At 41.2% G+C, this 144,179-nt stretch overlaps 3 protein-coding genes across 3 annotated transcripts; 1 reads left to right on the top strand and 2 right to left on the bottom strand.

The window, feature by feature from the left end:
• Positions 1 to 61,786: 61,786 nt before the first annotated feature.
• Positions 61,787 to 64,555, bottom strand: tfpi2 (tissue factor pathway inhibitor 2). Its single transcript, XM_083772217.1, has 5 exons — positions 64,413 to 64,555; positions 64,109 to 64,279; positions 63,545 to 63,724; positions 62,868 to 63,038; positions 61,787 to 62,332 (listed from the first exon to the last, which is right to left on the bottom strand). The coding sequence occupies exons 1-5, from the start codon at positions 64,519 to 64,521 to the stop codon at positions 62,241 to 62,243; spliced, it is 723 nt and encodes a 240-aa protein (XP_083628343.1). The 5' UTR covers positions 64,522 to 64,555; the 3' UTR covers positions 61,787 to 62,240.
• Positions 64,556 to 69,615: 5,060 nt separating this feature from the next.
• LOC310866711 (putative acyl-CoA dehydrogenase 6) lies at positions 69,616 to 105,510 on the top strand. Its single transcript, XM_083776422.1, has 9 exons — positions 69,616 to 69,855; positions 81,674 to 81,794; positions 95,175 to 95,304; positions 99,007 to 99,113; positions 99,399 to 99,566; positions 100,171 to 100,344; positions 101,645 to 101,806; positions 103,308 to 103,458; positions 104,335 to 105,510. The coding sequence occupies exons 1-9, from the start codon at positions 69,628 to 69,630 to the stop codon at positions 104,423 to 104,425; spliced, it is 1,332 nt and encodes a 443-aa protein (XP_083632548.1). The 5' UTR covers positions 69,616 to 69,627; the 3' UTR covers positions 104,426 to 105,510.
• Positions 105,511 to 105,590: 80 nt separating this feature from the next.
• Positions 105,591 to 107,615, bottom strand: bet1 (Bet1 golgi vesicular membrane trafficking protein). Its single transcript, XM_083776434.1, has 4 exons — positions 107,473 to 107,615; positions 106,650 to 106,756; positions 106,487 to 106,543; positions 105,591 to 106,364 (listed from the first exon to the last, which is right to left on the bottom strand). The coding sequence occupies exons 1-4, from the start codon at positions 107,489 to 107,491 to the stop codon at positions 106,209 to 106,211; spliced, it is 339 nt and encodes a 112-aa protein (XP_083632560.1). The 5' UTR covers positions 107,492 to 107,615; the 3' UTR covers positions 105,591 to 106,208.
• Positions 107,616 to 144,179: the final 36,564 nt, after the last annotated feature.

Below are 144,179 nucleotides of genomic sequence, written 5' to 3'. Positions count from 1 at the left end.
ACAAAGTTTCATTTAGTAGAGGTTTTGTCCACTCAGCCATTGCAGCATTACAGCCTCACTGCTACAGTATGTTGTTTGTGTTCGGATCTATACGTGTAGATGTATTCGTTTCCACATAATTGTAGTGTCTTTATGTGGTGCCGTGTTGTTCCTATGTGTTTGATTGTTTAACATGCTGTATATGTGATGAATATCCCTCTGGGACAATAAAGGCTAATCTAATCTAATCTAATCTGTCTATGAATCCCTCACTGAGATCCACCGTAGTGGATAGAATTAGCATATTATATGCCTTCGGACATGATAATAGGAAGACAGTATGCTTGCGTCACAAACAATCGCTATTATCAACAAAAAAAGGATATCGCACGCACCAATGTTCCGTCATGCCCTCTGTGCCATGCGGTGCCAGACTGTCAGATCAGTCAGATGTCAGATGATTTGTAGAGAAAGCTAAAAAGGATTGGTCTTGCACTTGTTGTGCAAGACCAATTGGGGAAGAGTGTTCAATTGACGTAGCTGAACATACCGTAACACAACATCCCAAAAGAGACTCTTTCCACGCCTCACACTCTTTTCACATGCACACAACCCACACATCTATCGATGCTTTTTGGAGTACAGGCAGGGTGACGAACGTCTCAACTCACGGCTTCACACGGCCACGGCATCTTTAGTTCAAACAACAAAAACCTGCATCGACATTGTCTGCAGGCAGGATACAAGTGTGGGCAAACATTGTTTATTTTGAATCCAGGTAGATAAAAGATATATATGTATTTTCTTCCCCCCGTGTCCCCCAAAAACATGCAGTAATCCTGGTGTCTAAATTGCCTCCCCCTGGCCAGATGATGGGGAAAGGAACTGGTCGGAATAACGTGTTCCTTCGATGTGATAAAGACAGACTGCTTTCTCACTTTTCCTCTTGAGCCACACATGTTTAATTGTTTTATTTTCTGTTTACCATAACCTAATTTCATATGCAAAGTTCCCTCCGTATTCAGTCATTATCCAACAGTTTGCTGTTTAACTATGCCGGCTAAGTTAGCAATCAGTTGATCTTGTTCTACAGTTTTGTCTGCATATATTCATTAATTTCATTTCGTCATTGGACAGAGACAATTGGTTGGTCAAACATACTTTTATTCCTTTCAAAGTCCAACAGTTTGACAACATAGTAATGATAACTCAAACACCCACTACTCACACCATCCTCATTTCCTGGTCAAAGTTTCACAAAAGAGTCACTACTTCTTCTTTCAGGTTTTATGGCGGTTGGCAAACCTTTCAAGGTGCATTACCGCCACCAGCAGGACTGTGTAGTTCTAGGGATTACGCAGCAAACCAATAAAATAAATCTAAACTCCTATATCCTATTCACCAAGTGGTTATTTCTTATGAACTTAATAATGCAGTGATAGACTCTGCCTGCTTCTTTTCCTAGGAGACCTGATACTGTAAAATTCTGATGTTTAACCTTTTTCAACCGGCTATGCAACTGATTTCTCTCACTACTGTACTTCCTACAGTGTAGAAGTACATGCTCTACCGTTTCCTGTTCCTCTCTTCCGCACTCTGTACATCTTCCTGTCGGGTGCTTCCCTATTAAATGTAGCGTACTGTTAAGACCTGAGTGTCCAATTCTCATGCGAGTAATAATACTCTCCTCCCTCCTGCTACAGCCTACCACCCTCTCAGTACCAACCTGCCTCTGAATGTTATAGAGGTGTCTTCCAACCTCCCCTTCATCCCAATACTCCTGCCACACTGCCTGTGAATATTTCCTGATCATTGGTTTGACTTCACTCTTGCTTATAGTCACGCGCATGTCTACCTGCTCCACTCTTAATAACTGCTTGGCCAAAATGTCTGCTCGCTCATTCCCGTTTGTTGATTACTTTGGTATTGACAAATATTCTGTAAATGTTGGGAAATGTTTTCTGTGTTGCATGTTCACTAGATTTATAAGTGAATGCTTTGGGGAAACCTGTCTCTAGACAGATGGTATGGGCCAATAGTCAGAGGCCTGGGTTTGACTTCATGTAGTCAGTCCATGGGGAGACATGGGGAGGAAAGGGGCACAATGCTGGAAGCTCTGCCCTAGGAATGGGGATGTTGGGACTAGGAATGTCCACACTGGATGCTTGAATTTAAGCATGTCATTTAATTTAGTTCTTTTCATTTTATTTGGAAGTTATATTTAATTTTTGTGCAAGAAATATTTTTTCTGAGGCATTTTTTGGAACATTATTTTTGGAATTGATTGACGAAATAAACCTTTGGCAACGATGGAGATGTTTGGTATGTCCTTTTTTCTGTGCACCTAGCCCTCATCAAACGGACTATCGATTCACGCGCTACGTCCAACCTGGGAAACTCCCCCCTGTCAGGGGTAAAGGAGCCACTTGGACACTCAGGCATGAAGGAAGCATGAGTTCAAGTCTGTTGCTCTCCCCTTGTCCCCCATATATGGGGACTAGGTTGGTGGAGGGTGTGTAGAGCCCAGGATCACATTAGACAATTGACATGGGTGAAAAATGGGTTACAAAATCGTGGGATAAAAAATATATATATATAAAAAATAAATAATAATAACCCACGGATGAACGAGTGGAGGCTAGACTCACACTAATGAAGTGAAAACAATACTGACTGAGGTGAAGTGAAACTTCTAAATACTACAAAAGTGCGCTCCTCTAAGCACAGATCTCTGCCAGACCTGATGGCCTACCCAGGGCTGTGTCATTGGAGTGTAGCGGTCAGGACATGTGGACGCTGCAGAGGAAACTTAGGGCTCCATTTTCGTCACCGCTAAACCCCTTATCCCTAAACTTCTTTGCCTATTATTTTACTATTTTGAAAAACACTTTTGAATAGTTCAGCTAGCCTCTACATTGACACGTTGTCAGCTTGTAGACTGGCCATTTTAACTATTCAAAAATGGTTTGCAAAATAGTAAAAAAAAAAAAGGCAAATAAGTTTAGGGATATGGGGTTTAGCGGTGACGAAAATGGAGCCCCTAGTGTTGATTTTGACAGCATATTTTGATTTTAGTTTTAGTCTTAGTTTTTGTTTTAGTCTTTAGTTTAATATTTTGAATAGTTTTCATTTAGTTTTAGTCACTTTTTAGTCTCCTGCAATGTTACAGTGTTACTCTAAACTAAATAAAAGAAAACCTACAGATGATTTAGTCGACTAAAATGTATTTTGGCGGGCCTTGATCCCGTCGTAATGGCTGATTTTACACTTGCTGAAACTAGCAGAAGAAATCCCCTTCCCCACAAATTACTGGAATCTGAATAATCTGATTCCAGAGAGAACATGTAGGGATTCTTGAATTGACGACCTGTATGATTCAAATTAGGCCTCTGCACAGTAGCACCATCGAGGCTGATTTTGAAAAACAACGCTTCACGCCAATCAATCCAGCAAAGCCCGAGATTAGCTGCTCCCAAACAGATACTGTAGACCAGGGGTGGGAAACTTTGACGATGGAGAAGGCCACTATATTTTCACATTCACTCCCAGAGGGCCACTATATTTTCACATTCACTCCCAGAGGGCCACTATATTTTCACATTCACTCCCAGAGGGCCACTATATTTTCACATTCACTCCCAGAGGGCCACTATATTTTCACATTCACTCCCAGAGGGACACTATATTTTCACATTCACTCCCAGAGGGCCACTGTATTTTCACATTCACTCCCAGAGGGACACTATATTTTCACATGCACTCCCAGAGGGCCACTATATTTTCACATTCACTCCCAGAGGGCCACTATATTTTCACATTCACTCCCAGAGGGCCACTATATTTTCACATGCACTCCCAGAGGGCCACTATATTTTCACATTCACTCCCAGAGGGCCACTATATTTTCACATTCACTCCCAGAGGGCCACTATATTTTCACATTCACTCCCAGAGGGCCACATTGCATATTACTGTCGTAGCAAAAATAGCCAATCTACAAGCTCAAAACAAGTAACATTTTTATTTAATTTCAAATGCAATTAGTTAACTTTATGAACTAAATACATTGGACATAAAAAAGGCAAATGAAGGATAGGTAGACTGGACAAGAACTGCTACTAAACGCGCTTGGCTCGAAGTGAAGCACAGCGCAAAGCTCACACAACACATTTCCCGCCTTAGAGAAACTTTCTGCTGCAGTTCTTTTGCAGGCTTTTCTCCTTGGCCCCGGGAAACATCATACTTTTTGCAAAAAAATATATATGTTATGACATTTAGAAGATTTAGAACACTTTCCTGGGGGGTCTTCATGTGTGTAATGTGTGGTTTTAGATATTTTAGATTTTAGCAGTGAGCCCAGTTACTCTGATGTCATGGACGCTGGGCTCACTTCCTTCCTGGACAATAAGACAGCCCTCCCCCTATCCACAAGGAGGAGCAGTGCACCGATGCATTATGGGAATTATATTCCAGGAAGGAAGTGAGCCCAGTGTCGATGACATCAGAGACACTGTGCTCACTGCTAAAATCAAAAATATCTAAAACCACATATTACACACATAAAGACCTTAGAGTATATATGAATAGAGAAGGCACCCAGAGGAAACCATGAGGCGAAATGGACATAGTGGCCGAATTTGTCATTGCAGCTCGAGCCAGCGCTGCTCCGTTGACTATCATTGCGCACGTTCATGTTTGAGGCCATGACACGTGAACGAATGTTTCATACGTGAACGCGCACAAACGGCACAATGATAGTCAACGGCAGCGTGTTCATGTGTTTGAGGCAAATCCATCCCAGAATGCACTCTGTTCCTACCAGGAAGGAGGAGTGAAATCGCCTCATGCGCTTTTGAGCAACTTAATGCAAGTGGATGGGAGGAGAATTCGGGTGTCTTTTCTATTCATATATACTCTATGATAAAGACCCCCAGGAAAGTGTTCTAAATCTTCTAAACGTCATTAACATAATCTTTTTGCAAAAAAAAAGTGTCCCTTTAATTGGGGGCCAAACAAAACCATACTTATATATTTAATTGTTTATAGGATCAAAATAAGTAAATTAATATATGATAACCTTCCACAGTAGTAGCTTTTTCATATTTTCTATTTTTTGCGTATTTTCCTAAATAATGCCTAATTTATTTTATTAATATATTTGTTTTTAAATGTGTAATACAATAAATCATTGTCTTTGTGTAAGTAATCAACTGGGGAAGTTTCATGGTGATAACCATATAATATAGGTATGGTTTTGCACACTCAATTCATAAGGTGAAAATTTTGGAGCTCTGGCTCATGGACTAAGAACCAAAAAGAACTGAACCGGTTCCCAACCGGTGGAAAAGGGGCCCATGTGAGATGAGATAATACACATGGTTAATCTCTTTGTCTACCACTAGGTGACAGCAGAGTGTAGGTAAGCCTCGCCAGGGTATATTCCCCATATTTGGGCATTTTCATTTACGCTTTCCCGGCTTGGAGCCCGCCATTGTAACGATCGGCTAATGTTAGCACAGTAGCTCACGCTGTTTACCTTTCACCAGAAACGTTGATATGTCGGGAGCGATGCGATACAAAATCACAAATCACATCCGAACCTCGGATGGAGGATCAAAACCACGGACAGCGCTCGTGGTTTCACCGATAATAGCCACAGAAGATCCTACTTTACTTTACTTCTGTGGCACTGGAGCTCTATGCGGGCCGTGCACAAAAGTCCTGGTGCTGGGGGTGGCGAAGGCGTTTCCTAGCAACCGGGCCAATGTTTAAAGTAGACTTTCGCCGAAACCCTCTGATATTTGGTGTAAAGCTTTAGGCACGAACATGTTCGTACTTAGCAGACAACAGGTCTAGAGGGGAGGTATATACGAATATGTTCGCACTTAGCAGAGAACAGGGATGATTTGAATGGAATATTTAGGAAAGGTCATGGAAGCTTATGAGAGCTATCATGGGCAAAGATAATCAACTTAAAAATCTCAAAATGCGTCAGAAAGACCTCACAGACACTCCAGTGTTAAGGGACAGAGAGGAATGTGGAGTGGCCGGGTCATTCGGCTGAAGGGAAACCAAGTGAGGCGACTCGACGGTGAGAAGAAATGTACGACTGACAACTGAGTACAGGTGTGAGCACTAAATGAGCATTAACCCATTTTGGGGCGGGAACCCCTTTTGGTGTTTTAAACATTATGTTATAATTTGGCTAATGGAAAATAACAGATCTACAAGCTCATAGCGCGCCACCGAGTGGCGTGCTACAAGCTTGTAGGTCTGCTATTTTTGAAAAATCGTGAAAATGTGGCGCAAATTTGGAATATATATTTTTTCAGAACGAAAAAACAGAATTTACAAAAACATATTTTCAGACGGGGGCCGGAGGCATATTACATATCATTTTTGGGGTCCTTGACATGAATTATTGAGCACCACGGATATAGAAACATGAGGTTTTTCAGGAAAAAAAATACATTTAAAAAAGACATTTTCTCGACGTCTGGCCTAAATGGGTTAAATAGTCTGGAGGTGTGGATCTCTGGAATGAGGACGTTGGGCATGACAAAGCCACCGAGGAGTCCTCATTCTCCAGGCACTCTATATACTTTCATTGTCACTTCGCTCTGAATGAGGGTACACGAGTGTGGCTGGCAGATGGAGCAAGGTAGCTGGTTTTCAATTTCACAGCCTCATTAATTAAAGTCCCATCAAGGTCCCTGATGCGGCGTTAGCTTAAAAAATCCATCATGCAGCAAGCGAAGGATCTCTCCCCCCACCTGGTCTTGTTGTTTCAATCGGAAAACAACACAGGTTTGAATTATAACAAAAGACGAGGCCGGTCAGAGAGATCTGCATGGCACAATCTGTGGGCCTTGGTTGTTGCTTATGGCAGTTGTGGTACGATTTCATCATGGACGCAAATGGGTCTGATGGTTGCCTGGGCATGTGGTGAACATGTCTCTGTGCGAGCATTAGTCGTGGCGTTTGTGTATGTGTGTGTGTACGTGCGTGCCTACACACACACACACACACACACACACACACACACAGATTAGGTGCAGAGACAGATTAGGTGTAAATCGAATGAGTCACTCACTATATAAGAAGGGGCCAGCTAGTGTCTGCTGTACCCACCAGTGACCACATATTATATAGAAAGCCTTGAAGATATAACTTGAAGGAGATGGAAAGAGGGAGTATAGCCTATGGGGGAAGATATGGTAGGAGGACATGCAGGCACGGTAGACTGGGGACACAAACAGGCCAGCTTTGTTAGCGAGTGTTTAGTTCCATGCATTGATTTGGGTACAGGATTTGGGTACCATTTATTAGGCTTTTTTTTTTTTTTTCAGCCTTTGACTGTTATGCATTTTCATCATCATCATCATCATCATAATTTATTTTAACTCACGACCATGATCACATGGTTTGGAGCACAGATTCATAAAATTATACAATCGAAAGTATACAATACATTACAGATTATACGATATACATCGGAAGGCTTTCCCTATTTGTACAGTGGAAGAACATTTTTCAGAAAAGCACCCAATTTATAGATTACTTTTTGTTTTTCAGATTTTAGTAATGCAATTAATTTAAACATAGAAGGGTGGGTAAAAAAAATAAGTGGCAGGTATTTTTGCCTGAAATTCATAATGCCAGTATTCTTACAAACAAACAACAAAACATGATACTCATCTCTAATTCTGGCTTCATTACATAGGTTACAAATCCTCTGACTTCTTTCCAATCCTTTATATCTACCGATCTACTCTTGTGTTGTTTAGCCTAAGGTTGCAAATAGCCTGTCTATACTTACGGTTTTCACATAGAAGGTATTTTTCTAGTTTGAACTCTTGTTTGTATTCAACATAGATGTCACATGATGTCACATGAACTCATACTATTGAGTTCACTTTGCCACTTTTGCAGAAACTGGTCTTTCAACCTTTGTTCGACAGTTCGGTTCAACCAGTCAATGTTATTACATTTCTGGGCCAACCAAATGTAAGAAATACCACAGTCATCCAGTATTTTCTTCACCTGTGCAACCCAAGGTGACACATGGACACCTGTGTTGAACAGGTTAAGCAGACAGTCGTACATTATTCGACTCTGTTTACTCTCTTTTCCTTCGATCAACCGGGCCCAGTACCCGATAAGTCTCTTTTTAACAGCGATACAAATTGGGTACCTCCCCAGCTCACCATACACCATATTACTACAGGTAGTTGTTTTAACTGTTAGGATATACTTGAGAAATTTAAGATGTAATTTTTTTTGTGTACAGCATGACTGGTGAGACCAATTTGTCGAAAAGATCCAATGCAACATTTACTGGTAAATCAAATGATCTACATTTACTAAGGAGGGAGTACATGGCACGTGAGGCCTGCTTGTGTAGTTCTTCGATAGCAATCTTAAATGATCCATTATAGTAACTCCAAGGTATTTGAAACTATGGACAAGCTCTAGGTTGACTCCATTACAGACTAACTTTAATTTGCTGATATCAGCTTTTCTACATTCAAAGACTGTGACCTTTGTTTTTTCACTATTGATTTTCAATTTCCATTTTTCACAAAAACCACACATCAGGTCTATTGCCTTCTGCAATCCCTCCTTTGTATTTCAGTGGATAAGAAAAGTACTTACTGTAAGCTACAGAGAAATGTTGGCTAATTGTTGCCATTGTTGGAGATGCTAATGATACAATATATTTTTTAGGATAAGGCTAAGGCCATAAAAGTACGGGCACATCCGTCTCCAGGTTTTCCAATAAATATCTCAGCACCACAGTCATTTACCTTTCTCACCTCAACTCGAACCTGACTCCAACATAGAAATATGTTAGCTTCAGTCCTGCATTGGAATGAGACTTTGAGCTTCGTTCGTGCTAAATTACACTCCTGGGAGCGGTGCTGTTATCAGATGCTATCACAATCCCACATTCAGTCCACCATATACGCACAACAATTCTATAGAAATTCTCCCCCTATGGCACACATTCTTGCACAGCAGTATCCGAAGCTTGTCTTCACTAATCACAACAATTCACGTAGCCATCGTATTGTTGTTGACTGGTGGTCCTATTATAACTTGTTGCACAACCTTAAACAAAGCACATGGAAAATATTGCTCAAAGTGTGATTTGTGATTCAAAGGCAAAGCCCCGTCTCCCGCACAGCAGTGTTGATTTTGTCGACTAAAACTATAACTTTTTCATCAACTACCTTTTTACACTGACGAAAACTAAACGGAAACTAAATGAAAACTAAGGTATGATGAGTCATGAGTAAAACTAAGACAAAATATACAAAAACTAGACTAAAATGTTAGGAAGGGCCTGGGCCATGGCTCAGTGGTCCAGGCACCTTGGCTGGTAATCCAGTCTGGCAGTGTGCCGCGGGCTCCTTCACTTATGTCTTCCCCCCCATCTCTCTCCCCATTTCCTGTCAGCCTACTGTCTGTCCCTCCATAAAACATATAAAATAAACGTGAAAGCCACAAAAAAAAGTAATGTTAGGAAGGGACTATAGTGGAGAAGAGATCCAGTATAAGTGAAAGACACTTGGTTGCATGCTGAAAATAGCAGATCTACAAGCTCACGCGTTGTGAGGTTGTTCTGGAATGTTCATGAGGTCCATTCAAATTGGGTAAATAGGACTGCTTGTACGGCAAGCATTACACACAAATATACAGAAAGCGCACGCACGCACACACACACACACACACACACACACACACACACACACACACACACAGGGGAGAAGGATGAAAGAGCGTCAATAATAGTTGAGTCGGTGTGAACTGACAGCTTGCTGCTGGGTGGGTTTTATAGATCAAGGCAAGAAACATTTTGTGAGGGTGAAATAAAAAATAAAATCCTCGGAATGTACAGTAGCTCTAAAGGTTTGTTTCCACTAGAAATGTGGAATTTATTGCTATTAGCTTTTTCCAAATAAAATAAACAATTCAAAATAATAATCCATCCATCCATCCATCCGTCGCGGGGCAACAGCTCCACCAGAGAGCTCCAGACTTCCCTCTCCAGAGCAACATTAGTAGTAAATTGTGAAATAAATGGTAAATATTATAATTTTGTATTAATCGTAAATATTATTAAAAAAATAATAACAATTAATAACAATAATATTCATAATCATGTTACGTTTCCTCCATTCTGATTCTGATATGGAGAGATGGAGGTTTTTGTGGCGCCTTTATCCAAAGTGCTTTACAATGTGCAGTACATTCACTCATTCACACTCACACACTAATGGTAGGGAGCTTTCCAAGTGGCCACTTGGAAAGTGAACCACAGGGATGTTTATACCGATGTTGAAAAACATCTAATATAAATGCTAAACCGGGCCTGGGCCAGGGCTCAGCGGTCCAGGCACCTTGGCTGGTAATCCAGTCTGGCAGTGTGCCGCGGGTTCGACTCCCGATCCCGACGGCCTTTACTACATGTCACTCCCCCATCTCTCTCCCCATTTCCTGTCAGCCTACTGTCTGTCCCTCCATAAAGAATATAAAGTACATTTAAATGCTAAACCGATATACCAGTCAGGCTCTACACATACAGTAACTAAAAGGTTCCATGTTCTAATCCCTAATGCAGTTCTTTGGTATGACATTGAAACCCTATCTGCACACTAATTATATGTCCTTCTAGATAAGAGTGAAATATGAAATGAATGAATGAATGAAAATTTGTGAAATGTAAATATTTTATGACTTGAGGCTGAGGACTGTATTTGACTTATGCCGAGCTTAGCTTATAGCTTGCCTCCAATGAGTTGGTCGGTGTGAGCTTGCCACCATTGGTGTGTGAATGTGGGAAGTGAGGACACTGGCGTCGACTGTTCGCCGCTTCTCCTCCCAATGTACTGTATGAATGAATGGATGAAAGCGCTTTGAGCATGCGCTATAAGCGCTATAAAAATGCAATTCAATTCATTAACCTTATTTCTGCAAGAACAGAACACAACACTCGTGATATCGTTATTGGCTATTAGAAATACATTATTTTGTTCAAAATATTCACAGGTTGACGAACTATAGACTCTTCTACTGTTCTGGACACTTTATTATATGTTGTGGAGATGCTCTACACATTTGTTTACAAACATTCTGGTGCACAATGTTGTGTCGGCAAGCTCTCAAGGCGTCAAAGCGCGATGTGTTGAGAGCTTGTAGATCTGCTAATTTCGCTATTTTTGTCCAAAAGTGCCCTCTTACGGGATTTCAGCCTCTGCTTCTCTAACACTCTCTGCATATCGCTACGGCAGCTGCACGGATAGAGAGGACTGAGTTTCTTTGCACTGCCGAAAACATCACCGGGTGTGAGCTGCCTATAGTCTGCGGCAGAGCCATATAACTGAGAGAGTTACGCCATTGAGGGGTCAGAAAACAGCACTCGAGGGCTGTTCATATAGCTGAGAGAGTTACGCCATTGAGGGGTCAGAAAACAGCACTCGAGGGCTGTTCATGCAGCCCTGGAGTGTGACACGCTGGAGTTTTAAATACGTATATTGCATATTATTGATAATTTTTGTAAAACATTTGAATAGTTTTTCCACCACTGCCACCCACCCACACACACAAAAGCCTGGTCCCCTCTGCAGTCCCAGAGAGTCAAGGGGTATATTATAAAGGTTTAATTATCCAAACTTATTTTCAAAGGGGGCCATAATTAGAAAATATTCAAACACAGAAGGGCCAACTACATTACCTAATATAACCAGACGTGCAATGTTAAAAACAAAAGAAGAAATAAAATGTCCTTAAATGTAAAAATGTCCCATACTGTTGGGCAAACTGTTCATAATACAATTCAGGTATGAAGTCGCGGGCCGCATGCAATTCTTCCCTGGGTTGCATTTGGCCCACGGGCCGCACTTTGGACACCCCTGGTTGAATAGCTTTCTTGTGTGTTTCTTAGATCAAAACATTGCATTTGAATGAACGTTAACTCTAGACTTCATTGTGAATACTATACTGGAGTGCATGGCTATTACCCCGACTCAGCAATCAAAGCATCCTTCTGAAAAGACTGCTTGCTATTCAAAGGGATTACAGAGGAGGGGGCAAGAGGCGAGTGAACACATTTGTGTGATTTGGCCTTCCAGTCGTTCAAAAGAAGCTTGCGGTAAACATTTGATTTACCGCCACTCCAGTATGCTCATCCAACCGTATATGATGGAATGCCATGACAACCCACGCACTTACAATACTTAGACCAAATAGTAACTTAGGAGATGGTAGGGAGATCCAATCACTCAGGGAAGCATGGATTGCGATGCAATATAAAACTGTTTTTTTTATATATTTTTTATCACATCAACTATACTAACTGAAAACATTTAGTGTTTGCCAGATGGCCTGTTGGGAGTTATCTTACCATTTCCCCCTCTCCACTTTAACCCATTCTGGACGGGAACCCCTTTTGGTGTTTTAAGCATTATGTTATGCTTTAGCTATTGAAAATATGTGGCGCAAATCTTTGAATATATATTCTTTCAGAGCGAACGTTTTTAACCCAAATCTTTGCTTCTGGGGGGGGTCCCTGGAACAACATCAGATGGGGGTCAAATACAAAGAATTCTGGGGATCCTTGACATGAAAAGGTTTGAGCACCACTGAACATAGAAACATAGGTTTATCCGGTCTAAACTCGTTATAATGTATGACTCTATGGAACAGGCCGGGGTGGCCCGAGAGACTATCCAACTCTCCCATGTAATAACTCAGCATGCGGTAAGCTGTCCTAGGTGTGCCCATGCACTTTCAGGATAAGTGGTTGCATTTTAAGGAAGGTGGGTAATTTCCGTAAAGGATCACGCTTTTTCCATTTCTATTCCATGTCTTACAAGTCAAGTAGGTTCCCAAACTGTGGTGCGTGCACCCCTTGTGGTGCGCGACGCGAGTGCCTTCTAGCGAGCGCACGACATGAAAAGGCTAATGGTGGTGTTATATGCTATTTTAAATATATTATGCCAATATATGGCAAGTACTGTATAATGCAGAATATAGCCTATGTTGTATATGCCATATTCAGGTTCATATATGTGGATAAATAGGAAATATCTCTATATAGCCGCGCGTATGCAATTTATATTTACATGTGGGGGGGGGGGGGGGGGGGGGGGGGGGTGCGTCAGCTAGGTCGGGAGGTAACAGGCAGACAGAGTGTGCTCTTAAAAGTAAAACGAATCAATCAATCAAAACACAGTATATTTAACTAAAAGCATCTTTTTCAGCTAAAGTAACTGCATTGGCATTCCAACGTTCATATCTCCAGCTAAGTTTTAGGCCAAGACGATGATGATTGATGCTTTAAAAAGGCAAAACTTGCCCTGAGAAGTTTCGAGAACGTGCACATTTAGACTAAGAAATAACGAACGTACACAAAATGAGGCCGTCGATCTATCGTCTGTTATTGTTGAAATGCCGCCCTTCCTAATAACTGTATACTAAACCATTTAAAACGAAAACTTGCAGAGATGCATAATAAAAACCCATGATGTTTAAATCAAATCAACCATAAAGCAGATGTTAGAGGAGCACGGCACCCGTGATCTGCCACGTGTGTGGAGCGAGGGTGCACACACTTGTGAGGAATGTGAGGCTGGGAAGCCCAGTCCATTATTATGACAGACACTAGACCACTGATCCAACGAGTAATGACATCAGTTAGTAGCGACGACGAAAATCTGTTATCACACAGTGATAACCCACAGTGATAACAGCCCGTTAAAAGTAAGTGTCAAAAGAAATGGCCACTTTGCGGGTCAGGTTAACGCTGCGGCTGCTCAAGGCACGACATCAAAGAGCGAGTGAACGATATAATGATATAATGGTCTCTGAAATGTGAAAAATGTGGACTGCGGCTCAAGAACCAGGGTGTTGGGAGATATAATCGTCAAAGTCGTCTTTTTTTTCTTTCTTTTTCCTGAGATAGTACTCCACACAAGGGGGGGGGGGGGGGTGACGAATGCCAGCGTTAACCGCTTTCGTATCAGGAGCCAAAAGCCCAAAATCCTAGAATCCCTTTTCAAAATGTCTTAAGAGGGAAATATAGTTCTTTCTTTTCTTTCCGGAGATACATTCCACACATATAGGGGAAGGAAATGCCATGGTTTAGCCGCTTTCCTATAAACACCAAAAACACAAATGAAATTCAAAATGTTTCTTTAGAGGAAGGTCCTGCCCAATTTGTCAAACTGCAAACCAGCAACATATAGGGGGAATGCAATGGCCGATTAGCAACATGCTGACAGCCATGAAATTGCCCCCTCTCTTTCCAGCTAACAAAGAAAGAACATTGGTGCGATTATACCCAAACACCTAAGCAGATTTGCATGTCCTATTATAGTCTATGCTAATGTCCACGATATCCCCCAGGTTGCTGAGCTGTTTTATTATAGGCAGAGATTGTGCGGGCTCCATGCCAGCTCATTCCCCACGTCTGTGAGAGGAACAATAATGCGCGTTGAGCATGTACATGTACACGGCCTCTCATTATCTTATATGCCCACACATCACGACTCAAACAAGTTTATAATCATTGGATTCTTGGTTTTGGGTTCCTTTTTTGCCACCAGACAATAATACGGCCCTGGGGAGAGAACTGGGCCATTCATTAACCACACGGCTGCATTTACAAGATTCCTCGCTGCCATCACTGAGGCAGTGAAAATGTGTGGCCAAAAAGACGCTACTTTCTGTGCAATGCAACAGTGAACATAATGAGATGAGTTGTGTATTAGAGATTATGTTAACATTCATATTTCCTGCTTGCAAAGCTTATTATGGTGCTCATTTCAGAGTACAAGTGCAGTTCAGCTTTTTGGAAGAAAATACTTCCATAATGCCACATTCTTGGTAGTCCTGCCGGGACCATACTTTCCATAATGGTATGCGTTGCAAATACCTCAAATAACCCATTTTGGGGCGGGAACCTTTTTGGTGTTGGCATTATGCTATGCTTTAGCTATTGAAAAATAGCAGATCTACAAGCTCATAGCGCGCCACCGCGCTACGAGCTTGTAGGTCTGCTATATTTTTGAAAACTCGAAGAACGACTGACATATAGAAACATAGCTTTTTCAGAAAACTGTCAGGATGTATAGAAGACATTTTTAGAATCTGATCTCAGGTCAGAATGGGATAATTAAACCCCCTTTCGGTTCTTTATATCAATAACACGAGACGTTACAGGTGTGTGCAGGCGTCTATGGTGTTGTGGATGATTTCATCTGGGTTTGAACCGGCGGTGCTCTGGCCATCTGGCACTACTGGGATGTCCTGGTGGGCCCGCTGAGTCGCTGCGCTGCATCAGTGAGCTGGTCGACCGTCAAAGAATCCATTAAGTTTTAACCAGCCGTGCCGAGCCGGGCCTATCTGTCTCTTTATGCCAGACCTCTCTCTCTGTTCAGTGTTGATTTTGTCGACTAATACTATATGACAAAATCGTTTTTTTTTTCACTGACAAAAACCAAATAGAAAGTAAATGAAAACTAAGCTATGATGACTAAATACAGTAGCCTATATATTGACAATTTCGTCAACAACTAAAAACTAGACTAAGTTAGGAAGGGACTATAGTGGACAAGAGATCCAGTAGCCTATATGCCAAAAGCAGTTAATTTGTTAACATGTGGAGGGACACATTAATTTCCGATGGGGGTCCGCAGCAAAAATTGCAGATAATTCTGGGGGTCCTTGACATGAAAAGGTTTGAGAACCACTGACATAGAAACCTAGGTTTTTCCAGAAAATGATCAGTATTTAGTAGATATTTTGCAGAATCGACCTCATGTCTAAATGGATTAAAACGGGCTAAACATTTGTAAATTATTTGTGTAGATTAGGGCAACAATATTATAATATGTATAACCCCTCCTCAACCATGACTAATACAAGTGTACGAGTAAGACAAAGTTACAACAGGGGGCAAAAAGCTGAGCGCTACAGAGGATAGGCTGGTCTGGTCTGCATTTCATGCAAGGGCAGGAATTAGCCTTAATGAAAAGGCAGCATGGGCATTAGGACTATATGGACCAGAGCTAGGAAGGGACTATAGTGGACAAGAGATCCAATATAAGTGAAAGACAAGTCAATTTACACTTGGTTGCAGGCTGTGAGCTTGTAGATTGGCTATTTTCAGCAAGTTCTAAAAGCAGCCATTACGACGGCATCACGGCCCGCCAAAATACATTTTAGTCGACTAAATCAACTGTAGACAAAACTAGACTAACACTAAAACATTCCAGGTGACAGAAAATGTGACTAAAAACTCAATTAAAACTATTCAAGAGACTATGACTAAAACTAAAATCAAAATGTGCTGTCAAAATCAACACCGATGAGCTGTAGGCTACCTGAGCAGTGACATGAGCAGTGAATAATAGGACAAATCATGCATAAAAGATAAGGCCTGCAGGCTCAAGTGGCACAGAGTCAGGACATATAAAAGATCCCTGAAAAGTAAATTAGATTAGAGGCCACAGGGGCAAAAAAGTTGAAATACAGCACCCCACTCCTCAAGCTTGGAAACCGATATAACGGTTCAAATTTAGAAAAGTAGTGGGCTTATTTGGATGGAAAAATGATAGGCACCTACGGGAGCAACTAATGGCTTTGGGAAGTGCAGTGCAGTGGATGGAACAAACATTCCCAATGATAAATCAGCCATATAGTGGGAGGCCATAAAAAAGACACGGTAGACAGAAATAGCTTGGTTAACCCATTTTGACCTGAGTTCAGATTAAAAAAATGTCAGTCGTTCTTTGATTTTTCAAAAATAGCAGACCTGCAAGCTCGTAGCGCGCCACTTGGTGGCGCGCTATGAGCTTGTAGATCTGCTATTTTTCAATAGCTAAAGCATAACATAACGCTAACACCAAAAGGGGTTCCCGCCCAAAATGGCTTAAAGCGGCCGCACTGAAAGTTCAAAATGAACAAATGGCATGGAGGACCTTTACTTATCATGGTGGCCCAACATTATTCATTAATATAGAAATAATATGATGCGGGCGCACACGCACGCACACCTTTGCAGATGTTGTTTTGTCTTTTCCATGATGTATTGCTACCTTTTTTCCATTGAAGAATATTTAGCTGATATACACATTTCTAAGAAACCTCGGCAGCTTTCCTTACTAAATCAAAATCCAATTGGCTTCACCACAATATCCCCAAATATCTCTTTGAAACTGTTACTGTACTATACCAGTCAACTGCCAGGCTGTGCAAAAAGACATTCTGTAAATATATCACCATGACAGAATTTGTGATAATCTGAAAACAAAAGATTACGTAAATGAGTTTGAAGTGGACTGAATCAAATACCAGAAAAACATTGGTCCTGGAACCTGGATACATGGCAAGCCAGAAAGAACATTTATTTTTCTATGTAAATAACCGTCTACCGGTAAATTAAATTAGCAAAAATATAACAGCAGTTCCTATGTGAAATAACTTAATTTCCAAATAGAACAAACCAAACTACAAGATCAAAACCAATGTGTCATATAAATGACTTGGTTTTCAAATGGACCAATCCAAACACACACACACACACACACACACACACACACACACACACACACACACACACACACACACACACACACACACACACACACACACACACACACACACACACACACAGAGAGACAACAGCAACCTTGTGTAAATCAGTGTTGATTTTGTTTTCGTCAGTGAAAAAAGGTAGTCGACAAATATTCTTTGTCATAGAACCCATTCTGGGCGGGAACCCCTTTTGGTGTTTTAAGCGTTACGTTAAACTTTAGCTATTGAAAAATAGCAGATCTACAAGCGCACCGAGTGGCACGCTATGAAATTGTAGGTCTGCTATTTTTGAAAAATCGTTAAAATGTGCCTCAAATCTTTCCGAAAATTGTCATGATTTAGACGTCAGGCCTGAATGGGTTAAGTCGACAAAATCAACGCTGGTTGACACTGGCTTTTGCTTCGAATGCATCAAAGTGTGTGCCAGCCAGGCTAACACGGTGATGATGTCACGGTCCGTGACATGTTATGTTTACTTGTGTACCTTTTATTTTGTAGTATTGTTTTGTGCCTTCCTGTCTGCCCCTGTAGTTCTGTACCTGCCTTGTCTAACCTGTATTGTGATTAGTCTTTGTTTTCCACCTGTGTCCTCTTAGTCCCCCAGCCAATCACCTGTGTCCTCTTAGTCCCCCAGCCAATCCCTGTCTTGATTTTGAGTTTTGTTCACCTGTGTCTAGTTATCCCATGTCTATAAGTATGCCCTTGTGTTTTCAGTTCTTTGTTATATATATGAACCTTTATTGAGAAAGAGAAAGGATATCCCCTTGAGATGTATCATCTCGTTTTCGAGGTGGTCCAGCAACATACAGCAAATACAAGACAATACAAGTAGATTCATACATAATCGAGGACAAAACAAACAACAAAGCTCTCCTAAAACTAGCCGCTCCCATCCCACCTATTCACCCGCAACATTGTATCAATAAGTCGATATAGTAATGATACAGGCCGAGCATCATGACAGACATGCAAATGCATTAACAACATTGTCAATACATCATGACCGAGTACAAACATGCACTTGAAAATAGTAAATAGTAAATAGTAAGTAGTAAATAGTAAATTTGCCGCATGATGTAAGGAAAGAGAGAACAATCAGAACAATCGGAGGCATTTAGAAACAGGTGCATGGTGTTTGGAGATGAGTAATGATAGACACTTTAAAAATATTGAAGGAGTTAATGGATCTGAGGGAACTGGGGAGATTGTTCCAGTCGACAGGAGCTTTAAATTTAAAAGCACGCCGACCAACTACTTTTCTGATGTTGGTGGGGACTATAAGGTAAAGATGGTCTGTGTGCCTCAGGTTGTATGGTGAGCTGAAGGGACGTAGATATTGTTTTAGATATTCTGGGTAATTAAAGTATATGCATTTAAAGATAAATAATAGCCATAGTGAGTGTCTTCGAGCTTGTTGGTTCGTAAATTGTTGTCAGTGTATTTGCGAACGCAGTGATTGCGAACGCAATGAGCACTAACTATGAGACCCTGCAGATCATGTCTGTCTGTGTGTGTGTCTGTCTGTGTGTCTGTCTGTCTGTCCCGCTGTGACACCACCCGCCCGCCACCAGAGGGCGCAGCTGTAGCACACACACACACACACACACACACCAGAGGGCGCAGCTGTAGCGCAGACACACACACACACACACACACACACACACACACAACCACACACACACACACACACACACACACACACACACTGCGTTCGCTTCCCGCGTTTGCGCGTCTTACTTGTCTAGCTCCTCGTGATTCCTTGTATATTCCTAGTCCTAGTGTTATTTTCTTGCTCCTATAGTTATTCCCTGTTTCCTGTGTTTGTTCCTGTACCTCTGGTTTTTGGATAATAAACCACCGAGCACTCGACCTGCCTTGTGTCTGCCTCATCCTCTGCCTTTGTCCTGCGCTTGGGTCCTACACACACCTCTGACTCTGATCGTGACAGATGAGCTGTCAGAGGCAGAAGCAATATAGAGGGAGTAGCAACCAAAAGATCATTATTGACTGTAGCAAATACAGTGTAGAGAGGAGAGCATAGGCAGACTGCTGGAGGGAATCCAGGAGAGGAGAGGAGAGGAGAGGAGGTGCATGCGAGTGTCTCTCTGTGCTGCGAGTATGGACTAACTCCATATGCGAGTGTGAGAGCGTATGCAACACACGAGTGAGTGAGTGAGTGAGTGAGTGAGTGAGTGAGTGAGTGAGTGAGTGAGTGAGTGAGTGAGTGAGTGAGTGAGTGAGTGAGTGAGTGAGTGAGTGAGTGAGTGAGTGAGTGAGTGAGTGAGTGAGTGAGTGAGTGCGTGTGTGCGTGCGTGCCTGTCTGCATTCCAGGGTGTCACTACCTACTCATAAACACATTAGCATTGGCTGCTTCAGGCCTCCACTGCGTGTGTGTGTGCGCGCGCGCGCGCGTGCCTGTGTGTGCGTGCGTGTATCTATGTATGCGTACGTACATGTACAGTGATGTATATTAGAGAGTATCAACAGTGCAAGGTCACAGGTTGTGTTTGTTTATGCTTTGATGTACTTTCAAGGGTGGCCAAAGGGTGGTCACTCACTCAACATAACCTAGAATGATATAAGCTCATCCAAGCCAAGAACGCGGGAGCTCGTTTTTCTCTCCACAACCCCGCCTCTGCCCGGATATGAGACAACCTGGCATCTTTAGGACCTTATGAAACCTGAAAACAAGCTAAGCTAAAGCTGACCATAGATATACAAAAATAATAGATGGAGTGAAAGGTGCACGCACATCCCAGGCTAATTCATACAAACAAAACAAAAAGAACAGACTGTAAAAGAAAGAATAAGTCTGCACACCGTTTTAAAAGCTCCCCAAAAACTTTATTTACCAAGGCGGGGAAAAAATCACAACGTTTCGGCCTCTGTGGCCCTCGTCAGGTGTCGAGCGTTAGTGCTCATCAAGGCATTTGCTGAAGGCACGCTGCGTCGCTGCCCAAGTGACGTCACCCATTGCGACTCCTCCATGTCTCTCGCTGCTACTCAAGTGGCCAATCATGGCGTGACTTTTCCGGGACTTCTGTGATGCACGCGGAAGCTTGACCAGCTTCCGCTCATGCTTCGGCAAGGAATGTCGGGAAAATTGTGCCTTCAATTTTGGCACGCGCTGCTGCCCCTCCATGCCCAACAACAACAACAGCTGTATGGGGGATACATGTCTTGGTTAGTTGAGGGTACGTCCCATCTCCTTCTTTGGTTTTTCCACACATATTTCTGGCACCGGTGCCCCTGTTTTCCCCTAGAGGGCTAGCATGGATTGTGTTAAAAGTCGTCCCCCCGCCATGCACTCCCCACAGGCCCACACAGAGATGATAACTCATACGGATTACCTTTGAACACAGCTAAAGAAGCCCTTGCCTCGGAGCAAAAATAAATCTTGACGGTTTTTAAAAGCTAAAATGATTGAGGGTTTTGGGTCTTTTAGCGCCCATTGCAGGCCTATAAGATAACACCAGGACACGGGTAAGAAGAAGGTCTCTCTTTCACTCTGCCTCCACCACAGAATGTGGTTATTATTAGCCATGTAAAGTTCTACAAGCAAATCCAGGAATGGAGGGGCCGGGCTTCCTCACTGTTCTTTGTCATGTGTATGCTATAGGGTTGGATTGATGTGGAAAACATAGGCTATACCTTAACACAGCTGTAAGGAGCACAGTACTTATACTTGCTGGTTGTTGTTATGGAAAGTCTGCATATATAGCGTACGTTTCCATTGCTATAAATCAGCAAAACAACTTATCCCCTTCGAATGACTGTAAAAACTAGAAATTGAAATATCTGTTTTTTTCTCGTGTGATGGCCTATCATAATTTACATAAAGATAGCTTGCGTGGAAGCATTAACAACGATCCGAGACACTTCTGCTGTCTGGGTAGCCGATGATTCAAGAAGCGGGGCCTGGCCAGGAGACAGCGACTGCATCCAGTCACTCCCGCTCTGGTTTTATCCCGGCAATTTAACACAAAATGCCACCCATGAGAAAATGGTTAACAATGCCACTGAGTGTGCTAAGTGTGTTTTTTAACAGCGTGTGTTTAACAGCATGTGTTTAACGGCTATGTCACAAACCGCCTGTAAAATGCAAATGAATTATATTATACATCATTCAAACAGCGAACAGGGAACGACCCCCCGACTGACAGTACTGTAAACAGCCAGCCAGAAATCTCCCAGAGAGGCAGAGCTGCGCATCCTTGGCATCCCTTCTTTGCTTCCACGACGTTCCCAAATCATTAACACATTTTCACCAGTTTGATATTATCTTTGAATAATGGATCTAATTATGTGTCACCGAGGGCCAGAAAAGATGCAGCAGCTCTCCCCATAAACAATGAAACGTACAGTATTTCTCTAGTAGTGTATATAGAGTGAACTACTGTCAATTTTATCCACCGCATAATAATGTATATTTGTATGTACTTCTTATTTATTTGTTAATGGTACGTATAGTGATACCAGTGTTCTTTTACGGAACGGCATCTCTGGGGGATGGGAGAGGTAAATTAATCATGTGCATGTTATTTTCTATTTGACCCATAATATGTGATTTGAAAATGTTAATAAAGAACGTTTGCTCAATATTATCCGCCGTAAACCATGCACTTCACACTGGCTCTAGAGATTACGAGTGTTAAAGCAGGCCTGTGTATTTTAACTCAATATGACAAGACCTTTTTATCACACGACTCCCTGGTGAGAGATACAGTTTAGACTATTGTGTGGTTTGACTTGGACGCATGCCGCTGATTGAAAACGCAGGATTCCTTGGCTTGGGCCTGGATTACAACCGTGTATGAAAACCGATATTCGCTCTTCTGCTGACATACACTTTTCCGATTGTGTCCAACTCTGAATTTTCAGATTACAATGCTGGCTTTCTTCACCAAAACGTAATGACATCACATAATCTCCTCTCGTGGAATTTTCACATTATGCCCAATATTATTATGCCCCACTGGATGCATTCATAATGCAACAAGACTTTCCAAATGTAAACAACCTCTGTGCAAAATAGCTTATAGCGGTTGAATAAATGACTACAAATAGCTACAGATATTTTTCGATATTAGAATTGTAAGTTAATTATGGGTGGCAATAGCTCTGGTCCATAGCCCTAATGGAACTTTCAATGTATTGCCCTCGCTTGCGAGGGCATGAAACAGGTCTGTAACAAATGGAACCAAATATTTGGTTCCATTTCCATTTGTACGTATAGCTTTTTTTTCCCTCTTTGGGCTTGACCCCGTCTTATAGATGCTTGCAGCATTTTCTTTGTATTGCTGTGTTAAACAAGCAGAACTATATGTTTTCACAAGTGAAAAGTGGAATGTTGCTTCTAAGCAATGTCTGGAGTCTTGTGGTGGTGGGTGGAGGGTTGGGAGTCTGGGACATCAAAAAGAGAAAATAGAATTTATATGATGGGAAAGTGGTAGAGTCGCTACTAGAGGCAGACTCTTTCATCTCACATCTCTGTGAACACCTTGTAGAGGTGCACAAGGTTCAAATGAGAAAGTTCTGATCATCCGATAGAATAGATGGTGTGGGAGACACGGAGCGAATGAGAGAGAGAGAGAGAGAGAGAGAGTCTACTGACTTTAGGGGGAGAAAGAGAAGCAGAAAGAGAGAGAGAGAGAGAGAGAGAGACATCACAGAAAGTGGGAAGTATGCAGTATGTATGTACATTGTCTGTGTGTGTGCGTGTGTGTGTGTGTGTGTGTGTGTGTGTGTGAGTGTCTGTCTGCGTACAATAACAATACAGTGACATTTCCTCAGCTATACTGCAACCACCAAGGGCCCTATGAATCATATGATCGTATCAAACACAACGCACGGAATGTTAAACAATCACACCCGCGTGAAGTGAGGGGCGCTAATATATTAAAGTCTAACTCATGTTGATTAAATAGGAGGGGCTAATAAAAGCATAGCAGCACATGGTCCATGGTCGTGTTCGCAATCCTGTCCAACTTTGAGTACATACAGACCCTCAATCCACCATGCCCTTATGGTCAACTTATAATGACCAGCACTTCTAATACTTTGTTATAAGTTGTTGTTGCATAATTGTAAATAAAATAAATCACACCCGTGTGAAGTAAGGTTGGGCGATATGCCAATTTTTTTCAACCGCCCATCGTCTGACAAATATTCGCCGATTAACGATGTATTCGTGTCATAAAAGTACAGAGAACAGCTCACTGCAGGTCGCAAAAAAGCCAGATCTACAAGCTCTCAAGGCGCCGCGTCCTGCCTGTTTTTGCAGCTCCGTTCGCTAGGCGTTGAGAGATCAGTCTGTTTCTGCAGACTGCAGCGCAGCTGCGCAGCCAGGGTAACTTGCTCCCTTGCTACCCCGCAACGGCGATCCGTCGGAGGCTCGGAGCGGAGCAGCGGAGCCCACAAGCTGCTGCGGCCTGGCTGCTGCTGATCTACAAGCTCTCAAGCCATCGCGTCCTGCCTGTTTTTGCAGTGCCGTTCGCTACGCGTTGAGAGCTTGTAGATCTGTCTATTTTTGCAGCGGTCAATAAAAATAACTTAGATTACAGGCGGATATGAAGTTCAATCAGTGGGTTGCAGCACCAGTAGGGGCTACACGCTAAGCTAACGCTAAGCTAACATATGATCCCCGAGCCTATACACTTACACTAGTAGACAGTTTTTTTATTCCCCCCCCCCCCCGACTTCACGGGTGAGGCATTGGGATTGTGATGAGACACGAGACAGCAGTGTGCATTCTGTTGTGACTGTATATTATTAAACTGCATGGGTCTGGACTCCGGAGCTTAAACAACATGTAGGCTACATCCTCCCAGCTCCCAGCCTTTACTCTGGCTGGCGGCTGCCGTAAGTGCCGTGCCCTGGTGCCCGATGCTGCTGAGTGCGGGGACTGTGGGAGCATACATTATAACGGGAGGAGGTGATTTCCACCCGGCCGCTGTTACTACTTTGCTGGGCCAAATTGATTCAAATATTGCTCACACTTTACATGTTAATTGGGCTAAATCGTCCCGAGAAATCGCCTAATAAAAATATTTGGCGATTGGATTCGTATATTCGCGATTGACGATGTATTCGTATCGTCACCCAACCCTTAGTGAGGGGCGCTCTTATCGTTGTACATCATCCAATTGACCTATACAAATCCAATTGACCTTGGACATTTGACCTTATACAAATCCAATTGACCTATACCGACCTTGAAACATACCTTAGTTACGTTAACCAATAATAGTGGTCCCTTATTGGCCAAGGGTTTGCACCGACCATAGACTGCACCGACGTATACCGACATCCGATTTGCTCAAGCACTTATTATGACGTAGATTCTCCATTCATTGTCAATGGCATATAATGTTTGTGTTCAGACAGAATCTACACTATATATAGGAGGGCCTACTGTATAGCGCCCCTCAGAAATGTATAACTAGTGTTATGATGCCTTATAATAAGTCCATTGCAATGCATTATAAACACGCTTATATAATGCATTATAGACCCAACCTCAATACATACAGTCTTACCAAGACGTTATGTTGCACACCTGACCAAACGAGGAGAAAAGTAAATTGTACCTACACTCGTTTCAGGACGATGGAGCTAAAGGAGGGAGCAGGAATGTGGCTCATAGCATTCTCTGAGACGGTGCGCGGTCTCAGGGTTCAAAGAGGTTCATCACAGCAGAGGCTGGCGAAGGTATTTCACTGCAGTTAGTCTGCTGGAGGGGTTATTTCACCACATTCACATGCACAGCTATATATATAAATATATATACTGTATATAATACTGTCTTCAAGTCGTGTCTGATCCGAAGACAATATAGGCACCTTGGAAATCTCCAAATATGGAGATGCCTGATGTCAAGAATACTGACTTCATTGTTTACTGAGGTCATAGATTGACCTCCAAGTACGTTGTGCCCAGCGCCGTTTAGATGAGAGAGGTGTGACACCTCCGTTCACTTCACGGGGCTGCAGTCCAATTAAGGCGGCTCGTCTACATAGACTTCTATTGGCGTATAGAGTGACAAAGTCCTGGACCGGAAGTTAACAGAATGCACTGGACTCAGGCAAACAGCCCAGCTTTAATGATGTTAAATCCCTTTATTTAAATTGTTTTTTAGTAATAGTACAACATAAACATTACAGAGACTTTAGTTGTTACTGTTCAACACGTTTAAACAGTTGTCATGTTGCACACATGCCTAAAATTGCTGATATTTGTGCCGCCCTTGTTGAAAACAATGCATTTCCAAACTGAGTTTGGAAATGCATTGTTTTCAACAAGGGCGGCACTTGGGCGGCACTTGGGCGGCACTTGTTTTCAACAAGTGCTTGTCACACTCCAGGGCTGCATGAACAGCGCTCAAGCGCTGTTTTCTGGCCCCTCAATGACGCCACTCTCCTAGTCGACACCACTCTGGTTGTGCCATTAGCTATACCTTATTACGTTAAAGGAGAATTCCATGCTAGAATGCTTTCTTATCTTTCTTACCTTTCTTTGTAGTTGTTACATCCCCACCAAAGAGGTCCAGGTGTTTTTTTGTGCAAAAACTCCTTATTGGCTATTTTCCCTACCATAAGCCCTCAATGAATTGCATTGCATTGAATGGGAATTGAATGGGGCTATGGGGTGTTATGCTAGTTCGCTTATTTTCATCGAAATAAGTAGTAAAGTGTGCCGCTTGGGATATTATTTACATTATGAAGAGAGGATATATACAAAGAAATTATAATTTTGAGCGATGGAAATAAGCGAATTAGCACAACACCCCATAGCCCCATTCAATTCCCATTCAATTCAATGCAATTCATTTAGGGCTTATGGTAGGGGAAATAGCCAATAAGGAGCTTTTGCACAAAATAACACCTGGACCTCTTTGGTGGGGACGTAACAACTACAAAGAAAGGTAAGAAAGCCTTTTAGTATGGAATTCTCCTTTAATGTTAAACCTCGATCATAATTATGCAAGAGCTGCAGCTGAGGGGAGGAAACTGTCAGCGAGGAAACTGGGAGTAGCTTGTAGATCAGCTATTTTCAGCAGGTGCATGTAAAGTCATTACGTCATTCAAAAGTCATCACGACGGCATTTTAGTCGACTAAATCAACTGTAGATTTAGTCGACTAAAATCATATGATATTTAGTCGACTAAAACTAGACTAACACTAAAACATTCCAGGTGACTAAAACAAACTGAAAACTATTCAAGAGACTACGGCTAAAAAAAAAAAAAGAAAAAAAAAATCAACACTGATTCCAGACCGAGCATTATGTAGCCATATATACACACAAATATATGTCATCCACAAAACTAGACGTATTGCACGCATGCACTCACATCCAGGTGCACAGGTAAAAAATAAGCCTCTCTCTCCCCCTAATCCCCTATAATGCCCTGGCTATTAACTACTGCTCACAGTGACCCCATTAGGGAACCAGGAAGTCTGGCTGGCTGAGTACACTCTAAATTACCCCATTATTAACTAGTCAGCAAATAGGTGTACACTAATGCACTTCATAGTCTGCACTGCTTATCTGCCATGCAATCTGGGGGGCAGGGACCACAGAGCACTGTCTGGGGTAAATCAATGAGCACTCTGCAAAACTTTGCGCATAAGTGGATGCAGAGATGGGCAGTATTTGAAATACATGTATTTGAAATACGTATTTGAAATACTTTTTTGTATTTTGTAATTTGTATTTCGCTGAGATGGAAGAAATGAGATGTATTTTGTATTTAGATACATTTTTTGACCCAGTATTTGTATTTTGTATCAAAATACATTTTCAATATATTTTGCCCATCAGAGATGGGCAGTATTTGAAATACATGTATTTGAAATACGTATTTGAAATACTTTTTTGTATTTTGTAATTTGTATTTCGATGGGGATGGAAGATGTATTTTGTATTTAGATACATTTTTGACCCAGTATTTGTATTTTGTATCAAAATACATTTTCAATGTATTTTGCCCATCTCTGAGTGGATGAGCCGTGTAGAACGTGTCGCATATAACTGCCGTTGAAAGCTTGGTCTTTATTTGTTATTCATCCCCTCACGCCGTCTTCCTTTGTCTGAATGTAAAGCATAGAATAGCATTGTAAGCATAATTGATATGTAAACACTTACCCTTTTACTGTTTTGTTTTGTGTTTTATATTCTTATCTTGGACAGAGGTATAGGCTACGACAAATGTTTTGTTGCAAAATGTTTCTTTATCTTGCTGCCTGCTGCCTTATATGTGCAATGTCTTTCTCAGCACTGAATTGCTATAGCCCGTGTAGCCCGGCCTGTCTAGAGCTTTAGAAAAGTGGTTTTCAAAGAGTGGTTTTCACCAGCGTGCCTTGAGGGGGTTCCAGGTGGTCCCCAGCTAAATGATGGAGAATTGCTAACCAAATGGACCCTTATATAGATCTTCAACTCTTGAGAGCGTTAAATGAAACCAATTGGACCCTCGCGGGTGATGGACCCTCGCGGGTCCACTTGGTTTCATTTGTTATTGTTAAACATCTGCACTACTTTTTTACAAGACGTCTACACAATTCAACATTTCATTTCTCCTATGGTACCAACATCAATACAGCATGGAATTGTGGTCAAAGGTCTTCCAATGGCAACACAATATTTGTTAGTTTTGGTGTAAGGCTAAATGTCATCAAAATGGTTGTCCGCGGCTCAAATGCAGAATAAATAAAGGGCCTTGAAAAGGCTTGAAAACCACTGCTTTAGAAAAACAATGTTTGTCATCATTGGTGTATTTTAGGATGGGCAACAGTTCAGTAGTTCAGGGGTTCTCAACCCGTGGGTCGCGGCCCCTCGGGGGGTCGCCAAATTATTTTGGGGGGGTCCCCAAATGATTAAAAATCTTTTGCAACTGAATGGCTGGAAAATGGAAATGAAGAGTGCACATAGTACATGCATACAGTACACCTTCCCTAATGCATATCTGGTTTCAGTATTTATTTATGTTGTATTGTCTCTATTATTAAGGTTATTGTAGCAGTCAATTTATATTGGGGTCGGGAGGGGGCGGGGCGGGGTTCCAGAGACATTGCCAAAGGTTTTCCGGGGGTCCCCGGGCAAAAACGTTGAGAGCCCACGGCTGCAGTAGTTGATAGCCCTGCACTACTTGTGTGTCCATCCATGACTTGGCCTTCATGCTACAACTTTAGTAGGCCTACATGTCAGGAAATATGTCCATAGATCATTCAGTGAATGAATGCTTTGAAAGAAATACTACACATTTGGAAAAAGTTTTATTTCAAGAAAAGTTATCCCATGCACCTGCACCATATAGATGGCTGGCAGCGAAGCGCCTTCTCCATTACCCCATTCTTACTCATCATATTTCACCCCCTTGACAACCTCACCTTTTCAATTCCAGAAAAACACGAGCACATTCTTCTACTGTGTGCTTTCAATTATCAAAATAAAAAGGAGCAATGCTTCCCGAGAACCCTGCCTCCTCTCTCCCTTTCTCCCGTTCCACCTTTTTTTCCTCTCCTCCTCGCAAACACACTCCTGTAAAGTGCTTCTATCAACCCCGCTGTGGCTATGGCTGCGAGACAAAAGATGGAGGCAACTCCAAACTGTCACGTCACTGTCACGTACAGAACACACTTCCCACACGGCGTAGGCAGTGTGTTCTGTGACTAAAACTTGAAAGCTACTGCTGGAACTTGTGCAGAAGTGGGCGACACTTATACTGTACCCAGTGAGTCTTCAGTCTGGCTGCCAGGTGGCATAGTCTAGTGCACTGACCATAATGACCCCTAGCTCCAATCTGCCACTCTGCAAAATTGAGAAAATCACACCCGTGTGAAGTGAGGGGCGATCTTATCATCACACATCATCTCATTCTGGGCCAATCACAAGTCGCATCCTCACTTTTTCTTCCGTCCTCACTTTCTGTCCTCAATACGTACTTTGCTCAGCCAATCAAATCGTCACTATATGGGGGTGATCGTACAGGATTTGAATCATCACTATGATTCACACAATCACACAAAGCTGGGAATAGGATCGGGGCTATATAGCGCAACAACACAACACAAATCGTGTATGGGGCATGGGCGTGGCTAAATACATGCGGACAAAAGGTTGAGAACCCGCGCTGCCCTGGAGCAAGCAGCATCTGATATAAACAGATCATTATTTGAAACAGAAATATGTTTTTGATGTCACTTGATAACACTTGATATCCACATGCAATCTATTCCTTCAGGGGGACACCGCTGATTTGTCCTGCATCACTAGCACATTGCAGCTGAGGGCGATGGGAAAGCAATTAAACAAAAAGCATTTCAGTGCTGGACTTCAGCCGAAAGGCATTATACTGTAATTCCCTTCTGGGCACAGTATACCCTGTTGCGCTTTGTTTGGTCGGCAAGTACTGTAGCGTGTGCCTGTAGGTGTGAAAGGCTGTAAATAGATGAAGAGAAATGGAGTGAAAGAAAGAGAGAGTGTGGAGGAGAGAGAGAAGGAGTGGGACACTGTTATCAAAAGCAAGCGCAAAGTAGCCCGCAGGACACAACAGCTCAAGCACTGCAGAAGAGGGACAGAACTTTAAATCTTTTTGCGCCGGGTCCGTATATATACGGACCCCAACGTATACTCTGTGTATATAATGGTTGAGCCCCACGGCAGCTTTTAACATTGGTCCGGTTGCTATATAGCAGTGGTGCCCACACTTTTTTGACTTGAGAGCTACTTTCAAAATTACCAGCTCAACAAGATCTACCCACCGAAAAAATCATTATACCATTGGTGAAAATAGTTTAAATATGAACCTGATGCTGATGGTGCTTTGGAATAGGGGAGCTGGCGTTACAGTACATATACAGTAAGACAAATGCACTTGGAATGGGAAATGGAGGGGGAGACGGGAGAGGTAGGGGTTTATTGTATTTACGTTTTTGTCCACACGTACTCTTGAAAACAATATTACATTGTGGGTTTTAGCTTGACAGGACCTTTTGATGTCAATCAATCAAGTCACCTTAATTCAAGTGGCAGATGCCAAGCACTATATATTTTTATATTTAAATTAAATATTATTTAGGGAAATGTCATGTGTTCTACCTGCACAGCCTTTGTGATCTACTGGTAGATCGCAATCTACCTTTTGGGCAGCCCTGCTATACAGTATGGCAACGCCACCAGCTATGGGACGTCAAATCCGATCACCGTTTAAATCGGTTACAAGCAGGATTTTCAAACGTCCATAAGTCGGAATAAGTCCAGGAGAGCTGTCCTTGGTGGATCTTCTGCCATCCAAAATTCGGATGTAAATTTGTGCCTTTTCTCCCGACATGTAAATGCTTCTGGTGAGAGGTAAACGGTGTGTGGTTGTGCCAATGATACTAAAGTGTGTGTGTGTGTGTGTGTGTGTGTGTGTGTGTGTGTGTGTGTGTGTGTGTGTGTGTGTGTGTGTGCCTGTGGGGGGTGGGCAAACTCCTTCTCTTAAAGTGAATGCGTATATAGTGGCACTGGCAATGCTAATAGCTAGCCGGCAGAGAAAGAATTAATAAACGGGGCAGAGAGTGAAAGAGGACAACTGATTGAACCACATTAATCAAATTTCTTTTTAAAATACAGAACTTTCACTAGATTGGCGCCTACCGTTTTCGAACTGCTAAATCTGAGACTTTTCAAAATGCTCATCTAATTCGGGGTGCATACTTAGTTTAGACTAGTCATTGGTTAGACATGGGTTAAGGTTAGGTTTAGGTGTGCTGCCCCGTGGGAGGTTAGGTTTAGGGTGAGGGTTTGAGATAGGTTGTAGTTGTAGGACTAATGACTGGTCTAACCAATGACTAGTCTAAACCAAAAACTGTCTAAACTAAGTACTGCACCCCTTAGTTTAGACAGTTTTTGGTTTAGACTAGTCATTGGTTAGACCAGTCATTAGTCCTACAACAAGTAAGACGCGCAAACGCGGGAAGCGAACGCAGCTCGTAAATTGCAATAACAACAATTAGAATATTTTTTCTTTTTAGTTAGTAATTTTTTTAAGTTTTCTACTGTGTGTGTGTGGTTGTTTGTGTGTGTGTGTGTGTGTGTGTGTGTGTGTGTGTGTGTGTGTGTGTGTGTGTGTGTGTGTGTGTGTGTGTGTGTGTTAGATAGCATTTCTGTTGTGTGTGTGTGTGTGTGTGTGTTAGATAGCATTTCTGTTGGCTTAGATAGCATTTGACACAGACTTATAGCATGTTATGTAGACAGCACTATAATTGTATTGTATATAGTCATAGCACGCCATAGTACATATGTATAGCATAGTAGTAAATATGTATAGTTTATATGTATAGAGTATGTATAGTTTCATTATATAGATATTCCACTGTTACTTTCTTAGCTTACGCATGTTTCATGATAAATGCTTTTATGTGATGTATTCCCATGCTTTTGTTCTTGCTTAAATGTAAATCGCTCTGGATTAAGAGCGTCTGCTAAATGCCTAAATTGTAAATTGTAAATTGTGTGTGTGTGTGCTACAGCTGCGCCCTCTGGTGGCGGGCGGGTGGTGTCACAGCGGGACAGACAGACACACAGACAGACACACAGACAGACAGACATGATCTGCAGGGTCTCATAGTTAGTGCTCATTGCGTTCGCAACTACAACCTATATCAAACCCTCACCCTAAACCTAACCTCCCACGGGGCAGCACACCTAAACCTAACCTTAACCCATGTCTAACCAATGACTAGTCTAAACTAAGTATGCACCCCCATGCAACAGACTTTTGAAAACGATCACCCAAAAACCCACATTCGCTTTCTGATTTCAACCTTTTCCATAATACAAAATCACACTCCTGTGAAGTGAGGGCCGGGCGCTCTTATAATCATACATCATCATACATCACATTCCGTGCTCACTGCTCAGCCAATCAAATCATCACAAAAAGTAAATCCGGCCAATCACTTTTGGCGTCACTTTTCTGCCCTCACTTTTATCTTCAATATGTACTTTGCTCGGCCAATCAAATCATCACTACGGGGTGATCAGCCAATCACAAGCCAATGTTTGTGTTCACACAAACATTGGCGCCCTAAAAAAAGAATCACACTTGATTGTGTGAAGCCCATTATATCAGCCACATGATGTTCAAACATTGTATATCCTCAAAGTCCATAGACTTGCCTGGCAAACGATTTAAAAACAAACATTAAAAACCCATAGACATGGCTACTATATGACGTAAATCTTCAAGAGCATGCAGTGCCCCTGGCCTCAACAAGCATGCATAACGTTTTCTTTTTTATGCCCAGCTTTGTGCATTTTAGCGATGATTTGACTGGCTGATCACCCCATAGCAAGGGTCTGCCTTTTATAATGCTACTGCCTACAGCCACAGGAGGCAAGCTGACAATTCCTGCGTACACTGTATGTATTGTATTTACAGAGCATGTGGTATCATTTGAGTGATACATCCATCAGTTCTCTGACAGGTCTGTACGCGGCCATTCCCATCTTCCTGAATGTAGAGAGCCTGAAGTGAAGGATCTTGTTGTCAATTAACTTCTAGCAACCTCACGGTATGCTTTGGAGTAAAAAACAACCCCTAGCTACATCCACAACATTATTAGACTACAAATACTGTACTGTTGAGGCGGACACAGCAGTTTGGGTGCTGCAGGTCTCAGTCTTTCCCCTTATTTTCGAGAAGTTATGAGAGGGGCCTCCTTGCACCGGGGCATATAGGACTGCTCCGCTTTGCTGTTAAGTGGAAGCCGGGGTCGAATAAATTTGTCAAACACACTGGGTTTATTGTAACAAACAACAGACTTTTTATCTTATTTCTGGCCTTTAGTAGCCGATTTCATGCACTTTGAGTGGGTTCATTCGTCAATCTGTCTACTTTGCATGATTTCAATCTCAGATGTTTATTTAAACAGAATTATAAAGAGTTTTTGAAGCTTAAAGTTGTAGGAAATACTTGCCATTAATATAGTGGTCACTGGCGTGACGCAGACACTGTTGGGGGCACGCACTGACCAGCCTGCGTGGGGGGCCTAGTGACGGCCAGTGGTGGAATGTCAAATGTTGTAACTAATCTGAACTATAACCCTTATGTTAGGTAGTAGTCGTAGGACCTGTTTTGAGGACCGTAATATGATGCTAGAACACAGTACTTGCTGATATCGAATACTGAGGTTAAAAAGTGGCAGGGTGAAAGTCCATAATATGTTTATGTAAATACCACTTGGGTAATAACAAATAGCATGTGTTTGTGATACTGTGATCAACACAGAGCCATATTTTCGGTACCATCGTGGTACTGATGGTACCGTATCAGATGTTTCATTCTAGAAGCCAAAACAATTATGAGACATTTACAGTTTAATCGCACAAGAATTGCCTGGAACTGCATGTGGTGCATGATCTTGCTAAGAAAAAAAGAAACGGAGAAAAGTGAAAACTATAGGGACTGTCAAGCTGTATTCAATATGAGGTGATTACACCTCGTATTGCCTAATGGCCTAGCCCTAGCCCCTAGGCCTTGCAGCAGCACAAAGGCAGAAAGAACGGTGAGAAAGTGTAGGCGAGCAGCAAAGGAAATCAATCAGCGGTGTAAAAGAGTCATTGCTCACTGGAAAAAAAATTCGGACGAGGGATAACATAATACATCAAAGTAAGCAGCTACCTCCATTATCAGCAACCGAAGAGCTTCATTTTAATTTGTCTCTAGGTGCCACTTTTGCTTTCATCTCATTGTTGTAATGATTGATTGGACATACAGTCTCACTTGTGGCGTCCAGTTTTTCCAGTTTCTCCACACTGCCAGTGTTAACATGTTATATATCCATCAGTGACTACATCCTGCTACATTATTATTCTTGCCATTTCCCCTATCTCCCCATGCAGCCTCTCTAAAAGATGGACTGCCACAATTTTTTTTATTTTTCCAGTTTCCAGAGGTGACAGTACAGTACTTCATTAGACACCCTGGAGTCGTTTTTATGTACAATGATGTATTCCCTTTGTATTTAAGGTTTCTTCCTGGAGGCTGAACCCTTGACAGCTATGCCATTTTAGAATGCTATAACGATCCAGGAAGAGGAAGTCTGTCATTTCCATTAAATTGACATCCCTGCGGATGATTTGTTCAGCAGGTACATTGTCAAGTGTTCCTTTAAAGGAGCATTCGGTGATTTGGGTGATTTGGAAACCCCCCCCCCCCCCCCCCCCGGTCTGCCCTGGTAACAAGATGTGCACATGCTCGCACTGCAGTGCTGCATGGAGCCCCCAGATTGTTAAATCTGCACTGACAAACAAGCATATCAGAAAGAATCTGAACACCTGTCATATACAGTACTAGAGAGCAGCTTGGAAGCCTCGTGATATAAAGAGAGCTGGACATGAAAAAGAAATAAGATGAATCCATGCAGAGTCAACTGAAGAATCTAATGATGGCTAATATTCTACAGCTTGAGGAGAAATCAGTCGAAAAGGAATGACAGGAACCAGACAGATTCCTCTTCAAAAACTGGACCAGCGGTAAACTGAAACTGAAAAATGTTCATATATATATATATATATATATAGGGGTCAAAGTTGAACGAAAGTTGCGCTAATATTTTAGAAATGTAGGTTAACAATATGATACTAGTTTTGTGGATTAATTCACAAAATGACCGGAACTGCTTAACTATCCCTTTAATAGTGAGATAAATAACCAGAAACAAGCCCATATTTCCCCCCCAAAAAAACTAAAACGTGGCAGGAGAGTAACCACTCTGTGACCCAGAAGTAATTACGCCTAATCAGGCGTAATTGCCTTGCCAGGCGAGAGAACGCTATATCAGGGAAGTATATAGCACCGCTAGGAGAAATAGCGGTGTGGAAAAAAACTCTCCCGCACCCAAATTAAACCAAGGGAGGCTAAAGATAGATCGACAGGAAAGAAAGTGTATTTTTTTAATAGCATGAAGAGCATCCAGGATGCAATTGATTTGGGGGGGGTGGGGGGGGGGGAAACCAACAAGATAAGAGAGTACGAGAGGCATTACCCTGGTGCCCACAGATAAATATAGTGAAGATCATTTTCCAAGAAGGGAAAGCGAATGTTGAACAACGGGATTCAAGCAGACTTTATTACGGTGTGCATACAGTACGAGTGTCTAGATTAAAAGCTGCTATACATACATACAGTACAAAGCAACTGGCAAGCATGTTAGTAGAAGAAAGGGGTTGATTGAAGCACAAACAGCCAAACAAGATGCTAGAATGGACTGCAAACACCAATGAGGGCCGGGTATATAGACAGAGGATAGAGAGAAAGCGTGTGTACGAGAGAGAGAGAGAGAGAGAGAGAGAGAGAGAGAGAGAGAGAGAGAGAGAGAGAGAGAGAGAGAGAGAGGAGGTGTCTGGGAGTGTTTCTGTCTGTGAATGTCTGAGCTCTCAACGGATATTAACACAGTATGGAAATCAGCATGGCGACACAATCAGTACAACAGCGTACCGGCTGTGTGTGGACATGCAGTTCCAGAGTGAAGGAAATCAATCATAATTATTATTATTATTAGTGTATTTTACTTACATTGTGCTTTGAGGTTTTTGTTTTTGTTTCGCTTTTGGGGTTATTTTCTACAGTTAAGGCCTCGCAGCTTGGTGATAATTAGTTTAGTGATATCTTTCAACTCATGCGGGTTCACTGTAAAACATCAAATACAGCTGGTGCACTTCTGTCCTCATTAATGAAAAATTATCTCTTAGACTTGGTGTTGTGATGAATCAAGAAATGATCACATAGTTATATTTGTCAGGTCAAAGAAGTGCTGGTTTCTTTATTTAGTAAAGATCGCTCAAGCAGCCGGTCTCAATCATAACATTACGTTACATAACACTGGGTGTCTCTAAAGATTTATGTTACCTGCTTCCTGTTACCTGTTTCCTGGTCATGTGACCTGAGTAATACATGCAGCGTGTGTGGCAGCCAATCAGGACAAACACGCACACACACACACACACACACACACACACACACACACACACACACACACACACACACACACACACACACACACATCTCCAGAAAATAAGAAATGACATGTAACGTCGCCCCGGTACAGTGTGTGCATTCCCGCAATGTCCAGTGTAATTGCTACAGATTAGATAACAGCTAGTTCCATTCCACACTTCCATTGTATACAATAAACTTCAATTGGAAACACATGCATATGCATGCGAATGGAATGTTCCACTGGAATGCATAAACGGCATCCTCCTGGATGTGCAGTACAGCTGTTATACTCCATATAGTCTCGCGTTGCCAAACTGTTGCCTCTCGCAATTTCCAAATGCTTCTGTCAATCCGTCATACAGTCTGGAGCAATGGAAAAGCTATCATGAGTAAAATATAAAGCGGAAGTGGGAGCCTCCTCCCCACTTCCGTTTCGTCTTTACAGTCGTGCAAATTTATCCTAATATAAATAGATATCATCTAAGCATATTTGTTGCTTAGCAGAAAAGGAAATCAAAAATAAAATGTAAAGATATTTTAAAATATATTTTCGTGAACGGAAATAGCAGCTTCCTTACTCGGATTTCTGGAGGCGTAGTTCCAGACTCTATATAGCATTCGGAGATTGTGGAATAGTTTACTCATACAATGCAGGGTATTACAGTTTGCATGCTGCATACAATCGACTGCATTATGGCACTTTGTACTGTGCACAATGCACAATATGGATTAAATCCAGGATTAAATGAAGTGTCAAATTAATATTTAAACAGCTTTTGAAATTTTGAAGTTGATTATCTTTGGCCCATGAAGCTTTCAGAAGGTTCCCCTTCCATGACCATCATCATCCATCATCATTCCATCATCTCAGAAGGTTTTGACATTGAAACATTTTCTAAATATGAATATAAGCACATGCCACTTCTATCACGTTTTACTTCAGTCATGCTAGTGTTAAAGGAGCTGCATGTAGTCCTCTGTAGTTATAGGTTACATACATGTGAGCTACCAGTTTTCAGGATTGGATCTCAAAAGTGAATCACAGGAAATAATAGCTGATCATAGAGTTGCCATCCATTAAATTACGCACGTGCACATGCACACGCGCGCTCTCACGCACGCACACACGCACCCGCACATCACTCTCACCGCATCTGTGAGAGTCTACCACTGCCAGAAAATGTCCTCGCCTCGCCAAACGTCCAAGAACTCTTAAAATGATTTTCTTTTCATGAGCCTTCTCATACGTTCGGAGTCACACACACTGTACCTTTTCAAAGAAAATAACGGCGAGGTGATCGACATGGAAGCGCACGTACGTCTCGTCATGGACACGCTAACAACCACCTTATTATTTCAGATTACAGTCAGTAGGACATGTTCTATCGATCAAGGAAGTAGGGGAGCACGTTTTGCCATTTTGCTGTGCAGCTGCATAGCCTCTTAAGTGGCAGGGTGGCAAATTGACTCTGTGTCCGCGGATGGAAGGGAGATGTGAGCTATAGGGCAGGATGAATCACAACACTATTGTTTAGCAGTGGTGGAAAGTACATTCACTTAAGTACTGTGCTTATACCCATTCTGACCTGAGATCAGATTCTAAAAATGTCTTCTACATCCTGACAGTTTTCCATTCTGACCTGAGATCAGATTCTAACTAGAAAAAGTGCCCTTCTGGGTACAGGTCTCCACCAGGTTATCCACAGATCCGTGCAGTTAGAGGTAAAACACTTTTGGGCCAGTTATAGCGCCACCTTGAGGCTGAGTTGAAATTGTTCATGTGGCATTTCGTCCTCGGCCTAGTGGGAATGTGGGTGCACAATTTCAGGGAAATCACGCGATGTGTTCATGATTTGCAGCATTTTGTTTGAAACTGAGCACTCCTGTGAATTTTGGAAGCCAATCTTAACCAATCAGTATGGAGTCTGAGAAATCTGAAAGACCGGTTTGGTTGAATGGCTCTAGAGAGACTGTGTACCAATTTGCGTGATGTTTGGACAAAATCTGTAGGTGTGCTGTGCAAAAACTTGTTTTGCACAAAGCGGCCTCCTGGTGGCGCTATAACAGGCCGTTCTGGAAAGTTTGGGGCAGAGGTTCATGGTTGGCATCCAGGGAGTGTGTGTGCAAAATTTGGCATCGACCAGGTTAACGGTGGCTGAGATTAGCTGGTCACGGACGGACGGACACACGGACGGACGGACGGACGGACGGAGTGCAAAACATACTCTCCCCATGCCTTCGGCTGGTGGAGACAAAAATGTCTTCTACGTCAGTCGTTCTTAGATTTTTCAAAAATAGCAGACCTACAAGCTCATAGTGCGCCACTCGGTGGCACGCTATGAGCTTGTAGATCTGCTATTTTTCAATAGCTAAAGCACGACATGATACACCTTTGAGGTATTTGTACTGAAAACTTTAGTTACTTTGGAGATTTCTAATTTAGATTCAAGAACATACATTAATCACTTCAACCCTATATATTCCTTGCATTTTGGCCATTTGAAATAGCCGCTCTACAAGATCGCAATGCGACTCATTGTGAGATTGTAGATCGGCTATTTTCCAAAGATTTTGTACACACTTTGAACTTTTTTGAGTACTTTTTAGTACTGCATGGATTTTGGCTAATTGGCTAATTTTAAGCAGAAAAAGGAGTGATAAGCTTGTGAGTCGGATCCGTATGTAGGCTGTCTAACCTGTGAGTAAAATTTAAAAAAGAAATTGCTGGATTAAATGAAATTAAAGAAAAACGAGTTCCCTTGTTTTGGCACAGGCGGGTCGTGGAGAGAAGAATGAGGTCCTGCGTTCTTGTCAAAAAGTACTCAAATGTTGTACAGAATATATTATATTCTGTACAATTTGAGTACTTTTTCCACCACTGCTAAACTCACGCTGCCTCGAAAGCCTTGACCACTTCATTCAACTGAATAGAGCAAATTCTGATAAAGCCACACAGAGAAGTTGGCTGCAAATGTTCCAATCTGTTGACTCATCCGCTGTAGTTAGGGTTACATAATAGAGCGCCGAAGTCCTGACGTCACTCGCTCATCCCCTGGTTCATGGGAGTTTTTCCTCCATGGAGAATAACATGGGGTCATCTTAAAATCGTCTCATATAAGAATTGTGGTCCAAAAGCAAACGACAAACGACATTGTCGGGGAGGTGTCTCTGTATCGTTTACGACTGTTTACGTCAGTCATATTTGATACAGTGTGTTTCTAGCGAAAGTTTAACTAATTCAGCAGCAGTAACATTAGCGTTTTCTCTTTCAGTTGATTCTTCATATCCATATGAGTGAAACGGCCTGGATGATTTGTTTATTTTTTCAAACACAGTTCTTATATGAGGCGATCTAAAATCTAAAATTAAAATACAATGCAAATAAAAAGTACAAAAGAACCTGTGGACTTATAGCTCCCTCTACCGATATTGACATCAGACTTGGGTGCTCTATTAAAACATGTCATCATGATTACCAATCTGCCCTATACCCAACAACAACTAATTTCTCTCTCTGTATCTACCTTTTTCTTTCAATTTATCTTTTTACTCCTTCTCCTTCTATCATATACTAACGCACATTTATTTCGCACACACTTGTGCACACACTTTCCATCCTTATAACATCCTACTGATACAACAAGCAATGTGTGTATGGATGCTATCACTGCAAACCCTACAGGGCTTGTTTGTTGTATAGGGATCCTGATGGCCGACGTAGCAAAATCCGACATCTTTGCGGCGCCAGCCCATGAATGTCATGTGTATCAAATTCCCTGTGTGTTTAACGAGCAGAAGCACAAATCTTTTTTTTTCTCTAGTAATCCAACTAAACTGCTCGCTCCAACCACCTGCGCATTTGTCAACAGCTATCAGGGGTTGAGAAAACTGGCAGAGATATCTCAACCAAATAAAATTTTATGACTACAGATTTTCTTGTCCTGGGAAAAAAAACTAAAACTCACAGACGAGCAAGCAAAGTTCACATCTGAGTCGTGTGGAGAATTGGGTGTGGAAATCTGAACAACGTCGAACAATAAATGAAAAATTTCTTTAACTTACTGAATGTCCCACAGCTGAGATGTTCCGCTCCAACGCTTAATAAGTATAACCTCCTACAGCCAGTTCAGCGTGGGCAATATGTTCTGCTAAGCCAAGTTCACTGTCCCCACTAGTCTATAAAATTACTCTTTACAGCAGTGGTTTTCAACCCTTTTCATATCAAGGACCATTATTTATTCGGCATTTGAGCCACGGACCACCATTTGACGATGTCCACAATTCCATGCTGTATTGGTGTGGTAACATAGGAGAGATAACAGGCCAATGTTGATAAAACAATAAAAATCTACATCTTTAATTTATAATCATAAGTAATACATTTTTTATCATAATTCTTCTTTAACTCTTTGAGAGCGTAAAATGAAACCAAATTGGTTTCATTTTACGTTCTCAAGAGTTAAAGATCTATATTCTATAAGGGTCCATTTGGTTACAAACATCTCCAGCATTTAGCTGCGGGCCACCTGCAACCCAGTACACAGTACAGTGCTGAGTACAGTAGTGCGACCATGGGACCCCCAGAAAGGTCCACGGATGGATCCATTATCAATAATCTGCGTTTTAGCAGCACTGAACATTACATTACTGAGATCCACAACTGCAGTAATGCTAAGTTACCGAGAGCTACTGTTTACCTGACGCAGCATGAATCGAGTAAGCCATGACCTCTGCCACCACATTTGTTATTTTGCAATTTTTTGTAATGAGAAAAGGATAAGCCACACCCTTGGACCTGTCCTATTCTGATATATGGCTTGCTAGCATCGGAACTCCAAACATCTGTGATTTTTCAATCCGTGTCCATGCAGTGTCCATAGTTCTCAGATTTTTTTTTAAAATCTGATTCTGGGTCTGTCTTCTCTAGCAAGCTTTACAAAGGAGCCAATAACGGTAATATTATGTGTTAATTGTGCTACGGCAAGTAAAATGGCAATAATCATCTGGCTGCCATGAAATAGCACGCGGTCAAAGATGACGGCCTTTTTCACATTGACAACTTGGATCATGACAAAAGCAAGAAGCCATGCTTATTACCTCGTCCTCTACTGATAGAGCTGTAGGCTTGATGCTTTGTCAAATTTGCCTTGACTTGTAATTAGAAACCTGCCTTGTCCATGAACTGAATTTACCATGTCACAGACAGACAGACTGATTGACTGACTGACTGACTGACTGTGACATGTTAGGGCTATGTGCTACGCATGAATAAAACATATAGTCCATTATTCTGATCAATACAAAGAATAATAGCCGGCTCTGAGATAATCCACTGACCTCACCTGCCTCATAACTCTGCTAGATGATGTATGTATGTATAGCCCGACTGTGTGTGTGTGTGTGTGTGTGTGTGTGTGTGTGTGTGTGTGTGTGTGTGTGTGTGTGTGTGTGTGTGTGTGTGTGTGTGTGTGTGTGTGTGTGTGTGTGTGTGCGTTCTGTGCACGACTGCACGTACAGTACGTCTGTGTCTAATTTGCATCTCCTTCTCTCATGGCAATTGCCTCAGCGTCGGCGGATTAAAGGGGTATTGCATTGAAAACCTGCCAAATATGCAATGCATGTAGGTAGGGGGCATGAGAATGCCACTAATTGCTCCCATGGTTCATTGTATTGACCCCATTCATTTGGGGTTACCAAGCAGGTCCCCGGGCAGCCAGAAAACACTTAGGTCTGAAAGATATTTTTGGATTTGAGGTACTATATCATGTGCCGTGCCTGTCTATTTGAACTATTCAAAAATGATTTTCAAAACAGTAAAAAAGCAAAGACATTCAGGGATAAGGGGTTTAGCGGTGACGAAAATGGAGCCCTATGTCCCTTGAAACAGGCCCAGCTTTTATCTCATCTTTTCATGCCTTCTTTCATCTCGTGCACGTCTACCTCGACCATTCCCTTCAGATGGGAAGCTGAATTGCCACATGCTTCTTGTCTGCTCTGACAGACAAGAGCAGTGGATGATGAATGGACAACTTGACTCCGAGAGCGGCCAAAAGTGTTGCCAAGCGTGCTCACTTCACTACAGGGGTCCTTCTGCTAAATCGGTCTGCCTTTCTCCCTTCATGCTTTCTGTCCGCCTGTTGTCTTTCGGTCAGTCAGTCTCACTCTCTGGTGCCATATGACACTCTCTCTCTCTCTCTCTCTCTCTCTCTCTCTCTCTCTCTCTCTCTCTCTCTGTCTCTCTCTCTCTCTCTCTCTCCCTTTCTGTACTCATACTATCTGTCACACACATGTCTGCCACCGTTTTCCTTGCTCTGTACGCCGCTGTCAGTTTGCGGCAGCCCCTTCCTTTCACTGCCTGATGTTTGCAATTAACTTACAAATCCTTTCGATGACACCACTAAGACCCATGGAAAAAACAAACGCTAAATAAACCCTCCAAAAATCCCCAAAGAAGACTTCCTAATTTCAAAAGCCAAAGGGTCTTGCCTTGTCTTATACTTTCCACCCAGTTTCTTCCCCTGTTCAAAATCTAAACCTCGGACAGGCCGCATTCAGCAGTGAATTGGGGTTATTTTACTTTCCGGCTCAGGGGGCTGACAGGCACATGAAGGAATGCTGATTCCGCCCCTCTGCCAATATGCACACATAATCAATAAGTGGTTAAATGTGGTGGTTGTCAAAAAATTATCACGGAAAGGGCGAACTGCTGGAAGGATCGGACACAAGAAAAATAAGCATGCTGTGCAAAAGTCAACAGTCCAGTCTGAGAGAGAAACAGTCAAAGAAACCAAGCAGAATCATTATGCTTATTTTCTGTGGGTTACTCACTCACTATGACAGGCCACTGTCTTTGGTGCAGCACAAGAACGTGAAATGGTACTGTGTGTGTGTGTGTGTGTGTGTGTGTGTGTGTGTGTGTGTGTGTGTGTGTGTGTGTGTGTGTGTGTGTGTGTGTGTGTGTGTTCTTATAGGATACCTGGCTGTATATACTTTTTTAGGAGCTGTGTGCCCTGTGTGTGTATACATGATGAGACTGCATGTACATTGTGTATACATGGATATCTTCATAGCACACACGTACGCATTCCACATCCCTACAGCTGCAAAAAACATAAATTACAGTGTCTACAAAAATGTATTACGGTCTAAATCTAACAATTTCTATCATGGGCTAATATATGAAATTCTGATGGAAATTAAGTCAAGTGCCCTCTGCATATCTTAGCCTATACTATAAACATGATTTTTGCTTTAGGAAATTCTAAAGAACGTTATAGTAATTAGCATATTTAGAATGCCTTAATCTAGGAAGGCAAGAAATTGAGGGCAATATTGATAATCATAATGAAATCATAATTGAAAAACATTCAAAATCCACTTAATAGTCTACTTTAAAAGCACAAAGAAAATAGGATAAATGTTAAATCATGTAGACTAGGCTACTTCAAGTTCTTATGCGTTCCTACTTCCTACCAGCTTCCTACCTTAATTCCCTCCATTGTTCAATCTTGAATCCTTGTTTAGATTTGGGAACCCAACAGAGGGAATAGATCTATTTATAACCTGCAGATAATTAACAATTTGAAAGGTCATGTCTATTTATTTCGTCAACAGGCGCACACACCCAAAGATCTGCATTTTCTTAGCAGAGTAAACAGACAAAATAAAAACGGCAAATAGGCTAAGGTGCTTATGAAGAAAATAAATAATCGAAGTAATGAAATAGCCTACAAAAGAAGTGTGGCCACTGGCCAGCCAGCCTACACACGATTTGTCTGATTAATCCTGCACACAGCTCAAGAAAGTTAAAAGCTTTTTTTTTTTAAAGAATCAATCAAAAATCTTACCTTGAGACTTGGAAACTGAAATTCCACTATTTACACGATGCTGCCTTAAAAACTACAGCTGCATGGAGCTTCCACTCCACTGAAACACATGTTCCTCGTCCGCTCGGGCTATTTTAACGCAGTGACCATACACGCGTGTGTTTGGCTGTAAAATATTATATATTTTTTTCGTCCAAGGATATAAAAAATCACATTAAAATCAATCAAGTGATTCTACTGTCGCCGCTGTCTTCATTTGCTGAGGCAATTAACGAACTGCTACTTTTTTTTTATGAGCGCAATTATAAGACCATGTGCGCGCTTTGGTATAACGAGTGGCCGTATCTGTGACAGTTGACTGACCCGCCCGGTAATCCAAATGCATCTAACAGTCAGCCTCCCGTTTCACAGAGCGGTGTATACACGGTGGCGGCAGACTGCATGGAGGGAGCTCCTCCTTGGCTTGCGACCACTCTTCTTTCTTATCAGTCTGTTAAAGACACAGCGGTGGTGGAGAGCCAAGTAAACGCCAAAGTCTCGCCTGCCTGCGCGTTAATTATTGTCCGCCTGTCCGGACCGGTGCCAATGACGCTCGTCCTCCACCAGACTTTTCTGGAGAAAAAAAAAACTGGACCAGATTGTTGGTGGAGGAGGAGGTGGTGGTACACGTTTTGTTTTGTGATAAAAGCAAGGTGTTTTCTTTGGACTTTGTTCAATTGTAGATGAATATTAACGGGCTATTTGATGAGCGTGTCTTTCTTGAGCTTGTAAAGATGGCCATGGCTAATGAAAAGAGATGAAAGAATCATCATGATCGTCGCGTCATCATCATCATCATCATCATCATCATCATCAACAACCTCATTATCATCAGTCATATACAGAATGGTAGCCTAGTTAACTAAAATGTAGGCTTATTCTTTTATATATTTTACACAAAATTGTCATTTATAGTTTTGTATGCTATATAGTAGACCGTGTATAATGCATTCACAATAATTTAGACTTAAACAAAAAACCTACTGTATAGGCTATAAGCTATTTTAGAACAGATGAAAGAGAAAATTGTGAAAATGAATAGCTGGATATCTTTCATCGTCATCATCAGCATCATCGGCATCATTTCATCATCTACGTTATTTATAATAATAGTTCTTTCAATAGTTCTACGGTTAAAAAGTTCATTTATTAAGTAAGAGCGTAAAAATTTGGTTCCATTTACAGTACATCCTTGCAGTTTCACTGTGCATCATTTAGTCCAACTGTGTACACCGTGGACTTGATTACAGTACAATTACACCTGGAACATCGGTGGTAATGTTTAATGATGTATTATGATGAAGATTAATGACCTAGTTGTCCTAGTAGAAGAGAAGTCCTGTGGACTGTAACGTTAATTGTCATAGACGTCACGTCACAGTCAGTGTAATAATCATGGCAGTCGCAGCCATCTCAGTTCACAAGGCTATAGATCAGGTTTAGTTCCTGAAGGTATATGTTTGTTAACTTGGCATTAGGTATATGGTATATGTATATACCGTATATGGTAGACTTTTAAACTTATAAAAAGATAAGTCTTAAAAAGACAAAAGAGTGGCCGCTGCACACACTGATAGCCAAAGTGCCGGTTATTTATTAGGAGTATAGGAACCAACATTTCGGCAGATGCAACTGCCTTCTTCAGGGTATATATACCCTATATACCCGCAGGCTATACCCTGAAGAAGGCAGTTGCATCTGTCGAAACGTTGGTTCCTACTCCACATCCTAATATATAATCTGCACTTTGGCCATCAGTGTGTGCGGCCACTCATTTGTCTTTTTGAGACTTATCTCTTTAGATGTTTCTGCCGTGAGCTGGCACCACTACTGAGACCGGTGTGAGTTTAGCATCCTCCTGCACAGTGTTATAGACTTTTAAACTTAACCATAATAACAAATCACAGTGTCCTACGAGTGGTTTTCAACCAGGGGTCCGGGGACCACCAGGGGTCCTTGAGGGGGATCCAGGTGGTCGACATGCTAAATGATGGAGTTGGTAACCAAATGGACCCTTCTAAATCTTTAACTCTTGAGAGCGTGAAATGAAACCAAATGGACCCATACGGGCCCATTTGGTTTCATTTTACACTCTCAAGAGTTAAATTATTGTTAAACATCGGCATTACTTAACTTACAAGAAGTCTACATATACACAATTAGAGACTGTAGGTGTAGAACAATTGTTATTTTGATCAACGTTTGCCTGTTCTCTCCTATCGTACCAACATCAATACAGCATGGCGTTGTGGACAAAATATTATCCAACGACAATAAAACATTCTACGTTTTGGGTCTGCAAGGCAAAATGTCATCAAATGGTGCATGGTCCGTGGCTCAAATGCATGCCCAATAAATAATGGACCTTGATACAAAAACGGTTGAAAACCACTGTTCTAGACAAAAAAATTAAATGTCAAACAAATCACAAAGTTAAAGGAGTTCCGAGTTGGTCACCAAAAAATTGCTTATTTTCTATCGATTGCACACCTCATGAAGCCTTGAATTCATGGAGATTTTGTAGTTGTTGTCGCCTTCCTAAGCCAAGCCGTATCCGGTATAGGAGACAAACAGTGTTGTTTTCGTCGACTTATACTATGGTAAATGGTAAATGGTGCATTTATATAGCGCCTTTATCCAAAGCGCTTTACATAGATTGTGCTTGTGCATTACATTCACCCATTCACACACACATTCATACACCGATTGCGGCGGAAGCCATGCAAGGTACCAACCAGCACATCAGGAGCAATTTGGGGTTCAGTGTCTTGCCCAAGGACACTTTGACATGTAGACAGGAGGAGCCGGGATTCGAACCACCGACCCATGGATCATTGGACGACCTGCACTACCTCTTGAGCCACAGTCGCCCTATGACGAAGAATGTTCGTATACCTTTTTTCACTGACGAAAACTAAATGGAAACTACATAAAAACTAAGCTATGATGACTAAAACTACTGTATAAAACTAAATATATAGGGAGGGTAGGTACCCTCACAAAAACATGCAGTAGTCCTGGTCTCTAAACTACCTCCCCCTGGCCAGCCGGGGCGCCTGATGGAGGGGAAAGGAACTGGTCCGAATAACATGTTCCTTCCATACGCTACGTCCGGCCGGGGAAGCAGCTTGGACTCCTCATGCATAGAAGGGAGCATGAAGTCAGTCCGCTGCCCCCCCCCCCCCCCCCCCCCCATGTTGGCAGAGGAAGTGTAGCACCCAGGATTACAGGATTACATTAAGTTAATTGACACCAGGGGGGCAGTGAAGCCAATAGTGTCTGAAGATAGTAGGAAATCCTGACTTCCTGAAAGTTCATATAATGGCCTGTTGTGGCGCTGTCATTGGGCCCAAAAAACCCCATGGCTCCATAGAGGTCCATGTATTTGGGCCCAACTTCACCTAGACTGTATTACCTTAATAAACATGGTCATGAATACTTTCTGCTTCCAGTCACTAGTTTAAAGTCTCATGTCATAATATTCTTTTTGGAAAATTATGGTCCCATTTATAAAAATTTATATAAAGTCGAGTATGTTCTGAGGGGCGTGGCTACCTTTACGGTCTATGATCGGGATCCACCCCCCGCTCGAGCCAATGGCCAGCTGGGCCCAAACGGATCTAGAAAGATGGTGATTTACAATTCAAGGACTGACAGGCTTCATCAGACCCGGAGAACGCTTTGACCATCTTTTTTTACAGTCTATGATTGACACCCAAGACTAACGCAAATGAGGCACTAGGGGCGCTACATGACAACATCTGCACACTATACAGAACAAACTCCCCGAGGCGCTCTACGCCTGAAGGCCAAGGTTTCATCACCAGATTACAGTTGCAACCCGGGGAAATAATATACTTGACTGTGTGTACAACACAAACATAGGCATAAAAACAGAGGCATAAAAAGCTGTCTCTCGCCCCAACCTGGGCCTTTCTGACAACCTCTCAATGATGTTGGTCCCCATTTATACCGCCCGGTGTTGGCCGGTGTCCAGGCAACCCACACAGAAGACCATCACTGTGTGGCCAGATGGAGCTGACTCTATGTGCTCCAAGACTGCTTTGAGCGCACCGAATGGCACATTCTCAGAGAGGCATGCAGCGGGGGCACGGTGGCACAGTTGGTAGTGCTGTCACCTCACAGCTAGAAGGTCCTGGGTTCGATTCCCGCTCGGGGCGCTGTGGGTGCTGGCGGTGTGTTTCCTCCTCTGCGTCATCAGTGCCCATACCCGAAGGCGGGGTTGGCATGTTCTCTCCGTGTGGAGTTTGCATGTTCTCCCCGTGTCCCCTAGGGTAGGTACCCTCACAAAAACATGCAGTAATCCTGGTCTCTAAACTGCCTCCCCATGGCCAGCTGGGACGCCTGATGGAGGGGAAAGGAACTGGTTGGAATAACGTGTTCCTTCCACGCGCTACGTCCAACCAGGGAAACTCCCCCCTGTCAGGTGTAAAGGAGCAACTTGGACACTCAAGCATGAAGGAAGCATGAGTTAAGTCTGTTGCTCTCCCTAGGTTGGCGGAGGGTGTGTAGAGCCCAGGATCACATCACAGGATGATTGACACAGGGGTGAAAAATGGGTTACAAAATCGTGGGTCAAAAAATATATAAAAAATAAAAAGAGAGGCATGCAGCGACGACGCCACAGGCTGGTGGTGTGGATGTGGAGGAATATATGTCATCTGTCCTCTAGGCTATATCAGCAAGTGTGTTGATGATGTCACCATCACCAAGGTTATACTAATCCATCCTAACCAGAAACCCTGGCTGAACGCTGAGGTCTGCTCACTCTTGAAAGACTCCAGACTCTGCTTTTAGGTCGGGGGATGCACTTGCTCTCAGAGAAGCTATAGGAGGAACCTGTACCACTGTAATAAAGAAGGCCCACCAGTACTTCCTGAGGAGGCCGAAGAGGGCGGGGCTGGCTACCCCTGTCCTTAACCTCCTTCTACAGGTGTGCAGTGGAGAGCATCCTAACGTCCTGCACCACCGTCTGGCACGGAAGCTGCTCTGAGGCAGATAGGAAGGCTCTACAGCGCAGGTGGTGAAGTCTGCCCAGAAGATCACCGGATGCAGCCTTCCTGCCCTCAGTGACATTTACACCAGCAGGAATAAGGCTGCCAGCATCATGAAGGATGCCATCCACCCACCCACCCGGCACACGGTCTGTTCGTCCCCCTCCCTTCGGGCAGGAGGCTGCGCAGTATTAAGGCCAGCACCACCAGGAAGAAAAATAGCTTCTTCCCTGTAGCTGTGAGAATCATGAACTCTAGACCCTGAACTGTGACCTTTTGCACTATAGTGATCTGCTGCTTACACATGAACTCTGCATTATGAACTTGAGCCGTGACAGATGAACTGTTTCTTTTTAATGCTGTTTTTATAGTGCTGCTGCTTCTTATGGGCACGTGCAATATCAGTGGGTTGTGCAAATGCTTTTTTTGCACCATAGGTTATATGTAGTGTTTTTAGATGTATACTGTTTTTCTTTACTTATTTTATGCCTGACCCTGCAGGACATGGGTAATCAAATTTCGCTCTGTACAATACAACTCCTTGAACCTTGAAAAATGGGTTACAAAATCGTGGGATAAAAAAAAAGGTTTCCCAAAGACATTATGTTGTATTGTTATATTAATCAAACAACCTTTGTTTTAGTCAAAGAAATGATGATAATAAAATTAATTCATATCACTGAGAATATGAACACATTTTTCTGTCCACAGGGAATGGCAATTTGGCATTTTCCTTTGATGTGGCAGTTACATTGTTTGATGCTTGGTAAATAGACAACATCTGTGACAATCACCATGGGAGGTATAGGCTACTTAGTATAATTATATAAAACGTGTCTTAATTCGTATTTTATGCTTTCTTTTTGCACTTAATTACACTAAAAAAACACGTCCACGGTGTTTGTCTGGATATGTCTTCCGGATTGGACGGCTTATCTGTCTTCATTGCACGTGCATACACACACACACACGCACACACACACACACACACACACACACACACACACACGCACACACACAGTAAGCAGATAAGGGAGTTTGTTGGGCATGAAGCTGCATTTTTATAACATATTATTACAGTGAGATGCATGGTGGAGACCAAGGGAAGGGTAAAAGAGATCCTTCCCCCCAAAGTGATGACACATTCACATCCGAGTGAAGACAATATCAGGGTCTTTATATTTCCTACCTCAAAGGGCTTTGTCCCTCTATACCTTCCACCCTTCCTTCCTCCCAAATTGGCGAAAGAAAGAAAGAAAGAAAGAAAGAAAGAAAGAAAGAAAGAAAGAAAGAAAGAAAGAAAGAAAGAAAGAAAGAAAGAAAGAAAGAAAGAAAGAAAGAGAGAAAGAGAAAGAGAGAAAAAATTATACTCGTAATGGCAATGATGAAAGGAGAAATCAGGACAGATGCATATTTGGTGGAGGATGAGATGAGTGAAGAATGTAATGATGCAGTGCCATTGAGTTTAATGACTTTTGTTGTCCTTCCATGGTATTGTTGTTGGACTGCAATTAAGGAATGAGTCACATCAAAGACGGATAAAGATATATTCAATGTTGTTCCAAATTACAAATCCTCCTTAGCCCTGCAAGACCCAGATATATTTCTACTTTTTTAACCTTTCAGATGGTGTTGTAGGAGTACTTTGGAGAGGAAAATATAATGCCGTTGTTTGTTTTAATGTTTCTGTAAGGTTTTATGAATAAATAATAATTACAAAATAATAATAATAAAAACATTTGGGGGACATCTTTCACCTTTAGGCATCTTATTGTTTTAGTATAGATTGCGTATGATGCTGGAATTGGACATTGATTGTAAATTTATCTCCTCATGCAGGATCATCTGTACCAGCTGACCTTTGTCTCTGAAAGATGCATATTTATACATTTTACTCTGAACAGGAAATCATGCACCTTCAAACTAAACTCAACAGCATATACATTGTATCCTGATGCATGTTTATCATTAAACTGTATCAAATATGACAAAACCGAGATTTACAAGTGGTTCTGCAAGGTTTTTTAACTATAGTTTTTTCCAGTATCATCAAAAAAGCTGTTATGTACAATATGTCCTCAAAAGGATCTTGTTCTGAATTATAGAACTTGGATTAAAATAGGATACAAATGGTAGCAATTGTATTTCTTTAACGTTTGGCGCATCACATAAAGTACAGGCTTCCATTTATTTTAGTTGGCAGTTTTAGATTATGTATGCTGAAGCATTTTTACCGGAATCAAAGTGAGGAAGGCATACTATATAGTGATTTTTGGGCTACCATCTATAATGCCTCTAGAAGTCTCCATCTAAACGTCTTGGGGTGGTTGGTGAGGATCCGTCGAGTCGCAGGCACGGAGAACAACGCAGCCTTGTATTACACATATCTTCTGAAGTTTATCACACACACAATATATACAGTAGGACAGTGGATCTATGACGACCCTAGCAGGATTATGGAAACAAAGATAAGCACACAATGAGCAGGAACAAGCATACATCTCATATCATATAGTTCCTCTGATACAGTAGAGGACAATCATCGTGTCATGGTTATCAATATGCTTATGCAGATAAATGTTTTGTCACTGAGTCAAGCAGCTGAGGCCATATTTCATTACACAGCTTGGCCCAAAACAGCCTAATGCAGCGGCGGAACTACCGGGGGTGTAGGGGGGGTGGTCACACCCCGGCCCGGACCTCCTGAGGGGACCGTACCTATGTTCCCTCAGCTCTATGTTCCCTCAGCCTACGACAACCTACCTCCTCCCTCACCCTAACCCTAACCTCCCCCGGGGCAGACACCTAAACCTAACCGCAACCCTCTCCCGACCCGCAGCGCACCCCCGGGGCAGACACCTAAACCTAACCGCAACCCTCTCCCGACCCGCAGAGCACCTCGGGGCTGAGGGAACATAGGGCTGAGGGAACATAGGTATGACCCCCTCCTGAGGGCCCGGGCTGTCAGCTGACCGATTGACGATTTTTTACACAGTCACTCGTCACGACTGATAAAACCAGCGGGCCCCGCGAATCCCGCAATTAACCAGATACAGAGCTTATATAGCCTATATAATAGCCTACACTTTAGCAAAATATCATGTCTGATGAGAATGTACTGCGCTGGACTGTACAAGCACCGTGGAGTCTGTCTCAAGCCCACCACACACCGGCTGCGTCCGCCGCGCGGACACAGCCGCCTCCATTATTTTCAATGAACTTAACGCACACCGGCTCCGTCCACCGCGTCGCGCCGCGGCGCCTGGCGCGCCGATAGAACCCAGTTCTATTTTCCAGGCGGCGCCGCGCCAAAAGTGCAGCACCTGTCACTCATTAGTAGGCTAATCACTCTGTGAGGATTTAGGAGTGCATATGTGTGGATAACTTCCTTTTCTCCACAACGGACTGTTTAGATTCTAAACCCCTTCTTGATTCTTTTCCCTGTGTGCGATCACTCAGAAGGTGAAACAGAACACAAAGATGAGTAGTAAGTAGACTATTTATTTTTAACACACTGACGCACGCACCTCTCTCTCTCTACGTCTCTCTCTCTCTCTCTCTCTCTCTCTACGTCTCTCTCTCTGTCTCTACGTGTCTCTCTCTCTACGTGTCTCTCTCTCTCTCTCTCTCTCTCTACGTCTCTCTCTCTCTCTCGTGTGTGCACTGCTGCGCAATGTCACAGACACAGGCGCGATCAATAATATATAGCATAAATAATCGGCAAAATATAGCACTTTCCCTCTATCTGTGACTGTGATAAGCTCCTCACACACAACTCCTCTCTCGACAATCGTTCATGCACGCCTGCTCAAATTAGCAGCAACTGTTTGCGTAAATGTTTTTTTTTTCCGTCGGGGGGGGGGGGGGGGGGGGGGTGCTGTTGAGAGTCAGGTTCGGTGAGGCCCGGTCGTGCCGTCTCACACCCCGGCCCGGGCCAATGTTGTTCCGCCACTGGCCTAATGTATATATATATATATATATATATTGTCGTACGGAATATAACTTTTGACCGTCTGACGGGTACAATAATAAATAATAATAATAATAATATAATAATAATAAAACTCTATTTGTATAGCACCTTTCATGACATCAAATGCAGCTCAAAGTGCTTTACAGAACAATGGAGAATAAAATCAAAGCAAAGCATAAAAGAAAAGCAAGGCAACGACATTAAAAAACAAGCAGTAATGCAATACAGTGAGGACATGAATAACAAAAAATATAAGATCACTTAAAGGCAATGTTGTAGAAGTGGGTCTTGAGCTGAGCTTTAAAAATGTCTACAGAGGCTGCCTGACGAAGGTACAGAGGGAGCTTGTTCCATGCCGATGGCCCGTAGAAGCAAAAAGCTGCTTCCCCGTATTTTTTAGTTGCCATTTTTTTAGGCAAAGCGAGCAGGCCAGCAGTGGAAGACCTTAGCGGGCGGTTTGGGACATATTTAGGCAAGCAGTCATGTAGGTAGGAAGGTGCGAGACCATTGAGGGCTTTATAGACAAGTAAAAGAATTTAAAAATCAATCCTAAAAACAACCGGAAGCCAGTGCAGTGATGCCAAAACTGGAGTAATATGTTCTCTCATCTTAGTTCTATAGTTAAAACTCTGGCTGCTGCATTTTGGACAAGTTGTAATCTGTCAGTTGTTTTCTTAGGCAGTCCTGAAAAAAGTGCATTGCAGTAATCAAGCCGAGAGAAAACAAAGGCATGGATTAGGGTTTTTGCATCGTCCAAGGACACATAGGCTCTGATTCGTGCAATATTTCTAAGGTGAAAAAAGGCAATCTTGGTAACATGATTAATGTGTGAATTAAAATTCAATTCGGAATCAATAATAACCCCCAGGTTCTTTACTGTACTGTTACTGTCTACAGTCAGGTTGCCAAGTCTGCTTAATATTGATTCTTTCTGCTCACTAGAGCCGATTATGAGAACTTCTGTCTTGTCCTCATTTAGCTTGAGAAAGTTCTCACTCATCCAACATTTGATGCTAGACAGACAGGTAAGCAGCGGGTCTAAAGCACAGGGATCATCTGGAGCCACAGATAGATATAATTGGGTATCATCAGCATAGAAATGAAAATTGACTCCGTGATTGGCAATGAGTTCGCCCAGTGGCAGTATGTACAAGGAGAAAAGCAGAGGGCCAAGAATCGAGCCCTGTGGAATACCAGAACTGATGTGGTATGGCATAGCCGAGTGGGGCATGTAATGTATCTCCAACTTCCATCGTTACCGATAGGATACCGGTGCTCTACAGCCGGTCACCGGTCTAGTAGCTATTTGAAATAGGGCTTACCTGTCACGGTTCGTGACGTGTTATGTTTAACCTGTGTACCTTTTATTTTGTAGTATTGTTTTGTGCCCTCCTGTCTGCCCCTGTAGTTCTGTACCTGCCTTGTCTAACCTGTATTGTGATTAGTCTTTGTTTTCCACCTGTGTCCTCTTAGTCCCCCAGCCAATCACCTGTGTCCTCTTAGTCCCCCAGCCAATCCCTGTCTTGATTTTGAGTTTTGTGTCACCTGTGCCTAGTTAGTCTGTGTCTATTTATACTCCCCTGTTTGTTCTTTTCCCTTGCTAGTTCGTCACTTGATGTCAGTAGTGTTCAGCTCCTCATGTATCCATGATTTAACTCCTAGTGTATTCCTGATATATGTAGGCCTACTCCAAGTTCCTTGTATTCCTTGTGTTGTTTTTTTGGAATAAAACCCTTGCATTGAAGCTCATCTGCTTGCGCCTATCTGTCTGCAATTGGGTCCTAAACGCTCCTGCCTTTGCACTGTGACATTACCGGTAAGTGGTTAATGTTTTTGATTGAATATTTTATTGACATTTTGTAAGTACAGCAGTGCAACAGCGTCAAATGGACGAGACAGTATTGAAAAGCCAAGGGCTTGTTTCCATTTGTGGACAAATAAATACAGTACTCGAGTAAATGTACTTCATTATCCTGCAATTGTGTTGGCAACACAATTGCATGTTCTCTCCTGGTACAAGACCCAATATATACCTGCGTGCACTGCTGACTGCATGTGACTCAGTGACTGTCACCACAACTGAGTGTACATGGGTCCATATGGACCAGACGTCAGCATGTCTGCCTTGATTTACTGTGGTAATCAGTGAAGAAAGATTGCTGTGCACCTCTCATTTGCATCCAGAACACGCCCTGCTTATTCGGAGACTTTTACGGTGCTGCGCTTCACCTCCCTTGGATGGGTGTTGGAGGTGGTGCCCACCACAGTTGGTTTGGCCTGCCCAAATCCATATATTTCTTTGCTGCTTTATTAAGCAACAAATTCAATTGTGCTGTTGTGTTCACCTGGCACCTCTGCGGAGAAATGTCTTTAACCTTCAGTAATGGAAGCTGGTAATGGAAGTGTGCAAGCAGCAAAGGAGAATGTCGGCCATGCAGCCTTAGATTGAAATTCTTTATTATTTTTCTTCGCCTTTTCATTGTGTAAAAAAAAAAAGAAGATGTATGTGCTTCAAATAGAAAAAGCTTGACACCTGTATTCACACGTTGGGCTCAGATCATCATCAATCTTCCTCACTGTGATTGGAGAGAATTGTGGTACATTTGGAGGAGGGCAAAGGCAATACATCTATCTTCAACAATGAGTCATAGGTCCCCGGATACTGTGATTATTCACAAATGGAAAATGCACATGACTACCCATAGTAAACAGTATCAACGTTGTCTGTGGACGAGATAAGGTTTAGTCAATATTTTGGTAGGATGTACTCAGAAAGCAAGTGGGAAACTATAAATCATTGTTATTCAAATTAGGAGCAGAAGATAAATTAACCTTCAGCCCTCACAAATTACTCACACCAAAACAGCAGACATATTTTTTACCAGCTGCGAGTGGAATAGTAAGAGAGTGGCGACACGCAAAGCGGGTGCCTATGGGCTATAGTTCCAAACATTAGAACCCCCACCCCCCATGCTATTCATTTCAGTTGAAGTTGCGTTTCAAAGCACCCGGAAGAATCCTCTACTTCTGCACCAAATTTTGGTTGGCAAATGCATTCAATGCTAAACCCCAGCTGCTGCTGCAGGGTTTCCTCGTCATAATTCCACGGGTCCGCCTGCAGTTCACGCTCTAACCACTAGGGCTGAGTGCTTCAACAGTGGAGAGCCTCCCTGGGGGCTTTACTCTGCTCAGAGGAGAGTAGCGACACGCTTTGATCTCGCCGCAAAGTGGGTGCCTATATGGGCTATAGTTCCAAATATTGCTCCATATGGCTGGAACTATCCCATTGAGATAGAATGAGCACTTCCGCATTCCATTGTTACAATGGGAGTCAACGCTAGTGTCGCCACTCTCTTACTATATTACTCTGACTGCTCTGGTCCTGTAGTCCAGCTGGATTTCTCATTGGGTGATGTATGTGCGCATCGCAAATATGCCCGGGCGGAAACGAACGACTTAGAGAATTTTGGTTTCTACCTAAACTCCCGCAGATGATAATAATGGTAATTAATTTATTTAATCAATTTGGGCTTGTTTAAATTATTAGGTGCAGCATAGGTGGGTGAAGATTATTACTACACTCTTAACACACACACACACACACACACACACACACACACACACACACACACACACACACACACACACACACACACACACACACACACACACACACACATTCTCTACAGACCTACCGCTACTACCGCTAAATGGCTACTGCCTCTTAAGTGGGTTTCGCTCAATTTGGAATCTGTACCAGTCAACATCTACATCACATTCATGGAGCTGTTGGAGGCATGTCAGCATATTTCAGTCAAGTGGCATCAGCAGCCAGACAAGACATTGAAGTGCAGCCCCACTGAGTCCAGTCTATATCTGTCATACACACATCTACTCCAGGGTGAGAGGGTGAGAGGAGACATAAGAGGCCCCTCTTTGGCCTGCCGAGGCTGAAAATATAGTACGATGGGGAAAATATAATGCCATGATGGAAAAAGGAAGCAGCCTGGCCACCAGAACCACCAAAACCACGAGACATTTGGTTTAGGGTAATTTACTCATTAACACAGATCAACAGTTGGCAGCCAATATGTAGAGACATGCAGTGCACATTCAACTTGTCATTCCTGTAACCACAGATTTGTTGAAAAATATATGTCTGTCTAAGAGCTTGGAATCAGTGGAACCAAGAATCTCCTTTTCTAAAACCAAAATCATCAGCTTGAGCTTTTCCTTTGACATCAGATTAAATACCGCATACACGTACACATGTTGTGGAGTAATAGAACTGACACACAAGCTGATTCAGCTTTCATTTCTGCCTTTGTATAGCTGCTAGCAACTAAGAAGATGAATAAATAAATCATCCATATCATTGAAAGATCACTGTGCTTTCACAGTCAAAGTCACCTTTGATCTGCCACAGAACAGCTTCAGGGTCTCTTAATGGCCCGAGAGATATCTTTAAATTCCTGTTCCTGGCTTTGAAAGGGAGCTTTCACGTCCAAAATCTGTCTTTATTTTTGCAATTGAAGACTAGTGTGGAAAAAGTCTTGCTCGTTTTTGCTCAGAACTCCTCAAGAGAATTAAGAACAGCTTAAGAGGAAGAAAAAAGTTTGTATTTCATGTACTGGATACTAGTGGTTACGTGAAAAGAGTTCAACAACAAATTAAGAGATGGAGTTGGTACAATATGTACTGTAATTGGTTCCACCCTGTGGCTGTTTACAGCCTCGTCCTACTAAAACTAGTAAGGTCAAACTGGAGGTCACACTGTTCATCTGTGAAGGAACAAAGATACAGAAGCTACAATGTGCAACTCCAGCTTATTCATATAACAGGATATAAAGAGCTTTATTGGTCTGACTGAAAAACGCTATTTAATAGTCCATCATATTATTTTTTTCAGTGAAAAGAAATCAAAGGTGTGGTCGCACAACTCGGACTGGAGTCACACTCAAGACGTTGACGACTTCAGACATGATTGGATTAAATTAAATGGCTTAATTTAATTCAATCAAGTCTTGTTTTTTCTCTTTCGCTCTCTCTGCCCTTCTTGCTTTCTCTGTCTTAACAGACAGAGAAAAGAGTAGTGACAGATAAAAAAATAAAGACAAATCTTAAAATGTAAAGATACTGTATAAAACAGAACCTTCATGTGAACAGTAATGGTACTTTATATCATTGCATTGTGGATTCATCCATTTATTTATGTAATGGTGCTCACTGTATTTCCCAGACATTATGTTAGTGGAAAAACAAAATTGTAAACTGCATGGATTACTGCATCTTCTAATATTAAAAAACACCACTTTTCCAATTTACACTAACTATTATTAGTAGCATATACAATATGACCCCAAGTTAAAGTTCAGGACTTATTAGTTGGGACTTGACATGGGACTTCAAGACTTGAGACTTGGTTGTGACTTGTAAACCATGATTTTAGTCCCACCTTTTTAGCCTACTTGAAGAAACTACACCATAAGCTAATTAGAATCAGCTAGGTACACACTCTGCCTCGCCTAATACAACCTCCAATAATGAAGAAATGAACAGAAGAATCACCAATGGATTACACACAGTCGCCTGAGATGGCTAGGACATGTGCTGAGGATGGAGCAGGAGTCAGGACCACATCACAAAGGAGGCCTTAAGATGACGGACACCTCACCACCAGACGAAAGAAAACCTATCCTCACTTCATGGTTGATTTTTTTTCTTTTGGCTGTTATGTGCTGATCTACCACCAGGAGGCGTCAGAGCTTCTCCCCTTCACCTGCAATAAGTATGAGACAGTAGGCCTACTTTACCTTTTGCTCCCTCTCAGGATGAAAGTTGCGAACCACAAACCCCCCTGAACCAGCACAGTTAAACATTTTACCAGTGGTGGGAAAAGTAGGCCAACTCAAATGTTTTACTTAAGTAAAAGTATTTATATGGAAATATCATGACCAATGGCATTGCAATGAACATCAATGATGACGTTTAGGTGAAAAGAAATCATAAAAAAAAAAAAGAATAATAATAATTAAAATATGTTGTAGTATTGCAACGCTGGGTGTTACAGTAAATGCATTTAGTTACTTTCCACCACTGCATTTGCACTGAGCTCCTGCATAAAATCCACAACATAACATTCAATAATCAATGTGTTTCAATATGAAAGTATGTTCATTTCATGGTGACCGAGGGCTAAATTAATTTGTTTAATGTGGTGAGACTAATGCAATAGTGAGAGCAGGATCAGTTCACCCAGCTTAGAGTCCAAATCGTTAAGAATCGGTACTAAGACCAAACATGTTCCAAGCCAGAGCTTTATTATAATTGAAAATTAACCACGCACTGCTGCATATACTTGCAATATTTGTTATGGCTTTTGAGAATTCATATGAACCACAATAAAGTTGGACAAGACAGATGGATTGGATGCACTTTTCCTGTAATTAAACTCAAATTGAACGTTTAGTATGATATTAGGAGCCAGGGTTCATTCATGGCATTCTGGGCATTTGGGAGAGAAATGCTAAAATACCCATGTTGGTTTCAGTGGCTTATACGGATTATAAATCACACATGTTTTCTTTTCACGCAGGGCTCCGCTTTCAGTAGTCCAATCATGCCCTCTCTTCCTTTTTCCCATGTCTGGTACGATATGGTCCAAAGTGACCTCTGAACCTTTCTCACAGAGCGAGGCTTTGTTTCCACTTTGCTATTTATCACCATAGAGATGTTACCGGTGCAGACTCATGCATTAATATCATGACTGGTATGTGGTATATGGACATTTGGTGTCGTATCATGTGCCCTGCAGCAAGGTTATTAATTATAGTTGCTAAAACTAAAATAAAAAACTAAAATAAAAATAAAACAACAAACACTACATAAGCTGGTTTCACTAATTAGATGAACCCCCACCCCGGCCCCTCCCCCCTGCAGGCCCACTGGGTATTACAGTAATTGGTTAAATCAGCTTGTGTGTGTGTGTTTGGAGTTATAGTGTAGAAAGTTTACCTTAGGTGACCTTACTGTATGCTCTCAGGTCCTCATTTAGAAAGGCCACTTCCACCCAAGACCATCTTTGTCTCATAATGGACCAGTTGAATGATTGATGTCAGTCCTAACTTGCTTTCGAGATGCTGGGCCCACACTGTTATCACAACATCCCCTCTCATACTGCTTTCTAATGGATGATTTAGCTTTAGCTTTTGGGCTCCTAATACAGGCTGCATGCCTAGCCAGACCTAACTTCCTATTTATAGCTGATAGCAGTTTCCTGTCTTATGCCTCTTACATGTCTTCCATAAATATTTATTGCTTCAAAACTCTCAGTGCTACTGCTACATTACGCTATTATGGGAAATCGGTTTTAGGACTGGGCAGCCACCCTAAAGTCATGTTGCAGGCTTCATCGCTTTCCTCTTCAATATTCGTTCAATATTTTGAATGATGTGTCCTATGATGCAAAATCATAATATATTTTAATAGTGCGTGTGCATTACATGTATTCATGCAGGTGTGTGTGTGCAGGTGCGTATGTATTACGACATGGGTGGGTAACTTTGACAATGGAGAGGGTCACTATATTTCCAGACTCACTCCAGAGGGCCACATTGCATGTTACTGTTGTAGCAAAAATAGCCATTCTACAAGTTCAAAACGCGTCACAGTGCGACATGTTTTGAGCAGCTATTTTTGTTATATTTGAATTGAAATCCTGAATATTTTTTTGCTATTATGAATTGGAATCCTGAAAAGTAACCCCTTTATTTAATTTCAAATGCATTCAGTTATAGTTTTGTTAACTTTATGAACTAAATGCAAATACATTGGAATTTGGACATAAAAAAAGACAATATTTTAATACTAGTCATTACGGTACTAATATAGACGGGTCATATTTGCATGTTTGAAATTGTAAAAGCTGAAATCAATATATTATTAGTATTCTGATATTAACCTGCAGGCTGCGTTAAGTGTGTACAGTATGTGTTTAAATTATGCCATATTATATTCCCTAAATACTGTAGGTGTATGATTTGGTTTCATGGCCATTGTGTGATCGTTTTCCTGCTGAATCAAATCTGCAGTGGAACGATCAAGATCGGTTCAAATGCCTGATAAGGAGGTAAATAATCATGTAATAGATCAGCAATGAAAATATTTGGAAGTGAAGTGAATGTGACGGAGAAAGTGAAGTTTTTTTTTTTACAGACAGTTGATCGGCTAAGTTGAACGCTGCCTTGAAGGTTATTGAACAAGGTGGGGAATCAAACAAGAGTATAAGAATTCCACACATTAGTCTAGAATAGATGCTAGCGTATTGCACAGCAATTAGTACAAGAAATAGCCCAATGTTTGGATTTATTTATTTGTTTATTTATTATTACCAAAAGTGATTAGGCCTATGATACAGGACACAGTATAAAACATACTACAATAAAAGACATGATATCATATCAAAATACACAATACAAACATTAGTGCAAAAGTAACAAACTTCATCAACAGAATAGTAAAAAAAAAAAAAAAAAAAGCTTAATCTTAAAAATACTGTATAATATATACTGTAGTTGCCATTGTAATACAAATGCATGTGCCATTAAAAATCCTCTTGGCAAAATACCAACATTCACATTTATCTGAATGGATGACCATTGTCTGTGCGTCACATTATGAAAACTGTGCAAGTATCTAGTTTTGGATGTCCATTCAATACTGCAGCATATGAAACAAAATGCCTACTTCAGTAATGTACAGTTTCATTATATGTTTGTCCAAGTCAAAAGTCCTGAGACCAAGGACCATATGAGCCACATGTCTAAGCCTGCAAGACAGTGAAATGTTTCCTTGTATTTCTGTTCCTTCTGAGCCGACGACGGTGCCTTCCTGGGCTTTGGTGCTTTTTCCTTCCTGAGAAGAAGAAAAAGGAAATAATGCACTCGTTAGTGTGCTAGCTCTAATTCGTATTTTTGTTGTTCTGCTGATTGCCACATTTCAAATCAGTTTATAGTCATTTGACTGTACAGAAATGTAGGAATTTGTTTTCCTTTCGGTTATAACATTAGGTTATTATTTGCTTTGCTGCTAATAAATGGTCCTAAATTGTCCCTTTAAAACCATAATGTTGGCAGCTATAAAACCACATGTTCTACAGTTAATGTTGAAATGCAGGTGTGATTATGTATTATGCTTGGTTTTCTAAATGCAAATCCTCAACCTTGGGGGGTTGAATAGTCTTCATCAAACTATTAAGGTCTACTTTGAGAATTGTCATTGTGCTTGCATCATTGTGCTTGGAATGTACTGTAATTCTGCAAACTGTTACAATACATACTTCAATCTTTTCTATACTAAATGTGTGCCAATTGTGACATGAACCTAAGCAGAGAGAGAGACACATGGGGGGTTTGTGTGGTTGATTCTGAATACATTCCCTATCCAATACCTGCACAGACGTCCGTGCAGCTCTGCCTCGAGACGAAGTTGTTGCTGCTTCCACCGCAGCCAGAGTACAGGAACTCCTCACACATCTTTGTGACAGTGTTGTAGTAATACCGCGGAATGGACGCCGCGCATCTCCCTTTATCCACAGGCTCCAGGCAGATCACAGGGACAGCTGTAGATAAACAAACATCGCATAACAAAACAAAAAGAATTTAATTCATAAAAAGGGTATCAATTCAATTCACGAGAGGCTTACAGTATCAGAGTAAACAAGCTGACGTTTTTCAGACAACTCTGTCTGGAAGACAACTGTGTTATTTATTTTACAAGAAACAGAAAATAGCCCATGGTTCTTGGTTGCTATTATTTAGGTGCAGCGGGGAACGTTGCAACAACTTTCATCCTACGCTGGATTTTATCACTTCCTTCAAGCATTGTGCATCCTGCCACTGGCTTACCAGTATTATCCTATTTCCTCACTACATAAGAGTCTGAGTATTTAGCATCAGAATCAAGTATTATGTACAACAGGTATATACTGTATAACAAATATGAGGAAATATTGAGACTTCATACCAGGAATAACATATCTGTGTTTTTACTATGCTTTGCTTGCAACAGTGCATCCCAAACATGCAAATACACGGCCGTTATTAAAAATAGAGTAGGCCTACTCACTTTTGTGTGGGCTGCAGTACTCCTTGCAGGAGGTGATGTCTGAGAAGCGGTTGGAATTGCCCTGGCAGCCGCCATAGTCAAATGACTCACACTGCATTGTGGTCATGTTGAAGAAGTATCTCGGGTGAAGGGCCCGGCAGGGACCTTCCTCCTTTGGGAACCTGCAGATCTGCGGAATTTCTATAGGGACAAAGGAAAGAAAACTCTTTGAGGAATGCTTTGGAGTTGGAGACCTCAGATGAAATATTCTTGAAGTTGTGATTTCTGCATGCATGTGCGGATTATAGCCTGATTGCATTCAACATTGATTTTTCAATCAATCAATCAAAATCAATTTAAATCAAAAACTTGATTTATACTAAATGCATTATTATGGTAGTCACTTGCAGTGTGGACATTATTAATAGATGCAAAAACACTGAATGCAGGAATTAAGAACAAAGCCCCTATCAATCAACAATTCAACATACGAAAGCCCCGGCCCAATCAATATTATATCATCCAGAAATTAGCTATGGATCCCAAAAGAGAAAAGCATAGTTAATGGCCAAATGCAATACTTACTTGGTATTCTAAAGCATGATTTTTGGCACTGCTGGTAACCTTTAAAGTTATTGGCGTTCCCCTGGCACCCTCCATAGTAAAACTCTTCGCATTTCTGAGTGATAGTGTTGTAATAATAGCGCTCTATCTGTCCTCTGCAGGGTCCCTCGTCCACTTGAAGCAGGCACTCCCCTAAAAGTAGAGAGAAGTAAAGTTAGATGACAAGTGATACCAAGTTTTCCACACACCACCAGGGATTACAATGTGTACATCCGGGTTGCTTCGTATCAGAATAAAAAAAGTAAATGATCCGTGGTGTTTATACCTGTCGATGTTTTACGTGAGAAAACACTGTTTAACGCCGATGGTTTAAGTGCGAAAACACTGTGGAACGCGGAGAAGAATGCAAGAACCGCAAATGCGTAAAGCTCCATTTTAAAGGGTTTGTTGTTCGTTGTTCTAACTCCAGAATGTATGCTCCACTCCGACCATATCCGACCACTTTTATAGTTGAGTGGAGTTTTCCCAGAGGGGGAACATGAGGGGCGGGATGACTCATTTCCATATTATTCTCATGGATTGGAGTGACATAATTGCACCACACTCGTTACGTACTATACTTACTTTAGCAGTAGTAGTAATATTGAATTAAATCATATGTTCAGATTAAATGGGTGTGGGAATGGCCGGCATGATGAGCGCTAAAAGCATTTAGTAATTCTAGTGTCAACTATAACGGCCGGCGAGGCGAGCTGCCTGCCCTACACCAAAGCGCGTGTGCGCGTAATTTTGAAATAGGACTGGATCTAAAAGTGCGTGTGTGCGAATACGCGCACACGCGCTTTGAAAGTGTAGGCCGAGAAGCCCGGTTTAGCTCTGCCGTCTGGTCTGCAGGCTTTGAAACTAATAAGTGTCTAGTCGGCTACAAAGTTTGAGCATTATAAAGTTCAAAGCAGACTATAGTCTGTCACACACTGACACCACACCATAGGATCACACTGGGAAACATCAGTCGACGTATCCGACGATAATATTGATAATGATCGATATGTGATCATTGTGAATGATGACAGGCATGTTGATGATGATGATGAAGATGATGAAGACTAAAACAATGTAAACGATCGATGTATCATAATATAGTCATAGACCTCAGTCATTGGATCACAAGACGGTCTGTCATGACCAATAGCCTATACCAGAGCTGTAGTCCCTTACAAGATTCTTGCAGCAATATTATGTCTCACTGCCAAATAGCTTGAAGCGAAGATGATGAATGAAACTTCTCAGTTTTAGTAGTACTTTCTATGCAATACAAAATATTGATTGGTCTCCAAGGGAATGACACTGTTGTTAAACATAAATATAGTAGGCCTATTATAGGCCTACAGCCAGTTTGTCTGTCTCACTATGGCATGTCCTTGTGTCCATATGCCAAGTTCCTCTCGTCTGTCTGTCTGCCTGTCTGCCTGTCTGCCTGCCTGCCTGTCTGTCGCTCATTCCCTAGGTCCCCACCTCCCTCCCCCCTCTCTATCTCTCTCTTTCTCTCTCACTCTCTCGCAGGCATGCACACACACTGACACACACACACACACACACACACACACACACACACACACACACACACACACACACACACCACCATCACCATGACAGCCTATATACAACCTCAATATACTCAACTCTCTCTATTGACGAATTGCAATTCATTTACAAACAGTAAATGAAAAACTCGGCACACAAATAAATATTTCATTATTCACAAATAAGACCTAATTATTTGTAAGATTGCTTTGCTTCATCTGATGAAATGAATTGAATCCTGCTGTGGTTGTCATTAACCTACATGACAGACAGGTTGAGGCTAATACAGATAAGCCGTCTTATCAAATAGACCCGAATTAAATGGTATGTCACCGGCCCTTGACCCAAATCTGAATAAGAAATACAGTCCATGATCCTCAGTCCATATAGTCTGGGATACTGGTTCCCAACCACTGGGGTCAGGACCCAATTGTTTGGGACCCCACTCCCCCGCCCTCCCTACATTTTGTTTTTACTTATTATTTAAAAAATAAAAAATAAAAAATAAATCCCAAAAAAGCAAAAACTTTCATGAATTATAACAAACAAAATTCAATAAATATTTTTCAGTAATTTCATGAAGAAATCAAAGAAATTCCATAAATTTGAAAACAAATGTTTAAGAAGTAGTGAAATGGACAATCATTAAGCTCACAACGTGTCACTTCGCACGACGTTGTGAGCTTGAAGATCTGCTATTTTCACTAGTTTGTGTCGTGGGCTAACATTTTTGGGAACCACTGGCCTTGGAATCTTGATTTAGTCCACAAAATACAGACAATAGAAATAAAAGTGCATTGTCTCCAAATAACTTGTATGTACGAAAACAGACACCTAAGTGATTCCTTCTCCTTTCTAAATAAGCGCATGCAGGCTTCAACTGGTTGTGGGATCACATAAAGGATCTTGTTTTAATCAGATTAGCGGATTAGGATAGGATTGTTTATGGAGATTACTTTATAACCCAGATTGAGTGAGAGGAGAAGGTTCTCTCACAGTTTCTGCAGGGGAAGAGGACAGCTGCTTTTAAGAGTCCGTAAGTGCACTTCTTTTCAATTAATAATACAATCAATAGCGGTCTTTAAATGAATGAACAGTTGGGTAATATTAGCTATGGTAGAGATTTATTACACAGCCTATGGAGTCAGTGACAGTGAGTATTATGAGTTTAACCATATGGACCTTTAAACGTTAAATGATGTGAACGAAAATACAAAATGTCATGCAAAGGTGACCGTGATATTGTTTCCTTGTTACAGAGAATGGGGGGAGGAATCATCGATGTAGAGCATCTAACAGACGTGGACAAATGGACGATGGAGTGTGTGCAAAAGAGAATAGAAGTCAAGCTAGCGAGGCGGAAGGTAAGTGATTGGTTCTATTTAGCGATGAATACAGTCCTTTGCTTTTGTTGAAGATACCTGGCATCAATTGCTCAGAAATAAGCCGCTGACTAAGACTATATTTAAACTCTACAAGTTGACTACCACTTCTACTTGACTATTAGCTATAGCAGGGGTCGGCGACCTTTTTGACATGAGTGCCATGTTTTTTTTATTCTCTTGGTAGTGAGTGTGCTAATTTAACATTAAGATTAATTACGACACACACACACACACACACACACACACACACACACACACACACACACACACACACACACACACACACACACACACACACACACACACACATACAGAACAGCACCACTCAGTTCAGATGGGTCAGATTTTTCGTCTCCTTTTGAATTGTGTTATTTCACATCAGGATGTATTATCATTCTCAGACTCCCTCCCCAGTCAGAGTTTGAATGAATGTAGAATGATGTGCAGGGTGTAATCTGCATACAGGGGGACTTAAATTAATTGACTACCCGTGAGCTATAGCACACATTCAAATACTCTTGTGTTAATTTAACTCAGAAGAGCGTGAGAGTGCTATTTGTGCTCTCTAATTAGTTACACTTCCATCTGGTTCCATTTGTACACAGTTATAGGAATTTAATGTGTGGCCTGTTTCATGGTGTAATTGCACAGGTCTAATGTGGTGGCACTATAATATACGCCAATGTGAAAAGGGTGCCATTTCTTCTTACACCTTTGATGGCTTTTTGTTTCAAAAATGTGCTTTGCAAAAATCCACCTGTTGGTGGCGCATAACAAGCCAATGTGAAAAGGCTGGGAATTATTCCTCAGCCTAGTAGAAAAGTGTGTCAAAATGTACACGTAAATTGCATGCTGCGTTCATGATTTAGAAGCCAATGTTAGCCAATTAGGATGGAATATGAAATATCAGACAAATCTGTCTTGAGCACATGACTATAGCCTAGGACAGAATCTGGAGGAGTAATATAAAAAATGTGTACCTCCTGGTGGCGCTATGAAAGGCAGATGTGAAAAATGCAGGTCAAAGGTTTTTCCTTGTCCGCACGCAGACACAGACGTAGTGCAAAACACACGGCCTCGCCATGCCTTCGGCTGGTGGAGACAATTACATACAACAACAATAATAATAATAAGTCAATCTCTGCCTCTTCACTTGCAGGTATCTGAAGGCTGTCAAGAGATAATGGCATGGGTTGTGAGTCTTGAGGCAGAGGACAGCATGTTGAAAGGAGTCAATGAAGAAACGAATCCCTTCAAGGAGATAAAGGGTGGCTGTGTCATCTGCTAATCTGGACCTGATACAGGTCAATCTCCAAGGTCAATCTCCCTGGAGACATACAACGGATGATCCTTTCGCAGACTGTAGAAGAAGAGTAGAAGACTAGTTTTAGTACATGATACTAAGACAATTATGAAAATGTATATATACATTTTGATGAGCTCCCGTGTAAATGATCCGTCCTCTTCAGGCCACGTTTGTGGCCTTGTGATATTCTTTTAAAATGTGGAATAAATGTGAGTTGCTGTTCAAGGGCAGATCATTGTCGTGAACTTTGCTATGTGTGACATACACGGTGCTTCCGTCTCGTGGGATCTGCATCTGCAGTCTGAGTGAAATGGGTCCCTTGTCTGTTGTTTAAACACAGAATCAAGCCACTGCCATTAAATGTGTTGTGATGACAGAGGGCGCGTTCGGAAATAGCGCACTGAGCGCACCGTGCAACGCAAACTAATAGGCGAGTGAGCTCCCGGTGCGCATTATTCCGAACGCACCCAGGACGGCAAAACAGATCAGTCTTAAAATAGGTAATGTGGGGAAGAATTGTTTTATTTATTTAAAGGTATATTCAGTGATTTTACTCAAAAAACCTTAGGTTTCGTTTTTGGCTGTGGGACCCAGCCTTTCGTCCAATCAGGATAGAGAGTCAAAAACGAAACCTAAGGTTTTTTGACCCCCAGGGGTTAACTGAGGACAGGGAGAAACTCCTTATATGGCCAGCACACTCTATAGTAGGGAGGATTATCACAACAAAACAAAAAAATAAGTGATATTTGAATTAAGTGAAATCACTGAATATACCTTTAAAATGAGCATATTCCACAATGTAATGTTACAAAGTTAAAAGTTCTGCATTCAAAATAAGTACATTACTTATTAATACTTACAGCATAAAGTAAATGTAAGTGCAGAATGGGCCCTTTTACATTGTTGGAAATTGTAATGTGTTCACTTTTAATGTACACTTACATTTTCCAGTTGGTAAAGGTGGTGCTTTACTATAGTTTAACATATAGTAATATTTCATAATTGATCATAAAAGTATGTTTGTAACACAAATAAACCTGTCAATAGTCAAACTAAAATAAAAGCCTCTAGTAGAAAGCATTATAATCACTTATGTAAAAGTACCTCAACCTGAAAGTAGCCTACCTATTTCACAAAAAAACTGAACTTAAGTAAATTGACTTAATTACTTATTAAGCTTAAGAACATATAGTTCCATATATTCCAGGTGGCCTTGCCTGACCTCCTTCCAGAACCACGCGCGCATGCGCACATCCAGCAGCAGCATGTCAACAACAATGGCTCTGTGCAGAGAAGGAGCACGGCGCTTCAACAACTTGGCAGCCAGTCGAAATAGCTTCAAATTATTGTCATTCGGTGGCGTTCGGTCGTTTTCTGAAAATGTGTCATCTAAACCCGCCTCCGCCGCCACTTCTTCCCCCCCGGAGACGACGTTGGGTGATCATTTACTCTACACACACGAGCACTTGGCGTTAAAGGAATCCCTCAGAAAGGTAATGCAAGATAGCATGGATGGATGAAGGAGGGAGTTGGAAATAATTTAACGCTCGTTGGTTTTGAGCGTGGTGTGGTTGAAAATACACGGAGACGTGTTAATTAATATGTGTGCTAGAATACAGCTCGTTTGACTTTATGTAAGCATAGGCAGCTGACCTGAAGGTTTCACGAAACAAAGTAGGTGAGGGGTCAATGCTAGCTCTGCTAGTTTTCTTCAGCTGCTCCTGTTCTGAAATGATGCTGCATGCTATCCAAGAGAGAACAGACATGTAACCAGAGGATCCAATACACACTCAGATGGAAACAAGCCAGTGCTTTCTTGGATTCAAATCCTTTTAAATTAACAGACCTTGTATTGATCTCTTCTGTACTATAGTGTACTCTCCTGGGCTTGTCTTTGCAAACTGTTAAGTAATCAATCAATCAATCAATCAATCATTTTCTTTGGACGGTCACGGACCCCATCAGCAATGTGGACCTCTATTGGGACCTATGCCACGGGTCACAGACAAAGTTAGAGAGAGAAGGATGAGGCTGGCAGAGCAGTGAGGGCACTGTCAGGCACCCAGAACTATAGAGGCAAGTAAATAATAATAATGAATTGCATTTTTGTAGCGCTTTTCCAAGTGCTCAAAGCGCTTTACAATGGTTAATTCATTCATAGTTCATACATTGGGAGGTGAAGCGGCGAACAGTCAACGCCAGCGTCCTCACTTCCCACATTCACACACCAATGGTGGCGAGCTCACACCGACCAACTCATTGGAGGCAGTGTAGGGTTCAGTGTCTTGCCCAAGGACACTTCGACATGTAGACAGGAGGAGCCGGGATTCAAACCGCCGACCCAGGGATCATTGGACGACCTGCTCTACCTCCTAAGCCACAGCCGCCCACGATGGACTCTATGGCCCCATTTACACTGGCAGCTAAACCCAGCCTGAGTCAGATCTGAGCCACATCCAGATTGGAATCTGATTTGTTTAAATGAGTCATGTGACATGTTGGACTCATTTAAACCAATCGGATTTAAATCTCGATGTGGCACAGATCTGATTCAGGCTAGATTTGTCTGCCAGTGTAAATGGGGGGCCTATGGGAGGCTTGGGAGCCAACCCAGGGCAAAGCCAGGAGGGGAAGACACAATGTACAGTGCGAGTACAGTACAATGTAGTAGGCTACAGTATCGGTACAGTGCAAGTACAGTACAGTAAGAGTACAGTACGCGTACAGTAATACATCACCACTGTGTTCAGATAGGTCTGATTTTATTATACACACAGCTAACCTGATTAAAAGTGGGCAGTGGGCACATTGTAAACCAGATTGTTCTCGCCACATCATGTAAACACTTGACCCAAATCCTTCAATTGGGTTTATTTTAATCAGATTGGAAGAAAGGTGTTCATGTAAACGCAACAAAGATGTGGGCCTTATGGCCTGTTTTTTTTTTTTTTTTAAGATCTTTTTTTGCGGCTTACGCCTTTTATTGATTTTTGAAGGGACAGACAGTAGGCTGACAGGAAACGGGAGAGAGATGGGGGGATGACATGCAGTAAAGGCCGTGTCGGGTCCGGGAGTCGAACCCGCGGCACACTGCGACTGGATTACCAGTCCGGTGCCCAGACCGTTACGCTACGGCCTGGGCCCTTATGGCCTGTTTTGATGAACTATATCCTGCACTATTCTATGACTCCTCCCTCCAATAAACGGCAATATTCTTGTACTAAGACAATAAAGTGTAAGCACACTCCATAAAGTTAGGATCAAGTACAAAGTTCAGAAAATATAAACAAAGACAACATACTTTCAAACTCCTACACAGTTATAGTTATTGAGTTATTATTAAAGGGATAAACGCATATGGGTACTTGGTGAAACCCAGTGCATCTTCTTAAATCCAGGATCAAATCAGTGACTCAGCCTGTTCATCATGCACTGTCTGCCTTTGTGTTGCCTTGGAGAAGTGCACTTAGGAGTCGACAATGTCACCCATTTTCAACCCATTTTCATGTAATTGGTCCAGACTCCTGACTAATGCTCAAGATACAATGGTACAATATTATTTTTCTTGTTTGAAATAACAAGAAAGAAATTGGTACCATAATGATCAATAGTGAGGACCCACCCTCCCCGCAGATTCTGCCAAGCCCATTCCCTTTCTTGGCTGTGGTTTTGCTAGATAGCAGGTAAGAACAGCGGGAATCTCGTTAATCCAAGCGCGGCACTAATTTGATGACGAGGTATTTGGCTACCTTAAAGGGACACTTCACCCTTGTTGCAAAAAATATATATGTTAATGACGTTTAGAAGATTTAGAACACTTTCCTTCCTCTCTTCCTCACTTAGATTTTTAAAGATGCATTTAATAAGCAAGTATTTTGTTGTTGTTGTATAAAGTACATTCCACGGCAATTTCAAAAGAGCTTTACACAAAACATTAAGCATGATTAAGGCATAAGACATTTGACACAAACAAAATGCATTATAAAAGGGCATTTAAATAGTACACTAAAAATAAGAGTGTGTGTGTGTGTGTGTATATATATATATATATATATATATATATTATACATTAAATAAATGTGTAGCCACTAGCCAGACGAACAGCAATCTCTCCACCGACCTAAGCACCTTGATGCGTTGTCTAAATGTCAATGTAGGGGTTAAAACTACTGGTGGAAACAACTGCATTGCAGAACCAAAGCGAAAAGACATTAGAGCAGTATTTCATTTTGTGATGTTGTGATGTTGATGTGATTTTTCAAAGCAATATGTGTTGATTTGTCAGCAGAGGGGTGCTTTCTCTGCTGTATTAACCCTTGGATAGGATTTAGATGTCACCAGATCGGTAGTTGGACTCAGGAGATCTCTGATTATCTGGAGTGACAACGTGAGACTAGGGGCATAGTTAAAAAAAAAAAACTGCACAGAATAGACTGCACAGCAGACATGATAGATACAAAGAAGTAAGATCTTCACAATATATAGCCTAATTCCTTTTCTATACCAAACAGAAGTGGAGATAAAATTGGACGGTTTGACTCCAGTCTTATAAGATTTACAACTGTCCTGAATTCTGTACGACAGCATTGAAAAAACATCACGTCAAGTACATTTGATGCATTGCCTGAACCTTCCCCAGTCCCCATGTCTTTTACGAGTCCATTAAACACTGATTCGATTTAGACAAACCGCACCTCAGTCATACCCGGCGACTTTTGAATTATGGGAATACAATTCACAGTAAATGGGGGTGAACAGGCAGCATTTGACCAATTTTGTATGCCATTATCAGTGTAAATATTGTTGCTAAATCACCGTAGGCGCCTTGAAGGCTTCTCTGTTTGACTTTACTGTATATTGCCTCACTGTCATCGGAGACAGAAATCTCAGAATAAACACCCCCAAGGGCCCAATTCAGGGAAGGAAACAAAGACGTTGTGTTAATAGAAGGAAACCTATGTTGTGACTAAACCCTCAAAGGATGCCAACTGGTCCAAAATAATTGACATTGGGAATAATGGGAAGGATGAATATGTGAAAAGGAAATGTATAACAATGTAAAGGGAACATGAGGGAGTAGAGTTTATTAAAATAATTCGGTGGAGAATAAAACCTGGCATACTAGTGGGGCGATAGGATATCCTTCAGCGACTGACCAAGGTCATGGGTTATAGTGTCGGTGCCATAATTGGAATATTGGAAAATGGAAATGCATATTAATAGATTTAATTTGGCAGCATTCTCATAGACTACAACAGACTAGCACAGACTACAGTACCCAACGCTCTTAAAGGACCACTTTTCAACCTATCTTCATATGATAGGTCCTCACTAATAATCATGATAAAATGGCTCAATTTCTTCCTACTCCGTTTGTGTGTCATAGGAGGGCTGCAAGAGACCCGTCCACCAGTGACTACATCTTTAGGCAGATTTCTTTTTTTAAACAAGATTTTTATTACCGTGAGAAAGATGGCTTCCATTTTTGCATTGCAACTTTTCAGGACTAGAAAGCCTGCAGTTTCTATTAGCTTGGATTCCCCATCGATGATGTCACCAGTGGACGGGTCTCAGAGAGAGAGAGAGAGTGATCCTGAGAGAGGCCTGACACAAGCTATATATATATATATTTTTTTTCTTCTTGTCTCTTTTTAGTGATATTTTCTTTTACAAGGGCATTGGTGTGACTCAGCCATGCCATGCAGGGAAAAGCAGAATGCATACGCCCTGTAGAGAGGATATTTTGTAAGACCTGGCCAACACAATGTTCTTGACCCATCTCACAACCTTTGGTGGCGTGAAGGCCTCATGATATGATACTTAAACGAACCATAATATTTGTGAAGAGACCTGTCCCCTGTGACCCTTACAGGCAGTGTTGCCAACTTAGCGGATTTGTCGCCATATTTAGCTTCTTTCCAGACCCCCCTAGCGACTTAATTAGTGAAAAGCTTCTGGCGAGAAATTTAGCTACTTTTTCTGGTGAATTGGGGATAAATCGTGTTGACAGTCGCCAGAGATAAAAACCCTCATTTTTATTAATTTTCCTTCTCAGCCTAAAAAAAAAGAAAAAAAAACTCGGCGCGTCTGGCTCAGTGGTTTCCTCGTCTCGGCTCGGTTATGTGCACATAACCGAGCCGAGTCGAGGAAGCCACTGAGCTCTGCTGTGACAGCAGAGTAATCTAGTAAGAGAGAGTAATGACACTCCCGTAGTCCCGTTGACTCACATTGTAACAATGGAATGAATGCGATCATCATCATCATGGTGTGCTGTGCTTACACCCAGAGCAAGAAAGGAGGAAGCAAAGCACTGGCAGTGGCAGCTCACTTTAGTCTGCTAGTAAAAATAAAATACACACGCAAATGCATAAAGTATTAACCTTCTAACTCCTGTATGGATCAGAACAAAATAGCGTTCTAAACGTTAGTTGAATTGAGGTATGTTTTTTTTTAATTACAATGCGTTTAAACGAGCAGCAAATTTTCCGAGTTCAGACAGCACAGAGGGCTCTGACTGAAACTAAACTAACGCTGTCGCTGGCGTGTCGAAAAACCCCTACACATTAACCACGCCCCACTGCCCCAGCGACGGATCCATGAATCAGTTAATTATATATATTCTGAAAAATAAAAGTTTCAGTGGTTTTTTTTTCTAAAAACTTTAGTTTACCTACCTACCCAGTACCCACGTCGTCCACTCACTCTACTCTACAACCTTAGCAGGCAGTCGCACAGAAGCTGGGCTGGCTACATATTTTCGTTGCTAGGGTCGTCTAAAAGTCGCTAGGGACGCTAAAAAGTCGCTAGGGGCGGCGCGCGCTACGCGCGCGCAAGGGCGCGCGCTGCGCGCGCGCATATCCCACCTCTAGCTACTTTTAGCTACTTTTCGAGGAGCCACTAGCTATTTCCGTTACTGGGGAGTTGGCAACACTGCTTACAGGTTTCTTTCTATCACGCAGTCTTTTCCAACTGACCTTACCTTAGATTCCCGCCAAAGAATTGGCAATTCATACAGAAAATAGGTTTATGGGACCAAAACATTGCTCTCTCGCTCTCTCTGAAGACAATGAATACACTAGTTCTTTCTTTCAATTATTTTATTATTATTATTATTATTATTATAATATTGATAGGCCTACAATGCTGGCTAGCCGTCTTTCTAATGTTTTGATCATTTGCGCGACAGATTTTTATGCATATACGGTAGAGTTTTAAACTAGTGTATTTAAGAAGAAGATGATCGGGTAATATAATTGTGAAAAATAATAACAAAATGATTGAAACAAAGAACTAGTGAATTGTTTGCTAGCGTGCTGCTGCTTATATGTTGACTTTTACAACTTTGTCATGAGTAATTCAACAAAACTACTTACTACTTACTTATATCTCGCAAAAATAAATTGCATTAAACAGTGCTGCCGGCGGAACAGGGCGGATATATGCCAGACACACAGCAAAGGTAACTGGAATCTGGAGTGGAACCCGCGATATCCTGTCAGGCGACATTAGCACCCTAGGCTAGGAGCCTAAATGGCTACCCCAGCCCTCTGATGCAAAAGTCTTTGCATGTGCACTAAATAATCCTTGGTGCTGTGCCATACAAACAAAGTGCTACCAAAATACAAATGTGTGAGGCGAGCAAACGTTCCTGTTAAAACAAAGTCCCCAGAACCACAGTAGAACTTTGAAGAGGCCGTCGCCTGTTGATATTGTGTAGAATATGTCCTGGTTAGATAGTAGATACAATATTATACGGATGAACTTTGACCTTGATTAGTGTCATACACGGTACACAGATTATTATTATTTTTTTTTTTTAAGATATTTTTTTGCGGCTTACGCCTTTTTATTGATTTTTGAAGGGACAGACAGTAGGCTGACAGGAAACGGGAGAGAGATGGGGGGATGACATGCAGTAAAGGCCGTGTCGGGTTCGGGAGTCGAACCCGCGGCACACTGCGACTGGATTACCAGTCCGGTGCCCAGACCGTTACGCTACGGCCTGGGCCACACAGATTATTCTTAGTGATACTTTTTAAGTGGTGCAACCACTTCCTTAAGTGACTATGTGTGTGGGTGCGGGTGGCTGCCTGCCTGGGTGCGTCTGAGCACGAAAACGGCATGGTTGTTTTTCACCACATGTGCGTAACCTAACACACACACACACACACACACACACGCACATATAAATGCTGTATATATGGTGATTTTGGGTGTGCCAGTATAGTACAGTGACAGTACAGTACAGTAGAGGGTACAGTAGAGGGACCCCCACACGGTAACTATGTAATTTCTCAACCGTTTCGGACACGGGGCGGCTCGCCGGAATCGGGCCGGCACCCTGGGTGCGTTCCTGTGGGTCTGGAACTTCCACCCCCCCCCCACCCCCACACGGAGTTGCACCACTTACTTCACACGGGTGTGATTTTTTAAATATTCATAGTTCATATTTTAATTTAGCTCAGTCGCTAGAGCTCCTGCGTTAGGACCACAAGGTCATGGTTTCGATCCCGGGCGCCGCCATCTCGGTGTATGAGTGAGTAGCACGGCTTGGGTGTGGCAAGTCGTGCTGTAGGTACTGGGAGCTGATGGTAGGTCTGGTGCTGTGCCTCAGCATTCCATCTCCCAGGGGTTTTAGCACATTGTAACTGTTGGGGACAGACTAACGTGACGATAAGCCTCTCCCGGCCTACTTGCAGTATGTTTCACAATCGCGTAGATGTAAATGTTGAGCACAGTGGTGGCCAAAGACCTGCTCCCGTGTCGACAGTTGAATCTAATGTTGAAAAGAAGGTGAAACCAGAGATTTGGATAGAGCTCTCTGACTGTATGTAAAGCTAGAATAATTATTCGTATGAATGTGGCGAGAGCTTCTAAAGCCCACCACACACCGGCTGCGTCCCGGCTGCGTCTTTCGCTCTGAAAGAATATATATTCAAAGATCAGCGCCACATTTTCACGATTTTTCAAAAATAGCAGACATACAAGCTCGTATGAGCTTGTAGATCTGCTATTTTTCAATAGCTAAAGCTTAAAACACCAAGTGGTTCCCGTTCAGAATGTGTTAAAAGGCTAAGGCCTTGGCTTGTGACCCATAGTGAATTGATTTATTTTGTGTCCACAGTCCAGGACTTCAGGGCAGTACACAGGGGGGGAAAGTCCAAACCTTTCTGTCTTGTTCATATTTCTTGGCTAGAAGAGGCGTTTTGATCTGTGTGTTTTGGAAAGAGATAATGTTCTTTTTGCAATCCTGGAAAAAACGCGTAACTCTTCCAGCACTTCCAAGCTTTGCTTGCAGTCTTTTCCTGCATAACTCTTGCAGTGCTGCCACTTCACAAATGGTAAATGGTGCATTTATACAGCGCCTTTATCCAAGGCGCTTTACATAGATTGTACATTACATTCACACACGAATTCATACACCGATGGCGACGGAAACCATGCAAGGCACCAACCAGCACATCAGGAGCAATTAGGGGTTCAGTGTCTTGCTCAAGGACACTTCGACACTAACTGGGGGAGCCCGGGTTCGAACTGGCAACCTTGCGGTTACCTTCCGGCCACTCTACCCCTGAACCACCGCCGCCCATAGCTTGGTGTCAAGTTGAATATACTAAAGGCCGGTCGAGCGCTAGCGCCACGGCAGGAAAATAAATACATAATTAATTAAAAAAAGAAAAACCGAAGTCATGTATTTTGCATCACAGTACTTGGTTGAAATGTTGCGCAATAACAGTTTTATATTAACTGTAGATTGTGCAAGCGCATTAACGGTGAGGAAAGCAGCTAGCGTCCTTCGCATAATACTTAGCAATTTTTGTGTAAAATGTTGAGTCATTTGAGCTTGCGTGTGCTATGAGACATGAGTACAAAGCTGTCTCGACCTCCATGGCCATCGTCTTTGATTAGTGCAGCTGGATTTATTTTCTTGTTATTTTGATAGCTCTATTATGACTGACTCATTCAGATTCCTCTACTTGGGGAAAATGTTCGATTAATTGCTCAATTGGCCATGATTTTAAATGATTGATTTTAATTGTCTGTAGTACTTGGGATGCCATTGTACTCTGTAAAGTCTGCGAGCAGGAGTCTGGCCATTAACCAACTTTTGGCCATTAACGATGCTATTAGTGATGTCTTTATTGTGTTGTCCATTAACTATACCTCGGAACTCGAGGTAGACGAGTAGTCACTCATTACTAAAGACACTTATGTGATTTGTTTGTTACAAAGTTACACAGCACAGCGGCAATCAATTCATAACCCTACCATAAAAATATAAAATGAATCTGGCCATGTTTCTGTCCATCCATTCTTCTCAGTGGATTGACCAATCGATCTGAACTTGCGGCATGGTTATTGATCATGCCATATTAAAGAGAGTGAGGTAATCGTTTTTTTAAAAACCTTTATAAAAGTTGAGTTGTGAATTAGCATTTTTGTGAACTCTCAAAGACTGCTGTGGGTGGGAATGCCTGTGCTGAACCTGACCTTGGCTATACTGTATATGCATTATGCACACTACACTGGGAGGCAGACGGAACGATTTGTCTCACCGGGCTGGTGCAAAATTGGTGCCAAGGGCGCCTTTTGGCGTTAAAGTTGACATAAAATAGAAAATAAGTTTTTGTTTGTGGTAGTGCAAAGGTGAAATAAAATAGAAAACAAGTTTTTGTTTTTGGTAGTGCAGTGTTGAAAGACGAGTACCTTTTTAACTTTAGTCTAGTTGTAGTCATAGCTCTGGTCCATATCGTCAGAGGAACTCCTGGACCAGAGCTAGACTAGTACGATGTGTCTAGTTCTGCTCCATAGCAAACGTATTTAACCCATTTTGACCTGACTTCGAAACTTAGAAAATGTCTTCTAAATCACAGTTTTCTAAAATACCTAATGTTTCTGTATCAGTGGTGTGCAATATTTCATGTCAAGGACCCCAAAAATGTAATAGGCCGCCAACCCCTGTTATATTTGTAAAGTGTTTGTTTGTTAGCTTGTAGATCTGCTATTTTTGCACATTGCACATGATTCATAGCCCATGAACACGTTTGTGTTAGGAGTGCTATGATCTTAGTTTTTATTTTATTTTATCGTCAATCTACCGCATAGAAAAATGAACAATACCTAGTACTACAGTAGGAACTTTATTATTTTGCTGAATAGCCTAAATTGTAAAGCTATTTAAGCTACAATATGCAGGCCAGGGTGGCTTTATATGCCAGCTACAGTAGCTAGGTTGTTGACTTGGCACATTTCATAGGTGGTGGAAGGTGTTATTAGCATTTATCCTCTAAGCTGACCTTAATGTTTTATTCTATTATTCTCTTCGAATCAGCTTAAATTCCTACAAAAAATAATTGCATGTTTAGTGCATTGGTGTCTTAGCAGAATGGTCAGTCCAATAAGTGCTTCCACAGCTGTGGACGACCAGTTCCAGGAACGCATCCAGTGAGTCACAGTAACTATCGAGGCTCACTCATTTCCTTTAACCAGAGCGACGGTCCATTCATCCCAAAGCCTCCAGCTCACAGACGCCTTTTCACTCCTCGTGAAATGTTTATAATATGACGCACGTGTGCGTGTGGCGTGTGCGTGTGCGTGCGGTAGAAATGTCACCTGAGGTGGCCTTGTGATGCCTTGTCGGCAACCAGACTGCTCCATCTGATTGTTACTGTTTTCTCCTATGTATTACTGTACCTTGTGGTCTTCTTGCTTACCGTAAAAAACGCTCTGAATTAAGAAGAATGCTTTTTCTACGGTTCTTCTCTCAGTTCCCAGTCTGCTTCATTGATATTTGGCTGGGGACCCCCGGAAATGCTTTGGCCATGTCTCGCGATCCCTGCCCCCCCCCCGCTGCAATTACCTTAATAATAGAGAGAATACATCATAAATAAATACTGAAACCACATATAATCATTAAGGAGAGTTTATTCATGTAGTACTCAAAATGTCTATTTTCCAGCCATTCGGTTGCAAAACAAAACAAAACAAAGTCTAGTCTGCCAGACACTGATTGCATAGGCTGGAGTGCAGCAGGAAAGCATTGTCTAAAAATATATATTTTTTTTTTACCTCCATTCATTACTACTTCCACTAGGACCTGCCCAGTAGTGAGTCAGTTTCCTATCCGTTTGAAAGATAGCCCCTTGCTTCTATATTTTATTGTTGGCATGCTATTAAAGTATGCTTTATCCCATTTAGGCCTGACCTATGTTTCTGTATCAGTGGTGCTCAAAAGTTCATGTCAAGGACCCCAAAAATTATATGTAATTGGCCGCCGACCCCATCTGAAAATATGTTGTTCCAGGGACCCTCCCAGAAGCAAAGATTTGAGTTAAAAACGTTCACTCTGAAAGAATATATATTCAATGATGATTTTCATGATTAAAAAAAATGGATCTACAAGCTCGTAGTGCTGTGAGCCGTGCTATGAGCTTGTAGATCTGCTATTTTTCAATAGCTAAAGTATAAGATAATGCTTAAAACACAAAGGTGTTCCCGCCCAGAATGGGTTATACACACCCAAAATGTACATGTGTGCACAATAGACTTACTGTAAATAATTTTGTAACACATTTGGTGGTCTGCTAAAAAACATTACTCATACCGCAAAGATGCAAGCTACACTCCGGATAAGCAGTTGTACACACACTAATTCACTCACACATACACTCACAATTATGATTTGACACAATATCAGCGGCTTGTGCAATTGCTTTTTTTTTTTTTTTTTTACTTATACTCTGTCGTCTTTATGAATTTTATGATTTTAGACTTATGAAATGTTAGATGTTTTTTTGCTTGACTAGGACCTGGGTAAACAAATTCCGTTCTGTACTTGTATAGAATGGCAATACAACTGAACCTTGACTGGAAACACGCCCAAAATTTTACCACGCACGCACGCACTTGCGCTAGGAGTCACATTTTGCCATTTCTGCAAATTGCAGCATTTAACTCCCATTTCATTTAATATGGTTATAATGTGGTTATATTCATGTAGAAAACAGAAGAAGAAATTATTATTATAATTAAAGCTAGTAAAATAAACTATAATAAAAAACCAGTACAGTAGTGCAGTAGTGCATCCAATGGATGCAGAGGTCTCTGCTTTATTGCGTCCCTTAACTATAAACTGCGTTTTGGGATGCAAAATGCACCATATTTTAATCTGTGCACATACACACTATAATGCAAGTTCATTTACTTATTATATCTTCACCGAGGGTCTTAACCAACTTTTCGGTACGCCGTTATGTTACAGTATGTCCCTACTCATGCATTTCCATTTCCTCTCCTGTACCTGCTCCATAGATTATTGACCAGGATATCAACCCCTATGTTGACCAGTGGGAAGCAGAGGGACAGTTTCCGGCTCACAAAGTCTTCAAGATCTTGGGCAGTGCTGGCTTTCTTGGAGTCACCAAACCACTGGGTAAGGATACATCATTATCTCACTTGTCTTAACCCATTCAGGCCTAACGTCGAAAAATAAATAAATAAAGATTTCTAAATCATGACAATTTTCGGAAAGATTTGAGGCACATTTTAACGATTTTTCAAAAATAGCAGACCTACAAGTTCATATCGCGCCACTCGGTGGCGCGATATGAGCTTGTAGATCTGCTAATTTTCAATAGCTAATTTATAACATAATGTATGTAACCAACAGGGGTTCCCGCTCAAAATGGGTAAAACGTAAAACAATATCTTTCTATAGCTAAAGTATAACGTAATGCTTGAAACACCAAAAGGGGTTCCCGCCCAGAATCGGTTAAGGTGCATCAAGGCGATATTGACACGGGGATAAATAAAAACGAAACGTAAGAATTGTGTTTACATTTTTTTAGAATGATTGAGTATGCATTGTTTACACCGTTCCCTTCATCTTATGCTGTATTTTATATTGTGTCTAGTTTAGACTTATTTCCGCTGTAATTCTGTGCGTTTGTCACATCCAGATCCAGCAATAATTGCCTGTTACATTCCAGTTCCAGATGTTGAGCTGTAGAATCTGAGACATTTTGCAGACACAATTCAATTCAATTCAATTCAATTCAATTCAATTCAATTCAATTCAATTCAAAGGGCTTTATTGGCATGAGAAAACATACGTTTACATTGCCAAAGCAGAAAGAACAATACAACAATACAGCAATACAATCAACACACTTTGAATAAAAAATATCTCTATCGGCTCATAAGAAGTACTACGTCATACGATTGTTTAAAAAAATATTACAATTTCAGTGAAAATGAAAGGGAGATGAATTGTATTTTGGAGTGGCCAATATACAGTATTATGTAAAATATACTGTGTGCCAAATTGTATGATTTGAATCATATGATATCTTTAAATAGGTTGCATTTCAATATGTGAACATTGAACATTGAACATTGGAAACCATTGAGAAGATTCTCACAGTCGGCAGGTTAGAGAAGGAGGAGGAGGGCCGAGAAATAAAGTCTGCTGAGTAAACAGTCCTTAGGCATTAGTAGACTAAGACTCGGTAGATTACCTGATGGCTAACCGCTTAACCCTGTCGCGACATGCTGACACAGATTACCTGTTATTATTTTTTTACTGTTGTCTCTAGTATGATGGAATATAAATTAAGCGAACGTCTTATTACTACGATAAATTGGCATTAATTCAAACATAGCAAGGTTTTTATTGTCTATAAATGAAAATCACACCTGTGTGAACCGAGTGGTGCAACTCCCCTCTCTCCCCCCCCTCCTCTCTCTCTCTCTCTCTCTCTCTCATTAGCAGGCAACAGTGCAGCACTGTCTCTCTCTCTCTGTTTCTGGCACAACAGCGCCCCTACTGGTACTCATACTGGTGCTCATTAACGTCACATAGGTGAACCAACACATAGGTGAACCAACACATAGGTGAACACGGACATTGCTGTTCCTTGGAGTGTTTGCACCACTCAAAAATGTATGAATATAAATGTATACAGGATAAATATATGATAACTTAACATATAGATTTCTTTGCTTAAACTTTTGGCTTTTGGCTTAAACTTTTAAAGCATACTTAAAAAGGTTATCTTTGAAAAACAAAGAGAGAGTCCCGCACACTGTCAGACACTTGCCAGAATGTTGCTCTTTATTGGGTCGACGTTTCGGTCGATTAGACCTTCATCAGGACAGACAATTGTCTACGCACCTGTCGCTAGCCTTCTGAGGTGTGCATCGGCCTTTGCAAAACCTTTAAAGCATGACATTTGTATGGTGTGCAAGAATAGAATATTAAAATGTCCAATGTGTTTTCTGCTGTTGCTAGTTTATTATTCACTTAGCAGCACAGGCGGATCTAGAGATAAAGGGGCCCCTGGGCCACCAACATGCAAAGGGCCCCCCCCTTTGTTTGAGGGTTTAAACACTTGCAGTAACATGTATCATATGATGGTTTAGGACAGGGGTTTTCAACAGGTCGTCCGTGGAGGTATTGCATGTGGTCCCTGACCATGCATTTAGTACTCTAGGATAGATTTATTTTACGTTTTCTTTCTACTAGTTGAGAAACGGTGAACTGAGTTAAAATCTCAAGAAGGGGAAGTTCACCGGAATGTCTGGATGAGTCACTAGGAAATAATTAGTCAATGGATACAATGTATGCACATGGGATGCATAGCAAGTGATACAAGAGCACTAATCTTAGCCCATATCCCCACCCAACACAACAGTGTTTCTAAATCAGGGTGGCGGTCCCTCATTCACAATCAGTTGAAAACCACTGGTTTAGGACATTTAGGGATTATTTTATTGACATGATAAGCCCATTACTGGCAAAAAGTTCAAAGGTAATAACTGTTATTACTGTAACTTTGCCCTTTTAAAACTGTCATTTTGTAACTTTTGTAATATTCTCAGTGCCGCTCAACAAGGCAGCTCACAAGCAAGACGGGATACAATTGCTGCCACTCCCTCTTCCAAAGAAAAATATACTGCTCCACTTTTCCATCCTCACTGATGCACACACACACCAGGCATGTCGGCACGATGCCCAAGGGAGCGAGCATGGGAAGTTAGTTGAGCTTAGATAAAAAATCACACCCGTGTGAACTGAGTGGTGCAAGTCCCCTCTCCCCTGCCCCCCCTCCTCTCTCTCTCATTAGCAGGCAACAGTGCAGCACTATCTCTCTGTCTCTGTTTCTGGCACAACAGCGCCCCTTCTGGTACTCATAGTCACATAGCAACACACAGTCACATACCTAGGTCAACACGGACATTGCTGTTCCTTGGAGTGGTTGCACCACTCAAAAAAAGTTAATATGGCAGAACTGACCTACAAAATCATCCATCACCGTTTGTGTCTGCCTGTCTGCCGTTTGTGTCTGCCTCTCGAGAATAGGCTGCACAACTGGCAACGTAGACTAATTTGCACCAACAGTGTAACAACAGACGCTCCTTCAGCTGTGGTATGTACAGGTATATTGCAGTAAGTGCACTACTGGGGAAAAATAGACTTCAAGGCAACTTGCTGTAACAGGCCCATTGTGGAGCTGTTTTCTTTCTCATAGTGTATCTTGACCTACATATTTTGTCTCATAGGACATGAATACATTATACATGGCACTGCTTGTTGTGTTATACCGTATGTTTTTTCTACGAACCCACTCCAGAGGACGATACAGGTAGTCAAAGTGACGTCGTACTTTAGTTTACTGACTTTAGATGTTTCATTATAACCCTTAACTGAGTAGATGTTTCGTTTATAAGTAACCCTTAACTGAGATACAGTGTGAGACACATGGAAATCATAGAGATTTTCTAACAAAGAGGTTGGTATCAAATTAATTGCTTATTTGTTTTAATACGCATGTTAAGTGTGCAGCACTTGTCATTAAACCATTTTGGGCGGGAACCCCTTTTGGTGTTTTAAGCATTATGTTGTACTTTAGCTATTGAAAAATAACAGATCTACAAGCTATTAACTTGTAGGTCTGCTATTTTTGAAAAATCGTGAAAATGTGCCTTAAATCTTTGAATATATATATTATTACAGAATGAACATTTTAACTCAAATCTTTGCTTCTGGGGAGGTCCCTGGAACAACATATTTTCAGATGGGGGCGGAGGCATATTACATATACATTTTGGGGTCATTGACATGAAATATTGAGCACCACTCACTGATACAGAAACATAAGGTTTTTCAGAAAACTGTCAGGATTTTGAAGACATTTTTTAAATTCAGGCCTAAATGCAGTAAATGGGTTAATAATATGCTCTAAAATTCTGAAATGGTCATGGTATCGTATAATTGTATTACAACTGGAAACCTTTCCGTGCTGAAACACTGACTAATGAATGCAAGCTCTCAAGAGAGGCCTGGACTTCAATTGATTTAGAAGGCTCAGACTCACTCACTGAGCACTGGGATTTAGGACTTAGTTAATCTGGTTGATTGCCATATGACTCATCAGATGGAGGGAGATGAATTGTCTCCCACCAAAATAGCAGACCTACAAGCTCGTAGCGCGCCACTCGGTGGCGTGCTATGAGCTTGTAGATCTGCTATTTTTCAATAGCTAAAGCTATTAACCCCAAAATGGGTTAATCTGACAACTCTTCCCATTGCATTGTTTGTGCTGACTTCCAACCTCCGTGCACTAGAAACATCTCCGCCAGCTTATGCAAATGTGTTCCCAAAAGACACGGAACAGAAAGTGTTATTTCAGATATTCATAATTACACGTTGCACAATAACACGTTACATAATACACGTTCGACAGGTGGGAGAGTACTCTGTGTGCAATTTGGAAGGAAAGTACAGCAGATAAGGAGAATTGGTTTGGTGGAATGAGGAAGTGCAGGATAGTGTACACAGAGCAGTGTTGTTTTTGTCGACTAAAACCAAGACGAAAAATGTTCGTCGACAACCTTTTTTCACTGAGGAAAACTAGACTAAAATGTTAGGAAGGGATTTTACGATTAGTTGCATGCTGAAAATAGCCTATCTACAAGCTCACAACGAGTGGCGCTGCGACGTGTTGTGAGCTTGTAGATCGGCTATTTTTAGCAAGTGAAAAAAACTGTCGACTAAATCAACTGCAGATTTAGTCGACTAAAATCTTATGATATTTAGTCGACTAAAAGTAGACCAACACTAAAACATTCCAGGTGACTAAAATGTGACTAAAACTAAATTAAAACTATTCAAGAGACTATGACTAAAACTAAAATAGAAATTTGCTGCCAAAAACAACACTGGTACAGAGAAATGGGGTTACCTATGAAGAGGTGTTTAGAGTACAGGGAGGTGCAGTGTAAGGTGAAGGTGGGTCATGTGGCAAAGGCCAAACAAAGGGCATTACGATGAGTTATATGCTGGGCAGCAAGGAGGGAGAGACTGATTCATACAGGTCGGCAAGACGGACAGATGGAGATGGGAAGGGCATACAACAGGTTAGGGTGATTAAGGATAGAGATGGAAATGTATTGACAGGTGCCGGAAGTGTGATGATGGCAAGATGAACGAGTTAATGAACGAGGAAAATGAGAGGGAACAAAGAGTAGAAGAGGTAACCGTGGTGAACCAGTAAGTTACATAGGTTAGTAGGCATGTAACGATATATCATATATCAATATTATATCCCGACGATATGCATCGATTTATTAAAAATTAATATCGATTTTCAAAACAAAGAAAATATTATTATTATTTTTTTTAGGGGGGCTAGTGTGTGATATGAAAAGTGAGCTGTAATCATATTCCATCATATTCACGTGCTTTTGGAGAGAAATGAGACCGACTGTAGTCACTTTCAGTAGTAGCGGCTGAGAGTCTGTGACACAGGTGATGGTCGTTATTGATGCTAATTAATACATCAAGGAAGGCAATTATGTCTCTGCACTGTCAAATAGGTCTACATCTATCCTAAGATGCCATCAAAGAAAAGAAGAAATGTTAACTCGAGCTAGGTTTAAACATGAAAGCATGTTTACAGAAATGAAGTAATTGTACATGAAAAGTAATGCTACTTTTGCAATGTAGTTAAATAAAAATTGTGAAAAAAGCTTGGGGGGAAGATAAATCATTTAAAAAAAAAAGATTTTTGGGTCATTTGTCTGGAAAATAATATCATAAAATAATAAAATCGTATCGTGAACCTCGTATCGTATTGTGATTTGAGTGTATCGTTACATGCCTATACAGTAGATTAGTGAGACTATGTGAGGAAGGCATAACCGATTTTGGACTGAGGTCGCTTCTAAATAAATAAATGGTTTTCTGAAAAACCCATGTTTCTATGTCATTTGTGCCCAACCTTTTTCATGTCGAGGACCCCCAGAATTATCTCTATTGGGCCACGGACCCCCATCGGAAAATATGTAGTTCCAGGGACCCCCCCAGAAGCCAATACTTTAGTTAAAAATGTTCGCTCTGAAATATATATTCAAAGATTTGCGCCACATTTTCACGACTTAAATTTCTTTTGCAGACCTACAAGCTTGTAGCGCGCCACTCTGTGGCGCGCTATGAGCTTGTAGATCTGCTATTTTTCAATAGCTAAAGTATAACATAATGCTTATAGAACACCAAAAGGGGTTCCCGTCCAAAATGGCTTTAAGTAAAGAGAATGTGTGGAAAAGCAGTTGGTCAAGTCATGATAGTCATGAGGTATATGGACGTGTCTAGGAGAGGTGGCAGTCGAATTTTTGTCTGGGTGGTTCAACAGGACCTTAGAGAATGAGAGGATGCCTGAGGATTGGAGGAAGTGTGCTGGTGGTGCCGGTTTTTAGGTAGCGTGGCGTTGGTCCGACCTCCCAGCGGGGGGGACCCAAGTGGAACAGTGAGGTTAGGTTGTTTTTGGCAGCGATTTTAGTTTTAGTCATAGTCTCTTGAATAGTTTTAATTTAGTCACATTTTAGTCACCTGGAATGTTTTAGTGTTTAGTTTTAGTCCACTAAATATAAGATTTTAGTCGACTAAATCTACAGTTGATTTAGTCGACTAAAATGTATTTTGTCGGGCCGTTGTAATGACACATGCTTTTACACATGCTGAGCGACGCATTGTGAGCTTGTAGATCCGCTATTTTCAGCATGCAACCAAGTGTAAAATGACTTATACTGGATCTCTTGTCCACTAGTCCCTTCCTAACATTTTAGTCTAGTTTTTATTTGTTGACGAAATTGTCAATATATATCTAGTCTTAGTCATCATAGCTTATTTTCATTTAGTTTCCATTTAGTTTTTGTCAGTGAAAAAAGGTAGTCGACGAACATTTTTCATCTTGGTTTTAGTCGGCGAAATCAACACTGGAGGTTACAGGGAGTAGACGTGAAGAAGGACTTTTAAGTATTTAGGGTCAACATTTCAGAGCAATGGAGAGTTTGGAAAAAAGAGGTGAGGAAACGAGGGCAAGCAGGTTGGAATGGGTGGAGAAAAGTGTCAGGTGTGATGTGTGATCGGAAAGTGAGTTACTCCCAGTTCTCTCTGGGCGTAACAAGGATGGATAGGATCAGGAACAAGTATATCAGAGGGACAGCGCATGATGTGCAGGTTGGTGCCTTGCATGGTTTCCTCCGGCATCGGTGTGTGAATGTAATGCACTAAAATGCCTTGAATAAAGACGCTATATAAATTCACCATTTAAGACTTCCCCTTTTTGTAACATCCATTCAAATAAAACCAAAATCACACATGCATGTCATGAGCACATGCTGTAATGGTGGTACTCGTTCACAGCTTGCTTCCAACAACATACATTGTCTCTCTTACATTGTCTTTCCTCAACTACATATTATGCTTTGTCGATTGAGTGCAGGATGCAGACTCGCGGCAAACGTTGAGAATTAACAACCTTTGAAGCAACATTGCTCCCTCACTGTGACAGGGCCAGAAAGGTCGCCCTCACCCTCCATCCTTCCCCTCTGTGAGGAGGAAAGGCTTTTAAAAACACGGAACGTTCAGTTTTGCCGAGCAACAAAGTTTATGGGAGAAGACAAGACATGCATGACCGTTGGCTCCCTGCCTGTTTCCCCTGAACTGTGAACACACCAGTGTTGATTTCGTCGACTAAAACTATGACGAAAAATGTCCGTCGACTACGTAAATGGAAATTAAATGCTAAGCTATTATGATAAACTAAGACTAAATATATTGACAATTTCGTCAAAAAATAAAAACTAGACTAAAATGTTAGGAATGGACTAGTGGTAAAACTACCCCCCCCCCCCCTGGCCAGCCGGGGAGCCTGATGGAGGGGAAAGGAACTGGTCGGAATAGCGTGTTCCTTCCACGCATTACGTCCAGCTGGGGAAACTCTCCCCTGTCAGGTGAAAAGAAGCAGCTTGGACTCCTCATGCATTGAAGGAAGCATGAGGTCAGTCCGTTGCTCTTCCCAGGTTGGCAGAGGAAGTGTAGCGCCCAGGATTATATTAGATAATTGACAATGGGTAAAAAAAAAAAGGGTTGCAAAATCGTGGGATGAAAATTATATTAAAAAAGGAAGAAAATAAAAAGGAAGGGACTAGTGGAGAAGAGATCCAGTGTAAGTAAAAGACACTCATTTTACATTTGGTGAAAACATGCTGTTTTCAGCAAGTGTAAAATCAGCCATTACAACGGCATCAAGGCCCGCCAAAATACATTTTAGTCGACTAAATTAACTGTAGATTTAGTCGACTAAAATCTTATGATATTTAGTCGACTACAACTAGAGTCTAGTTGTAGTCGACTAAATATAAGATTTAGTTTCAGTCACATTTTAGTCACCTGGAGTGTTTTAGTCTAGTTACTAGTTGCTAAAACACTCCAGGTGACTAAAATGTGACTGAAACTAAATTAAAACTATTCAAGAGACTGCTGTCAAAAACAACACCGGAACACACTACTCACATCCACAGTTCACACTCTTGACATTGGCCTCGTCTCCTCCCTTCTGGACCGAACCTGGCATTCCACACCATGTTTCCACTGGGAGGAATGTTTGGGATATTTAATGTCACGGTAGTGAAGATCATACCATATCATCTCCAAGGATTTCTATAATGTCAAGATTGAATCTCATTTATAATGTCAAGACTTTATCTCATTTATTTCTGTAATAAATGTAACAAACCTTCTGGTTTCTAAATTGTACAATATTGATCCATTAAGACATGAGGCCGATTCTACAAATGTCTTCTAAACAGTTTTCAGACAAACTTATGTTGCTATTATCAGTGGTGCTCATGTCAAGGACCCTCAAAATTGGAAAATGTATTTGGAACCCCATCTCAAAATATGTTGTTCCAGGCACCCCGAGAAGCCAGACATGACAGTTTTCTGAAATACCTATGTTTCTACCTATGTTTCAAAAATAGCAGACCTACAAGCTCGTAGCGCGACACTCGGTGGCGCGCTATGAGCTTGTAGATCTGCTATTTTTCAATAGCTAAATTATTACCAAAAGGGGTTCCCGCCCCAAAATGGGTTAAAAATGTTTGCTCTAAAAATATTTTATGCATACATTCAAAGATTTGCACAAATCTTCACAATTAAAAAAGGAAATCGCAGACCTGCAAGCTCATCTGCAAGTAAGCCTTGCCGAGCCATGAGGCCCATCAGGGCTAACTTAACACAATGTCCCAATGAAAAGACGTCAGTAAGAAACACATGTATCCATTTTAATTGTTGCTAAGGGTTGTCTTGGAGAGTGAGGGACCAGTGATTCACTGGTCCCACGTTGCCATGTTGTCACCCTTTTTAAGGAAATGTGGTCTAATAAATTATCACAAGTTTTTGAGTCATGATGCCATCCCAACAATCTTCAGTAGTGTCATCTTATTTACATAGAGTTTGTGTTGGCATGCACGTTTTAAAATGCGAACTTAAAAACGTGAGCTCAGTAGAGTGCAAATCTCCATCAAGAGGCTTGAATACACTTCACCATGTCCGATGAAGTAACATCAAACTACATGTGTGTATATACTGTATATGTCTCTCTCTCTCTCTCTCTCTCTCTAGGACAAAATGTGTAAAACGTAGAACAAATAATTCACTAATTCAGATAAAAGCAGTGAATTGATAGTGTGTGGCATGTTCCACAAGACTGCTATCAGAAATACGATATACAATAAAGTGTTTAATATCAATTAAAAATAGTAATAAATGAAAGAAATAATAGGAAAAAAAGACTCCCTCATGGCTCACGCATTAGTTGCAATGGGTTTATATAGGAAGGGGTGTCTAAAAACATATCTAAATATTGAATCAAGCAACATAAAAACGGTCTGTGGTGAACACACTAAAACCCAATTAAACACGATTAAAAGTAAAAATAAATCCCATCTCTTTATTTGTTTTAAGTCTACATCGTTGCACACAGAAATGTCACTGTGACATACGCAAGCCGGGAACAGCTGCTGTTCCGAGCACGGGAACACAATATATGCTCCCATATCGATCACAGCAGCACCATATGTTTTATTTAGCTTGTCTTTGCCCCAGTCCGTCTGCGTTGCTTTACTTCCCCTACTTGTTCACCTATACAGAGCCAGCTGTTTGTAAAAAAGTGGGTGAAACTAAAGCACTGCACTTCCCTTTGTCCACATCGTCAACCACAGGGGTTTCCAGGGCTGTCACAGACTTATCACGGCACAGCTGTTTCCTCTTTTTCTTTTTTTTCTTTTTGGCTCCCTCCTCTCCCTTGTTTGCTTTTTCAACATGTCTCTTTCCCTCTGTCTCACTCTGTCTCTCTCTCTCTCTCTCTCTTCCTCTCACTCTGTCTCTGTCTCTGTATCTCCCCCTGTTCGATCCATCATTCGATAGGTACGCTGACAGGTGGCGCTGACCCTCCTGTCGGCTTGGAAGTGCCGGGGCCCATGTGTTATTACCTTGTACTTTTTCATTGCCAAGCTGAGTGGACCATTTTCATTACACGGCGGCTGACATATTTCGTAACGTTAAATGACTGCTCTGTCATCTTAAATGTCAGGTACCGCGGTCCCCATTCCTCATTCATGAGTGATTTTCAAAAGGGATAAAGAAAAGAAGGTACTCGCACACCGTTGACTGTGACGTTTTGAGCGCAATGCTCTTCCTCAGACTGGAGATGAACACAGAGGAACACATCTTTATACAACCCTCTTGTCGATCATGATCACATGGAATGGGTAACAGCTGTGTACAGAATCACACGATCAAAACAAGTCAGAGATGGTCAAAAAGCTGACAAAGAGTTAAGTGATAAATGCATGATAGAAAATAAACATCACAAAATGTCTCTCCTCATGTTCTTGTATACAATACATCAAGATGAACCAGAAGTTGTTTTACATACATTCATAAATACATTAGTTAAGATTCACCATTATACAAAAAAGGCCATCTGCTTGTTAAAATTAAAATTAGATAGAGAAATATATTCAAATACCAACACACAGCCATCGATTTTCAAAACGGGCACTATACTAGAGGTCCATAAATTTGCCATCTTAGCATAGACGCAGTAGCCTGCTTCGAAGAGATTCTGTGTTTGGGGGGGTGGGTGGGGCAACACTTTTAGTGGCCAACGAGGGCAACACTTTTAGTAGTATCTGATTACAATAAACTAAATCCTGAAGTGGCGCCACAGACATAAACAGCCAAAAAACTATATTGTGTCACACAAAAATGTGTTGATCAAGTTAGAGAGACTCGCTTCCAGACGAAACGGATGTACAAGGCAGTGCGAACTGTTTTTCATGGTGTTCACGCATTTTGGGCGGGATAGGAACCCCTTTTGGTGTTTAGCTATTGAAAAATAGCAGATCTACAAGCTCATTGTAGTTCTGCTATTTAAAAAAAATGGGTTAAATGGGCCGTGGAACAATGCAAAATTATCTGGACAGGAGCGCGCTCGTGACTTTCAAACAACAATGAGATGCATACACCTTCTGCAATATACTGTACACTACGTTTACGCCCAGGTTATACACTAAATGTGAATGAGGCCCGTTGTGTCGGTTTTTGCTTGCTACCACTTCCCGGTGCCTGACACGGTGTCCTGCCAGCCTCATCCTTCTCTCCCTGACCTTGTCTGTGATCTGTGTGGGAGGCCTCCAATGAGGTTCACGTTTCTGATGTGGTCTGCCCACCCATGTGACATCAAGTCAGGCCCTGTTCAGGCCCTGTTCCTGCTGTGCTATGAGCATCCACATCTCGGCCGTACTGTACAGAACACGTGCAGCAGTACTCACTCCACTGTAGCTACGGACAGCTGCCTTATTGAAGCCATCTCCCCCTTGTCAGAGGCAAGTCGGGCCACTGAGATATTTGAAGTGCTTTGAGTAACGTCATGATGGTGGCAGTGGTTTTGTCTTCCATGTTAATCCATTTAGGACGGGAAACCCTTTGTTTTGTTTTTTTTTACATTTAAAGACGTGAACCACTTTTGGGTTAGTTGTTGCTACGTTTTTCAGAAAACTTACGGGGGAGCAGCAACACTTGGAGACTAGGTGGCTGCACCGACAATTCACCCTTTGTCAGTCCCGCCCGTGGCTGTGCCCCTCTTCGCACCCATTGGTTGCCGTTTCATGACAAAAATCCTTTCTCTCCATCCACTACCATTGAAATAACATGTTTTTCAGTTGCTTTATATTGAGATTCTGTGCACTCAATTCTTATTTTAAACTTGGTGTCAGTAAAAAAGGAACATTGCAGATGCAGCATGGTGAACAGGGCATGTCATGTTTGTTTTTTAGTTTTTTTTCTCCAAAAAATGATGTTTTAGCAAATTCTACATAAACAAGGCTGAACCAGGGCGGAACGAGGCAGAAAGAGCCTGCTGGTTAGTCAGTCAGGGACCAATCGGAAGGCTGACAAATGGTGAATTTGTTCCGTCCCATGGGAAGTTCCGTATTTACAGTATTCCCCCCCGCCCCTCTGAAGGCGAGGTGAAGGGCTGCGTAACCCCCGCTGCGTAACCCCCGCGGACACACTGAAAAAATAGAGCACTTTGTGTAAAAAACATGATTCACGCGCAGAGCTTCGTCCGCACAACCTGCACACCTGCAGCCAGGTTCCATTGATTATAGTGGCAGCGTGCGTACCGCTGCAGAGCCAATTCCGCCCCCAGTGTAGCCCCGCCCACAGAAGGCATTTTGAGATTTCGACCTCACGGTCTAAATGGGTTATTTTTGCATTAAGCTTGAGGCCAATCTTCCTGCACTCCATTTCTACTGTGTCAGAGACTTAGGGAGGCTAGACATGATTACATGACATCCAATTCACAGTGACATTTTATTATTTGTATACAGTTTTCTGACGCGCCGTCATTCCTTTCATCCACTGGAGGTTGTTCCCACACATAATTATTTGTCTTTGTATGTGTTTTAGCTTTTTCTCAAGGTTTTATGCTAGCAACTTGCAGGGTCTGTGTTTATCGCTGAGGACTTTAGAGAAGGTCTGAGATTCAATGTAAAAAATGGGTAAGGTAAGCTCGCGTCATTGCACTTACTTAGTAGCCTCTGTGTAGTGCATTTCTGTATGAGATGTGGGCTGTGCCAGTTCACAGCTAATGCTGTAACGGATGTATGAAAGACGAAAAGAAAGGTCAGGTGGTACGACGCGAGAGTGTGTGTGAGAAAAACGGCATGTGGGAAGTGGAGATATTCACACGGTTGATAATGCATTGTTAAACTCTATTATGGACCTGAGTTCTGATGCTTCTGATGCACAGAACGGATGTATAATGGCATTTTCAGACACTCATTATTTCACATTTCCAGTAAAGATCAAAGCACCTTTAATACCGCCGGTACTTATTTGTTTTGGTTTATTACAACATAGCAAAAGTAAGTGTGTGTGTGTGTGTGTGTCCATCCTTTACAGAATATGGAGGACTGGGCCTGGACTTCAGCTACAGTGTGGCAGTGTCAGAAGAACTGGGTAACATCCGCTGCGGAGGCATCCCAATGGCTATTGGCGTTCAGACGGACATGGCCACTCCTGCTCTGGCCAGGTACTGTGCATCAGTGGTTCTCAGAGTGGGGTCTGGGGGGGTAACAAGACAACTCACCCCGTTTCTGTTTTCCTCCCAGACATTTCCCCAGTGAGGGGTGGGACAGCAGACGGCTGGACTTTGAATTTCTCTAACTATAAACTTTCATGACAGCAGACAGCCTAAGTACAAATATAATTTATGAAAAGCTACTACAGTGAAGTCTGTTCACAGAAGTTGTTGTAGGATATGTGGGGATTATCTGACGAGGTACCATTTGAGTGGGCAAAACCTTACATATACTAAATAATACTAAATTGTTTATAGGGTCAATATAAGTAAAATAATATAGCCTTTCCACAGGAGTATCTTTTTATATTTTTCCAAAAAGAATACAAACAGCCAATAGCATATTACAAAGTTATCCCCCTCACTGGTGAACATTCCGGGAGGAAAAACGGGCAAGCACCGGGGTGAGTTGTCCAGTATTCGTCTGGGGGACCCCCAGGGGTCCTTGAGGGGAGTTCCAGGGGGTCCCCAGCTAAATGATAGTTTGGAACCAAATGGGTCTGTAACTCTTGAGAGTGTGCAAATGGAACTAAATGGACCCTGTAGACTCTCAGAGTTAAATTAACATTGATTTTACAATTTAAATTGGGGTCCCATAGATGGAGATGCCATTAAATGGTGGTCTGTTTAGCCTAATTCATTAATTAAACTGAGGGTCCTTGAAATGAAACTGGTTGAGAATCACAGCTAGAGATGTAAAAACTACTAAACTAGTCATTGGTCAGATAGTCATTAGGCCGACCTCGACAATTCTCTACCCTAACCTAAACATAACCGCAAGCACGGGAGCGGTGCAGTTCGAGCCGTAGTCCGACCATTGTGTCCGCATGTCGGGACTGTTGGTGTGTCTAATCTTAGTGCATCCACCCTGGCATATATGTTTTCAAATGGGGGTGCGTGGGTTAATTAGTGTCAATTTGGGGGTCCTTGACATGAAAATGTTTTCTAACCACTACATACAGTACATGACACTTTCACCATACTGGGCATTGGGCAATAATAATATGATATTGATATTGTGATATGATACTATACTGTAGGTATCATCTTTTTTTCTGCCATCTGGGAATCGGAAGGTCGTCGGTACGACTCTCGCCTCAACCAGTCTGTGTATTGTAGTAGTTACAAGTATCTCTCAGCAATAGACTTATCTCGTAACAGCTCCCCTGCATGCGATCATCTGAGACATCTGAGCAACCATCTACTGGGTGAAGCAATAAAAGTAATTTCCCCTCTTCCTGTGCCTCCAGAGATCTCTCCCTTTCCAACTTTGTATCTGCGCGATGAACACCATGGGCTATTCTTTCATGAAACCGAGCTAGCTGGCACACAGAGGATCAAATCTTATCTCACTCATCATTGCCATCTAGCTGCCATTTAGTCTGGAAGTATTCAATGTCTAAGGTTGTGTGTTATTGCATATGGCTGAGTAAATCTTATTTTAGTTTGTTTACTACTACTAATAATAATAATAAAAATCACTCCTGTGTGAAGTGAGGGGCGCTCTTATCATCGTACATCATCCATTCATTGTCAATGGGAATGTAATCTTTGTGTAGGACAAATTAGCCGATTTGCTCGTATGACGTAAATTCTCCATTCATTGTCAATGGCATTTAATGTTTCTTAGGACAACAATCTAGCTTAATATAGGAAAACACAGTAATAAATTATAATTTTTTTAAATGAGAGAAATTAGTGCAAAAAAAGATAACATCAGCGTATTTACACATGCATATGATCTTGGTATATTACTAGCCCTTACCCGTTGTGAGATATTGCTCACTGGGTGCATTTTTAATTCCCTAATGAATTCATTATTCATTTATAAGTTGTTAAATTGGAAAAAGGGCGATTGGTGCAGGCAGTGAGAAGCTATGGCAGTTACAGTGACACACACATTCATTCAGACAGACAGACAGACAGACATTAATTATAGTATGATGATATAAATAATACTAACGGGCATACTATTATACACCAACCGCATTTGTTTCAGTAGCTGCCACATTGCTTTCTGTAAGCAACTTCGTACTGTACGGTAATGTTCTGTAAACAACCAGGCCAATAAGTCAAAATAAGGATATGAATGAATGAATTAATTTTATTTGTATAGCACCTTTCCAAACATATAGTTACAAAGTGCTTTACAGACAGGTTATAAAACAGTAATCATAAAAACAACAAAGCATCAAAACATCAGAGACAATAAAACATGAAGAAAATAACAGGTCAATAAAACAATTAAAAACAATATTAGGAAAAACACTTGGCATACAGATGTGTTTTTAAAAGCGTTTTAAAAGTAGGCACTGATTCTGCTAATCTAAGAGCCAAGGGCAGGGAGTTCCAGAGCAAAGGTGCCGCTAGCCGCAAAGGCCCAGTCACCCTGAGTGACCAGACGCGTTGCAGGAGGAACTAGGAGGATCTAAGGCAGCGCACATGGGGTTGCAGCAAATCTCTTATATAAATGGGAGCTAGACCATGTAGAGCTTTAAAAGTAATCAATACAATCTTAAAATCTATTCTGTAGCTCACGGGGAGCCAGTGAAGATATAAAAATAGGTGGCGGGGTTCCAAGATAGGTGTCCTTGTATTCCCTCAAACCATTTGAAACACACGATTGCTTTGTTTAGCCTGGTTGCAACACTTGACATCAACAGTCTCCACTCAACCTAGAAAATTAATTAAATCCGCACTTCCAGTCGAGTAAGAGTCTTTATTAATAAAGATAGTGCTCCGCAGCAGCAGTCATACCAGACAAACGCGTTTCTGCGCGCAGGCCTTCGTCAGTGTCAAAATTGACACCTGCCATGGGCACAGGAATGTGTTTTCTGCAGGTGGTGGAAAGTAACTAAGTACATTTACTTAAGTAATGCAATGTTGAGGTACTTTTACTTTACTGTAGTATTTAAACATTTGAAATCTTCTACTCCAGCGGTTCCCAAACCTTTTTGGCCATGCACCCCCTGTTACCTCCCAACCTAGCTGACGCACCCCTCCACATGGAAATGAAAATTGCATAAGCTATATAGAGACATACATTTCCTATTTATCCACATATATTTATATGCACATATAGGAACCTGAATATGGCATTTATATGCAGGCTATATTCTGCATGTACTTGCCATATTTGGCATAATATGTTAATATATTTTAAATAAAACCGTAGCACCACCTAGAAGGTGCTCCAGCACCACAAGGGGTGCACGCATCACAGTTTTGGAGCCACTGTTCTCCTCCATTACATTTCAGAGGCAAATATTGCAGTTTTACTTCACTACAATGATTTGAAAACTTGAGTTACTTTGTAGATTTCGATTATTATTACAAAACGTGCAAAACGTTCAGCCCTATATACATTTTGACCATTTTAAAATGGCCAATCTAAAAGTTCACCATGAGTCGCGTCGTGACGCATCGTGAGCTTTTCAAATTTGAAAACTTGAGATGAGACATTCTGCATAAAGAGTACTTTTGGTACTTTAAGTACATTTTGATTACCAATACTTTTGTACTTTTACGCAAGTAAGTGTTTAATTTCTGACTTTGACTTATAACGGAGTATTTCTATATTGCAGTATTATTGAGTGCTTTTTCCACCACTGGTTTTCTGTGCATGACTGTGTGTGCGTGCGTGTGTCCATGCAGATTTGGATCGGACAAGCTGAAGAAAGAGTTCCTCCTTCCCACCGTGATGGGAGACATGGTGGCCTGTCTGGGAGTGAGTGAAATCGGGGCTGGCTCGGACGTCTCCAGTAGGTCTCTCCTAACGACGTTAAACAATGTTAAACTCACTTTGCCTCTCATTTTGCAATTCACTTTGCCACTCGATTTGCCATTCACTTCATGCATGCACATGCCCCATTTTCCAAGGTTCTCCAAAACATTTCACAAAAGAAATAGCTGATCTACATGCTCAACGCTTCGCGACTCGTGATTTTGTAATGTAGCGAGGCTATTCTCGCAGTCCATTGTACAATGAAGTATATAGGGCGGTGGTTAATCCATCTAATCGCTCCTCTATTCCTCCATCCTCCCAGGCATAATGACCAAGGCAGTGAGGAAGGGGGATGAATTTGTGATCAACGGGGGGAAGATGTGGACTACCAATGGTGCCCAGGCTGACTGGATGTGTCTCCTGGCCAACACCAGTGACGGAGCTCCTCACAGGAACAAGTCTCTCATCTGCCTCCCCATGAACCTGCCTGGTAAGACCAAAGTCCTCCATTTTCTTTTGTATTTTCTTGATAATTCCTGCTCGCAGTACAACATGGTGTACTGTTCTCTGTTTGTGTCACTGCAATACCCTTTTAAAGGACCACTTTTCAACCTACCTTCATATAATTCACTGATGTTCATGACCATTTGTTTCTACTCGGTCTGCGTGTCATTAGGAGGTCTGTGGGCAGTTCAGAAACCCGTCCACCAGTGACATCATCGATGGGGAATTCAAGCTAATAGAAACTGCAGGCTTTCTATTCCTGAAAGGTTGCAATGCGATAATGGAAGCCATCGTTTTCGCTATAATAAAAATATTTTATTTTTATTTTTATCTTGTTTAAAAAAGGTTCTGTCATTGGTGGACGGGTTTCTGAACTGCCCACAGCCCTCCTATGAGACACAGACCGAGTAGAAACAACATGGTGGTATTCTATCATGAACATTAGTGAGGACCAATTATATGAAGGTAGTGGTGAAGTGGTCCTTTAATGTCAAAGCCCTGTTTTCATTATGCAATATGTTGCTCATGCCGTAATGTTCCCTGCATGACGATGCTTTCTCTTTCGACCTCCTCATACTTTCATACCGTAGGAATTCACATCGCCCGCACGATTGATAAAATGGGGATGAGGTCATCGGACACGGCAGAGGTGTTCTTCGATGACGTCCGCGTGCCCTGCGAGAACGTCATTGGCCAGGAGGGAATGGGCTTCACTTATCAGATGCTGCAGTTCCAGGAAGAGAGGCTCTGGGCCGTGGCCAATGGTGCGTGAGCTTTCGTACCGTGGCTCCCTTAATCTTCCTTCTCTTACTCGCCCCCAGCTCCCTCTCCAGGCTCTATCTATCATGTTCCTTTCACTTGTATCCTCCCACATCTATCCCCCCCCCCCCCCCCCCCCCGCCGCCTTTTCATTTAGTTTACCCCCCGCTGAGATCATTGGAAAAGCTACCGCTTGGTGTTGGCGGCTTCACTCTCTGGCCTTTGTTTTCTGGTAAATCCTCATTTTTCCAAAGAACTGGGGCATGGGTCATGTGGCTCGAGCCATTACTCCTCCAAATGAGTTATCTGTCCCTGATTGAAGAGAATACGTAGGTCATATAGCCTCTTCGGGAAGCTAATAAGAAAAGTTTTAGGATGAGTACAACCGGGGAAATTCTCACTCCCTTGCAGTCATGTACCAATTCCCCAAATCTGCCCTATAGATGATTGTTATTCTGGCTGTCTGGCCGGATTTTCATTACATTTTGTCCAGACACAAATGAACGAGGGGCCGATGGCTAGCACACGTATACTGTCACAAACCAGGCGAGCGTACCTAGACTATATAGCATAATTATGCCAGTAAATGTGCATCATTTCTGTCATGCGTTTATATCCTCCTGCCTTTTTTAGGCCAAGACATCCTGAATGGAGTTGTACTGTATGTATGTCTGTCCTGTCAATAATAGACGAATCACAGCTCGTGCTGCTACGTACTGTATGTACATGACATCACAAAACATTTCTACAGGATGGGCTGGGTATCAACAGTGGTACTTCATGATTGACTCCATGTCACTTGAATGATGATATGGAGTCATATACTGTAAAATACTGTAAGATCATATCTATGAATAATAGTAAAACATGTCATAGATTTATGAAATGTTTTTTTCTAAGAATTTGACTTAATTTCAAATAACAATACGGCAATTGTATCTGAAACATATGGCAGTCGGGGATTTAAGGATAATAGTGATGGCCCGGGCCGGCCTAGTGGTCCGGGCGCCTAGGCTGCTAATCCTGACATTTTGTCGCGGGTTTGAGTCCCGATCCCGACGACCTTTGCTGCGTGTCTTCCCCTCACCCATCTTTCTCGCTGTTTCCTTTCGAGCTACTGTATATCTATCAATAAAGGCAAAATACCCCCAAAAATATCGAAATAATAACTATTGTACAAATAACGATTTCCATGTTTGTTTCTCATAAAAATGAATAACTGTTACGGCATCCAAACAAATCGAAAAAATAACCAGTGGCTCAAATTGGAACGATATTAACCATTGTTTCTCTTGTCTTTTACAGCTGTGACCATGATGGACAACATCATAGACGAGACCATTCAGTACACCAGGCAGAGGAAGATCTTCAAGATGCCTGTCCTCTACCACCAATCGGTCCACTTCCGGCTGGCCGAGCTGCAAACGGATGTGGAGTTACTGCGCTCCCTCCTCCACCGCGCCACAAGTGAGTGACGGAGTCCTATCACTCGCCCTGTCGCCACTCAAGGCTCATACAGTTTTTGGTGATAGCTTATCACCTAAAACGGTGATAAGAGTTGAGGCCATCATACTCGCGGTGATGTCCTTAAGGATTGACCCCGCCTCCCTGTGGTTTACCCAACTTCTAGACCAATCAGTTAACGGGGTGATAGCTCCAGAGTGAAAAGACTTGTAAAAACAGAGAGATGGGTCTGTGTCTGCGGTGATAGCTGATAATCACTGCGACTGACGTAACGGTGTAGTTTTCCAACCCTTTAAAAACTACACCGCAGTGATAAGCGATCACCAAAAACTGGAGTATGTATGAGCCTTTAGTGGTGGAAAAAGTACTCAAATGTTAAGTAAAAGTATAAATAGTGCAATGTAGAAATGGACCGTTACAAGTAAAGGTCCGGAAATTCAAAATGTACTCGAGTAAAAGTACAAAATATTGGCATAAAAATGTACTCAAATTACCAAATTATGCAGAATATCCCCATCCCCAAGTATTCAGATGCATAAATCTACATGCTCACAATGCGTCGTGATGCGGCACATTGTGAGCTTGTAGATCTGATATTTTCAAATGGCCGAAATGTTATAGGGCTGAAGTGGTTAATGTATGTTTTGTAATGATAATGAAAATCTACAAAGTAACTAAAGTTGTCAAATACATGTAGAGTAAATGTACAATATTTGCCTCTGAAATGTAGTGGAGTAGAAGTAAAAGTACTGAAAATTTACAAAGACCTCAAAATTGTACGTACTTATGTAAATGTACTTAGTAAGTATTAAGGACCTGCTTGCCACAGCATGATTCTAAACTATGTCCGTCTATGCCCCACCTGCCTCTGATTGTGATTGGCCTACCAACACTGCCCATCTTACCAGAGCTTCGATAGTCTGGTGACACTGACACGAGGTTACTCCGTGGTGGGAAATAATACAACTTACTGTATACAATTACGGTATAATACTGTACTTAAAGGGACAGAGAATGACAGCTTGGCACACACGACAGACCAGAATGCACCCTTGTAACTTTTATTTTTGTAGAAGAGGCAAACTAATAGTGTTCATGCCGTTTGCTTTGATTGAATAATTGAACACATACGCCTTAATATGATTTGATTTGGGTGTGTTCTAAATAAGGTGTTTGTGTTGATTATCGTGTATTAATCTAATTATAGTAAACTAATACTATTGTACTGAAAAGGATAAAAGACAGGCGGGGCGTTACCATGGCCAGGTCTTTGTCTATAGACGGACTGGGTTTAGAATCATGCCTTGCCACAGACACATCAAACTGTTTGCTTTGGTTTGCCTGCTCCTCATTCACCCAATTTATTCTATTCTACTCACTCTGAATTCAGTGGTTCCTACATTTAGTTAAGTTGCCATCTGATTCACAGAGGTTTCAAACAATGTCTGTTGTCTGTTTTTCTTACTCTTTCCCTTCCTCTCTATTTGGCCTGTTCTTGCTGTAGTGTTGTACATCAAAGGAAACGATGTGACCAAGCTGGCATCTATGGCTAAGCTGAAGGTAGGCCGTCTGTCCAGGGAAGTGGGCGACAGCTGTCTCCAGTTTTGGGGAGGAATGGGCTTCACCAATGATGTACTGATCAGCAGGTTCTACAGGTAAGAATGGCCATGGCAATATAATACAATGTAAATAAGTCCAACAGTTATTCAAGTAATACAGATTATAAGAAAACATGTAATAAAGGCTTATTTAACACAACACTGACCTCTAGTGATGGGGTAAATGAGTAAATCCTTAGAGTATATATGAATAAAGATGGCATCCGAGTTCTCCTTCCATCCACTTGCATTAAGTTGCTCAAAAGCGCATGAGGCGATTTCACTCTTCCTTCCGGGTAGGAACAGAGTGCATTCTGGGATAGATTGCAATAGTGAGTGGGCCCAAACACAACTGCCGTTGAACGCGCACGAACATGTGTCCGTCGTGAACGTGCACAATGATAGTCAACGGACCAGCGCGTTCATGTGTTTGGGCCCACGCTGCAATACCAAATCCGGCCACTATGTCCATTTCGCCTCAGGGTTTCCTCTGGGTGCCGTCTCTATTCATATATATACTCTAAGGGTAAATCAAACAAAAGTATCTGCATTGCAAAAAAGAATCACACCCGTGTGAAGTGAGGGGCGATCTCATTCTGGCCAATCCGAATTTGCGTCCTCACCTCGTCTTTAATGTTTGCGTTACGCAATGTTTGTGTTTACACAAACACTCAATTCATTCATTGTCAATGGCATTTAATGTTTGTGTTGGCACATACACTAAAAGCTGGACATAGGGGGGGCTATCGTCCCTCAAAATATATATAGATAACAAAATTGATTTCACTCGGAAAAATGAACCAATTTTCATTATTGTATATTTCTTTAAAAGTGATTTACTGCAATTATTAGCATTACTATTATATAGTAACTGTTATTGGGAGGGTAAAAAAGAAATAACCTAGCTGATATTTTGTATCTTTTTTTTCACAGAGATGCCAGATTGATATCAATTGGTGGAGGGGCTGATGAAGTCATGCTGGGAATCATCTGCAAGTACATGGATACCCTACCCAAGAAGTGATTTTCCATCACTTGAACGATTACTCGTTTAATATAATTAATGTATTAAATGGATCACCTCAAGTGCAGTTCAGTGATATTGAAGAAAGCAGGACTGTAGCACATTAGCTAACAAATGTACAGTATTTAACATTAGATTGAATAACAACTCATCCAAATGTATTTTCAGATGCCTTTTCAAATTGTCATGTCCTATAGAGTATGTATTTGTGGTTTGTGCATTTATATATTTTTGTTGGACCTTGTTTTCTTAGAATGAGTGAATTAATGTAAATATTCAACTGGCAATGTCTGTACTTCTTTTCTCTTCATGTCCTTATGGAGATTTCTGTATGTATTTTCTCTTCATGGCCTTTTCCAATCTCTCCATGTGCCCTAGTAGATTTGATTACATTTGTAACTACATTTTGATACTGTTCAGTTGATGACCGTATTATAAAAGTATAGGGCATAGGAAACTAATGTGAAATGTGTGTATAAAATAATGCTGAAGGGCCTGGGCCATGGCTGTGGTCCAGGCACCTTGGCTGGTAGCCTCGATACCCAGGCTTTCATTTTGTCTGCGCGAAAAATGAAAGCCTGGATTTACGCATGGGCTGCACTGGTCTAAAAGTGGGAGTCAACCCTTCCGCGTAGGCGTCGCTCCAAATTACGTGACATCAGGGCTCTGAGCGGTGTGCACACCTCAAAATAACACTGAGGAAATCATTACCAGTGGAACTTCAAACGAGGCTATGAGAGGAAAATGAGAATGGCTGAATAACCCACCACACCGTCTAAGATAAAAGTCTCTGTGGAAATAACTTTTGACAGTCCGTTAGAATGATATACTCCAGCAACCAGTGGTTTCTGCTTCTGGTCGACACAATACCAGTGCTGCACTGGGGGGGGGGAGGAGAGACCGGGGCTGACCGACAGATCGGTGAACCAATCCGTTTTTTTCTGAGCCGTGGCCCTCCCATCTAGGCCAGAAATGTCTAGCGTTAGCTCAGGCTACTTGGCTGGTAACCCAGGTTCGACTCCCGATCCAGACGGCCTTTACTGCATGTCCCTCCATAAATAAATAAAATAAAGCTGAAGACATACCATCTTTGTCAGACTCTTTGAATAATTGCAACTGCAGACTTAATATTAAATCTAGATTAGAACATCTTGTTTATTTACATCAAAATTAAATAATGTACATCAAAGTGGAGTACATGTGGCAAAGAACAGTTCCTACAGATGCTAGAATGATTATTTCCATTCATTCTATAAAACACAATACTGGGGATCAGATCATTAAAGTCTGGACTAAAGTGGACAGCACTATTACCGTACACAACACTGACCAAATGGCAGAATTACAGTCACATCATTGGCATGCCTAACAGAAGCCAAAGGACCACAATGTACATTTTCATACTGTACTTAAATGCATTCCAAATTGGCTTTCTCCAAACTCAAACTAGTATATATCATGAGTATCAATAGGCTAAATATGCCATTTTGCCGCTAGTGTGGTCCTTTTAAGTTACTGCTATTCCGTGACTTGATATCAATGTCCATACCCCTGCTAATTTGTGGATCTATAGTGAGGACAATGGGCTGAAAACAGCCATTTATTGACAATGTACTAACCGGCATTATAAGTTATTGTAGAGATGGCTAAATTACTTCAATTCCCGTTCTGTAGATAGTTCATAGAAAGCCGTATTTTTAGTATCATCGTCGCCTCATCCAGACATCCATGTCACAGACTGAGCAGCAGGGAGATGTGTGGGTAGTCAAACGGGTTCCTCCGATCACCTCAGCTTGATGAACCAATACAGCACGAAAAAGACAAAAAGGCAAAACAGGAGCATATAACACAGCAGTTTGGTCTGGCTGCCTCTGGAGAGATGTTTCACTCTGCCAATGGTGGCTCCCAGCAGGCCCCCCGTAGAGTCAAAGTCCGAGTCCTGTAGGTGGAGAAAGAGGGATTAAAGACAATGCCGCATCAATATATACACAGTACAAGAATGTTGTTTACGTAGTGTCTTAAATTAAGATGATTAGTGTTATAAGTATAAGTCAAACTCACCATGTCATCTAACATCTTGTTCTGGTATTTGACTTCTGTTCCAATATCAATCGTCAGCTATAAAACATGACAGTTTGACGATCAACAATAGTATAATCGTAGACATAAATAATTGTTAGCCATTGAGGTTTACCACTGGATAATTGTTGGAAGGGATGCTTACACTTCTCAAAGCGGTAACTTTGGCCCTGAGACCTTCTTGTAAGTGTTCATTTTCCTCTTCGTACACGCTGTAGCCACTTGCTGTATATTGCCCAGGTCCTCCTTCAGCTAGAGTAAAATTACAGTGTCAATAAACGTTGCTTGACATTATTACACTTCTAACCCTAGGCAGTGGGGCTGAACTAAAAATCTGTCAGCACTCAACACAGTGGTTTAACCAGTGGTGCTTGAGGGGACAGGGGGTTCAGGTGGTCCGCAGTTACAGTATGGAGTTGGTAAAACATAAATCATCCGATATTTAACTCTTGAGTGTAAAATAATTTAATTGTACGCTCTCAAGAGTTACATTAGCCCAAAATTTTAACTCTCGTTTATCGATTCTGACATTTGTAGATTGAAAATGTCAGAATCGATAAATACAGCTACGAGAGTTCAACATTTGGGCTAGTTTCATTATTGTTAAACACCTGCATTAGGCTACTTAATTTACAAGAAGTTTACACAATTAGATCATGTAAAATAATTGTCATTTTGATCAACGTGCCTGTTATGTCTCCATCTATGGTACCAACACCAATACAGTACAAAAGGTATGCAACGACAACAAAATATTCTTCAGTTTGGGGTCTGCGAGACAAAATCACAGTGGTCCGCGGCTTAAATGCGGAAAAAAGAATGGGCCGGATATGAAAAAGCCAAGTTTAAAACCACTGTGTCTGTATATTCTGTAGCTAACAGAAGTTAGCTAAATGGTATTTTTCATAAGCAAGCTATAAACTTGAAAACAAAGGAATATAATAAATACAGTATAGATCGTCTCTTACCCAAACCGGCGCGCCTCATCTTGCCTTCTAAAAGATACTCAAACTCTGCGTGACGTTATTTGTGAGAATGTGATGTTATATATCGTGAATCGAAAGTAAACACAACACAGCCGGCTAACGCGGTTGCACAGTAGTGTACATCAGCAAACGCCACGACACCATACGGTGGCCGATCGGGACAAAGTGCACTCTCCGGTTTACTACGCCCACTTCTCGATTACGGTATGTGATTCATGACCTTAATTATACTCTAAACTCATGACTCAAGATTAAGAATAATTTGAAAAGGCACACGATAGTCCTGAAAAATTTGGGAACCACTACATTGTTCAGGGGTCCACAATATAGTTCCCTGCCTTGCAGAAATTAATATACAATCAGGTTGACAAATATTAGCACCAAGTCTCCGAAAGATAAATAAACAATAAGTAACATTCCACCAAATGGAAGTTACTTAAAACTGCTAAAGAGATCTATGACAAAAGGGTCTCATGACATGATTGGATTCAACAGATTGGTCTACCGTAAATTAACAACAACCGCATGCAGGTCTGATTGATTGACGTGTGTGTTTGTGTGTGTGTGTGTGTGTGTGTGTGTGTGTGTGTGTGTGTGTGTGTGTGTGTGTGTGTGCGTGCGTGCGTGCGTGTGCGTGCGTGCGCGTGTGTGTGTTTAGGTTATATAATTTGTATATTTGTATATAATTTAGTATTAGGATTTAGTCATTAGTATTTTCAATAGTTTCTTTCAATAAACATAATGTTGACAGCCCCTAAGTAGCTCTTTGGTTGAAATGTCTTTCTTACATTCATTCAGATATCCACCTTTCCACCTTCAAGTTTATGATGTCCCCTGCCTCACAACAGACTCTGCCTACAGAGTCTGTATGTACAGTATGTGCAATACTAAACATCAAACAGGATGAACATGTTGCCAACATTAACAAGCAAGTATATGCGTCTGCGATAGGTGGCTACTGCTACCAAGGGTGAGTGAGAAGATTGTGGCCAGGAGAATGAGGCTGGTCGGTCACCGCCATTGACTCCCTGCAGGGGAGGAAACGTACTGGCAAAACTAGATATATGGAAGATGGCGATGACAGGAGACACCGCTTGACAGCTTGTCCGAGGATGAACTACCGTATACTAGAGAGAGGGGTACTCTATCTCTCTATGATGAGTTCCAAAGTTTGACCCTGGCCATCACTTCAACTGATCAAGTGAAGTAGAACACTGCTCACTGAGCCTCAAGGTAGGAACCTTTTTCTCCTTTGCTGCTGCAATGTATTCTTTTTTTTACCAGGGAGGGGAGGGGGGCAGGGGGCTCTGATCGGTGAACCAATATTCTCCAGCGCTTGCTCCAAGCACGCCCGCCCCTCTAGACTAGAAAGCACGCTGGCTGGGCCAGGCTACTCATGAGGAGACATAATGAAGTCACGACTGTTCAAAGTTTGCGTTTTTAATTTATTTATTTAGAGTAGCCAATTATTTTTTACACCCTATTATCTCCCAAATGTAGTCACCAGTAAGACGCCTGAGGGCGAAATCGACGTGCACGCAACCGCCTAGGTGATGGCAGACTGCTGGCGCTTTGGCATAGGGGGTCAGATCAACATATGGAATGAAGTCTGTACTGGCCATATATGGAGCGTGTCTTGAGTATACAGGGTTTGATGAGGTCAGATCAACATATATCAACAATGTCAGAACAGGTCAGCTCCATACATGGAGATATAAGGGTGGCATGCAGCAGGGGCAGTGTCTTGAATGTACAGGGTTTGATGAGATCAGATTAGGTCAGATGAGGTCAGATCAACATTATGGAATGAATTCTGTATTGGCGCGTGTCACGAGGCGTGACTGACGGACTGACTGACACGTGTGACTGACTGACAGGTTTGGAAGGTTTTCATAGTAACCTGCGACCTACAGTATGGTCACAATTATGCCAATTGATTCCTGCCCACACACATTTCTGTGTAACTGCTGTATCCTACTGGCTCACCTGCCAGTGAGGAGTGTGTAGAGCCTTCGTCCTACTCCGTGTTTGTTTATGTTTATGTCTGAGTCAGTGATGTGGCCGTTATCCGCTGGCCCCTCCCATGGGTAGCTAATTATTTTAATATAGGATTTGTAGAAACATCTGAGTCAAAAGTTCAAGACATGCATTGACAGGGACGAGGCAGAGGAGAAAATGTTGAAAACAGGTGGTGTAATGTGGGTGGGGCATCAACAACCCTGTGTAGTAGGCATAATAATCATACTTTGAGGGGCAGAAGGCCAAACAGAAGGCCAAAATCCCTGCCCTGCACAGAACACTTGCTTCTAAATTTGTCCATGTGCACTGTGTAGTATGTGAGTGTGCATAGCACATCTGTGTGTGTGTGTGTGTGTGTGTGTGTGTGTGTGTGTGTGTGTGTGTGTGTGTGTGTGTGTGTGTGTGTGTGTGTGTGTGTGCGCGCGCGCGCGCGCGTGTGCGTGTGCTCTCTGTCCTTCCAAAATGCAATCCTAGCCAAAATAGCTCAGTTGGGAGAGCATTAAGGCTCATTCATAGTCTGGATTTTCGGTGGTGAGGTGACCACCGGAACTGAAATAACGTTGAGCGGTGGGTAAAGCGCTGGGTAAACGTTGAGCGGTGAGTAAAAACAGAGAGAAGGGCTGGAGCGGTGGCGGTGATTTGCGCTTCACCGTGGCTGGTGACGTCATGTTGTAGTTCAGTGGTCACCTCACCACAGAAAACCCAGACTATGAATAACGCTTTAGACTGAAGATCTAAAGGTCCCTGGTTCAACCCTGTGTTTCGGCAGTTGAAATGAGGTACAGAAAACCCTATGACTCTCAGGCTGATCTCACTGGGGGAAATACTTTACAAGTTTATTTGTTTAAGAACTAACAATACATTGAAAAATACATTCTGGATGTGACACTTACAAGCAGAAATTGCTCAGTTGGTAGAGCGTTAGACTGAAGATCTGAAGGTCCCTGGTTCAATCCTGGGTTTCGGCAGGTTAAATGAGGTACAAAAAACCATATGACTACCAGGCTGATCTCACTGGGGGAAGAACTGCATGAGTTTTTGTTTAATAAGTAACAAGTAACAGTAAATGTAAAAATACATCCTGGATGTGACCCTTTCAAGCTGAAATAGCTCAGTTGCGAGAGCGTTAGACTGAAGATCTGAAGGTCCCTGGTTCAATCCTGGGATTCGGCAGTTTAAATGAGGTACAGAAAATCCTATGACTCTTAGGCTGATCTCACTGGGTGAAAAACTTTATGAGTTTTTTTGTTTAAGAAGTAACAAGTAACAGTCAATGTAAAAATAAATACTGGATGTGTTACTTGCAAGCCGTAATAGCTCAGCTGGGAGAGCCTTAGGCTGTAGAACTGAAGGTTCCTGGTTCAAACATGAGATTCGGCAGTTGAAATGAGGTACAGACAACCGTATGACTCTCAAGCTGATCTCACTGTGGGATGAACTGTATGAGTTTATGTTTAAGAACTAACAATACATTGAAAAATACATTCTGGATTTGTCACTTACAAGCAAACAAACAACAAAAGCAGTGTCAATTGTCTGGAGCCAGTGGCTCAGTGTGTTAGAACACTGTCCACATGTTTGGGAGATGGTGAGTTCAAACCCCAAATAATTATTTATTTTCCAGACCAATTTCAGAAGAAGAAAACAAACAAAAAAGCATTGTGAATTGTCTCGAGCCAGTGGCTCAGTGTGTTAGAACGCTGCCACATGATCGGGAGATGGTGAGTCTGCAGTAGAAATGAGGTACAGACAACCGTATGACTCTCAAGCTGATCTCACTGCGGGAAGAACTGTATGAGTTTATGTTTAAGAACTAACAATTCATTGAAAAATACATTCTGGATGTGTCACTTAAAAGCCGAAATAGCTCAGTTGGAAGAGCATTAGACTGAAGATCTAAACGTCCCTAGTTCAATCCTGGGTTTCGGCAGTTGAAATGAGTTACAGAAAACTGTATATAGTTTCGGAAGACTTACTATAATATGTTGTTTTTCATGATTTTGAAGGATAAAAAAAGGCATACTATAGTTCATGGGTTTGGAAGACATACATGTGTACTTCATGATTTGGAGGATTACAAAATATCAGCCAGGCTATAGCCCATACTGTAAGGCATACTATAGCACGCCGTTTTTCATCATTTTTGAGGATTTGAAAAAAAAGAAAAGAAAAAAAAACATGGGTTATAGCCCATCGTTTTTTGAAATTTTGAAGAAAAAAAAAAGACCTCGTTTTTCATCATTTTTGAACATGGGCTATAGCCCATACCGTACGGCATACTATAGCACGCCGTTTTTCATCATTTTTGAGGATTTGGAAAAAATGAAAAAAAAAAAAAAACATGGGTTATAGCCCATCGTTTTTTAAAATTTTGAAAAATAGAAATTACCTCGTTTTTCATCATTTTTGAACATGGGCTATAGCCCATACCGTACGGCATACTATAGCACGCCGTTTTTCATCATTTTTGAGGATTTGAAAAAAATGAAAAAAAAAAAAAAAAACATGGGTTATAGCCCATCGTTTTTTGAAATATAATAAAAAAAAATAAAAAAAAAACGTTTTTCATCATTTTTGAACATGGGCTATAGCCCATATCGTACGGCATACTATAGCACGCCGTTATTCATCATTTTTGAGGATAAAAAAACAAAAAAAACAAAAAAAACATGGGTTATAGCCCATCGTTTTTTTTTTTTTTGAAAAATAGAAATTACCTCGTTTTTCATCATTTTTGAACATGGGCTATAGCCCATACCGTACGGCTTACTATAGCACGCCGTTTTTCATCATTTTTGAGGATTTGAAAAAAAATTAAAAAACAAACAAAACATGGGTTATAGCCCATCGTTTTTTGAAAGTTTGAAAAAAAAAAAAAAAAAACGTTTTTCATCATTTTTGAACATGGGCTATAGCCCATATCGTACGGCATACTATAGCACGCCGTTATTCATCATTTTTGAGGATTTAAAAAAAAACAAAAAAAAACAAACATGGGTTATAGCCCATCGTTTTCTGAAATTTTGAAGAAAAAAAGAATTAACCTCGTTTTTCATCATTTTTGAACATGGGCTATAGCCCATACCGTACGGCATACTATAGCACGCCGTTTTTCAGCCTCAGCCTGATGACCTCAAAAGTCTCATATCTCCCCTGAGCCATAGGCAGTTGCTTTGGCTTAGTGGTTAAGATGTTGGCCTTCAGTGCAGGTGACCTGTGTTCGATTCCTGGGTGTTACACTCTGATGAACGTGATTCTATGTTCAACTCTTGATTCTTTCAACTTTACTATCTGAAGGCTAACATACAAAAGATCGCTTCAACAGTACAAAGAGGCAGATGTTACTGAGTGATGGTGTAGTAGGGGTTATTCCGCACAGAGAGTTCATTTTCAAATCCCACTCTTCCTAAAGTTTAATGCTAGTTATTGAGCTTCATTTACTGCTATTCTAGCAGTGGCTCACAGCCTCAGCCTGATTACCTCAAAACTCTAATTGTCGTAGTGGTTAAGATGTTGGCTTTCCACGTGGGAGACCAGGGTTCGATTCCCGGCTGTTACACTATCATATAAAAGAAGACCTCAACAGCGCTAAGAAACATCTGATTAATATGATTCTGTGTTATTTAAACTTTACTAACTGAAGGCTAACGAACAAAAGATCACTTCAAAATTACCAGGAGACTTTGCCTGAGAGTGTCTGACTGATGGTGTAATGGTCTAATCATCAGGCTTTCAGTACAGACATTCCATGTTCAAGTCCTGTTCCTCCTACAGCTCAATGCTGCAGTAATTTGAACTTTTCAAGGCTTGAATAAAAAATAAAAACTCAAAAGCACCAGGAGACATCTGCTGAATGCCCAAAGGTGCCTTGGTGTAATGGTGTGGAGCGCTTGACCCGTTGCCTCTGCTACAGGTGGTTGGCAGGTTCAAGTCCCATGTCATGACATCAAGGTGCTGGAGGACCATCGGGAGAGGGTGCTCTCTCCCCCTGTTTCCTGAGATGTAACGGTTGGGGCTTATGTCTGAAAGAACCCTTTCCAGCTAACCTTTTACCATGAAAATGTCCAATTTAACATACTCTTACCACCTCTCAGTGTGCCCTTTTCCAACTGGCCTGGAAGCCAGACATAAAAGAGGGACTTTCCAACCAAGTTTTGGGCCACCAATCAGGGCCCAGTATGCAAATACACAGACTATTCTGTCTGTCAGATGATGGGCCAAATTGCTATTTTATTTTTTAAACGTTTGACCTAATTCTTATCTGTAAAATTTTAGGTGGACAGGGTTCTTTCAAACATAACCCCCAACTGCTACTTTTCAGGAAACAGGGGGAGAGAGCTCCGTCTCCCGATGGTCCTCACTAGTACCTTGCATGGGACTTGAACCTGCAGGCAGGTGGTAGCAGAGGCTACCGATCAAGCGCACCACACCATTGAGCTAAGGCACCTTGGGGCAATCAGCAGATGTCTCCTGGTGCTTATGAGTTTTTATTTTTTATTCTAGCCTTGAAAAGTTCAAATTACTGCAGCATTGGTTGAGTATTAGCTTTGAACCAGTAACCTTTGGATAATGAACCTCAGATTTATCTTTTGAGCCACATTGGCATGTAAGGTACAATCGGGAACTTATATTTAACCAGCCGTTTAGAATTTAGATGGACAGTGAAAATGTTCTTCAGGAGAATTGAACCCGGAATGTTCTGCTTATAAACCCCAGGTTTATCTACGGTGCCACACTGGCATGTGAGGTACAATCGGGAACTTATATTTAACCATCCGTTTAGAATTTAGATGGACAGTGAAAATGTTCTGTTTATAAACGTCTAAAACAAGTCTAAAAATAGACGTGTTTTAGACGTCTATTTTTAGACGTTTTTTATCCCATTTTTAGACGCACGTCTAATAGCCGGCTATTGCTCAGTGGGATGGTAAAAAAATGATGAAAAACGAGGATTAAAGAAAAAAAAAAACAAACAATGGGCTATAATCCATCGTTTTTTTTTTTTTTTTTTTTTTCTTTCAAATCCTCAAAAATGATGAAAAACGGCATGCTATAGTATGCCGTATGGTATGGGCTATAGCCCATGGTCAAAAATGATGAAAAACGAGGATATTTCTTTTTCATCATTTTTGAACATGGGCTATAGCCCATACCGTACGGCATACTATAGCACGCCGTTTTTCATCATTTTTGAGGATTTAAAAAAAATGGAAAAAAAAAAAAAACATGGGTTATAGCCCATCATTTTTTGAAAATTTGAAAAAAAAAAATTACCTAGTTTTTCATCATTTTTGAACATGGGCTATATAGCCCATACCGTACAGCATACTATAGCACGCCGTTTTTCATCATTTTTGAGGATTTGAAAAAAATGAAAAAAACAAACAAAACATGGGTTATAGCCCATCGTTTTTTGAAATTTTTGAAAAAAAAATAACCTCGTTTTTCATCATTTTTGAACAAGGGCTATAGCCCATACCGTACGGCATACTATAGCACGCCGTTTTTCATCATTTTTGAGGATTTAAAAAAAAAAAAAAAAAAAAAAAACATGGGTTATAGCCCATCGTTTTTTTAAATTTTGAAAAAAGAAATTAACCTCGTTTTTCATCATTTTTTAACATGGGCTATAGCCCATACCGTACGGCATACTATAGCACGCCGTTTTCCATCATTTTTGAGGATTAAAAAAAAAAAAAAAACATGGGTTATAGCCCATCGTTTTTTTTTATTTTGAAAAAAAAAATGTACCTTGTTTTTCATCATTTTTGAACATGGGCTATAGCCCATACCGTACGGCATACTATAGCACGCCGTTTTTCATCATTTTTGAGGATTTGAAAAAAATGAAAAAAACAAACAAAACATGGGTTATAGCCCATCGTTTTTTGAAAGTTTGAAAAAAAAAGAAAAAAACGTTTTTCATCATTTTTGAACATGGGCTATATAGCCCATATCGTACGGCATACTATAGCACGCCGTTATTCATCATTTTTGAGGATTAAAAAAAAAAAAACAAAAAAAAAACATGGGTTATAGCCCATCGTTTTTTTTAATTTTGAAAAAAAGAATTAACCTCGTTTTTCATCATTTTTGAACATGGGCTATAGCCCATACCGTACGGCATACTATAGCACGCCGTTTTTCATCATTTTTGAGGATTTGAAAAAAATGGGAAAAAAAAAAACATGGGTTATAGCCCATCGTTTTTTGAAATTTTTAAGAAAAAAAGAATTAACCTCGTTTTTCATCATTTTTGAACATGGGCTATAGCCCATACCGTACGGCATACTATAGCACGCCGTTTTTCAGCCTCAGCCTGATGACCTCAAAAGTCTCATATCTCCCCTGAGCCATAGGCAGTTGCTTTGGCTTAGTGGTTAAGATGTTGGCCTTCAGTGCAGGTGACCTGTGTTCGATTCCTGGGTGTTACACTCTGATGAACGTGATTCTATGTTCAACTCTTGATTCTTTCAACTTTACTATCTGAAGGCTAACATACAAAAGATCGCTTCAACAGTACAAAGAGGCAGATGTTACTGAGTGATGGTGTAGTAGGGGTTATTCCGCACAGAGAGTTCATTTTCAAATCCCACTCTTCCTAAAGTTTAATGCTAGTTATTGAGCTTCATTTACTGCTATTCTAGCAGTGGCTCACAGCCTCAGCCTGATTACCTCAAAACTCTAATTGTCGTAGTGGTTAAGATGTTGGCTTTCCACGTGGGAGACCAGGGTTCGATTCCCGGCTGTTACACTATCATATAAAAGAAGACCTCAACAGCGCTAAGAAACATCTGATTAATATGATTCTGTGTTATTTAAACTTTACTAACTGAAGGCTAACGAACAAAAGATCACTTCAAAATTACCAGGAGACTTTGCCTGAGAGTGTCTGACTGATGGTGTAATGGTCTAATCATCAGGCTTTCAGTACAGACATTCCATGTTCAAGTCCTGTTCCTCCTACAGCTCAATGCTGCAGTAATTTGAACTTTTCAAGGCTTGAATCAAAAATAAAAACTCAAAAGCACCAGGAGACATCTGCTGAATGCCCAAAGGTGCCTTGGTGTAATGGTGTGGAGCGCTTGACCCGTTGCCTCTGCTACAGGCGGTTGGCAGGTTCAAGTCCCATGTCATGACATCAAGGTGCTGGAGGACCATCGGGAGAGGGTGCTCTCTCCCCCTGTTTCCTGAGATGTAACGGTTGGGGCTTATGTCTGAAAGAACCCTTTCCAGCTAACCTTTTACCATGAAAATGTCCAATTTAACATACTCTTACCACCTCTCAGTGTGCCCTTTTCCAACTGGCCTGGAAGCCAGACATAAAAGAGGGACTTTCCAACCAAGTTTTGGGCCACCAATCAGGGCCCAGTATGCAAATACACAGACTATTCTGTCTGTCAGATGATGGGCCAAATTGCTATTTTATTTTTTAAACGTTTGACCTAATTCTTATCTGTAAAATTTTAGGTGGACAGGGTTCTTTCAAACATAACCCCCAACTGCTACTTTTCAGGAAACAGGGGGAGAGAGCTCCGTCTCCCGATGGTCCTCACTAGTACCTTGCATGGGACTTGAACCTGCAGGCAGGTGGTAGCAGAGGCTACCGATCAAGCGCACCACACCATTGAGCTAAGGCACCTTGGGGCAATCAGCAGATGTCTCCTGGTGCTTATGAGTTTTTATTTTTTATTCTAGCCTTGAAAAGTTCAAATTACTGCAGCATTGGTTGAGTATTAGCTTTGAACCAGTAACCTTTGGATAATGAACCTCAGATTTATCTTTTGAGCCACATTGACATGTAAGGTAAAATCGGGAACTTATATTTAACCAGCCGTTTAGAATTTAGATGGACAGTGAAAATGTTCTTCAGGAGAATTGAACCCGGAATGTTCTGCTTATAAACCCCAGGTTTATCTACGGTGCCACACTGGCATGTGAGGTACAATCGGGAACTTATATTTAACCATCCGTTTAGAATTTAGATGGACAGTGAAAATGTTCTGTTTATAAACGTCTAAAACAAGTCTAAAAATAGACGTGTTTTAGACGTCTATTTTTAGACGTTTTTTATCCCATTTTTAGACGCACGTCTAATAGCCGGCTATTGCTCAGTGGGATGGTAAAAAAATGATGAAAAACGAGGATTAAAGAAAAAATAAAAAAATAAAAAAAACAATGGGCTATAATCCATCGTTTTTTTTTTCTTTTTAATTTCTTTCAAATCCTCAAAAATGATGAAAAACGGCATGCTATAGTATGCCGTACGGTATGGGCTATAGCCCATGGTCAAAAATGATGAAAAACGAGGATATTTCTTTTTCATCATTTTTGAACATGGGCTATAGCCCATACCGTACGGCATACTATAGCACGCCGTTTTTCATCATTTTTGAGGATTTAAAAAAAATGAAAAAAAAAAAAAAACATGGGTTATAGCCCATCATTTTTTGAAAATTTGAAAAAAAAAAATTACCTCGTTTTTCATCATTTTTGAACATGGGCTATATAGCCCATACCGTACAGCATACTATAGCACGCCGTTTTTCATCATTTTTGAGGATTTGAAAAAAAAACAAAAAAACATGGGTTATAGCCCATCGTTTTTTGAAATTTTGAAAAAAAAAATTACCTCGTTTTTCATCATTTTTGAACAAGGGCTATAGCCCATACCGTACGGCATACTATCGCACGCCGTTTTTCATCATTTTTGAGGATTTGAAAAAAATGAAAAAAACAAACAAAACATGGGTTATAGCCCATCGTTTTTTGAAAGTTTGAAAAAAAAAAAAAAAAACGTTTTTCATCATTTTTGAACATGGGCTATAGCCCATATCGTACGGCATACTATAGCACGCCGTTATTCATCATTTTTGAGGATTAAAAAAAAAAAAAAAAAAAAAAAAACATGGGTTATAGCCCATCGTTTTTTTTAATTTTGAAAAAAAGAATTAACCTCGTTTTTCATCATTTTTGAACATGGGCTATAGCCCATACCGTACGGCATACTATAGCACGCCGTTTTTCATCATTTTTGAGGATTTGAAAAAAATGAAAAAAAAAAAAACATGGGTTATAGCCCATCGTTTTTTGAAATTTTGAAGAAAAAAAGAATTAACCTCGTTTTTCATCATTTTTGAACATGGGCTATAGCCCATACCGTACGGCATACTATAGCACGCCGTTTTTCAGCCTCAGCCTGATGACCTCAAAAGTCCCATATCTCCCCTGAGCCATAGGCAGTTGCTTTGGCTTAGTGGTTAAGATGTTGGCCTTCAGTGCAGGTGACCTGTGTTCGATTCCTGGGTGTTACACTCTGATGAACGTGATTCTATGTTCAACTCTTGATTCTTTCAACTTTACTATCTGAAGGCTAACATACAAAAGATAGCTTCAACAGTACAAAGAGGCAGATGTTACTGAGTGATGGTGTAGTAGGGGTTATTCCGCACAGAGAGTTCATTTTCAAATCCCACTCTTCCTAAAGTTTAATGCTAGTTATTGAGCTTCATTTACTGCTATTCTAGCAGTGGCTCACAGCCTCAGCCTGATTACCTCAAAACTCTAATTGTCGTAGTGGTTAAGATGTTGGCTTTCCACGTGGGAGACCAGGGTTCGATTCCCGGCTGTTACACTATCATATAAAAGAAGACCTCAACAGCGCTAAGAAACATCTGATTAATATGATTCTGTGTTATTTAAACTTTACTAACTGAAGGTTAACGAACAAAAGATCACTTCAAAATTACCAGGAGACTTTGCCTGAGAGTGTCTGACTGATGGTGTAATGGTCTAATCATCAGGCTTTCAGTACAGACATTCCATGTTCAAGTCCTGTTCCTCCTACAGCTCAATGCTGCAGTAATTTGAACTTTTCAAGGCTTGAATAAAAAATAAAAACTCAAAAGCACCAGGAGACATCTGCTGAATGCCCAAAGGTGCCTTGGTGTAATGGTGTGGAGCGCTTGACCCGTTGCCTCTGCTACAGGCGGTTGGCAGGTTCAAGTCCCATGTCATGACATCAAGGTGCTGGAGGACCATCGGGAGAGGGTGCTCTCTCCCCCTGTTTCCTGAGATGTAACGGTTGGGGCTTATGTCTGAAAGAACCCTTTCCAGCTAACCTTTTACCATGAAAATGTCCAATTTAACATACTCTTACCACCTCTCAGTGTGCCCTTTTCCAACTGGCCTGGAAGCCAGACATAAAAGAGGGACTTTCCAACCAAGTTTTGGGGCCCAGTATGCAAATACACAGACTATTCTGTCTGTCAGATGATGGGCCAAATTGCTATTTTATTTTTTAAACGTTTGACCTAATTCTTATCTGTAAAATTTTAGGTGGACAGGGTTCTTTCAAACATAACCCCCAACTGCTACTTTTCAGGAAACAGGGGGAGAGAGCTCCGTCTCCCGATGGTCCTCACTAGTACCTTGCATGGGACTTGAACCTGCAGGCAGGTGGTAGCAGAGGCTACCGATCAAGCGCACCACACCATTGAGCTAAGGCACCTTGGGGCAATCAGCAGATGTGTCCTGGTGCTTATGAGTTTTTATTTTTTATTCTAGCTTTGAAAAGTTCAAATTACTGCAGCATTGGTTGAGTATTAGCTTTGAACCAGTAACCTTTGGATAATGAACCTCAGATTTATCTTTTGAGCCACATTGGCATGTAAGGTACAATCGGGAACTTATATTTAACCAGCCGTTTAGAATTTAGATGGACAGTGAAAATGTTCTTCAGGAGAATTGAACCCGGAATGTTCTGCTTATAAACCCCAGGTTTATCTACGGTGCCACACTGGCATGTGAGGTACTATCGGGAACTTATATTTAACCATCCGTTTAGAATTTAGATGGACAGTGAAAATGTTCTGTTTATAAACGTCTAAAACAAGTCTAAAAATAGACGTGTTTTAGACGTCTATTTTTAGACGTTTTTTATCCCATTTTTAGACGCACGTCTAATAGCCGGCTATTGCTCAGTGGGATGGTAAAAAAATGATGAAAAACGAGGATTAAAGAAAAAATCAAAAAATCAAAAAAACAATGGGCTATAATCCATCGTTTTTTTTTTCTTTTTAATTTCTTTCAAATCCTCAAAAATGATGAAAAACGGCATGCTATAGTATGCCGTACGGTATGGGCTATAGCCCATGGTCAAAAATGATGAAAAACGAGGATATTTCTTTTTCATCATTTTTGAACATGGGCTATAGCCCATACCGTACGGCATACTATAGCACGCCGTTTTTCATCATTTTTGAGGATTTAAAAAAAATGAAAAAAAAAAAAAAACATGGGTTATAGCCCATCATTTTTTGAAAATTTGAAAAATAAAAATTACCTCGTTTTTCATCATTTTTGAACATGGGCTATATAGCCCATACCGTACAGCATACTATAGCACGCCGTTTTTCATCATTTTTGAGGATTTGAAAAAAAAACAAAAAAACATGGGTTATAGCCCATCGTTTTTTGAAATTAAAAAAAAAAAAATAACCTCGTTTTTCATCATTTTTGAACAAGGGCTATAGCCCATACCGTACGGCATACTATAGCACGCCGTTTTTCATCATTTTTGAGGATTAAAAAAAAAAAAAAAAAAAAAAACATGGGTTATAGCCCATCGTTTTTTTAAATTTTGAAAAAAAAAATTAACCTCGTTTTTCATCATTTTTTAACATGGGCTATAGCCCATACCGTACGTCATACTATAGCACGCCGTTTTTTTTCATTTTTGAGGATACAAAAAAAAAAAAAAAAAAAAACATGGGTTATAGCCCATCGTTTTTTTTTAATTTTGAAAAAAAAAAAGTACCTCGTTTTTCATCATTTTTGAACATGGGCTATAGCCCATACCGTACGGCATACTATAGCACGCCGTTTTTCATCATTTTTGAGGATTTGAAAAAAATGAAAAAAACAAACAAAACATGGGTTATAGCCCATCGTTTTTTGAAAGTTTGAAAAAAAAAAAAAAACGTTTTTCATCATTTTTGAACATGGGCTATAGCCCATATCGTACGGCATACTATAGCACGCCGTTATTCATCATTTTTGAGGATAAAAAAAAAAACAAAAAACAAAAAAACATGGGTTATAGCCCATCGTTTTTTTTAATTTTGAAAAAAAGAATTAACCTCGTTTTTCATCATTTTTGAACATGGGCTATAGCCCATACCGTACGGCATACTATAGCACGCCGTTTTTCATCATTTTTGAGGATTTGAAAAAAATGGAAAAAAAAAAAACATGGGTTATAGCCCATCGTTTTTTGAAATTTTGAAGAAAAAAAGAATTAACCTCGTTTTTCATCATTTTTGAGGATTTGAAAAAAAAACAAAAAAACATGGGTTATAGCCCATCGTTTTTTGAAATTTTGAAAAAAAAAATAACCTCGTTTTTCATCATTTTTGAACAAGGGCTATAGCCCATACCGTACGGCATACTATAGCACGCCGTTTTTCATCATTTTTGAGGATTAAAAAAAAAAAAAAAAAAAAAAAAACATGGGTTATAGCCCATCGTTTTTTTAAATTTTGAAAAAAAAAATTAACCTCGTTTTTCATCATTTTTTAACATGGGCTATAGCCCATACCGTACGGCATACTATAGCACGCCGTTTTTCATCATTTTTGAGGATTAAAAAAAAAAACAAAAAAAAAACATGGGTTATAGCCCATCGTTTTTTTTTATTTTGAAAAAAAAAATGTACCTCGTTTTTCATCATTTTTGAACATGGGCTATAGCCCATACCGTACGGCATACTATAGCACGCCGTTTTTCATTATTTTTGAGGATTTGAAAAAAATGAAAAAAACAAACAAAACATGGGTTATAGCCCATCGTTTTTTGAAAGTTTGAAAAAAAAAAAAAAAAACGTTTTTCATCATTTTTGAACATGGGCTATAGCCCATATCGTACGGCATACTATAGCACGCCGTTATTCATCATTTTTGAGGATAAAAAAAAAAAAAACATGGGTTATAGCCCATCGTTTTTTTTTATTTTGAAAAAAAGAATTAACCTCGTTTTTCATCATTTTTGAACATGGGCTATAGCCCATACCGTACGGCATACTATAGCACGCCGTTTTTCATCATTTTTGAGGATTAAAAAAGAAAAAAAAAAAAAAAAAAACATGGGTTATAGCCCATCGTTTTTTTAAATTTTGAAAAAAAAAATTAACCTCGTTTTTCATCATTTTTTAACATGGGCTATAGCCCATACCGTACGGCATACTATAGCACGCCGTTTTTCATCATTTTTGAGGATTAAAAAAAAAAACAAAAAAAAAACATGGGTTATAGCCCATCGTTTTTTGAAAGTTTGAAAAAAAAAAAAAAAAACGTTTTTCATCATTTTTGAACATGGGCTATAGCCCATATCGTACGGCATACTATAGCACGCCGTTATTCATCATTTTTGAGGATAAAAAAAAAAAAAACATGGGTTATAGCCCATCGTTTTTTTTTATTTTGAAAAAAAGAATTAACCTCGTTTTTCATCATTTTTGAACATGGGCTATAGCCCATACCGTACGGCATACTATAGCACGCCGTTTTTCATCATTTTTGAGGATTTGAAAAAAAGAAAAAAAAAAAAACATGGGTTATAGCCCATCGTTTTTTGAAATTTTGAAGAAAAAAAGAATTAACCTCGTTTTTCATCATTTTTGAACATGGGCTATAGCCCATACCGTACGGCATACTATAGCACGCCGTTTTTCAGCCTCAGCCTGATGACCTCAAAAGTCTCATATCTCCCCTGAGCCATAGGCAGTTGCTTTGGCTTAGTGGTTAAGATGTTGGCCTTCAGTGCAGGTGACCTGTGTTCGATTCCTGGGTGTTACACTCTGATGAACGTGATTCTATGTTCAACTCTTGATTCTTTCAACTTTACTATCTGAAGGCTAACATACAAAAGATCGCTTCAACAGTACAAAGAGGCAGATGTTACTGAGTGATGGTGTAGTAGGGGTTATTCCGCACAGAGAGTTCATTTTCAAATCCCACTCTTCCTAAAGTTTAATGCTAGTTATTGAGCTTCATTTACTGCTATTCTAGCAGTGGCTCACAGCCTCAGCCTGATTACCTCAAAACTCTAATTGTCGTAGTGGTTAAGATGTTGGCTTTCCACGTGGGAGACCAGGGTTCGATTCCCGGCTGTTACACTATCATATAAAAGAAGACCTCAACAGCGCTAAGAAACATCTGATTAATATGATTCTGTGTTATTTAAACTTTACTAACTGAAGGCTAACGAACAAAAGATCACTTCAAAATTACCAGGAGACTTTGCCTGAGAGTGTCTGACTGATGGTGTAATGGTCTAATCATCAGGCTTTCAGTACAGACATTCCATGTTCAAGTCCTGTTCCTCCTACAGCTCAATGCTGCAGTAATTTGAACTTTTCAAGGCTTGAATAAAAAATAAAAACTCAAAAGCACCAGGAGACATCTGCTGAATGCCCAAAGGTGCCTTGGTGTAATGGTGTGGAGCGCTTGACCCGTTGCCTCTGCTACAGGCGGTTGGCAGGTTCAAGTCCCATGTCATGACATCAAGGTGCTGGAGGACCATCGGGAGAGGGTGCTCTCTCCCCCTGTTTCCTGAGATGTAACGGTTGGGGCTTATGTCTGAAAGAACCCTTTCCAGCTAACCTTTTACCATGAAAATGTCCAATTTAACATACTCTTACCACCTCTCAGTGTGCCCTTTTCCAACTGGCCTGGAAGCCAGACATAAAAGAGGGACTTTCCAACCAAGTTTTGGGCCACCAATCAGGGCCCAGTATGCAAATACACAGACTATTCTGTCTGTCAGATGATGGGCCAAATTGCTATTTTATTTTTTAAACGTTTGACCTAATTCTTATCTGTAAAATTTTAGGTGGACAGGGTTCTTTCAAACATAACCCCCAACTGCTACTTTTCAGGAAACAGGGGGAGAGAGCTCCGTCTCCCGATGGTCCTCACTAGTACCTTGCATGGGACTTGAACCTGCAGGCAGGTGGTAGCAGAGGCTACCGATCAAGCACACCACACCATTGAGCTAAGGCACCTTGGGGCAATCAGCAGATGTCTCCTGGTGCTTATGAGTTTTTATTTTTTATTCTAGCCTTGAAAAGTTCAAATTACTGCAGCATTGGTTGAGTATTAGCTTTGAACCAGTAACCTTTGGATAATGAACCTCAGATTTATCTTTTGAGCCACATTGGCATGTAAGGTACAATCGGGAACTTATATTTAACCAGCCGTTTAGAATTTAGATGGACAGTGAAAATGTTCTTCAGGAGAATTGAACCCGGAATGTTCTGCTTATAAACCCCAGGTTTATCTACGGTGGCACACTGGCATGTGAGGTACAATCGGGAACTTATATTTAACCATCCGTTTAGAATTTAGATGGACAGTGAAAATGTTCTGTTTATAAACGTCTAAAACAAGTCTAAAAATAGACGTGTTTTAGACGTCTATTTTTAGACGTTTTTTATCCCATTTTTAGACGCACGTCTAATAGCCGGCTATTGCTCAGTGGGATGGTAAAAAAATGATGAAAAACGAGGATTAAAGAAAAAATCAAAAAATCAAAAAAACAATGGGCTATAATCCATCGTTTTTTTTTTCTTTTTCATTTCTTTCAAATCCTCAAATATGATGAAAAACGGCATGCTATAGTATGCCGTACGGTATGGGCTATAGCCCATGGTCAAAAATGATGAAAAACGAGGATATTTCTTTTTCATCATTTTTGAACATGGGCTATAGCCCATACCGTACGGCATACTATAGCACGCAGTTTTTCATCATTTTTGAGGATTTAAAAATAATAAAAAATAAAAAAAAACATGGGTTATAGCCCATCATTTTTTGAAAATTTGAAAAATAAAAATTACCTCGTTTTTCATCATTTTTGAACATGGGCTATATAGCCCATACCGTACAGCATACTATAGCACGCAGTTTTTCATCATTTTTGAGGATTTGAAAAAAAAACAAAAAAACATGGGTTATAGCCCATCGTTTTTTTAAATTTTGAAAAAAAAAATTAACCTCGTTTTTCATCATTTTTTAACATGGGCTATAGCCCATACCGTACGGCATACTATAGCACGCCGTTTTTCATCATTTTTGAGGATAAAAAAAAAAAAGAAAAAAAGAAACATGGGTTATAGCCCATCGTTTTTTTTTATTTTGAAAAAAAAAATGTACCTCGTTTTTCATCATTTTTGAACATGGGCTATAGCCCATACCGTACGGCATACTATAGCACGCAGTTTTTCATCATTTTTGAGGATTAAAAAAAAAAAAAAAAAAAAAAAAAACATGGGTTATAGCCCATCATTTTTTGAAAATTTGAAAAATAAAAATTACCTCGTTTTTCATCATTTTTGAACAAGGGCTATAGCCCATACCGTACGGCATACTATAGCACGCCGTTTTTCATCATTTTTGAGGATTAAAAAAAAAAAAAAAAAAAAAAAACATGGGTTATAGCCCATCGTTTTTTTTAATTTTGAAAAAAAAAATTAACCTCGTTTTTCATCATTTTTTAACATGGGCTATAGCCCATACCGTACGGCATACTATAGCACGCCGTTTTTCATCATTTTTGAGGATAAAAAAAAAAAGAAAAAAAGAAACATGGGTTATAGCCCATCGTTTTTTTTTATTTTGAAAAAAAAAATTTACCTCGTTTTTCATCATTTTTGAACATGGGCTATAGCCCATACCGTACGGCATACTATAGCACGCCGTTTTTCATCATTTTTGAGGATTAAAAAAAAAAAAAAAAAAAAAAAACATGGGTTATAGCCCATCGTTTTTTTAAATTTTGAAAAAAAGAATTAACCTCGTTTTTCATCATTTTTGAACATGGGCTATAGCCCATACCGTACGGCATACTATAGCACGCCGTTTTTCAGCCTCAGCCTGATGACCTCAAAAGTCTCATATCTCCCCTGAGCCATAGGCAGTTGCTTTGGCTTAGTGGTTAAGATGTTGGCCTTCAGTGCAGGTGACCTGTGTTCAATTCCTGGGTGTTACACTCTGATGAACGTGATTCTATGTTCAACTCTTGATTCTTTCAACTTTACTATCTGAAGGCTAACATACAAAAGATCGCTTCAACAGTACAAAGAGGCAGATGTTACTGAGTGATGGTGTAGTAGGGGTTATTCCGCACAGAGAGTTCATTTTCAAATCCCACTCTTCCTAAAGTTTAATGCTAGTTATTGAGCTTCATTTACTGCTATTCTAGCAGTGGCTCACAGCCTCAGCCTGATTACCTCAAAACTCTAATTGTCGTAGTGGTTAAGATGTTGGCTTTCCACGTGGGAGACCAGGGTTCGATTCCCGGCTGTTACACTATCATATAAAAGAAGACCTCAACAGCGCTAAGAAACATCTGTTTAATATGATTCTGTGTTATTTAAACTTTACTAACTGAAGGCTAACGAACAAAAGATCACTTCAAAATTACCAGGAGACTTTCCCTGAGAGTGTCTGACTGATGGTGTAATGGTCTAATCATCAGGCTTTCAGTACAGACATTCCATGTTCAAGTCCTGTTCCTCCTACAGCTCAATGCTGCAGTAATTTGAACTTTTCAAGGCTTGAATAAAAAATAAAAACTCAAAAGCACCAGGAGACATGTGCTGTATGCCCAAAGGTGCCTTGGTGTAATGGTGTGGAGCGCTTGACCCGTTGCCTCTGCTACAGGCAGTTGGCAGGTTCAAGTCCCATGTCATGACATCAAGGTGCTGGAGGACCATCGGGAGAGGGTGCTCTCTCCCCCTGTTTCCTGAGATGTAACGGTTGGGGCTTATGTCTGAAAGAACCCTTTCCAGCTAACCTTTTACCATGAAAATGTCCAATTTAACATACTCTTACCACCTCTCAGTGTGCCCTTTTCCAACTGGCCTGGAAGCCAGACATAAAAGAGGGACTTTCCAACCAAGTTTTGGGCCACCAATCAGGGCCCAGTATGCAAATACACAGACTATTCTGTCTGTCAGATGATGGGCCAAATTGCTATTTTATTTTTTAAACGTTTGACCTAATTCTTATCTGTAAAATTTTAGGTGGACAGGGTTCTTTCAAACATAACCCCCAACTGCTACTTTTCAGGAAACAGGGGGAGAGAGCTCCGTCTCCCGATGGTCCTCACTAGTACCTTGCATGGGACTTGAACCTGCCAGAGGCAGGAGGTAGCAGAGGCAACCGATCAAGCACACCACACCATTGAGCTAAGGCACCTTGAGGCAATCAGCACATGTCTCCTGGTGCTTATGAGTTTTTATTTTTTATTCTAGCCTTGAAAAGTTCAAATTACTGCAGCATTGGTTGAGTATTAGTTTTGAACCAGTAACCTTTGGATTATGAACCTCAGATTTATCTTTTGAGCCACATTGGCATGTAAGGTACAATCGGGAACTTATATTTAACCAGCCGTTTAGAATTTAGATGGACAGTGAAAATGTTCTTCAGGAGAATTGAACCCGGAATGTTCTGCTTATAAACCCAAGGTTTATCTACGGTGCCACACTGGCATGTGAGGTACAATCGGGAACTTATATTTAACCATCCTTGATACAGTTTTCTGTAACTCATTTCAACTGCCGAAACCCAGGATTGAACTAGGGACGTTTAGATCTTCAGTCTAATGCTCTTCCAACTGAGCTATTTCGGCTTGTAAGTGACACATCCAGAATGTATTTTTCAATTAATTGTTATTTCTTAAACATAAACTCATAAAGTTCATCCCGCAGTGAGATCAGCTTGAGAGTCATACGGTTGTCTGTACCTCATTTCTACTGCGGACTCACCATCTCCCGATCATGTGGCAGCGTCCTAACACACTGAGCGACTGGCTCGAGACAATTCACAATGCTTTTTTGTTTGTTTTCTTCTTCTGAAATTGGTCTTGAAAATAAAGAATTATTTGGGGTTTGAACTCACCATCTCCCAAACATGTGGACAGTGTTCTAACACACTGAGCCACTGGCTCCAGACAATTCACACTGCTTTTTTGTTTGTTTGCTTGTAAGTGACAAATCCAGAATGTATTTTTCAATGTATTGTTAGTTTTTAAACATAAACTCATACAGTTCATCCCACAGTGAGATCAGTTTGAGAGTCATACGATTGTCTGTACCTCATTTCAACTGCCGAATCTCAGGTTTGAACCAGGAACCTTCAGATTTAAAGCCTAACGCTCTCCAAGCTGAGCTATTACGGCTTGAATGTGACACATCCAGAATGTATTTTTCAATGAATTGTCATTTCTTAAACATAAACTCATAAAGTTCATCCCGCAGTGAGATCAGCTTGAGAGTCATACGGTTGTCTGTACCTCATTTCTACTGCCGAATCTCAGGTTTGAACCAGGAACCTTCAGATCTAAAGCCTAACGCTCTCCCAGCTGAGCTATTACGGCTTGAAAGTAACACATCCAGTATTTATTTTTACATTGACTGTTACTTGTTACTTCTTAAACAAAAAAACTCATAACGTTTTTCACCCAGTGAGATCAGCCTATCAGGTCGATTTTGAAGGTGCGGTTTACCAATGGAAATACATAAATTGGCCTCGCTCTGCGCACATTCATATTATGAAAGGCATATCGGCCCGTGTTGAACGCACTCGGCCCGTGTTGAACGCACACACATTTGGCATACCGCGTCCCTGAATATTTTAGCATTGTGGGAGTGTCCATATGTTAATTATTCTCGCTTTGCGCAATTTGCTATTAAGCCCCTTGACCTAAAGACACTCAGCGCATAACGATTAGACGTGGGTCTGACCACCTCATAAACGCAAAAAGCACTGTTTGATTTGACACTTGAGCGGCTCTGGGAAGCTGGTAGAGTGTTGCCATGTCTGTTTATTATAAGCGGCTTATTTTTCTGTAAAGTTGCTTTCTGTGTGATTGCTTTTCTTGTTTCTAAAGTGGTTATTTGGGCTTTTCTCCTAATGTTGTTTAAACCAGTGCAAAACAAGCACATTCCCATGTCAAGGATCCCCAGATGAATGCATTTGCCCAACTAAGGACAGCTAATCCAAAAATTAAATAAAAAGATTACTTTTGAAAATAGCAGATCTATACCAGCTCACAATGCATCACATTCATTCATTAAAACTATGAACTCTGACTGCAGGGGGATATATAATGATCATTATAACAATGTGCAAGAACATATTTAAAAAGAAGGAAGAAATTTATATTTGTGGACAATCAAAATATGTTTTTTTAATTTAATGTGGTGTCATTCAAATTAATCTGGATATGGCAGACTCACTATTTAGAAAATAAAAACATGGCACTTCATTTAAAATAGGTTACAGACCCCTGTTATATGCGCTTATTTTTATAGACCCATTTACTTGTTTCTATGAGACATGGCCGTTTTGCGTCTATTTAAAAAAAATGTTGAGATTAGAAACGGCCATAATTCTTTCATTTCTCAACCTTAAAAATAAATAAAAACATCTCCATAATCCGTGGGAAATGTGCTTTCATATGCTGTATCACACCCGATTCAAGTCTTCTTCAATAAAATGCTACGAGCGAACTCAGCGAAGACCATACCAGGCCACAGCATTACAGCACGCATTCAACTCATTCCTTGACTTGAATGAAATAAAATATAATAAACGTTATTTTACTGGTGTTTTTCAATAGAAACAAATAAAGAGCGTGTGTAGGCTACTGTGTGCAAGTGCAACAGTCACAGTGCATATACATGCATGCACTAGGCTATATTTCTTCCGTGTCGGGATGGTGATTGAGCTCTTCAAGTTCACAGCCCGTTTGGTCTTTCATAAAAAAACGTTGATATTAGCCTATAAACACTCATGGTTCTCTCATTTCTCAACCGTTTTATTAAATGTAAAAATCTCCATATTCCTTAGGAATCTTGCTTTCATTCGCTGTATGGTACATGGTTCTATCGTTATCGAATTAATTAATTACGCATGGATTGGCAATTTGCCAATATGCTGCTATCTACTCGCAATTCCATTCCGATCTGAAAGGTGGGTCTGTTCTTTTGAGGCATAAAGGTGACAGCATGCAGTGCAATAGGAATAATTAACCCAAATGTGACAAAGGCATGTCATGTCTTCTATGGTGCCAGCCTGAAGAAATGTCATACCACGACCCCCAAAGTGCGCATTCCGTATGTGACATCAGCTGACTGGTAAAGAGAATAGTACGGACATGTTGATTGGGTACGTCTCAAACACGCCTTAAACACACCCATGACTAATTCAAGGCCGTTTTGCGCACTCCGGGGGGTGTCAAAAGCGCTTCTTAACATGCCCAAAATTGCAATATGACATACTACACGCCCCCAGATCATAATACTGTAATTAGATTAGTAATATAGAAGTAAGTAACATAGAAGTCCTTAATCGACCCCTAAGAGTCATAGGATTTTCTGTACCTCATTTCAACTGCCAAAAGCCTGGATTGAACCAGGGACCTTTAGATCTTCAGTCTAATGCTCTACCAACTGTGCTAATAAGGCTTGTAAGTGTCACATCCAGAATATATTTTTCAATTGATTGTTAGTTCTTAAACAAATAAACTCATACAGTTTTCCCCCAGTGAGATCAGCCTGGGAGTCATACGGTTTTCTGTACCTCATTTGACCTGCTGAAAACCGGTTCCATTTGTACACTGTCAAAGTAACTAACTTAATAATATCAACATCTATCTATTCTATAGTCCCTCTACAACAGTGGTTCCCAAACCTTTTCTTGTCAAGGACCCCCACATTTACACTTTATTAACCTGTGGAACCTGAACTTAACCCTAACCCTAACCCCATAAGAGAAGATTGTTACAGATCTAGCAGTGATCTAGAATGATCAATTATATTAATAAAACGTCAAAAACTGTGAAAATGAAGAAAATGAAGTTGAAGAATCACTATAAATCTAAAACAGGTCAGAGTATTTCATCCAGTTATAAACAAGGAAGTGGTCCGGGTCTGCGACCATTTGATTGGAGGAGACAATGTAAGGAGCCCTAGGATTGGCTGAAAGGCAGACCGATCTGATTGGCCAAGGAATCTGTCAATCAGAATGATTGGCATGTCAAAAACCACGACAGCACCCTAACTCAGTTACCTATTGCTATCTGCAACAACAGTCTTCCTTTGCCTGTGAGTTAGAGTTTGGAGTTGGATTTTGGCTGATATTTTTTAATCCTCCAAATCATGAAGTACACATGTATGTCTTCCAAACCCATGAACTATAGTATGTCTTTTTTTTATCCTTCAAAATCATGAAAAACAACATTTTATAGTAAGTCTTCCTAAACTATATACAGTTTTCTGTAACTCATTTCAACTGCCGAAACCCAGGATTGAACTAGGGACGTTTAGATCTTCAGTCTAATGCTCTTCCAACTGAGCTATTTCAGCTTGTAAGTGACACATCCAGAATGTATTTTTGTTGTTAGTTCTTAAACATAAACTCAGAGTTCATCCCGCAGTGAGATCAGCTTGAGAGTCATACGGTTGTCTGTACCTCATTTCTACTGCCGACTCACCATCTCCCGATCATGTGGCAGCGTTCTAACACACTGAGCCACTGGCTGCAGACAATTCACACTGCTTTTTTGTTTGTTTTCTTCTTCTGAAGTTGGTCTTGAAAATAAAAACTTATTTGGGGTTTGAACTCACCATCTCCCAAACATGTAGACAGTGTTCTAACACACTGAGCCACTGGCTCCAGAAAATTCACACTGCTTTTTTGTTTGTTTGCTTGTAAGTGACACATCCAGAATGTATTTTTCAATGTATTTGTACACTGTCAAAGTCACTAACTTATCATCTAGTATAGACCCTCTACAACAGTGGTTCCCAAACCTTTTCTTGTCAAGGACCCCCGAATTTACACTTTATTAGCCCGTGGAACCTAACCCTAACCCTAACCCGGCTATAATCCATGGTCAAAAACGATGAAAAACGAGGATTTGAAAAAAAGACAATCACTTCCAGACCATGGGCTATAGTCCATGGTGTCGGAGTGATTTTCGTCCTCAAAAATGATGAAAAACGGCATGCTGCAGTTCCCTAACCCTAACCCTTGATCGTAGGAGATAGTAATGTAGGACTCTACGGATCGAGTGCTATCCAGTCATAAAGTTTGAACACTTGAAGAAACTACTACAGAAAACTGGAAACACCGCCAATGTGGCGCACTGCATCCTATCCGTAGGAATGAACAATCGACAGCAGGTGACAACAGAAACAGGACGGAAGACAATGAGGACGGACACAAGTGTGGCCTGATAATTTGCCCAGCTGGTACCCACTTAAGGCCCAATCAGATCCCAGTTCAAACCCATATAGGCAATCACAGGTGGCACACATGGTTCTGAAATATAATGGCCCATTTGGATACCACCTAAGACCCAGTTAGAAACCCACATAAGCCCATATAGGCTAACAAGGTGGGCCATTTGTGAATACTGGGTGCACGGCCCACTTGGAACCCAAGCCCATAGCCCATGTCAAAACCCAATTGGGCCCAGGTGGACATGTTAGCTGGGGTAGACCCTCAATGCCTGACTTGTCTGTGGAAAGCCCACTGGAGGCAGAGAAATCCCCTTGTCTGCGTTCTTGATACTGGTGGTGTGGCACAGCGCCAGGTGTAGACATGGTCATGTTTATAATCCAGGGTGTCTGTGGAATTTGGACAAAGATACATAAAATGCAGATAGCATACATAAGAGTGAGCTTCTCAACAAGAGCTTCTCAATTTAAACTATACAGCATCTCAAGTGCCTGAAAAATTGCAGTTATCATTTAAGAGAGTGCTTAGTGCTAGTAATAAGACCTTTGCATCTAGTAGACAAGACCAAAGCAGAGCATTCTGCAATAATAGCCAATCTACAAGCTCATAATGCATTGTGCAATTTTGTCACACAAGCTTGAATATATATTCTCATTTCTCACCTATGAATTGCATCAGAAATTCTATATTTTGTCCATTCTGATCACTCCTAGCAAAAATCCAAAATGCAGTGACTAGACTGACATGGACGCTCCACCGCTTATTTCAGCTCCGGTGGTCACCTCACCACCGGAGTACCACAATACTTCACACTTGTGGCTTTGATGACTCTGGATAAACTCATGCAGATCGCCCGCCCGTGTCATTAGTGTCTGCCCTATCAACCAAATGGACCTTTACGGATTAATTTGGTTCCATTTGTACACTGTCAAACTTATGGCAGTCCGATCATACCCAACTGTGGGGGTCCTTGAAATAAAAAAAAACGTCTTCACTGCTCTATTGCAATGATTACCATTAGAATACAAACCTGTTAGCCTTAACCAGTGGTTCCCAAACCTTTTCTTGTCATGGACCCCCAAATTGACAGTTTATTAGCCCGCAGAACCTAACACTAACCCTGAGCCTGACCCTAACCTTAACCCTAACCCTAACCCCCATAAGATTAGTTGCATGTATTGTCCACATGTGGAAATGTGTCTTTGGTCTCATAAACAACAGTAACAACAAAACAGCAACAACAACACTTTAAAAAAAAAATCCATAAATGAGAAAACAAAGAAGTATAGCGAAAATAGCCGATCTGCAAGCTTGTTGTGAGCTTGTAGATCTGCTATTTTCACCATGTTTGGGTCCTGGGGAGACATCAAATCTCTCTCTTGGGTCCCGGGTCCAGCGATAAAAAGTTTGGGAAGACTTCTCTTCTAATTGTGTGTGTGTGTGTGTGTGTGTGTGTGTGTGTGTGTGTGTGTGTGTGTGTGTGTGTGTGTGTGTGTGTGTGTGTGTGTGTGTGTGTGTGTGTGCGTGGTCCCAGTAGGTACGGTATAATGAATGGCACTGCAGTAACGTTAGCCCTCGGTGCATAGTGCCACATAACATGGTACTGTATGAATAATAAAGATGCCATCATTAATTAGTTGTCACACTCTGGTGTCCACTTGAAGGGGTAAAGTTTTCAAGTTGATGAGACACACTTTTAGCAGAGTGAGTCATACTCCAGCCAGGAGCAGATGAAACTTAGTTTTCTTTGATCGTAAAATATATATATAAAAAGTAATAATGCTGTTAATGCCTGCCATCAAAGACAAACCTATAGATGCCTCACAGTAAGAAGGGCTTGGGTTTCGACTGGGGAATTCATGTACATGTTAGCATGTCCTCCCCATGTTAATGTGGGAGTCTGGCCAACGGTGAAGCCGTCAAACCTACTGGTCAAAGCCGTTACTGCAGGCAGGCCCGTGTATTTAGCACAAGTGAACCCCGCGCAGCTGGGGATTTAACATTGAGCGTCAGTTGAACTTGAGACTATGGTTGGCATTGCCTGGGGGGAGGGGGGAAGGGAGGAATAATTTACTATTCTGTCCATATCGGGTCGAAACTCGAATGGAGCTGAGTCGCAACGTTCGTCATGGTGGTGTTCCTGATGAACTCCCCCAACCAGTCTGTGATAAGCTAGGAGAGTGGAAGGGCACCTTTAAGGCTCATACATACTCCAAAACTGGAGTATGTATGAGCCTTTAGCGACAGACTCACTGTCACCCTGCACAAGGGTGATCGTCTCCGCCGGTCCTTCATTCCTGTCGGTAAACCATATCTAGATATAAGGGCCCGCGCGTGCCTTCCTTCCCATCCGTGGATGTTTTGCTCATAGGCTACTGTGATGTACACAATTATCGGTTCAGACCAACTGCTGGTAATGTTCTCCCCACGGATAGATTGCATATTGCATATAGTGTAGTGCTCACTCCATTCAGTGCCGTTAGACTGCACATAATGTGTTACACATTATTGTTGATTCTCTGTACTTACCGTAGTACCAACTGTATATGAACTTATTACTGGTAATAGATTACATTACATCATACTTGTGCCTAAATGTATATCAGCATAGCATATAACCTATAACTACGTGCCTATATATACCGTAGATCTGTATTTCCGTTGAGGTTATACGTTTACTGATGCACCACAGCAACCGAGTCTAGTCTACTGTGTCCCTCACGACGCTAAGAATATTTGGCACACTGCCCAGTTCCTCTCTACTGTGTGTCCCCGCACTGTATGCATTTTTTTTGTAATTGAGTTGTACAGTCTCAGTTCAGACGGCACTTCGACTGCTGGTGCATGCGTTGCCATGACTGGCTTTGACAAGTACTTCATATCAAAGACATGGCAGTCTGCCTTCAGGGAAGTGGCACTGTGTCAAGGCTCACGTTTTGCCACACTAGGTGCACTATACGGACAACAGACTGTACAACTGTATGACATCCCCATACAACAGACAGATGTTTCCCGTTAGACATTAAAACTGTCTATTTATCTCAAACTGGAAGAGATGTATTTTTCAGAGGTCCTATAAGTATGCCTCAGCCACAGCTCAAGATCAATTACATTCAACCCCCAACCTCAGTTGAAACAAAGTCCTGTTTCTCACAGTCCAAGCCCGGGCATGGCATGCACTGTAGTGTATTGTATTTACACTTGGTTTATTTGTACTTTATTACCCTTCAGTTCTTCAGATATAGTTATTGCATACGGTAGTAGCAGATGTGTGCCATATGGTGGTCATAATGAGGGGCTTGTTTTGAAGTTTCAAAGAAAGAGGAGAAGGGCCCAGGCCGTAGCGTAACGGTCTGGGCACCGGACTGGTGATCCAGTCGCGGTGTGCCGCGGGTTCGACTCCCGGACCCGACACGGCCTTTACCGCATGTCATCCCCCCATCTCTCTCCCGTTTCCTGTCAGCCTACTTTCTATCCCTTAAAAAATCAATAAAAGGCGTAAGCCGCAAAAAAAAATATCTTAAAAAAAAAAAAAGAAAGAGGAGAAGAATGCCTGACATCTATAATAATAATAAACATCTCAAACTTATATAGCGCTTTTCTACCCAAAGACGCTTTACATGGGGGGGGCTTTACAGAGGTAACAACAAAATAAAAACAACTTTATTAGAAAAAAAGGAATAAAAACACTAAAAGCTAAAGAACATTAAAAGACAGTGAAAAGGGTTAGCTAGGGAAGGCAATATTGAGAGGTGGGTCTACTCTTGAGGGTGGTTTTAAAAAAACATCTGTGTTGATAAAGGCCGATATGTAGATTGGCTATTACTATTTGTAACAGATCACTAATGTATGCATTCTGTAAGTATACTGTGAGGTCCACATGGTTGTTTACTCCTGGGGTTAGGGTTTATCTTAACAGCTCTGGAGAAAGCCACACTATACTTGCGTCTCAGATTAAATGAAGTAGGACAGGACAGTTGAGTCACACTGTATTAAACCCAAAACAGTAACTCAATCACAGCTCCTGGTCTAGTTTTACTGTTTCATTATGATATCCTTTCACAGCCCCATCCCCACAGGGCAGCCTTCCGAAGGCTAAACTAACGCTGTGATCAAATTCAATCATTCGAGTTTCAAAAAGGTCACACGTCAGTCACACTGTGAGTGCAAATTGGAGTGCAAATGATCTATGAGAGTTCTCCATCTTTGTGTGAGAACAGTAGTCTTGCCGTTATTTTCACTTTGTCATGTTCTGACCTGCTTTTCCATGTTAAAATAGTACAATTGTAAAGTGCTTTGGCGCAAAGCGCTATATAAATGCAGTCCATTCATACCATTTATTTAGCATAGCAAATATTTCGAAAATAGGGAGAAAACGAGGTGTTGTTGCAGATACTGTAGACCCAACAGGATATTGACTATTTTCTCAATTCAGACGTTACGCTAAAGAGGCACTTAATCTTTCAACTAATGTGGTATATGGGCTGTGACTGCATAATACTAAAAGAAATATGTGTTCTCAAATGACCATTTGAGTCATTTCGTTGTAATGGCCTCGGTTATTTCAAATTATACTGGTCACATTGGAAGCCATCCAGTCGTGCACCATTTCACTGATCACATCAATAGCTGTGTTGTCATTCGGTGGGAAGGAATTGGCTTCCAAGCAGTGTTTACTGTAAGAAGTGCAACAGTGCCACCTAGTCCAGGGCTACAGCACAAACCTCTCGTCTAAGGCTCCGTTTAGACTGCAGTCACATCAAGTCAAATCTGATTAAAATCAAAATTTCTTTCTGAAATCCGATCTTTTGGCCCGACCAATTCTAACCTGACTGATTCAGGTTAGATTGTGTCACATCCAGATTGGAATCTGATTTGTTTAAATAAGTCTAGACGCAAACAAGTCAGATACGAGTCACATGGAATCTGATTTAGATCAGGCTGTTGCATTTCAGACTGAGGCAGATCTCCTGAAAACAGATTCAGAATGTGGCTCAAGTCACATTGGAAAAATAATCTGAATCCGTATGACTTGTCTTGTATGTGACCTGTCTGCATTTAGACTTATTTAAACAAATCAGATTCCAATCTGGATGTGGCACAGATCTGATTCAGACTAGATTTGGCTGCCAGTGTAAATGGGCAGCCAAATGTATCTCTCCCCAAGGCACAGTGGTGGAAAGTAAGCATGTTTACTTAAAACACAATCCATGCCACCTGCTACAATAGAAACGCTGTGCAGGTGCATGCCAGAGATATGGGACAAATGAAAGAATAAATAACCGTGGGCGCATCCATGTGCACACCGTGTGCACGTCAGATTATATATATATATTTTTTTAAATAATAATAACTTTACGTCTTGGCACAATTGCGGGTATGCTGCTTTTCCTGTCACAGATTGGGTTAGTGCACTATTGAGGTATTTGTACTTTACTTGAGTATTTCCAACTTCCAGTGCTTTTAACTATAAATATTGTACTTTTACTCCACTAGATGTTGTTTACTTTGTAGATTTTAATTATTATTACAAATTACATACATACATTAACCACTTCAGCCCTATATACTATAAACATTTCAGCCATTTAAAACTAGCCGATCTACAAGCTCACAATGCATCGCGATGCAGCGCATTGTGAGCTTGTAGGGTAGATCTGCTATTTTCAAAAGATTTCTATACTGTACATTCGAAAACTTGACATGGGACACGCTGCATAATGAGTACTTTCACTTTTGGTACTTTAAGTACATTTTGGTATAGATATATATATATATATATATATATATATATATATATATATATTTGGTATAGATAAGATATATAGGGCTCATTATAGTGGGTCAGCAGCTGTGTCTGAGATGTTGCTGCAGGAGGCCAGTCCCTACAGGACTTTAACCCATTCTGACCCGAGATCAGATTCATACGCGGTTTCCACTGGACACACACTGGTTCTGATTAACCCATTCTGACCTGAGATCAGATTCTAAAAATGTCAGTCGTTCTTCAATTTTTCAAAAAATAGCAGACCTACAAGCTCGTATCGCGCCACTTGGTGGCGCGATATGAGCTTGTAGATCTGCTATTTTTAAATAGCTAAAGCATAACATGATGCTAACACCAAAATGGGTGCCCGTTCAGAATGGGTTAAGAGTCATTCAGTACAATCCTAAACTTAATTCTGAAATGAACAGGTAACCAGTGAAGTGCAGCTAAGATGGGTGTAATATAGAATTACTGTACTTATAGCAGTCTGGCAGCTGAGGTCTGTATACCAGTTGGCTGCAGGAAATAGCTTTTTTTTAGGCCAGAGTCTAAAAATGATTAAATTAAAACGTCATTAACCTTTTCAAGGTCTGCTAGTGATATTAAAAAAAGGTGTATTTCTCATGGAGCCTTGTTCTTTCCCGGATGCTTTTCATCCAAAAGAATAAAATAAATGAAAAAAGTGTTTAAAAAAACACGAATTGATGTCATCAATTAATTACCGGCTTCTGCCATATATCCCATGGCTGAGAGGTCGGCTAGAGGCAAAAAGTGTGTGGCTGCCTAGAGACGAGGCAGCCAATCAGGACGATAGGTTGTCAGTACAGCCAATGAGAAACATACGGCAAGTGGGCGTGAAAGCACTGGCAGAGAGAACATTGACCAGCTGTGCTTACACAGCAGCTGGTAAAAACACCGCCCACGTATTTAACTGGTTAAAATGGAGTTTGAAGTTACAATGGGCTTGTACAGGACAGGGGGCGGGGCAGCTAAAATGTATTATCAAATATCTAAATACTGAATCGAGCAATTTAAAAAAAGTAATGGCCGGGGTGTTCACATAAGTCTCTAGACGATGAAATGACCAAAGGGTTTTTTGAGAACTCGTCTGACTTGAGAAGAGTGTATAGCCTCTCAAGTTAGTTAGCGCTGATATTCCATTACCGTCTCATTAGAGTAATCCTCTGCTGTCTTTGGTATTTTAGAGATAACGTGAAGTGTGTTTATGCTGTTGAGATAGATTACTTTGAACTTACAAAACAGAATGACACCGACCTAATTAGTCCGCCTTCATTCATTAATTCCCTGCAGTGCTCACCGCATGCAAATGAGTGGCTAACTTCCTTTGGCTGTGTACTGCAGATGAGTCATCAGATCAGCACATTGCCAGGAGAGAAAACAAACAAAATGAGGAAAACAAAGGGGAACCCCTACTCCTGTCCTTCAAACCAACTGGTGCTTATAGGTGGAATACTAAAAGAAAAAGGAAGAGTTGTGACCAAAAATATTATTATATTATGCAGGTCCCTCTAAGTTTGGAAAATGTTGAAAGGCCTTAATTTAATTCAATAAGCTAGAATCATTGAAATACACTGATGTCGACTTGTGCCCAAGTGTACTGAAAGATTGGGCCCACACTGTATATCTGGCTGGCTCGACCAATAGGCTCGATGCACAAGCTCACATTGGAGGTAGTTTGTGATTCCCATGCTATATTGCACTGTTTCCCAAACAGTGGGTCGGGACACATTTGTGGGTCGTGGACACATTATTATTGGTCTTCTTATTTTTTTACCAGCTGCTGTTTAAGCACAGCTGGACAATGTTCTCTCTGCAGTGCCCACTTGCTGTAGTTGAAACCTATATGTTTCTCATTGGCTGTATACTGACAACCTATTGTCCTGATTGGCTGCCTCGTCTCTAGGCAACCACACACTTTTTGCCTCTAGCCGACCTTCAAAAAACATTCCCAGAAAAGAAAAGCTTTTGGTGAATTAAAAACAAAATTCAGTTCTTTTTTTTCAGTAATTTCAGGAAGAAATAAAACAACAATCGAAGAAATTCCAAAAAGTAGAACAAATATTTAAGAAGTAGTGAAAATAGCCGATCTACAAGCTCACAACATGGCGCGAAGTGGCGCGTTGTGTGCTTGTAGATCGGCTATTTTCACTAGGGGTCCCCGGACAAACATCTTAAATTCTGTTTTGGGTCACGGGCTAAACAAGTTTGGGAACCACTGCTGTCATCACTTTGACCCATTTTGACCCGAGATCAGATTCTAAAAATGTCTTCTACATCCTGACAGTTTTCTGAAAAAGCCATGTTTGTCAGTCGTTCTTCGATTTTTCAAAAATCGCAGACCTACAAGCTCGTAGTGCGCCACTCGGTAGCTTGTAGATCTGCTATTTTTCAATAGCTAAAGCGTAACGTAATGCTAACACCAAAAGGGGTTCCCACCCAAAATGGGTTAATGTCCAAAACCGGAAGGAGGGTCCTGGACAAGACACCCCCTCCTCCTTTGCTGTGCACTGCATGTGGATGAGTCATCACCACGCTAGTGGTGCAAAGTCAGAATCACATCATTTGTGGTTCTGGTCGAACACTATAGTTTTCGCCGGCTGCCGGGCACGGCTGCACTAATAACTTTGGGGTGGGCACATCAGTCAAAAGGGAGACATCGAAGAGGAAGGATGGATGGGGAAGGATCAAATATATGGAATGGCAGAACAGGTCAGCTCCATAAGGGTTTGAGGTCAGATGTAGAGTTGCCGGCCAACATTGATGACATCATATACAGTAATCATATACATACAGACACAGTATGAGCATTCCCATATATATGGGCTTAATATTGATGACATCAGTGATCTCCATTCCGGTCACGTGATGTCACGAGGCATGACCATATATGGAGACGTGGGGTGACAGATGGACTGACTGACGAACTGAAATGCACGTTTTCATAGTAAATGCGATCTGCAGTCGCAATACAAATTGCCTCTAGTTACAAGCTGGACTTCAATCAATACACCCGACGGACAGAATAACACAATTATGAGGCTATCAATGGGCTACTCAAGGAAGAGGAGGCTATTTTTAAGCTTGAGAAAAGAAGAGACCAGATAAGCTGCCCAGTGGGGGTACAAATATTGTTTGCTGACACAGTGGGAGGGTGGAATGATGCCCTGTTGTGCACCATAAATGTAACAAGATAAAATAAATATTTTGGAAGACCAGCAGCCAGGTAGTGATGCTTATACTCTGCTCCGAATGAACGTGTTGAAGCAGGTTCAGAACTCTGCGGGGCTTTGCTTTGTTGGTGAAGGCCCGCAGAAGGTGCTGGCAGATTATGCCACTGTGTGTGAGAGATGAGTTCTGCTCAAACCAAGGCCTCTCTCCCATATTATATAGTCAGTAAAGCTGCTATATCAACCTGATTCCCCTGTCTCTGCGATTAACAGGGCCGTCATTCAAATATGGACAAAATCCCCGCTTTGATGTTCAATCTTTTCCACATGGGGGAGGCTGGAAGGACAATGCACACAAAGACCAATGAAAGAAAGATGCCGTTGAACGAGCACTTAAGATAAAAGACAGCATGCAAACAAATCATGGACCCCGTTAATATCCAGGACACTGCTTTCTAAACACTGTAGAGTATTGAAAGAGAGAGGGGGTTTGAGTGCTCTTGGTAATGCTCGATTGTTTTTTATACCCAATCCAATCTGTCAAATGCTATTATGTTTCTTTTAGTTGCTTCGAATTTCAGGTTGCCGGTGAACGTTCTCAACCTGCTTATGTTAAGTCCAAATTAAACGGAGTAAATAAGTGTCCTCTCTAGCCCCACGCTGTGTAGATCACACTGCAAATCAACCTGCTTATGTTAAGTCCAAATTAAACGGAGTAAATAAGTGTCCTCTCTAGCCCCACGCTGTGTAGATCACACTGCAAATCAGCTTATGTAAAGTCCAAATTAAACGGAGTAAATAAGTGTCCTCTCTAGCCCCACGCTGTGTAGATCACACTGCAAATCAGCACTAATCGCTTTGCCATGGCCATGTGTCATGGCGGGCCTCACAGCCGACTATAATCAAGTGTTTGTGTACAGGCTCTTAGGGTGGTCACAAAACATGGTGGATTATAAACAACCCCCCGTTGGTATCTACATCTACATAAGTGCATTCTGCATGGTGATTTAAACTTGATCTCTTCGAGGAGAACATTTAGGCAGACATGTTTAATTAACAAAGACTATTTCAATTAGTGCACATGCTAAGCGTGCAGCCAACTGCACCAGTTCATGAAAAACGTATTTGTAAAACAGTTACATACTGTAACTTTGGACAGTTCCATCTTGTGCTGCAAACTAGTGAACCGAGTGAGTGAACTGTAACGCAAAGCATAACAACGGCGTTGACAATGTGCAGGAGGCTGACTTTGTAGATACTGTATAAAATGTCTGCTAGAGCCGAATGGTGTTCTGAAAACAATTCTCCTCATTTTCAAAGAGCAAATTATGCCACAGCCTCTGAATTTGCCTTGATTCTTAACAGAGCTTCAATACTGACTCATATGAAGAATAATATGGCATTCTGAAACTCCCTGCCTCTATGAAACTCTTATGCTCTCTAACAGAATGCCGTCTGAAACTCTAGTTTCCATCATGGCAACCGTTTTAGCTTTTTTTGTATGTTATATGTATCTCTTCTTTCAGTGTTGAGTTTTGCATACCAAATCACAGTTCTGAGTAGCTGTCAGATACAGGGTCAAACCACAAACAGTTTTTCAATAAACTCTTTGGAGAATCACTTTTGCCAGTTGAAACTATCCATCAATTATCTAAAACAGTGAAATAGTCCAAAAACATATTAGACAAAAGGTATATCCTTCCTCCAAGTGTAAATTGCAGAACCGAAAAGAAAAGAGTCCAAGGCACTCCGTCCTTTCTTTTAAATTTTTATCCCACGATTTTGTAACCCAGTTCTCTTTTCACCCAGTTCCAATTATCTAATGTAATCCTTGGCGCTACACTTCCTCTGCCAACCTGGGGGGTGCAGCAGACTGACCTCATGCCTCCTTCTATGCATGAGGAGTCCAAGCTGCTTCTTTTCACCTGACAGAGGGGAATTTCCCCGGCCGGACGTAGCGCGTGGAAGGGACACGTTATTCCGACGAGTTCCTTTCCCCTCCATCAGGCGCCCCAGGGGGAGGTAGTTTTAGAGACCAGGATTACGGCATGTTTTTGTGAGGGTATCTACCCTAGGGGACACGGGGAGAACATGCAAACTCCACACAGAAAGGCCCTATCGCCAGCCCCCGCCTCGGGTATGGGCACTGATGACGCGGAGGAGGGAACACGCCGCCAGCGCCCACAGCGTCCCCAGCGGGAATCGAACCCAGGACCTTCTAGCTGTCAGGCGACAGCACTACCAACTGTGCCACCGTGCCCCCTTCCGTCCTTGGCGAAAAACCAAATAGTTTATTTGATGACGAGCGAGGCAAACAAATAACAGGACCTTGGAGGAAGGATACCTTTTGTCTATATGGTTTTACCTGCATCACCAAAGAGCACCCATCTAAGCGCTTCCATTCCTCTA

This window comes from Protomyctophum parallelum (assembly GCF_964188405.1).
Source record: "Protomyctophum parallelum genome assembly, chromosome: 1".
NCBI classification, from domain to species: Eukaryota; Metazoa; Chordata; class Actinopteri; order Myctophiformes; family Myctophidae; genus Protomyctophum; species Protomyctophum parallelum.
The sequence above is the reverse complement of the archived record's forward strand: the minus strand, read 5'-3'. Positions and strand labels throughout refer to the sequence as shown.

What these genes read in the sequence shown, in the direction of transcription:
- LOC310866711 (XM_083776422.1), top strand. Translation starts at nt 69,628, where the DNA reads ATGTCAACAACAATGGCTCTGTGCAGAGAAGGAGCACGGCGCTTCAAC. An exon ending in GCCACTCCTGCTCTGGCCAG is followed by an intron (nt 95,305 to 99,006) that starts GTACTGTGCATC and finishes GTGTCCATGCAG; the next exon opens with ATTTGGATCGGACAAGCTGA. An exon ending in CCTCCTCCACCGCGCCACAA is followed by an intron (nt 101,807 to 103,307) that starts GTGAGTGACGGA and finishes TTCTTGCTGTAG; the next exon opens with TGTTGTACATCAAAGGAAAC.
- bet1 (XM_083776434.1), bottom strand. An exon ending in AAGTTACCGCTTTGAGAAGT is followed by an intron (nt 106,544 to 106,649) that starts GTAAGCATCCCT and finishes CATGTTTTATAG; the next exon opens with CTGACGATTGATATTGGAAC. An exon ending in ACAAGATGTTAGATGACATG is followed by an intron (nt 106,365 to 106,486) that starts GTGAGTTTGACT and finishes CTCCACCTACAG; the next exon opens with GACTCGGACTTTGACTCTAC.
- tfpi2 (XM_083772217.1), bottom strand. Translation starts at nt 64,521, where the DNA reads ATGGAGCTTTACGCATTTGCGGTTCTTGCATTCTTCTCCGCGTTCCAC. An exon ending in ATCATGCTTTAGAATACCAA is followed by an intron (nt 63,725 to 64,108) that starts GTAAGTATTGCA and finishes TTGTCCCTATAG; the next exon opens with AAATTCCGCAGATCTGCAGG. An exon ending in CTGCACGGACGTCTGTGCAG is followed by an intron (nt 62,333 to 62,867) that starts GTATTGGATAGG and finishes TCTTCTTCTCAG; the next exon opens with GAAGGAAAAAGCACCAAAGC.